Genomic DNA, 129,245 nt, shown 5'->3' with positions numbered 1-129,245 from the left:
AGGCTAGTGATTTGATTGGCTATGGGTTGCTACATTCCAAGGAAGATAATTTATTAGGCCAGGAGAAGGGGTAGTGATCTGAGGGGATCTTATCTCTGGCACCGTTTAGTCTTCCTAGTTGTTTACAGGAAAGAAAAGGCAAAAGTTGCAGCTGCCACTGTGACTGGGGCTGTATGGCCACATTCCTCTCAAGGCACAGAATAAAGTTCCAAGAGCTTTAAGTTTGCATTGTTTAATTTCCCATACTGAACAGTTGAAAATCCAGTCATTGCCCCTTAGAGCTAGTCGGTGGCAGGACTGGGACTGATGCCTGGGACCACATGGATTCCTACTGTCCCTACTGTCTTGTTTTGCATGTGGGGCTGAGATGGGTGGTGAACACTGGACAGCAGGGCAATGTCCACACCCCCTGCATGGTTGCTGGCAGCAGATCCCTCAGCTTGCTCACAGAGAGCTCACCTTGCTGTGCTGGAGTGGGAGTATTAGGTAGACAGCAAGGGATCTCCACTCCTTCCTGGGGACAAAGGCGGGTGCCCCGAGCAGTTGCCATACCTGGGGGAGGAGGGAACACCCTACCAATCTGCCAATCAAAACTTAGGGTGCCAACTGCAAAAGAATGCAGAGGATTCCCTAGCCTGCAAGCAGCACAGGTACAATAGGGTCTTGAAGGTGACCTAGATCAACCTAAGGCTAATTATCATGTCATTAGCTTAAATCCCCCAAATGGGCTTTCAGAGAGGCTCATGGGAGTTCCGCATGCATAGTAAGACTCAGGTTATATAACCCCCAACTGTCCATCAAAATGGTTCAGTGGTGATGTTTGAACCACGAGGAGGGCCCAGCCTCGACATTATAAAACAAGACCCCAGACCATAACCAAGACCCTTTTGTTAAGACAGAGGGTCCGTTTGTCGTCCGTGATGAATGTATCTTGCTCTTACTCTGGGAACCTGTATCTTTCACTTGCTTTGTAAACCCATCTTGTCCTTCTTCAGTAAACTTCGTTTCATGCTTGTCTTGCTTTCAGTGTTTGGTGTATCTGGTCATTCTTTGGCCAAGAGCACACCAAGAACCAAGAACAGACTGGACCTGACCGGAGGCTACAAGAAGGAACCTCCTGAGGTCACCTCACACGAGAATAAATCCTGACAGCCTCTCCTCAGTTACTTTCGTACCAGGGCTGGTGCACAAAGAGAAATAGTGTGTGAGACTCCCGTCCTAAAAGAGCTCATGGTCTAATCTGTTTAAAACAAATGAACAAACAAGCCCATCGGGTGTATCTGGCTGCTACCTTTACTGGGATGTCCTTAATATAAAATTTCTGAATTCCTCTTTCTGTCCCCCGCCCCCCACACACATTGTATTTCCAAGTATATGTTTTAGGGGTGAAGTGCTGCGTGTGAGATATCTTTCCCCAATCTATGTTTTACAGTTATTGTTACTCCTTTCTCCCCTAACTGGTTGTTAATGGAAAAAACAAACTAAAATAATTTAAAGAGGTTTATCATGCGCCAAATATGAGCGACCATGGCCCAAGGAAGCACAGTCTCAGAGATCCTAAGAAAGTGGTCTCAAGGCAGTGGGGTTACTGTTTGGTTATATACATTTTAGGGATACAGGAATTATAGGTAAAATCATAAATCAATACATGGAAGGTATACATTGGCTTGGCCCAAAAAGGTGGGACATCTCTAATTGGGAGCTTATAGGTTATAGATGGATTCAGGGATCCTTTAATCTGTAATTGGTTAAAGGAGTAAAGCTTTGTCTAAAAGCTTGGAGTCAGTAGAAAGGAATATTTTAAGTTAAGTTAAGGAGGGCCAGGCGCGGTGGCTCACGCCTATAATCCTAGCACTCTGGGAGGCCAAGGCGGGAGGATCGCTCGAGGTCAGGAGTTCGAGACCAGCCTGAGCAAGAGTGAGACCCCGTCTCTACTAAAAATAGAAAGAAATGATCTGGACAGCTAAAAATATATAGAAAAAAATTAGCTAGGCATGGTGGCACATGCCTGTAGTCCCAGCTACTTGGGAGGCTGAGGCAGTAGGATTGTTTGAGCCCAGGAGTTTGAGGTTGCTGTGAGCTAGGCTGATGCCATGGTACTCTAGCCCAGGCAACAGAGCGAGCCTCTGTCTCAAAAAACAAACAAACAAACAAACAAAAAAACCAGTTAAGATAAGGAAGTCTGCTAATCATAGAGCAAGCCACAATATACCAACTCAACATGGTCTGTTAAGCAAATTGATTGATGGTCTATAGGAGTGATTTAACCTTTGCCTTGCATGGCCTTAGGGCCTGTTTATAATTAATTAATTATATTTATTTTTTTGAGACAAGAGTCTCGCTCTGTTGCCCAGGCTAGAGTGCAGTGGCGTCAGCCTAGCTCACAGCAACCTCAAACTTCTCGGCACAAGTGATCTTCCTGCCTCAGCTTCCCAAGTAGCTGGGACTACAGGTGCTTGCCACCACTCCCGGCTAATTTTTTGTTTCTATTTTTAGTTGGCTGGCTAATTTTTTCTATTTTTAGTAGAGATGGGATCTCACTCTTGCTCAGGCTGGTCTCAAACTCCTGCGCTCAAGTGATCCTCCAGCCTTGGCCTCCCAGAGTGCTAGGATTACAGGCATGAGCCACTGTGGCCTTGTTTATAAATTAATATCTTACTGCCACAAAGAGTCTGTTTTGTCACTCTTATGATCTCTATTTTAACATTAATGCTGGTCAGTTGTTGTGTCCAAAATCCCAAAGGGAGGGGGTATAATGAGGTGTGTTTGACCTTCCCTACATAGCTGGGAACTCAGTTTTAAGGTTTTTGTGGGATCCCCTTAACAAAGAGGGGGTCCCTTCAGTTGGGGGCAGGTAAGTAGTGAAAGTGATGTGAGGAAACGAGAGAAAGAGAGAATTTGACTGAGGTATGGAGAGGCTTCCATAAGCAGCCAAAAATAAATACATCTGCTGATCTAAAGGAAGTTAAATTAAGAAAAATATAGGCCAGGCATGGGGGCTCATGCCTGTAATCCCAGCACTCTGGGAAGCTGAGGCCTTGGATTGCTTGAGGGCAGGAGTTCAAGACCAGCCTGAACAAGATCCAGACCCCATCTCTTCTAAATAAAAAAAAGAAAAAATGGAAAAATTAGCCGGGCGTTGTGGCACATGCCTGTAGTCCCAGCTACTTGGGAGGCCAAGGCAGGAGGGTTGCTTGAGCCCAGGAGTTTGAGGTTGCTGTGAGCTATAATGGTGCCACTGCACTCTACCTGGGGTGACAGAGCAAGACACTATCTCCAAAAAAAAAAAAAGTCAAATAAAGGACATTTCTCTGGAAAACATAAAGAGCCAGGGAAGGGACCAGAGCAGTGTGGGGTCCCTGAGAGAAGCACACACCAGGGTGCTAGACTGCCAGAGGGGAAGGTGAGCCCCCCCCCCCCCCCGCCCCAAACCACACAGGAGAGGTTATACCTTTCATCCAAGTGAGAAAGGAGGGACTTGCACGACCATGTGTGCGGGCCAGGTGGCTGGCTGAGCCCAGACTCCTGTCCTCACTTGACCAAGAAGGATGCTGGGATGCTGAGATCTGTCCTTCGGGCAATCAGCCCCAGAGCCTGTGCTCTTAATCCCCACTCCACTGCCTCTCTGAGCCGTCTCAGGAGTTCTCTGATGAGGTGATATTTTAGCAGAGGCCTGAATACAGTACAGGAGTGAGGCCATAGATCTCTTGGGGAAGAGAGAAGTAGACAGAGGAAACTTACAGTGCAAAGGCCCAGGACTAGCAGGAGACCAGTGTGGCTGCAGCCTGGGGAAAATGAGGCTGAGTACAATGAGCTCAGAGAGCCTTGAAGGGAGGCCTTTGGGAACACAGCAAAGCCATGAGTTCATCATAAAACTCCTAAGGGATGTGCCACTATGAACTGCACTCAAAGGTATTATTATAATAGTTGTAAATGCAGAAGAGTGATGAATGGTAGACTGTGGTTAATTTTCACTGATTTCATTAAACAAGTATGGCAGACAAACCCTAGGGTGGCCCCAGATCTCTGCCCCCTCTCCTTGAATGTGGGCTGGACGTATCACTTCCTTCTAGTCCAGAATATGGAAAAGATGAAGGGATTTTGTAGATGTAATTAGATCAGTTGATTTTCAGTTAATCAAAAGAGAGAATACCTTGGATGAGCTTGGTTGAATTAGATAAAAGCCCTTGCAAGAGGGATGTGGCCCTTTCTGAGGCCAGAGACTCTCTGTCTGCTGTCCTTGCAGAAGCAAGTGGCTGTGTTGTGAATGGCCTCTGGAGATGGGCACAAGGACCCGAGGATGTCCTCCAGCCGACAGTCAGCAAGGAGACGGCCTCAAGGAAATGAATTCTGCCAACTTGAATGAGCTTGGCAGCAGACTCTTCCCCACTCACACCTCCAGATGAGAATTCAGCCTGTCCAACACCTTGACGGCAGCCTTGTGAGACCCTGAGCAGAAGACCCAGCCAAGCTGTGCCCAGACTCCTATCCCATAGAAACCGTGAAATGATAAACGTGCATTGTTTTAAGCTGCTAAATTTGTGATCCTTTGTTGTGCAGTGTTTTAGTTCATTTGGGTTGCTATAACAAAATACCTTAGAATGGGTAATTTATAAATAATAGAAATTTATTCCTCACAGTTCTAGAGGCTGGAAGTCCAATGTCAAGGCACCAGCGATGCAGTGCCTGGTGAAGGCTGGCTCTGCTTCATAGGTGGCACCTCTTGCTGCATCCCCACATGGTGGAAGGAGCGAATAGCTCCTTTGAACTTTTTTTATAAGGGCAGTAATCCCATTCATGAGGGCTCCATCCTCATAACTTAATCACCTCCTAAAGTTTGGCTCCACCTCTTACTACTATTGCAATGGTGATTAAGTTTCAACATGCGGATTCTCGGGGGACACAGACCATAGCACACAGCATAGAGAGCTAATACGGCTGGAGACTGCTGATATATGGGTATGTCGCTTTTCATCTGCTTTCAAAGTGATACTGTCTGCACATTTCGATCTGTGTAAATCAAAAGAGGAAAACACAAGAGACGCAAGGAACACATCAAATGGCCCCCCAAAAGTAGAAGCTGTCAGCACTAGGGGTGAGTCGAGAGAACCAGGAGGAAAAAGACTCACACCTAAGGGCCAGGTGAAGAGCAGGCTCGGGACTGCGTTCCAGACACTACGTCACCCACCGATCCTGAAGAGAAGATGAGGGCAGAAGATTCAACGCTTCATTTCTTGGTGATGGAATTTCTAGGTGACCTTGTGATTTTTAACATGATACTGATGAGGCAAACATAAACTTTTCATAATGCTAACAGAGCAAGTCACTCTTGCCTAATGGCAGGACCATGTTAATCAATCATAATAAAAACCCAAAGATGGGTTATATAATACTAGCAAAAAAGACTTAAAAAGCATATCATTTCAGGAGGCGTCACAAGGTTGCAGAAAACTAAAGTCTATATGAAGGGTGTGGGCTTTAGAGAGTGAGCTTTATTGATGCAGCAAATGAAATTTACTTATGAAAAGCAACTTTGGTTGGATGACCAGTGGCCTAGTTTGAATTGCCTTGGGAAGAGCAATCTAGATTCAGCCCTGGCCTCACATCAACTCATCTATAGGCACTTAGCTGGTTAGAGATGTCATCTTTTTTCTTTAGGGCCTGTAACCTTGGAAAAATGGCAAAATACAGCTTTAGCCCTAGAAAGGCATTTTTTTAAATAAAGGAAATAATGAAGATGTTAGTTAAATCCATGATGTTGATATGCAGAGTAAGAAATTAGTTTTGTAATCATTACATTAGTATATACTTTGCTTGCTATCTGAGGTGTCTGCAGTATTCGTATGAATCAGCCACACAACACTAATAACTGCAGGCCAAATTGTTTAAGAGAATTAATGTCATTTAAACCCAAAAAAGGGATTTTAAAAATTTGGTTCATTAAACATATGAGTTTAATAAATTGAGTATTAAAGTACAGGAGTATGGGTGTCCTCTCTGCACCAGACACTCCTGGGATAGCCAGGAACCTAGCAACATAGAAAAGAGGACAAGGGACCCTGAATCTGAGCGAAGGGCCCGGCCTTCCAACGAGCAGGGTCATAGATTGTAATAAGTTGGGAGACAGAGATCACAGGCATCTCTGTGGAGGTGCACAGTTCTCCAAGTGAAAAAGCAAATTGCAGACCATAGTGTGTGATCCTGTGTGGGGAAAAAGTCAACCTATGTGAATTACGCATACATGTAACTAATGGAAAAAGATAAAGAGGTCTACTCTAAACCTACGGTCTCCAACCTCTGGGCTGCAGACTGGTGCCATTCTGTGGCCTGCTAGGATCTGGGTGGCACAGCAGGAGGTGAGCAGTGGGCAAGCGAGCAAACCTTCATCCTGGCGCTCCCATCAGTGCATAAGCTCCGCCTCCTGTCAGATCGGCAGTGGCATAAGATTCTCATAGGAGCTTGAACCCAACCATAAACTGTGCACGAGAGAGATCTAGGTTGCTGCTCCTTATGAGAATCTAATGCCTGATGATCTGAGGTGGAGCTGAGGCGGCGATGCTAGTGCTGGGGGGCAGCTGCAAATACAGATTATCACTAGCAGAGAGGTTTGACTGCACAATAAATGTAATGCACTTGAATCATCCCAAAACCATTCCCTGCCCCCAGTTCATGGAAAAATTGTCTTCCATGAAACTGGTCCCTGGTGCCAAAAAGATTGGGGACCTCTGCTCTAAACCATTCACCATGGAAGGAGAGGGGAGAAGGGGTAGGGGCTGTCATGTGTCACCTCATGTAAATGCTTGGTGTGCAGGTGCCCGGTGCAAGGTCCCCTGGCGGTACCTGGCACTCAGAGGCAGTAACCACGCAACATGGGTTGATGCTTGTTCAGCGCCAAGCACTGCCTCACAAGAATCCTATGAAGCAGCAGATGCAATTATCTCCCCATTTTACAGATGAGGAAACTGAGTCACAGATGGACTCCTAGTTAGTAGGCTAAGGAAAGGGGAGATTTGAACCCCGGGCAGTCAGACCGGGAGCCTGTGTGCTTAATCAGAAGGCTACGTGAGAGCCCTCCCTGACTTCTCAGCTCTCTGGCTGGGGAGGAGAACAGGTCTGAAGACACCAGTGAAACGGAGTTCTGGTGAAGTGGCGCTTAGCAGTGTGTGCCATGGGAGTGACCCGGAATTCACAGGAGGAAGGGGAAACCAGCTTGTGCGGCGGGTGCTCCTCGCAGGGGCACTCTGGAGGACACAGTGATCACAAAAGACTCGCTGAGGGGCTGATCTCACACTGGGGGCTATGGGGAGCCACCGAAGGTTTCTAAGCTGGGAGAGCTGGTGGCTCAGCTGAGCATGGTCACTCTTCCAGGGCTGGGATGTGAGGTACCCAGAGACGGGAGGCTTGTAGGTGACGGGCCAGGACCAGCGGTCACGAGATGGAAATGAAGGTTGTGCAGCCTTTAAATGAAAGTCTGCACCGTTACACCTCAATAAGGCTGTTTCCAATAATAATAATAATAAAAAAAATACAAAAGCCTATGGGTCCTAGTTCCTGTGTGCAGGAATTCAGGAGAGTTCGTTTCCACAGAAAGGCGGTTCTCAGAAACTGAAGAGGGCTACGAGCCGCACTATTATCATCATTATGGTACCAAAGACCAAAAATTACCCGACAACATCCAGTTTTCCTTATTGGAATGATGCTAACTTCGGGGAACAGCTCAGATTGGAAAACGGACCCCTAGGCAGCGTGGGTGTGGTGTGAAAGTGGAAAGGATTCCACGGTTCACCTGTCACTGTATGTCACCTGCAGCAGCCAGCATGAAGCATGTGATTTGTCCCCAGCTTGGGAAACACTCGTCCCCAGTGGACACAGGACGTGCCCTGGACAGTATGGACCTGCTGGGCTCCTTTTAGGGCCCCAGCCTGCCTGGATCGCCTGACACCAGCTTCACACACAGCCTCGGGTGCACCCTTCTCCTGGCAGAGGTGTGTGAATACACGTCCCTTTTTCTAAATCCTGCCTTGGAAATGCAAGAAGGAATCTGTCCCAGGACACTAAGGAAAATGACCCACCAAAACAAACGAATGAACGATGGTCCTCTTTGAAGGGGACTCAGTTTGTGGAGTTGAGGGGCCACTCTCGCCTGCTCATGGGTGAGGCCACCTGCTCATCTTACTGGTCCCTGCTGACACTGCCTAGGGCCTCAGGGAAAAGCCTGAAACTGGGCTGTTGTCTTTGGGGCCTCGTAGCATTTTGTCTTCACGTGGCTGGTTCTACTCCCCACCTCTCATAAGTCATGGGTTTTTTATTTTTATTTTTTATCAAGGATGCCCCAGCAGAAGTATTAAACAGGCTTCTCCCCGAACCATCCCAGCTCCGAGAGGTGATATCTGGCGGGTGGCGCCATGAGCCCCTTCCCAGTGGCGGGACTCCGGGCTCAGAACCTGAGAACCTTGGCGGTGGGCAGGATTGTGAGGCTGCATTCTGTCCCAGTGGGGCCTGGCTCTGCCCGGTTCCTCCCCGGCCTCCCCGCGCCCTCGATGGCTCCTGCCTCGTGGCCTACTCTTTGGTTGCTCCTTCATGTTGGTCGCTGCCCTGTCGGTCACTGCTCGGCTTCTGCTGGAGTGTAAAGAGGCTTTTCCCAGCCCTGTCCTTGGGCTCCCTCCCACTGCTCGTCGGCGTCTCACTGAGACCAGCCATGGCCACCACGGTGCAGGAAGAAGGTAGGAGCCCTGGATGAGGCCAGGCAGGCAGGGGAGGGGGACAGGCCAGAGGAGAGCATGGAGGGACCCAAGGGAAGGAGAAGGGACGGGGGTGGGGGCCTCCTGCAGCAGAGGCCTCGGGAGGCCCTGGCGGCTTCTTCCCTCCGTCCCTTCACCACGGCGGCCTGGCTGCTTCTTGCGGACCCCATCCCAATGCTGTCCCCCAAGCCCACTGGTTTCACAAAGCCAGGGCTCCCTGACAACCCCATCTCAAAGCCTCAGTGTCTTCTACTTCACTCTGTGGCTTGAGGGAGAACTGGGTTCTGGGCATCGCTGGTGAAATAGAACAATGGCTAAGAGAAGGCCAAGATCATTACAGGCCCTGCAAGGCTCCCATAAAAATCACCATTTGGGCGTGGGTCCCAGAAGTCCCTTACTGACCAAAGGAAGTGACCTCTCCATCTCAACTTGGGAGTGGTCACTTGTCTGTCTACCTCCAACCAAAGGAGATGCCCAGTTGTCACCAAATTCAGCACTCTGGTAACCAGTGACAAGTTCGCTTCAAGTTCCACTTGGTTTCTCTTTACCATCATAAACGAAGCAAAAGCTAAAGATTTCGAAGGGAAAGACCTTCTGTAAACCTGCGTAACTTTCACTGTCATCCGACAGAGTAGACAAGTCGCGGAGGTGCGTCACTTCCCCTGAATGATGCTCTGGAGTCACAAAAGCCACCCAGTGGGATCCCAAAGGGATATCAAAACCAGCCGTGATTTTTTAAAAACCAGAAATGGCCTTCTAGAATGATCCAGGCACATTTCTAGCCTGAAGTGAGGGGTGCACTTTATAGACTGGGCCAGAGCTCCCTTCTGGAAGTGGGAGGACCTAGGTTTGAATCACTCTCTGCTAGCGCATTGATCCTGGGCACGTGAGTTCACTTAAACATTCTGAGTACCTACTATGTCTTAGGCACCGTGGAAACAGAGATAAGACACTCTCCCGGCCTACACGGGGCTCAGGGGAGCCAGGTGTTTTCCTCATCTGTAAGTTGGCAATAGTGACATCTATCAGGGCTCTGGGATTAAACGTGATGATAGGATATGGAAGTGTGAACACCACATGGTGTCCAACACAGAACAAGAGAGAGAAATGCTGCTGGCTTCTCCCTTGAAGTTCCATTTAGAAATGGTGACTGTCATTTTGGAAGGTGGTGAGGTAAAAATGCCCCCATAGAAGAAACATCATTATAATTCTGAAAGGATGATTCAAGTCTGCAGTTTTAAGAAAGCCTGGCTCAAGTCTCATGGGGAGTACATAGAACAATCTGGATGAGAACTAGTTCTTCTTCCAGCCACAACCCACTTCCCTCAACACCCAAATTTGGCCCAAGTGTCCTTGGATGCCCTCTGCTGCCAACCAAAAAGCACCCCATTCTGTTCCTCTGAATGTGGCAGAGATAAAAGGTGTTTGATGAATTTTGCACGTGTCGCCACAAACGTGTTGATGTTCACGTCTTAGCCTAGTAGTCTAGATACATCAGTACATCAAGTAAGACTGCAACTGCTTGTCAGGGGGTTTGAGTGCAGCAGCTTGGAAACTTATTTAGCCAGAAACTTGCAATTCAGAATTTGCTCTTTGTTCTTGTGAGAATTGCTTGAACACGTGAACTACAAAGCGATGCTTTGTATGTTTCATGGTATGAGTTAAGTGTGTTCTAGCTGCAGTGAGAACCACCCCCTTCAAGAGTGAAGGGTGTAAAATAGATTTAAATATATGGTTAACAGATAGACATATAACTTGTGATATGATTTATCATGTGACTCAGCAAGACAAAGTTTTGTCCGTGTCATGGATGAACTTCTGTGCTTAATTTATAAAATATTTAGAAATATTTGCCTAGTATAATTGTAAGGCTCACCCACAGGCTTACCATAAAATGTAAAACTTAAAGTGTTTATCTGAGGTAAACGTTTAGCAAATATTCAGCAAATATTTGACAAGGGCCTTCCCTGAGCCAGGCACTTGTAATTGGTTACAGCCTTGGATTTTGAAATTATATTTTCTTCCTTTTTTTTTTTTTTTTTCCTTTTCTGGTCACAATCCGAATCATGTGAGATACTAGCTTTTTGTCTGTGCCCAAAAGCTCACGTGATATGTTATCAGCACTTCTGAAGAGCATGCAAGAAAGGGCATGACCCTTGTTTTAGTTTCCTGATACATCTGGGGAGAGTTTGTGGTGACTGTCACTGTTTGGGGGACAATGGCACCTCCTGGTCCCCACGCAGGGGCCAGCACATCCACTGTCCTACCAGATCCCCCTCTGAGTGCCCCCAGTAGAAAACATTTACACGTCAGTTAAAGCAAAATAGTATTTATTCGTTTTTATGGAAGTGACAATACTAAAAAAAATTTTTACTGTCTGTGTGATATAAAAGTGGGTAAAGGGCAGAATTTCAGCCATCTGAAAAATATGCATATTTGTATATTCCAAGTCTTCAGTAGGAATGTGTTTCTGTTAAAACCAGCAAGCCATGGTGTGCTTCTCTTGCGTGCTTGGTGTGGTGGCAGCGTGGCGTGATCTTAGGACCGAGTGGTGGATCTGGTGTAGGAAGATCCACCGCTACTGGCTGGGAGACCTTGGAAACATCACAGACAGCAGCTCTCTGTGCCTCGGTTTCCCCATCAGGCAACCGGGGGTGTTAATGCCTACCTTCCCAGACGGTCCTGAGGATGCATGGAGATGCAAAGCATGTAAAGGACTGTGCACAGTGCCTGGGAGATCCGAGTGGATCAGTACATAGTAGCTGAGATTATTAGTGGCCTCACTTTAAAGTTGGTGGGGGGTGGAGGCAGAGGTGGAAGGATCGCTTGAGGCCAGGAGTTCTTGAGACTAGCCTGGGCAGATGGTGAGACCCCCGTCTCAAAAAAATACAAGATTGGCACCACTAACCTCCAGGCAGCCCACCGTGCTGCCTGGCAATCGGATCATGATTCTCTAGGAGCCTGTTCAAGCCCCTGTTCTCCCGGGTGACTTCACATGTGCCCTTCCTCTCCTCAACCCCCACCACCTCCTCTGCCATCCTCGGCCTTAGCTGCTGACTTTGCTTCCTAGTTCGTAAAAGAAACAGCAGTGACCACAAGAGACTCTAAGGCATCCACCTGCCTACCTGCCCCACCCACTCTGGTTCCTGCAGGTGGTCCATCGCTGTGCACCAGTGAGACCCCATCTATTCTCTGCTGCAGTGTCTTGCCACCTCCATTTACAGACAGGCTGTTCCTTCTCCATCTCAAGACAACAAGCAAAAGCTGTGCCTCCTGTCTCCGCGTGCTTCACTCTCTGACCTCCCTCCAGTCTCCCCTTCTCCACGTGCCCACTCTGAAGGCTGATGTGAGATTGCTAACCACTCGGTGCCAGCCTGCCCCCTCCTCCCATCACACTCACCACTTCCTAACCCCTGTCCCACCCCATCACAACATTGGTGCCACAGCAGGATGCCCTCAGTTCTGGTCCCAGCTGCATCCAGGCAGGTGGAGCAGCTTCCAGCCACCCAGAGGGTCTCAGACCTTTCAGTAGGAGGATGATGCTTCACGGAATGCTTTCATGGATACTCCCCCCACTTTTGTTAGGTGTCCCTTTGGGATATGCACGCAGCTCGAGTCCACGTGTGCAAACTCAACCTCCTGGTCCTTTCCCTCAGGGCAGCTTCTCCTGCTCCATGCCCAGGTGCTGGCACCACTATCTGCATCACCTGAGCCTGAAACCTGAGGTCCTCAGCTTTCCAGCTCCTTATCTCCCCATCCACCAGGAGGGTGCCAAGTCTTAAGGGCTCTTACCCTCTCTCACACCTTCCTTTCCTCTCGTCTCCTCCCTGATCCGCTGCCTCCCGTCTATCCCACATGCTGCTGCCAAAGACATTTTCTACTGTGCAAATCTGATGCGCAGTACCCTGCTCACACCCTGTGCAGTTCCGCAGTAAGCTGGGACAGGTGCCATCCCAGCTCCAATGTCGGCCCCGCCTCCCCTGGCCAGCCCCACCTTTACCTCCTGGAGACTCTTCCAGGGCTCCGGTGACACCAAGTGACATGCCAAGTGACAAGTCCTGGCATATAGCCAGCTGCCGTGCACTCTTTGGGATTGCAGTTCGCTCTGCCTGGAATGCCCTGGTCCTTGGGTCCCACTCACCACCAGCCTCCAAGCCAGGCTGTGATCAAGGAACTCTCCGAGTGCCCAGGCTCACCACCACCCTGTGTGGCCCCTTAACCCCAGTACTCCACCTGGCTGCTCCTTCTGCGTCCCTGTCATCATCATCTTTGTGCCCCCAGTGCTTGCACGTGGAGCCTGGGATAGCAGATCTGTCCTCCGTGGGCTGCATGAATGAAGGGCTGGGACCGGCTTTGTGTCTGAAAGCAGCACTGGTCCAAGCCACATGGGGACATCCCAAAGCCACACCTGAACATTCACTGACTTGGAGTTCCAAACAAGGGGCGCTGCTGGGGGAAAAACAATTATTGGAAGAGAAGGTACCAGAGGCTATGGGTTTTGTGAGGTTAATCAGGAAACGTGGGCCTGTGAGGAAGGCAAATCTGTCAACTTGTGTTGGGTCTGACAGGAAAGGGCAACAAGGGCCAGCTGCCGCTGCTCTTATTAGTGTGCAAGGTGGGGAGAAGGTGTGGGGACGGGGACTAGTACGGAGATACAATGTAGACAGGAAGGGGCTTGGAAGAGCTCAACTTGTAAAGAAATGCGATGTTCTCTCATTAAAATTAAAATAAGGCGGGCCTGAGAGGAGCTGGATCAAAATGCAGGTCAGAGACGTTGCTGTTTTCTGGAAAGGTGCAGGGGCGCTGTACATGGAGGGGATCCTAAGCTTCCCAATCTTTCAGGAGTTTGATTGGCGACCCCACTGAGCACCAGGCGTGGAAACGCCACAGAGCGCAGCCCGGCCCGGACACCACCTGGGCCAGGCGCAGGCTTGGCCCAGAGCGATAAGCACCTGGCAGAGCTGCTGCGGCGGCGTCCGGGCCCCGAGGACACGCAGCAGGTGCCCACTATGTAGGGTTTTGGCCCAAACTGGGGAGTTATTTGTAATCAGTGGCCACAACCCCTGTAAATTACCTAATTCGTCAAAAGAGAAAACGGAGGGAACGCGCTGCAGCTGAGCAGGCCCCGGAGGCGCCCGGGCGCCACCTGCGGCCTGGGCCTCCAGCCTCACCCCGCCCAGGCCCCCACCCCGTGGGTGGGTTCCGGCCCTGGAGCCCGGGAGGACAGGGGTCTCCGCCCTCGGAGGTCAGGGGATCCGCTGGCCCTAAAGGGCACGACCCTAGGGGGCGCCTCGGGGCCGCCATGGGGGGGGGGGGTCTCCCCGCCCCAGGAGGCCCGAGAGCCGCGGAGGCCGAGCAGGGACAACCGCGAGGCTGCGGGAGGGCGCGGCTCCTTTAAGACGCCCCGCCAGCCCCGCCCCCTCGCCCCGCCCCCCGCCGCGAGCCGCCCACGTGACCCGGGTCTTGTGACTGGCGGGGGAGGGCGGGGGAGACCGCGGCGCGTGCCCGCCCGCCCCGCCCGGCGCCGCCTCAGAGGGGCCCGAGCCGCCCGGTGCGCCGCCTCCCGCCGCCGCGTCCCCGCCGGGCCGAGCGAGTCGAGCCGGGCCGGAGCGGCGGGCGCGGCCGGGCCGCCATGGACCACAAGCCTCTGCTGCAGGAGCGGCCGCCCGCCTACAGCCTGGAGGCCGGCCAGGGCGACTACGCGTGCGGCCCGCACGGCTACGGCGCCATCCCCACCGCGCCCCCGCCGCCGCCCTACCCCTACCTCGTCACAGGTGGGCCCGACCGCGGTCGCCCGGACCCCGTTGTCCTGCCGTCGGCTCCGAGGGGCGGGGACGCGGGACTGGGGTCGGGCGGGGAGGCCGGCCTGGGCCCGCCCGCGAGCTGCCCGCCTGGAGCCCGCCGAGCCCCGGGCCGGCCTGGGGACCCTCGCTGCCCGGGGGCCGGCTCAGGCGGGTTTTGTGCCCGGCCGGGGAGGGCCGCACCCTTGCTCTGGGTGAACTTTGTGTTACGAGGCGGTGTTGCCACATTAGCACCCAGCACAGCCGTGGCAGGAGCTTAGTGAAGACAGCGCTGTCCTGGTTGGGGAAGGGACCAGGGTGGGGTGGGGGTGGGGGTGGGGGTGGGGGTGGGCAGGAGAAGTCGTCCTCACAGTCCTATCTCACTCCCTGCTCCTCTTGTCGTGCCTTCCCGCCCACAGGGTTGCCCACCCACCACCCCAGGGTCTACAACATCCACAGTCGGGCTGTCACCCGCTACCCTGCCAACTCCATCGTCGTGGTCGGAGGCTGTCCTGTCTGCAGGTGAGTCTGCAGCTGGGGGCTGGCCCTGGGAGCCGCCAAGAGCGCACGTACCTCGGCCTTACAGGGGCAGCGCTGCTAGCGGGACTGGGACGGTCTTGACGTGGAAGAGGTGGACACGCTGCTGGTCACCCTTGGCTCTGAACACATTTTGTGGGGCAAAAGGGGTGCGTTCCCTTTCCCGGGGAGTTGACTGCATTTTGGGGCATTGCACTCTAAGTGAGTGGGATGTAGAAATGTTAACAGTCCACTCTGCCTTCCTCCCTTGTTCTGGGACCTGTAAGGAATCGGGTTTTTTTTTCTTTTTCCAATTTCCGCAAATTTACCCTGCAATTGATTCTTCAAGGTGGTGCAAGGTTTCGTTTTCCCGGAAGGGGTGTTTTGTAGAGCACCAGCAGGAGAGACCTGAGTGGGATGGCCTGTGTGTTTAAGGAGCCGAGGAAGCGACAGCTGTAAGGGCTTCTCTATCCAAAGCAAGGCCGAAACTTCTTGCCAGGAGCTGGACCAGGACGGAAGCCCCATGGTTCTTTGTTCCCGGCAGGAGGAGTGATGTTTTCATATCCTCAAACTGGAGCCTACAGAAACTTTCTGATGACTGTTCATATAGGGCCCCCAGGGTACAGCTAGATGCTGGTTTTGTGTATGTCTTGAGGATTCCAATTCAGATAAGACTTGGTTCCTGCCCTTTGCAGATGCGGGTCCCTGCCCTTGGCAGATGGGGGTGCTCTGATTGTTTAGAAAGTGAGGGTGGAGTTGGCAGGGACAGGATTTTCAGCCTGTGTCTGGGAGGAGGAAGTTGGAGCCTCTGAGATGGAATTAAGAAACCCTGGTTTGGACTGTAATTTCCGAAGTATAACTGAGGCCCAGAGTGGAGTCGTAGGGAAGTTAGTGATTTCAGAGCCATGGGGGCAACTGCCCAGGAAGGGCAAGAGGCCAGGACCCCAGAGCTGCCCCGGTGCCTGGTGAAGAGGGCTGTGGCTGGGAGAGCCCTGGAGGCTACGTGCCTTCCTGGGGACCCCATGGCAAACCCAAACGGGCCGTCTGTTCTGATGCAGCTGGGCAGCGCCCAGCGGAAACGTGGGCCTTTGAGGGGCGGGGTGGGCAGGGACGCAGCTCTCTCCAGGAGCTGCACTGTGGGGTCAGAGCAGTTGGGTTTGAAGGCATGTGGAGTGGACTTGGTGGAGCAGGGGTGTCTGCCTGCGTTTTCTGTGCTCACCGTGCCCCCATTGTGGTGCCTGGCCTTCCCGAGGAGCTATAGGGACCACTGGGCCTGTTTCCCCACGTGGGACATGGTGTCGATGAGAGGCCCTGAACTTGGGGGCTGGGAGACCACAGCTTCCAGGCCGTGGTGGCAGTTGCTGTTGGGGCAGGGGGCACTTTCTCCGGCACTCCCTTTTCTCTTGGGTTGGGAATTGTGTCACTTGGGAGGCCAGTGGCTTCAGCTAACCAGGCCTGCTCCCCAGTCATGCGGAACCTGGCACAGGGTCAGGCTGGGCTCTGCTTTTCTGGGAGAGTTTTGGGCCTGGGGTGGGCCGGGGCTGGGGCTGAGGCTTCTTTCTTTTCATGCTTGGGTCACCATCCTGTCCTCTCTGCCCCTGGGTAGTGGCGGCAGGCAGGGAGAGGCTGCACAAGTTTGGGGGGTCCTCAGTCCTTTAAGTTAGGACCAGAGAGAGCACACTGTGATCCAGGGGTGAGGGGGATGGCAGGCAGTGAGGGGCCTTCCCAGCCCTTTGGCCCTGTCCTTGTGGTGTCCCTGCCCTCTGCCCACAGTGCCCTCACGGTGCCCTGGCTGCTGGAGAGCAGCCCTGGCTCCCCGAGGCCTCTCTGTGCCTTAGCAGCAGTGTTGGGCAGGGGAGCAGGCGGCTTTGCTGCCGCCAGGGTGGGGGCCGTGGTCCCCAGGCCACTTCTCTGGGTGGGGTACAGATGTTTCTCGGGACACAATCAAGTCTGGCCATGCTCTGGTGTCTTGGGGCTGGGAGACAGGATACTGCTCACGTGACCTCACTTCCTCCCTTCCCAGATGAGCCCGCCAGGCTCTGTCCCCTTCGCTCCCTGGTGGCTTGGCAGGAATTTGCCCAAGTCACACGTCTGTTATTCTCTCTGAGCAAGGCTTGGCATAAGAGGCCTGTGTCGCTTGTCACTTTGCCATCCTGTCTGAGCCTTCCCTCAAGCAGCGTGACTCCATCTTCCCTTTTTAGCCATTTACGAGAAAGCGTTGCTTTCTGCCCCGCAGAAGAGCCCCCCTTCCTCATTTAATGCCAGCTCTGCCCAGGGCACTGCGTTGGCCAGTTGGGGCGCCTGCCCACATTCTGGGCTTCTCTGAGGCGGGTCCGCTCCTGCCGAGTGAGGCCAGTCACCCCTCCCCGGTGTGGGCCGCCCCAGGTGCAGGACGAGATGGCAGCACTGGGTGGGGGGGCGGGGGGTTCTCCTCCACATGGAGAAGGCAGCCTGGGCGGCTGAGGTCCAAGAGGGAGCGAGCAGCGAGTGCAGGGCCTGGCCTGCTGGGTTCCCCGTGAATACTCGCTGGTTGTCATCAGGTGCTTAGGTTTGGGGGTGACCAGAGAGGTAGGAAGTCCAGGCAAGAGGGGGCCTTGGAACCAGAAGAAAGTTAAAAGCAACAGGTGTTAAGGGCAGAGGCTGCCCAGAGGTACACGGTGTCAGTATGAAGAGTTGGGGGGCAGAGGCCGGCTGCCAAGGGCTGTGGGGTGCTCAGCGTGACACGGTGGAGTCTATGGAGGGCTCTCAAGAGGAGGGAGCCTGTGACAGAGTCCTGGGCTTCTGGTGATGGTGGCTGGTGGAGGGCTGCTCCCTCATGCCACCTGTGACTGGGAAGCCAGAGCTCAGCCTTGGTTGGGGACGTCGGTGGGGGAGTTGGCTCCGATGGACCCTGCCCATGTCACGGCCCCCTGGGCTCTCGCTGTCCTGAGACAGTCGTGGCCCGAGGTGCCGGCTGGGCAGGGTGCGTAGACCTGGGGCCCAGGCCGAGCCCCGGGGAGCCGCACTGGGCCTCAGCAGGCCTGTGCTGCTGCCCTGCCCCCGGCCGCAGGTAGGGGCGGCACTGGCAGGGGTGGGACACGCCAAGTCTCTGGGAGGGCCACCAGGCACCGGCCCTGGCCAGGCCTTCTGGGGAGGCCTGAGGCTACCCCAGCCCTCAGAGGTCCTAGTGAACCGTCCCTAAAGGAGGCAGCTCCCCTGCCTCCATGGGGGTCCTTTTTGGAATGGAGACCCTGGGACAGCCAAAGGCTGGTTGGGGCTGCTTTGGGGCCATCTCACCCCTGTTCTGAGCCTTGGCTTTGGGCCTGCGGCCCTCAGAGGAAGCTCTCTGTTGTCCGTTTTCCTGAGGAGGCTTGTCTTTCCAGCGAGGGGTGGTCTGGGGGTTGCTTCTGGAGCCGGATGGTGCCTGAGCCCACCCTGGGCCCAGGAGAAATGATTGATTGGGGACAAGAGGGGAGGCAGGCTGTGGGTTGCCCTGGGCCAGCCCTGTGTGGCACCGACGGCCCTGGGGGCTGCCTCTGAGGGAGGGCCAAGGCCTGCTGGGTGGGGTCCTGTCCCAGAGCAGCGGTGCCTGTGGCTGGGGCGCCCGTCTGGACTCAGATCCCAGCCACGCCACTCCCACCTGTGTGGCCCTGGACAAGGCCCTGGGCCTCAGGCCCGCGTGGCACCTCAGTGAGGACAGTTCTTTGGGGACCATTCCTTTCTGGGTACCCGGGCAGCTCAGAGCTCACTCCCTTCCCAGCCTCCTCTGTCACCGGGGGTGGGGGGGGTGGGGGGGTGGAGCCTGGTGTGGCTGGGCCTGCACTGTCCCGGGGCCCAGCCCTGGGCGTGCGTCAGTGGGGTGAGTGGCCACTTTGACTGCAAGAGCTAGAGTCAGGGTTAACGAATTAGTCAGTTCCCTAATTTCGCCAGCTACCACCCCTCCCCCCACCATGGCCTCTTGCACACGAACAAGGGAGGAACTTGCAGGTCTGAGCCCAGCGCAGGTCTGAGCCCGTGGATGGAGGAGTTGGAGGGGGGAGAAGGTGAGGCTGCGGTACAGCTGTTCCCAGGGCAGGGTCCCCCCTTCATCGGGTGCCAGGGGATGGGGCCGCTCTGCAGCTTGTGGGGTTTGCCAGATCAGGACTGGCCTGGAGGCTAGATTGTGTTCCTCGATTTAGAAGAAGTTGGGTTTTAAAAAACTAAATTATGCCAACACTCTCTTTGAGGTCTGGGGCAACACAGTGGTTAAGACATTTATATTTCTGGAGCAAGACATGAATATTCACATTCAGCAGGTTAAATTAAAACTATAAATAGCCATACATCAGTTCAGGTCACATGTTGCTGTCAGGTGAGTTTGCTACAAACTGACAGAAAGTGCTGCTTTCAGAGCCTTTTGGCATTTGGAATTGTGGGGAAGGGGGTGTGGAATCCCAGGGGTCGGGCCTGAAGCTTTCTGAATCCAGAGCTGATGGGGCAGGTCTCTCCTCTCTTCTTTGGGCTTTGTGAAGCCCGTTCAGAGTGCTCGGGGTCAGGTTGTTCTCCGGGCCCGAGGATACTCTTGGATCGCAGGCTACTGTTGCTGGCAGGTGTCTGAGCCTCATGGGGAGACTGGATGCCCCTGGCTCGTGGGCCTCACTGCAGGGAAACGTTCTTGCTTTTCCCAGCGACCTGGTGGCCTTGGCCCTCTTTTTCAGTGGAGTGCAGGTGGCCCTGGGCATCTGGGTCAGGGGAGGCTGCTGGGGAGGGCATCAGACCCAGGGCTGCGACTGGGGTCTCAGCAGGGGTGACCCGCCAGCTCTGCTCTGGCTCGAGGCAGCGTTGCTCCGGACAGAAAACACTGTACCTGTCTAGCCTAGCGCCTGGAGGCAGGGGCCAGCCCAGCTGATTGTGCCCATTGCTCTGCTTGTCTTTCTGAGTTCTCAGAGCTGCTCTGGGTCGAAGAGAATGAGACAATGGGACCTGGGAGGCTGGGCTGTCTGCAGCTCAGGGTCTCTGCCCAGGCAGTGTCGGGCCCTGGCCATGTGGCAGGGAGCACCCAGAGAGTGACCAGCCTTCCTGGGCTTTCTCCAGCTTCAACAGTGGAGAAGGGTTTGTGGTCTGGAAGGAAAATTAAGGAGGAATGGGGAGGGGTGCTGCTGCCTTGGATGCTTGACCCCAGAGGACAGCAGCACCCTGCAGATGAGACAGGTTCTGCGGGCTATAGCAGGGAAGCCCTACCCCTGCGCCATGGCACCCAGACGTCTCTGGCAGGGCCCTTCCAGGTCACCTGACCCGGCCTTCTGGGCGTCTCCTGAGCCTTTGTGCGGCAGGTGGGCTCTGCTCCCAGCTCTGCTTCTCACTAGCTGTCCCGAGGGAAGAGCCTGGGCAGGCACTCGTGTAGTCACTGTCCTTGGGCTGTGTTGGTCCCCGGAGGCCCCTGGTTTCGAGGCAGGATGGAGGGACACTGGGGGCCCCTGCCCAGGGCAGGCTTTTCCTCTGGAACGTTTCCTCAGCTGGTTCGCTTTTGCCCTCCGCTTTTTCATGGGACATTTTCTAACCAGAAATACAAACCTGGTATATTTCTTGGGATTTTCAGCTATAGGTAGAACATTGGTGCAGATGCCAGGGAGGAACAGGAAGGTGAAGCCCAAGAATGGTCTAAGGCCACCTGGCCTCCCTCCAGCTGCCCTGCAAGTTCTCGGCCCAGGGCAGCCTGTCATGGCCATCTGTGTGTGAGGACACAGCTGGTGGCTCAAGGCCTTCCTGAGGCTCCCCCACTTCCCACTTGGGCAGCGTGGTCTGGGGTGTGCTCTCAGCTGGGTCTCCTGGCAGCCTGCGCCCTGGGCAGGGCAGGCCCTGAAGCTGAGGCAGGGCATGCTGGGCTGGGCACAGCAGGGTGGAGGCGTCCTGCAGGGGTGGCTGTACAGTGGTGGCCTGATGACCTTGTGCTGGTTAGAAAGGGGACACTTTGCCGGATCACTGTTCCCTTAGAGCAGGGCTTCCCTGTGTGCCCCACAGTCCAGTCTGTTGCAGTGGGCTTGGGAACGGGGCTCAGCAAAGGACTGCAGGACTTCTCAGAGCCTCCGTGAACCAGTGTACATAGTGACTCTTCAGGAGGGGGACGAAGTTTCCCAAAATTGTTTGACCAAAGAATTCCCCTCTTGTTTCATGCAGAGCTTATCAGGGTGGGGGAGTTGGCTTGGATGGAACCTGCCCATGTCAGGGGACTAGTGTCTCAGGACAGGCTCCTTGGGCAATGCTGCTGGACTCCTGGCCATGTTAGATGGGTTTAAGGCAGCTCCGCCCTGCGTGGGTTGGAGGGAGGCAGGCGGGCATTGAGTTAGACTTTTTCTTTAAGCAATTGAAAGCCAGACTTCAGAACATCCCGGTTTATTTTTCCATGATCCCCAGAGAAGCCGGGAGGGGTGTGGGTCTCATTTCTGGGCAGGAGCGGCCTGTGGTGCTCAAGGCTGTGGGCTCAGGCTGCAGCCTTGCCCAGCGAGGTGTTGGTAGCGGCTGCCCTCACATGACAGGGACACTAGAAGCTGCCACTGTGGTGATGCGGGTTTGGGGAAGCCCTCACTGTTTGGTGTGTCACTGTCCTTCTTGCTTGGTTTTTGGTAAGCTGTGAACTTCCTCCCCACACAAGGGGGCGGAGGGAGCTGCAATTGTGTCCAGGCCGTTGTGGGCACAAAGGGTGGTCAGCAGCACTTAGGACGACAGGCGTGGGGCAGGGGTGGGCGCTGGAGGAGGCGGCAGCTTAGAAGCATCCGTGCTGGGGTGGGGGCATGGGATGGGGTCCCCTGGGGGCTCACCGAGCACCTGTGTTGATCCTGCCCCTGCCTGCCGGCTCCACTCAGCCTCCCCCCCCCCCCCCGCCCCATGCCCCCCTCCATTTTGTTTCTTGCCCCTCATTTGCCTCCACCCCAGTGCTGAGTCCTGGGGAGTTGTTTGTTCAAGCCTGTCCGGTAGGAGTGAAGCTTGAACCTTCCAGAAGTAGCCTGCTGAGCTGAGCACATGGCATCTGGCTTCCCACCTTTGGGTCTCTGAAAATGTCCCTTGAATCCGATGACTTCAGGTCACCGAACCTGTGCTCATTGGCATGGGATTGGGGGGAGGTCTTAGACTCTACGTTACATACATGGAAGGTGAACATAAACTGAACTTTCTGGAGGAAGCAGCTTTGAGATTACATTGCTCAAGTGGCCTTCCAGACAGTGTGTGGATGTGGCTGATTCTTAGTTGTTCACTAACTACCCACCCCCAACCACCAAAGAAACAACAGAAACTAAACAAAACCCCAAACCTTACTATATCACCTTTTCTGGTATTTTCCCTGAGGGGACAGAAAAATCTAAAACTCTGCAACATTGAAAACAACCCCTAAACTTGTTCTTTTGGGTCCTGTCATCAGAGATGTAAGACTTGATGGATTGGTCCTTTGGAGAGGACAATGTGTGGCAACTGGTGGCAGCTGATGGATCTTGCCTTTCAACAGAGTTTTTTTTCCCCTTTTTCTTTGTATTTTATGTGTAGTGACTAAGGGCTGGTGGCCATTCCTTCCATGAACAGGCCATGGGCTGGGCCCGAGGGTGGGAGAGGTCGGGGGTGTGCCCAGCCCTAACCCGCTGCCCCGTCTCGCCCTCGCAGGGTCGGGGTGCTGGAGGACGGCTTCACCTTCCTGGGCATCTTCCTGGCCATCATCTTGTTTCCCTTCGGGTTCATCTGCTGTTTCGCCTTGAGGAAGCGAAGATGCCCCAACTGTGGAGCGACCTTTAGTTAAAGGGAACACCACCACACCGGCTTTCCTACACCCAGATGTCTTTTTCTAATGTAAATGTCGTGTACAATAGTTTTATTTGATTAAGCTTCGGGACTGTTTTGTAAAGCGAGGCGGGACAGAGGTGGCGCGTGCCAGTGTGGGAGGCAGCGCTGCTGCTCCGAGGTTCCTGACAACTCGGTGAAGCACTGCGTTTACTGTCTGCAGTCTTCAGTTTGAGAAAGGTGAGAAATAATGTTTTCAATAAATGAGATTCATACCATTGTTTACCTGGTTCTGCATGTTCCGTGTTTGCACCCCGCCACCTAAAGACCAAGTGCCGGGGCAGCCTCCGTCATGTTGTATTTCTCAACAGGCAGTTACAGCTCAAGAAAATGTGCTCGTTTTCAAATTTTTATTATAATTAAACATAATACCTTGGCATTTACAGAGCATGTGCCGAGGACAAGGCCAGCCTTCCCTCCTGCGGGAGCAGGTGAGCAGCCCTGTGGCTCTGGTCTGAGGTGCACCCCGGGGCTGGGTGAGCCAGGGGGGCCGGCAGATGACATCTAATAACCCTAGGCCCTGTTCTACCCCTAACAAAGCCAGAAAAACCCCAGAAATGGGGCTGTAAAGGCCAGGGTGCACCCCCCCCCGCCCCGCCCCACCGCTGCGTGTGCAGGGCCTTCCACCAGCCCTGCGGGGGCCGAGTTCTTTCTGGCCGCAGCACCTGCGTGACCAGACCTGGTGGTGGGTGTTAACACGGTCCTGTGCCAGCAGCCCCTCACGGGATCACCTGGTTTGTCCTCCCGGGAGAGGCAGACTGTGACGCTGCTTGACTCAGCTGGAAGAAGCCTGAAGTGCTACCCACATACACTGGTTTACCTGCACTTGACTGGGACCAGTTTCAGGCAGATAAGATGGTACATTTACCGTGAGACCAAAAAAGCTGTGACGAGCAACTGTTCCAGCACTCCCAGCCACCAGGGTGAGTGGCCCGGGGGTGAATTTTAGCCTCGACTCCCCTGGCAGCCAGGGCAGAGGCCTGAGGCTATACCAGAGGCCCAGGTTCTGGGCGCGTAACAGCTCCTGGGTTGAAAGACCGACCCCCCTCCAGCCACCAGAGGTCACCCTGGCTTTATAAGCACCCTTTTCGAGTCAGTCCCTGATTCAAACATGGAAACTTCCTAGGGTCCCAATTTTTCCTAGTGAATTAGTGATGGATGCAGCTTTGGGCAGCCAGCCTAGTGACAGCACACATGGAGGCCTCAGACTTGCATGATTCCAGTGTGCCCGGCCAGCGTGTGGCACCACCTGGCCTGCAGCAAATCCGGTCAGTAACTCCTCACTACCAAATTCAGTAGCTCTTGGAGATTATTTCATAAATGCTTTTTTTTTTTTTTTTTTTTTTTTGAGACAGAGTCTCAGTCTGTTGCCCAGGCTAGAGTGAGTGCCGTGGCGTCAGCCTAGCTCATAGCAACCTCAAACTCCTGAGCTCAAGCGATCCTCCTGCCTCAGCCTCCCGAGTAGCTGGGACTACAGGCATGCGCCACCATGCCCGGCTAATTTTTTCTATATATATTTTTAGCTGTCCATATAATTTCTTTCTATTTTTAGTAGAGACGGGGTCTCGCTCTTGCTCAGGCTGGTCTCGAACTCCTGAGCTCAAACGATCCGCCCACCTTGGCCTCCCAGAGTGCTAGGATTACAGGCGTGAGCCACCACGCCCGGCCACATAAATGCTTAATATGGCTGTGATAAGGGCAGGCAGATGTCTCAGCACGCTACAGCTCTGTCAAAATCGGGGAAGGGGTGGGAATTTCTCCATCTTGTACAGCTCTACATTTGATTAAACGAGTTTAAAATTAAGTTAAAAAATTATATATTTTCATAATTTATATTGCTTAAAATTATGATTTGCATGCTAAGATGCAAACTTATACAATGGTTCCTTTAGATAAACATCATACTGCTACTTAAGAGCACATGCTTTATAAAGTCAAACCGGTCTCATTCGCATCCCGGTGCAGAAAGCCAGTCGTGAAAGCACCAGACTATCCCTTATTCTGGCTGTTAAGAAAAAAATTTGTAGGCTAATAAAGGGTACAGGAAGGATTGGAACTAAATTGTTTCTTGAACAGGAAGAAAATATTTTAAATGTTTGAGTTGGTCACTAAACTATTATTCATTTATCTTAAAGACAGAAAAATGTGTAAACCCAACTATGTTAAATTGAGAAAATGTATTGATTGCTCAAGTAGAATACATTTAAAACCAGGCACCCTCTGGTGAAGCTTTGGGAGTCGCAGCACACATCAAACAATATACACGTATCATTTGCAAGTGAGAACTTAACATGAGAGGAACCAGAAGAATCCTTGGCTGTCTTCTCATCGAATGATGGGTGCTGATCGGTCATTGGTCACTGTCGGTCGGAGTTTCACAGTAGCAAAGGGGTTTTCTCCACTGTGGGGCAGAAAAAAAAATCTCTGCAGAAATACTGCTCCACGACAAGAATTCGATTTTAGAAATGCTAATATTCACTGTTCTCGGTCGGTAAGGTTATACTGGGTGTAAACCCTGGCCGTGTGTTCTGAACGTGAGTTTCACTCCAGCTCATTCCCTCCATGCCACTCGTTAAAGGACAGTCCAGAGTTTTAGACATTGAGAGGACAGCCCACACCTCTTCAGTCTCGTGTTGGGGAGGGGTCGTGTGAGAGCCACTCTGGGGCAGGCTGGGGCTGTCCCTCCAGGCCCTGCACCCAGGGTGGTCTCAAGCAGGTGGCCAGTCTGCTTCCTCAGGATCAGCCACCTGGGCTGGCCCTGAAGGCCCCTCTGGGGGGTGCTCCAGGCCACTCATCCAGCAGGGAGGGCAACCCCACCCTGAAGAGCTTCACCAGGAAGTCACGTACCTGAGGAAGGGTGGCTTCGCAGTCCCATTGGCATTCTGTGTGAGAGAGAGAAAGTTTAGGGAGGGCTCGTGGAATTGGGACACTTTTAATAAGGCCTGGAGGTAAACACATCTAAAGCACAGGAGTAACTGTTTAAAGCTACGCAATATATAGCTGGGCATTGTGGCTCATGCTTGTAATCCCATGACTTGGGAGGCTGAAGTGCTGGTATCGCTTGAGGCCAGTAGTTTGAGACCAGCCTGGGCAACATTGCAAGACCCTGTCTCTAAAAAAGTTAAAAAAAAAAAAAAAAATTTAAAGCTATGTATGTGTAAAATTGCCTGGTCATCTCAATTCATTTGAGACCATCTAGGTATCTGTCTAAATTGACTTGGAAGAATGAGTAAAAATAAAGCCTTGTTGGTTTTTGGGGCCAGTGCCCGCTGCTAGAGCCAGGGATCCCATATGAAGTTAAAGTGAGGAAAAGAGAAGATGGAACCCGCCGAGTGCAAACACCATCTGCGTTCAGGAAGCACCTGAGCTCTGCAGGTGCCTGAAGGGTTTATCAAGCCCTACCTGGGCGTCCACCTCAGGGACTTGGGGTGAAGGCAGCCACAGGGCTTGGTTTTGGGGGGACCACCTCCTTCCTGCATGCTGCCTCCCAGTGCTGGTTGGGGCCGGGTGTGTACCTTCTCTCCCTCAGTCCAAACAGCTTGCAGGCTTTAAAAACCTTCCCTGGCGTTCTAAGCAATCGCAGCCCAAGCGCATGGAGCTAGGTCAGACGGCCGCCCAGGAGAGGGCAGTATAACGCTGTCTGACCAACCAGTGGCCGGACCACACTGTCCTGACATCTCCCCAGAGCATCCCAGGGCTCCCACTGGGCTCCGGGGCATGCAGACCTTTCTGGCTGCCAGCCCGAGGGCTAAGGCCGTTACTGGAGGTGGAGGCCTGTGGGACGGCCTCTGCAGCACCCTGGATGTGCAGACTGTCAAGAAAGAAGGTGGGCTGGGGGCACAGGGGCTGTGGCCTTAGGCCTGTCCGGCCCCTCCCAGACCCCCTTGGCCAGCGCAGTCTGAGGCAGCTGGGCCTGATTCACGCCGCCTCATCACCGAAGCACAAAGCGACTGCCCTGCTCAGCACGTCCTAGGAGGGCTTTAAATGGCTGCAAAAGCAATTTCTTCCTACAGGGCACGCTGAGCTTCCTCAGCAGGCCTCAGGATAAGTCATCTCTGGTATAACTCTCATATGTGAGGATCAAGGGCTAATTTATTATTTTTAAAATACACCATGATGCCTGTTGCTGTGTGCTCAAAATGCTGGCATTAAGAGCCTGCCTAGAGCACAACACCCAGAGCCAGGGCCCTGGCCTGCGGCCCAGAGGTCAGGAGGAAGTGCAGCGCGGCCAGGCTGACACGCTTCATGCCAGCAGCCTCTGCTCTGCCCTCTGCCGCCTCCTCTCACTGGAAACCACCTTCCTTCTCCACCTGGAGTCGCCCCAACCTCCCACAAGCAAAACCCCAACCGCTCGTTCAGGGTGCCTCTGGGCCCGACCGGACTTTGGAAGGAGCTCGGCCACGTCTCAGTGAGCTGCGGCACCCGCGGCTCAGCGTGCCACGCCTGAGAGAAACCACCACAGTGAATCCTTGGAAGGAGCAACACCACTTCCGTCATGAGGAACGAGGGCAAAATGACTCTTAAGACGGCGACCTGAAGCCACTCAGCATCCCCCTGCCCTTGAGCACAGCCCGGGCCCAGCCATCCCACTCCCAGTAGGAACAGGAAGGCGCATGCGCATGGGCACTGAGGCACTGTGGGGACACTCTGGGTAGCCCTGCCACCATGGCCAGACTGGAAACACCCAGATGTCCATCAACAGGACGATAGGTGGCTTCTATCCAGACAGTGGGACACGGCACAGGAGCCATCTCACACGGCTGCATGGCTGTCCCCAGGGGTCACCCCAGGTGGCCATCTCAGCACCAGAGCTCGGGGAATCGGACGGGTGGTCTCCTGGGGGCTGGGAATGTTCTGTGTTTTGATCTGCTGCTGGTTATATGGAGTCACGTGGTGAAAATTCCTTGTGCACTTTGCTGTATGTGGTATTCTTTAATAAAAAGTTTACTTAAAAAAGGTACAGGACAGCACAAGAACAGGGACACAGACCAGTGGAACAGAACCGAGAATCCAGATATAAAACCATCCTCATATAGCCATCTAATCTTTGATAAAGCAGACAAAAACATACTCTGGGGAAAAGAATCCTTATTCAATAAATGGTGCTGGGAAAACTGGATAGCCACATGTAGAAGACGGAAACAGGACCCACACCTTTCACCTCTCACAAAAATCAAATCACGGTGGATAACAGACTTAAACCTTAGGTGTGGAACTATCAGAATTCTAGAAGAAAACGTGGGAAAAACTCTTACAGACATTGGCCTAGGCAAAGAATTTATGAGGAAGACCCCAAAGGCAATCACAGCAACAACAAAAATAATTAAATGGGACCTGATTAAATTAAAAAGCTTGTGCACAGCCAAAGAAACTGTCACGAGAGTAAATAGACAACCTACAGAATGGGAAAATTTTGCATGCTACACATCCGATAAAGGACTGATAACTAGAATCTATTTAGAACTCAGGAAAATCAGCAAGAAGAAAATGAAACAACCCTATTAAAAAGTGGGCAAAGGACACGAACAGAAATTTTTCAAAAGACAGAAGAATGGCCAACCAAACATATGAAAAAATGCTCAATGTCTCTAATCATCAGGGAAATGCAAATCGAAACCACAATGAGATACCACTTAACTCCAGTGAGAATGGCCTTTATCAAACATTCCCATAACAATAAATGTGGGTGTGGATGCGGAGAGACAGGAACACTCATACACTGCTGGTGGGACTGCAGACTAGTGCAACCCCTGTGGAAAGCAGATACAAGTAGACCTACCATTTGACCCAACAATCCCATTATCGGGCATCTACCCAAAAGAACAAAAGACATTCTATAATAAAGACATCTGCACCCGAATATTTATAGCAGCACAATTCACAATTGCAAAGATGTGGAAGCAACACAAGTGCCCATCAATACATGAGTGGATTAATAAAATGTGGTATACGTATACCATGGAGTACTACTCAGCTATAAGAAATAATGGTGATATAGCACCTCTTGTATTTTCCTGGATAGAGCTGGAACCCATTCTACTAAGTGAAGTATCCCAAGAATGGAAAAACAAGCACCACATGTACTCACCATCAAATTGGTTTCACTGATCATCACCTAAGGTCACATTCAGGAATAACATTAATCGGGTGTCAGGCAGATGTGGGTGGGGGAGGGGATGGGTGTAAACATACATAATGAGTGCCATGCGCACTGTCTGGAGGATGGACACGTTTGAAGCCCTGACTTGGGGGGGCGGGTGGGCAAGGGCAATACACGTAACTTAAGCTTTTGTACCCCCACAATATGCTGAAATAAAAAAGAAAAGGTATAGGACGTGTCCAGGCAGATTTCCCCTTTAACATCTGCACATTTGTCAGTGATCGGAAACCTCGACACTCCTGCTGCATCCAAGGTCAACAGGAGCTCCTCTGCCTCCTCACTCCCACGCAAGCTGATTTCTAGGCCAGGAAAGGCTGTGACTTGGCACGTGTGGCACCTGTCACCTGGTGACCTCCAAAGATGTTAGCAAGACTCTCCCAGTCTCCCTGCCTGTTTCACAACCACAGGGCTCCTCCTTAGCTCCCTGCTGTGGCTGTGGCTGACTGCTGTCCCCAAGCCCTTCTCCCTATCCTCTGTGTTCCCTCCCGGCAGCCAGAGTGGTGCCAGTCCCAGAGTGTACCCGACAAGACAGGACACCACCAAGGCCATGAAGCCAGGCACCTGCAGGGGGCCAGGCAGGCACCCCCAAGAGTGGAACTGCCTGTCAGTGGCCCAGGCAGCGATGGTCTTGGGCCTAGAGAGCGAGACAGCCACCCTGCCCTGACTGTGGCCACGCAGGTACAAAGGTTCAGGGGGCCACACCTGTGACTCTTCCAGTCCCTCAGCCCCCAAATGCCAAATGCCTTGCATGGACCTTGGCTGGCCACTCCCCCTTCCTGACTGTCCAGATTTTTGTTCAGTGCCCACCACATAGCCATGTGCCTTGAGGGGGACTACTTGACCCCAGCTTGCAGGGTGGTCCCAGTTGGCTCAGACCACCCAGCACGGCTTGTTCCCCAGTCAGGTGTGTGTCGGGGGGGGGGGGGCGGGCACTGCAGAAGGCAGACAAGCCGCCAGAGTACCCAGTGTGGTCTTGATGCTGCCTTTCCCGCTCCCCGGCTTCTGCTGGGCACAGAACATCCCTACAGGACATTTCTAAGCCAGCTGGGGGTTAGTCACTTGCAACAACAGCAGTCCCGACCGATACCTGCCTTCGGTGTTAACCACTCGTTCCAGTCCTCATCTGCGGCTGCACTTGTCTCCCAGTCACCACCTCTGATCTAGTTCAACCCCTTTATTCTCAAAATGGGGACACTGAAACCAGAACAGGGAAAAGCCAAGTGCTCAGAGTCACCAGCTCTTTCAGGAAACGAAGGTGCCCACGTTGTGACGCTTGCCGGCCTGCACGGGGGCCCTCGCTGCTCTGAGGCTGGGCTCGGTCATGGCAAACGCACTTTGAAGTGTGGGCTGCTTTTTAACAGGCAGGCTTGTCTGGTTATTTGAAAAGTTAGGAAAGAACCAACACGTCCTTGGTTGCAACCGTAGTAGAGAAGGTGACCTGTGACAAGCCCCCAGCCTCAGTCCTAGAAAATGTCCCCTGAACCACTTGGGGAGAAGCTCTTCCTCCGGGACCTTCTGAGATGCGCCATCACAAGGGAACCCTGGGAATCTTCCAGGTGCGTGGGCTCAGGCATTCTACTCTGTGCAGGACGGCTCTCGGGGCTGGGTGTTCAGTATACCTACGCCTCAGCGTTCCAGCGTTCCAGGACAGTAGCTGTACGTAAAACTACACATAAAAATCTTTGGAAAAAAATGTGAAGACGCTTTTCCAGCTCTCAGGGATCCCAGTGTTTGGCCAGAGTTAGAACACTCTTCCCCAACATCACCAGCTGGTTTAAACATCTTGGTTGAGGAAAGATGATCCAGTCAGGTGTAAGAATTCTGAGATGCACAATTGCAGGACTGTGTCCCCAGCCCTCAAGGGTGCCAGGGCCCCCCCTGGCCTCAGCCATGGTACGAACTTCTTGACCACACTATGGATGGAGCTTTTACATGGGACATTATCTCATTTTGTGTGATCTATGCCCGACTGTCCAAATAGTAGCCACTAGCCATATATGGCTTTTAAATTGATTAAAATTAGAAATCCAGTTCCTTCATTGCACTCTCCACTTTTTAAGTGCTCGACTAGCCCCTGTGCTGAGTGGCTGCTCGAATGGACAGGGCAGTTCCAGAACATTTCCCTCTGATCCAGCGATTCTGTAGTTTCATTTACTGAAGCACCTCTCATCCTTCCCTGCTCCTGACACACAGATTATTAGGTCCCTGCTTCCTGCTGCTACTGCAAGAGGCTGACAAGGCCAGCGGGCCTATTAAAAAGGGCAATTTCACCACCCTGGAGTTACTTTCTCCGGAGCGATGCCGATTCTGCCCGCCTGCAGCGGGTGGGCCTGTTTGTTCCCACAGCTGTGCCCTGGAAGTCCTGATTTGAATCGGTGGTGATGAAATGTCTAGTTGTCCAACAGAGGAACCGTGTCACAGCAAAGGATGTATGTTGGTGACATGGTTGTGGTTTCCCCCCCTTTCGCAGCTTGCATAGGATCTTAAAATAACAGCACACAGATGACAATGGTATGTGTCTTCTCAGGAAAGAGTGTTCTGATGAGACACACATAAACTGTGAGTTGCGATTTCAGACCTGGATTTCTCAATCTGCTGTGGACCTTAGAAAGCTGCTGTCATTTCTCTGCACTTTCCCCTTTTCTCCATTTCACGAGGTCCCACAATCCATCTGTCTCCAGGGGTGACAAAGTGCAGGCCAACACTCTGGGAGCACCCCGAGGATGCGATGGGCAGGCGTGAAGGCGCTAGTCGGAGGGCACCACTGCCGTCGCAGGCTGGGGCCCACGCAGAAGCCAGGCAGCAGCAGGGGGTCTTGTCCGGCTCCCATAAATGCTTTTAATGTGATCTGAGAAAATGCTGTGCTCCCGCTGTGTGTATAGGGGGTGGGGTGGGCTGGGAGGTTAAAATATCTATCTAGTTAATTCTTTAGAACCTCCAAAGCAATTGCATGTTTTTCTAGTACTTAAATGTATAACTTAATTTCAGATAAGGATGTTTTTCTTCTTTTTAATGTTGGCATGTTAGAGATCTGAGCTCAAAATTACATAAATTATTGAAAAACAGCTGTTAAATATGTAAACATGAGTAAAGCAGACCTGCTCCCAGAGTAAAGACAGAACAGTGTTTGTCTCATGTGGCTACACCAGTCAGTCCCTAGCTCTGTCAGTTTTTACTTCTGTAGTAACTCTTGTCACCCTTCCATCCCCACTGAATGGGGACGATCACCTCCTCTCGTACTGGACAACTGCACAGCCTCAAAGCCACCTGCAGATCCCACCCAGGATGATGGAGCCAGGACACAGGGCAGCCCAGACCCTCCAGCTTGGCAGGCTTGGCCCTGGCCCGTCTCTCCCGCCGTGGACCCCAACCCCTGAGCTGCACCCAGCCCCACAGCACCCAGGCCTGTTTCTGTTGAAGCTCACCCTTCATGGCGGGGCTCGGATGCTTTCCTCCCAGCCTCCTCTGATGCTTCCCACGTCCCCCTCCCGAGACCCTCCACTGCATGCGCCTTGTTCCACAGCCCTAATACATCCTGCACTCGACTCCACTCCTAGGTTGGTCGTATTCCTATTGTGTCCTGAGGGCCTAACACAGGGCCTGGACCACAATAAGTTGGTCAGTAAATGCCGAATGGATGGATGCCCACGTGCCGGTCTCATCTTGATCCACAAAGATCCCTCCCACGTGGTGCAGCTCCCTGTGCTATTTGCTTGTGTTTATGGCCACTGTCATCTGTTGCCATAGAAATACTGACTGCCATCGGTTATGAACATGACCTCACCGGGTATCAACTCCATACCTGCCTGAAGTGCTCAACCTGCCTTCTTACCGGTTTCAGTTACCATTAAGAGTTAATCAACATTCATTATTCTAAGACTGGCAAAATCAATGACAATTGAAATCATTAGAATTCACGCAAGGAGAACATCTTCATTAGACATTTGGTGCTTTTAAATGCTCTTATATAAAACCAAAAATTAAAGGCTGCTAAAAGGAAAGACTGAAAGCCTTCTAGTTTGTGAGACAGAAACAGGGCAAGTGAGGCAGTGGAGATGGTGCGTGTGTGTTTGTGTACGTGGTGGGAGGGAACTTTGGGGTGTGCAGCTCTGCCTGGAGGCAGCCAGGGGACAGGATCGCTGGGAACCCTCCTGCGGTGGGGCCAGGCTGAAGCCCACAGGCGGGCGGGAGGCCAAGGGCAAGCTGAGGCGGGGAGGGCAGTAGGGCGTCCACATGGGCCAGCCCTGGTGGTGGATGCCCCGGCAGGTCACCCCCTGCAGGCAGCCCCAGCCCAGCCCAGGCGTCCAAGTTAGGGCCTCGGGAGAAGGTGGCGGGAGGCGGTGTGCCTAAGGCTCTGCTGCTCAAGGAAGTGAGGAGCCAGCAAGAGGGGCTGGCACTGTTCACAGTCCTCGGATCACTCCAGTCAGGTCTCAGCACTAGTCAAAACAGCCTCCTGATACTGACAGATTGTCATGATTCAGCCAACAAAGAGGTATAAAAATAAAGCTAGGCCACATTTAAACTACCAAATGCTAAATAAGGAATAATATGTCATTATTGATTATATTGATAGTTAAAACCAAGATATTTCAATTTACCCAGTTCCATGCAGTAGGAACTACTGCATCAAGGCTTCCTTCACCAGGCTTTATCCACATGGGAAACACACTGAAAACAAAACATGTTTTCATTTTCTAAAACTGGTGACTATCTTGTATTGGCCAAAGTGTCAGTGTTTTCATTTATAATTCCAGGGCTAACTATGAGGTTTGGGCAAGATTCTTTTACCTTAAAAGGCACTATACAATCTTCATGGAGCAGTGGGGCTAGGCAATCACCAACAGCTGCTAATATCACAAAAAGAAAGACAATCCGGCCTCCAGATGTGCCTCCAGATGGAAGCAGCCACCTCCACTGATGAAACGCTCTAGCGAAACCAGCCACACAACGACACAGACTCTGATCAAGGCTTGAGCCCTAACTACGCCTTTACCAGGAACACAGGAGTGACAGGGCAGTATGCAGTAACGGACACCGTGTGGACGCAGTCAGCAAACCCAGACTGGGGACACCCTCCAGGACAAACAGCTGGTTCTTCTACAAATAAATTACAAGGAAAAAGAGACAGAAGGGGAGACCTGTCGATAGACTCACAAGACTTATCAAAGCAATTACAATGCATGGAGCTGATTTGGATCCAGATTCAAATAATTATACTATAAACAATTTTTAAATGAGACAATTGGAAATTGGAACAGTGACTATTTGATGATGTTCAGGAATTATCAATTTTTAAATATGATATTTAAAATACCAACATCACAATACCAATATCATATATTTGAAAATTGATAAGATCTTTTAGATACTTACAGTTGAAAGAGATCTGGCATTAGCCTTAAATTGAGCTGAGAGTGGGTGGGGTGGAGATGAAGTGAGATTGGTAAATGAACTAACTGTTGAAGTTGCAGGTCATTATTCTTTCTACTTTTACATATTTTGAATTTTTCTATAAGGAAAAGTTGAAAATCAAGCACAAATAGGAAAAGCACTGTAGAGTCAGAGGTCACACCTGAACAACGTACCCTGCATGCCCATATCCTGTTTTTTGACATGCAGTTGTAAAAGATTTTCCTTGGAAAAAGGAACTCTTATGCTTTTAGATCACTTCCAAATATGACTTTCCAAATGGTTTGAGTATTGTTTTAAAATGTATTGGGGCCGGGCGCGGTGGCTCACGCCTGTAATCCCAGCACTCTGGGAGGCCGAGGTGGGCGGATCATTTGAGCTCAGGAGTTCGAGACCAGCCTGAGCAAGAGCGAGACCCCATCTCTACTAAAAATAGAAAGAAATTATATGGACAGCTAAAAATATATAGAAAAAAATTAGCCGGGCATGGTGGTGCATGCCTGTAGTCCCAGCTACTCGGGAGGCTGAGACAGGAGGATCGCTTGAGCCCAGGAGTTTGAGGTTGCTGTGAGCTAGGCTGACGCCACGGCACTCACTCTAGCCTGGGCAACAGAGTGAGACTCTGTCTCAAAAAAAAAAAAAAAAAAAAAAAAAAAATGTATTGGGCCTTTCATAACATAGCATTTGAGATCTTTGACCTTCCAAGTAGGTTTTTCCTCTTTGACATCTCCTGCCCTGCTGATGGAGTCGGAAAGCTCTATTTTCAATAGTCATGTGTCCTTTTGGGAGAAAATTTTTGGAGTCAGATATCTGGAGTAATCTAGAACCATAAAAGTGCAAACAGTATATCGTGCAGTGGGCTTGCTTATCTAAGAGGGAAGCCAAAGACATTTTGAGTGAGATTTCAAAGGCTTGCACTTCCCGGACCCAGACATGCCTGGTAGCCTGCAATAAGGGTATGTTCCCAAACTCCTTAAGTCTCACACTAAAGCACAGGACAGACTATTAGAAGACTATCCATTTCACGCAACTGAGAGACTCCACCTGTGTGGCACTCGCAGCCGAACGAAGACCACCGGTGAGCTTGGGTTCTGCAGGAGGCAGAGTGGTGGAGCCATAACCCACTGAGAGCCGGGGAGATGGCTTACGTATGTGCCACAGAAAGGACCACACCATTAACTGGAAATAATTAAAAAACCCGCAAAGTGACACGGACTTAACTCCCACTGGCGCCCTGGGTGATGCTTCCACAAGGAAGGTGGTGGCCGAGCAGGCTTAGGTTCCACCTGGCCCTGCTGCCTGGCCGTCCTGCAATCTCAGGCACCTCCTCAGCTGCACATCCTCTGAGTCCATTCCGCTGTCTGAACCACCCCTCCTGGCCTTCCTGTTCTCTCCCCGCCAGCAATTATGCAGCCTCCCGGGCCCTTCACCCATTCAGGTCACGGGCAGGACTATTCGCATTTGAAACACCTATTTCACAGCCTTTCTTTTTCTCAGCTTGCTCACCACAAGCTGCCCACCCCAGCCGCTGCCGGTCTTCCTTTACCACCGAGAAGACAGAAGTCAGCACAGACGCACCCAGCCTGCCCACCCGCTGCACTTCGGCTGGCTGTGGCCTTCTCACTGACTGCAGTGGACACACGTCCCCGCTCCCGGCCAGGCCGGCTCCTGCACCCGTGCTCTGGCCCTGCCTTCCTTCTCGGTCATCTCATTTTTCTCCATCATTTCCTCCTGCTCTGTTGTATCATCTACACTAAAAAAAGATCAGGAGGGTAAGAAGCCCCTGTGGACTTGATGTTACTTGGTAATTTATCATGTAGGGCTGTTTCTCAAGCACGCTGAGCACGTGTCCCCCTTAGGGCTCCCCCACAGCCTGCGTGGCTGGCACCTTGTCATTCAGGTCTCAGCTTAAATGTCACCTCCTTGGAGGAGCCCACTGCTGTGGACACTGCTCCTCACGAGTCGCTCTGGCTGCAGGACTTACCCTTGGTCACAGGCGTGTAAAGTCCTGGCTCCCCCATCCCAAATGAGGACAGCTCCGAGGGCCACCCTGGCAGCAAACCCCTGCCAGCACTGCCCCCTTCCTCTCCCTTGCAGGTCTCGTCCCCCGTCCCCCGTCCCCCGGTGTGCTAATCTCAGCAAACTCAACCCCTGACCTTGTCTGCTTTGTCACCCACCCCATTATCACTTCACCTTGTTTTAATCCTCTGCATGCTTTTGCCATGGCTACTTTTGTTTGTATTTACTGTCTGCCTCCTATCATGAGGACGGACATTCCAGAGAGGCCAGAACTCCCCTTGTTCGTCTCTGTATCTCTAGAGGCCACACCAGGGCCTAGCGCTCAGCAGATGCTCCACACACAGCCGTTGAAGGAAGGGATAGAGCAAGTGACTCCCTGAGCCCAGGCCCCCCCTGACTTACGGTGTTGTTTAGGATTAAAGGAAATGTACATACAGAGTTGACACAGTGCCTGGTACGCGTTTACATTTTTCAAAGAAAGATAAAGTTACCACCTTTAACCTTAGGCATCCCTTCAGAAAACACTATGGAAATGGAAGAAAATGCAGAAAAAGGTGATTAAATGACAAAAGGACTACAGCCATGATCAAACGCAAGGGGAGATTAAAAATCTAATAAGGCTGGGTGCAGTGGCTCACACCTATAATCCCAGTGCCTTTTTGGGAAGATCACTTGAGTGCAAGACCAGCCTGGGCAACATAGCAAGACCCTATTTCTACAAAAGAATTAAAAATTAGCCGGGTGTGGTGGCACATGCTTGTAAGTCCCAGCTACTTGGGAGGCTGAGGCAGGAGGATTGCTTGAGCCCAGGAGTTCGAGGCTGCAGTGAGCTATGATCATGCCACTGTACTCCAGCCTAGGCAACACAGCAAGACCCTTAATCTTAATAATCTTAATAATAAATATCTTAATAATAAAAAACCCCCAAAAAACCCCCAAAACAATAAAATCCAGCAAACTATGGGTTTACTGTATGTAAACTGTCATTGACAAGATAAAGTAAAAACAAGAGACAGACTGAAGTCAAGGAGGTTAAAGGTTGTGTGTGACAAAGAAGGGAATTTAGAGGAACAAAGGAGAAAATGCCCCCTTACCCCACCCTGGACACCACCCTCCTACTGGGGCAGAGCAAGACGGTTAAGGCCTAACAGTAGCCCAGGCCTCTCTAGTTGGGGGGAGACGGTGAGTCCAGTACATAGGACATTCTGTGGCTTTACTCACAGGAGACGTGGTTTCTGGCTTGGACACTGGTGCTTTGAAGGTAGAAATATTTCTGGCCACATCTTTTTTGTCTGCAGCTGCTCCCATGGACAAGCATTCCAAGTAATCGGGTGGGGGGATGACGACATTGCTCTTCTCAGTTAAGTCCACAGTGCTGATGCTTCTCACCGGCGCCGGGCTCAAAACCAAAAGTGAGAGAATACAAGTTAGATGAGGTCCCGCCACCTGAATCCCAAACATCCTGAACGTTCCATGGCCAAGGACCACAGTAATGGTAGATCACTAATCAGAAAGGGGGAGGCAGGAGGGGATTACAACACACACACTGTACATACGTCTATAACACTGCAACGTTACCACTGGTTTATACGTGTGTACTCAAAAGAAATTCTTTAATGGTACTTAGTTTTTATTTCTTGGAACAATGGCATTTTCGCTATTCTGCTAGGGATGAAGATACGTAGAAGGTGTTAGGATCTTGAGCACGTATAGAGGACCTGGGAGGCGTTCTGTGGACAGCTGATGGGTTAGGGGCTTTCTAGGAGACCACTGAGGACCAGGCAGTTTGGGGTTCAATGTGGACGTGTCATTTCTGAGGACCCATGGCATAGCCAACAAGAGCCACCTGCTACACATACAAACATTTACATCAAAGCCTGGAAGAGATCTTCCTGGGTTCTGGTCTTGGCTCTGCCACTTCTCACTGTGTGTCCTTGAGCAAGTTATTCAACCTTTCTGTGCCTCAGTTTCACTTTTTAAAGTGGGGTCCTACCTCATAGGGCTGTTGTGAGAATTAAATGAGCTAATCAACATAAAGCACTTTAGACAGTCTCAGCGATAACTGTTATTATTCAAATCTGGACTAGGATATGGGTTGGGGGTTATTGGTGCAGAGGTGCTAAGGGAAGCCCAGCACAGACAAAGACAAAGGATGATCCCTGAGGAACGGTGATGTTTGACCGACGGGCAGCAGAGGGGCTGCAGGGGGCACTGAAGAGGGAGGCTAGCGAGGCAGAAGGAAGACAGCACTGCTCAAGAAGCCACGGCAAGAAAACATTCCCAGAAAAGGTGCACAGCAGCGTTAAGGGCTGCCAAGTAAGATAAGGGTGGAAAATGTGCGCCTTGGATTTGGCAACCAGTAGGTGGTGGGGGGCAGCGAGAGGGTTCTGAGAGCTGGAGGGGTAGGGAGGAGGGGGTCTGGGTCAGTCTCCTCACAGCAGATGGTATGTAAAGCTCACGGACAACAGAGACCACCGTGGGGCCGTAAACTCTATTTCTGACTAGTCCACAAGATCCGAGGTTTGACAGTGGGGCTTGCTGCACGTCTAGGTTATAATTCTGCTATGCCTGGAAACACAGGTTAAAGGTTTTCTGTTGCTGGGAGACCTGAGCCACTTTCATGCAGTACCTTGGCGTGGGCATAGTCACTGTTTCCTTTGCATCTTCTTCCAGCAACTTTGTATATGATGACGGGAACCATCCCCTCCTATAGGTGAAGAGTGAGACAAAAAAAAAAAAAAAAAAGACCTTTTTGTGGTATCTGCAGTAGATGAGTGAACAGTAAACACTAAAGAATGTCCTGATGGTAGCTCAGGGGCAGACGGGTCCATTTTCACTATACAGGGCCACATGTGGACTGAATGAAATTAAGGCTTCTTATAAATGAGTATGTACTTTGCATACACACACAAAACAATGTGTATTTTATATATTATATTAATTTGACTTGGATTCCCTTTTTTCATATTGGTTTTATATGTAATATACTTGAAAAATCTACACAGAAAACTGACTCAGTTACATTAAGGCTTGTGTACATACTCATGGTTGACACAATGAGGCTGGCATTTAAACTCTCTATTATATGTGTTAAATCTTAACAAATTATATCTGATATACAGATTCTCCTTGAGAAATCAAAAGCCAATTTTTTAAAAAAAAACAAAAGAATATTTAAAACCACTTTCAGAAAGGTGACTTCATATGGCTTAATAATCTTATTCATGCACTAAATTTACCTGTATATGCACAGACATACAGAAAATAACCTGGGATTACATTAGAACTAAAGTATAAACTTTACGTACACCTTGGAGGTGTCGTGCTCTCCGTAAAGCCAGCCGTCCTTCTCCTCGGGGATGAGGAGTGTGATGACGTCTCCTTGTGCAAAGCTGAGTAAGGTCTTGTTGGTGCCAGCAGTATGTGGGAAAATGGTCTTTACTTTCTGCTTTTTCATCATGTTCAGTCCAGTTGCAACGGAAACTGATCGCTGTAAACTGGCATCTTCTGAAGTATCTGTCAGAGTGAGCGTAGCAGGAACAGCTTTTCAAAGAATGATAACTGATCCACACGTTCAAACGAGCAGACCGCAGAAAACCATCTGTTCCCGTCTTGCCCACACACGCCTTCCACGGAAATTCTAATTGTGTCACAGTTCCTTGCCTCTGTCATTGCCCGGATAGGACAGGGACTATGAGAAAACAGAGGCAGCCTGTGGCCTGAGGGCTCTCGCAGTGCAGAGGAGGGTCCCTGCGGCTGAGGGCTCCTTTCCAGACTGAGAGGACAAGCCGGCACGTGCTGGCTCTAACTGTGCTGATTTGAACTGGGACGGCTCTCCCTAGAGAGGCACACTGCTCCAACACCAAAGGCAGGCTGAGGCAGCAGCTCTAACCCAACTGCCAACATCCACAAAGAAAAGGAGAAAACTGCAAACGCAGATGTTCTTGCCAACCTGGCTGCTTCTCACTCCCAGCGCGGTAAGGACGCAGTAAGGATGACCTCTGTTTATGGGGCCCTCACTAAATGTCAGACAACACTCTCAACCCTTTACAGCCACTGGCTCGCCCAGGCTCCTTCGAAGGAAGGCACCGCCACCATCCACACTGACACATCACACAGCCAGCAAGAGATGAGAGCCAGGGGCCTGGCGGGCAAACCAGCCCCACAGCCATTTCTCATGGAGAAGCATGAGGCTGCCGGTTCATGTCTCAATTCAAACACAGGCTGATTTTTCCCACTCCAGGAAAAAACAAAAAGTGGAATGGAGATTTCTTTTTTTTTTTTTTTTTTGAGACAGAGTCTCGCTCTATTGCCCGGGCTAGAGTGCCGTGGCATCAGCCTAGCTCACAGCAACCTCAAACTCCTGGGCTTAAGCAATCCTACTGCCTCAGCCTCCCGAGTAGCTCGGACTACAGGCATGCGCCACCATGCCCGGCTAACTGAGATTTCTTTTTTTTTTTTTTTTTTTTTTTTTTTGAGACAGAGTCTCACTTTGTTGCCCGGGCTAGAGTGAGTGCCATGGCGTCAGCCTAGCTCACAGCAACCTCAAACTCCTGGGCTCAAGCGATCCTACTGCCTCAGCCTCCCGAGTAGCTGGGACTACAGGCACGCGCCACCATGCCCGGCTAATTTTTTCTATATATATTTTAGTTGTCCATATAATTTCTTTCTATTTTTAGTAGAGACGGGGTCTCGCTCTTGCTCAGGCTGGTCTCGAACTCCTGACCTTGAGCGATCCACCCGCCTCGGCCTCCCAGAGTGCTAGGATTACAGGCGTGAGCCACCACGCCCGGCCGAGATTTCTTTTTTTAAATATTTTTTCCTCACTAAAATTTTGCCAGGCTAATAATACGTCTAGCATATTTAATTTAAAACAATTTCTTCTTTATTCCTGCAAATTCTTCATAGTTACAATATAAACCTTGCTGTCTCCTTAACATGCCACTCTCTAGTTACCTCGGTAGTACGAATCCACCAGCCATTTTTGTTTAGCTTTTACCAACAAGAACCAGAGTTATTTGAATGACTGGGGTGTGTATAGCATTATATATTTTAACTTTGTATTTTATATAACTCACAGTACTTCCTTCAAAGGCCAATGACTACAGACTATCATCTTCCTCTGCTAAGCTAGGCCCGTCATGAGGGAAATCTCTCCTCTTTGGCCCAACAGCTCCAAGCGCTATCATCTGCAGGCTCTCTCTAGCACACAACTCAATTCCCACAACGCTCACACCAAAGGGGCCTAGCAGGCACCCCACACTGGCAGGTCAGGGGCCACAGCACAGGTCTCGAGGGTCCTGGGTGCCAAAGACAGCGTGTAGGAAGAGGGGGGCCTAACCAATGAAGCAGCCTGGAACACCTGCAAACAATAACTGGTCCTGATCTGCTGAGATATAATCAACAAAGTTAAGAAATTTAAGTAGTTAGTACTTAAGCCTCCACAAAGCAGGAGGTGCTGTGTTAGAGACGATGAACAATGCTGATTAGAATTCAGACCAAGCCTATTGGTAAGAATAATAACCATAATTTTGTCACTTGAACTTTTATAGTGTATTAAAAAAAATTTATTACGTTTGTCACCAAATATGGAACACACTGCAAGGCTATGAACATTTTGTCCCATTTAGTTTTAAATATAATAACTCAACGGTATATTTGGTCTGTATAAACATCGATCAGTATAGAATTAGTATATATCACAGAAATGTGTCACTTATCGAAATGTCTTAGGGTCTAGATCTATGTTTTGAGCTTATGCTTCTCCAAGCTAGGGCTGAATGCACCTACTGTACCTGTTTGTTTGCCTTTATCTCACAATACATTTATCCAAAATATTTCACAAATTATTTTTAAAAATTTAAAAAGGTTAACTTCAAAGAAATCAAACTAAGTTTCTTACCTGTTGAATTATTTATCCTTTCTGAATTCTGTGCGACCGTTGCTGGGTTATTAAACATATCAATCAAAGGGCTGGTATATGCTCTGCCTGAAGGGGCTGGGGGCATCTTTGGTGAATATTTCCCAACCTGTGAAAAATTTGTTATTAGTCTAATACAACACCGAACTGGAATTATGCAGATTCCCAGAGCTGGGTTTTTTTTTTTTTTTTAATCACATGCTTTAAATTCCATCTTCTTCCCCAAATTCTCTTAGTTGTAGGGCAATGCCCTGTTTTGAATTATTTCAAGAGTACCACACACTCTTTTTCTTCTCATTTATGCCTTCACTGTCTTAAAAAAAACAAAAAAGTTATTCTCCATTTCTCTGGCAACCAGTAATCTGCTTTTTGTCTCTATTGGTTTTAGGATCCCTCTTAAGTGCTAATTGGCTATAGAATTCTACATTCAATAATTTTTCTGCAGAATTTTGAATGCACTGCTTCATTAACTTCTAACATCTTGTTTTGCTAACAAGAAATCTGCCATCAATCACTTGTCTTTGTAAATAATCTATCTTTTCCCTTTCTGGAAGTTCTTAGAATTTTCTCTTTATCCCCGGTATTCTGAAATTTGACTGTCATCTCTCCGGGTGTTGTTCTTTTCCATTCATGTAGGGTCACTCTGGCTGCTGTGTAGGAGACCAGGCAGGCGGCTACTGCACTAGTCTCTGCGAGGATGATTAGGACGGCAGAGAGGGAGAAAGGCCGGACTTGGGATATGCTTTGAAGGCAGAAACGACAGGATGTGCCCAATGGATGCTGCGGCGTGAGACAGAGGGAGGAGCTGACGTTTCGTGTCTACTGGAAGGATGGAGTTGCCACTTACTGGGGAGGGAAGCCTGGGAAAAGCAGGCTTAGGGTGAAAAAATCAGGGATTTGGTTTTGGACAAGTTGAACTGGAGATTCCCATCAGACAGCAGGTGGTGATGCTGAGTGGGCAGCTGGATCTGTCTCCCGTGCTTTGATGGGTCCACCACTCATTTACCCTCTTTCTGTTTTGTTTTGATTTTTAAAAATCCTTTTTCTATTTGTACACTATGTTTTAGGAAGGTTCTTTGGCTTGCTCTTCTAAGCAGTTCCACTCTGCCAATGAGCTCATCTATTGGTGTTTTTCTTGAGGGAAGGGAAAGGGAAGAAAAAATCCAATTATAAAAAACTCTTGTTTTAGAAAAACTTCAAATGTGTACAAAAGTAGAAGAGAATAGCATAATAAATTTTCCCGTACTCAACACCCAGCTTTGACAATTATCAATTTATGATCAATCTTGTTTCGTGCATACCCTCATCCATCTTTCTGAACTATATGTCTAAATTTATTGAAACAAGTCCTAGACTTATAATTTTAACTATAGATAATCCACTTTTTGATTTGCAAGCTCTCCATCTGATTCTTTGCGGGTGTGATATCCTTTCATCTCTCTCTGGAGGTTTCTCCTCTGCCTACTGACTCTCTTGCTGCTGATACTGCTCATGACGGTTTTTTTTTTTTTTGGAGCCTCTTCACGACGTTGGTTTTCCTCACCTGCTCGGTGATCCCAGGCCTGCCACCTTCATACTGTATAACAGTCCTTCTTCTTACTGTATATTATGGCCTGTGTTTTGCGTGTTCTCATTACTTTTATCGTCATTTTAAGGCAACGTGGGGAGGCACCTGCAGGGGGTGCCCTACCTCTTCATTCCAAACACAGTTGTGCCTCGTAAACAAAAGTCTGCTGCTTGTGGCTTAACACAGGCGGGACAAGGGGAAGGGGGCCCCCCAGCAAGCTACACAAAAAGATGGCCAGGCTCTGTCCTAGTTCTTTTTTTTTTTTTGGAAACAGAGTCTCGCTCTGTTGCCCGGGCTAGGGTGCCGTGGCGTCAGCCTAGCTCACAGCAACCTCAAATTCCTGGGCTGAAGCAATCCTTCTGCCTCAGCCTCCCGAGTAGCTGGGACTACAGGCATGTGTCACCATGCCCACCCAGCCAATTTTTTCTTGTCCAGTTAGTTTCTATCTATTTTTAGTAGAGACGGGGTCTTGCTCTTGCTCAGGCTGGTCTTGTACTCCTGACCTCGAGCGATCCTCCCACCTCGGCCTCCCAGAGTGCTGGGATTACAGGCGTGAGCCACCGCGCCCGGCCTGTCCCACTTCTTGTATCCATGGACTCTGCGCTCCCTGCTTCCAGGATCAACTCCACCCTCCGCAGCAGCCTGGCCCTGCACAAGCCTGGGGCTGAGGTTTCCTTCTGTTTTGATTCTGCAAACACTGATCCTGCCTCTCTCTTTTAGGGACTCCTTCAGTGTTTCTGGTCCATTGATGGCACCTTCTCTTCCTTTCCTGTGGGTAGCTGGCTCGGTTTTAGGGTCTTTATTGTCAATTCAGGGGTTTTTAGATGGTCAGAAAGGGCTCCCACATGTTCAAACTACCTGCTGGATCCAAATCTCTGTGTGTGTGTGTGTGTGTGTGTGTGAGAGAGAGAGAGAGAGAGACAGAGAAGTAAGAAAGCTCAGGTGGAAAGAATAGCAAACTGCGATGTGTGAATTCACTACTGTGAATACTTTGGTGACTATTTTTTCCTGAAGTGTCTTACATTGTGAAGAATGGCATCAGAGTATTTCTAATCTATTCTCTGAGACAACTATACTCCTTCATTGGGAATAAACTCACAAAGTTGGAATCATTACAATTAAAAACAGTAATAAAATTTCCAAAACAAAGATAACAGTGCTAAACATATTGATAGTATTAAATATTTACACAGCTAATTTCAAATGTAAGGGGATAAAGGTGAGAAAAAGTGGGACCTAGAAATAAGAAATAATAAGGGAGGACTTGTGATTTTCACCAGCAAAGGTGGCCTAGGTCCTTCAAGTAAACTTGGCCCAAATCAAGTTCATAAACACACAACTGAAATCACAGAGATAACTGGTTCCTACCATGTTGCTTCTCTCGATCATGGGTGATGGCTGAGGTGTTCCAGATACTGGCGTAGAGATTGGAGTCTTTATTTCTTCTATCATATTCATGATTTTCTCTGGTACTTTGGTGGCATCACCACAGGTTTCCTGCCACCTGGGCAGTTTGGAATTAAGTAATTCTGCAGACTATAAATCCAAAAGAAACAACACTAAAGACAAAGGTGCACTGTTTGAAGAGCTGACAAAATTACATCAAATAGTATCACTGATAACATTACTGGCTGGCCACCGGAAGTGGGGGAGCTCCGAGTTAAATTCAGTGAGTGGTTTAAGCATCTATGAGTATCTGCTGTGACTCACTTGCTGAGAAGGACACAGGCTCCCTCAGTGTGAATACAGAACCTAAGACTAATACGGGGACTGTAAATGATTAAGAACAAGTCCAAAAATGAAAAGGGAAAGGTTGAGCAATCTGTATGAATCCCCACTATTTTCCAGGCAGCCCCAGAAGTGCCAATCATGGCTCCCTTCCTCCCACCCTTCTGAAAGCAGCACCCCTGGCACAGGCGACAGGCCCCACAGCCCAATTCACATGTTAGAGAAGTGAATCAGATTCTGTCTTGAGAAGTCTGTATGGGACAGAGGTAGAAGTGTGGTGGGCAGCGCTGAGGGATGCCCCGCCACAGGCCGACAGAGGCTTTACGGAGCAGAGACACAGACTGGCAACGATGAGACCCCACAGGCCTGGAGGCCAGGCTGAGGCGGCCCTCCTGTTCCCACGGGCCTGGCTCTGCTCTAGCAGCGGACCCCCAAAGGCTCTCCAAAGCCTATCAGTGAACCCCCTTTCCAGGGCAGCAATCTGGTTGGAAAAGGGAAGTTGGGGGCCTGTCTTGCAGCCATTTGCATGGCAATCAGACTGTTTTTACTCAGGCTCTGTGTTTATCAGGGGTGGATCAGTGCTGAGGTAAATCCTAGAGGAGGGCATAGCCCCTCCCCATTCCACCCTGTCCCATCTGTCACCCTGACACACTGGGGCAGTGCCACATGGTGGACCAATTGCTTGGGCCTGCTTCACCCAAGAGCCACTGAAAGGACTGGGACGCTTTAGCTGGGATGAGAGAAGTCACAAAAGCTCTTTTCAGATAGTTGAAGAAACTTCGAGTATAGAAAGATTTGTGTCACCCTATGAAGCCTAACTGGGACCCAAAGTTAAGTCTAAGAAAGACTTTGCCAACAACTAGAGCTCTCTGAAAATAGGCCAGGTTGCTTCATGGCATCGTGGGGTGTTGCCATGGGAAAAGAGCTTCAAGGTCGCTCTGTCCTTCCCCAGCCTACGCCCCTGCTGCAGCAGGACACCCTCACCATGGGACAGAAGTTTCACAAGCTAACTTGACATTGCTGAAACCAGTACAGACGCACTGTCAACAGGAGTGATCATCTACTACAGCAATTCTTTCCTTTGCTATAACAATTTTAGATTTTAGGTATTTAGGTTAGGTAGGAGAATATCCTTAAAGTTGTAAAAACTTGATAGAATGAATAACATGCATACATACAAGGCCAAGGTTTTTTTCCCCATGAAAAAAAGAAGTTGATTTGTATTTAAGCTCTTGCAAAGCTTCTCATATTATGGAGCACTCTACATTATTTTATTATGAACAACAAATAATTTGACCTTAACCAGTGCTAGCTTTGGATGGTGACACAAGCCTAAAAGAATTCATAATTTTAAAAAAAGGGCAAAGGAAATTTGTGTAATGATTCCTGTGTGTGTGTGTGTGTGTGTGTGTGTGTGAGTGTGTGGTGCCTAACCTCACAGCCTCACATGTTGGAAGGAGGGGATAAGGGCATTCAGTTGAGGAAGTCTTGGGCGAACACCTTGAAGGAGGGAACACGTGAAAAAACCCCACTGTTCTAATGGATGGGAAGGGGGCCCATGGCCTGGGGCAGAACTGCCAGTGACCCCCGTTCATGGATCCTAGAGGGAAGCATCTCAAACCCCTGGGGGCAGGCGATGGCCCTGGGGCCAGCTGGGGCTCTCGTCACTCTGGCAAAGACACTGATGCTGAGGATGCAGGAGAAAGAGCCTGAGAGAAGCCGACTTGCAGGGGACGACAGGAAAGGTGCCACTTCTCAATAATTAGCATTATTTCATTAGGGATTTAAAATAGAGATGTATTACTAAATTAGTTAATTAAATACTATAAGCCGACAGACATCTGACCATTTCATCTGCATTTCTATACATTTATATATTCAAGTTGCCCAAAAACCGTTTCTTTGGAGACTTTCTCATTGGCGAAATAGGCCCGTTGCTTTCTATTGGGCTAAACGGAAGGTGAAGCACCTCAAGGGCATTTCAACAGGAAATAAAGTTATTAATACAATCGACGTAATCTGCCCTCACACCCACCTGTAGGTGATAATAATGGATGTGATTTGCAAAGCCACAGTGTTTGTCAACCAGGAAGCAGAAGCGCCTTTTCTCTTCTAGTAGAGCTTCTTTGCAGCCATCTGCAATGAATTTCTGGATTTCACTCTGGCGAGAAGTAACAGTCTCTATGTACTAAAAAAATAAATAAATAAATAGAATAAATAAATAAATATTATACAAGTATGACACAGAGCATCAGACAGCTGCACAGCATGAGATTTCTCTTCTGTCATCTTTACACTTGGTTTATTTTGATAATGGAGTAAATACTAAATGCAGACACACAAAGACAAAAGAAGTTGTAACCTGGACCGAGTAGATTTCATTCTCATTAAGATCCCTGAACCAAGCGTGGAGAGATGGTGCCAAAGGCTTTACATTCCCACTGGGCGGGATCTGCACAAAATATTACTTTGTACTGCAGGGATGTGACTCTGTCCTACTGGAAAGCACCATGGGCTTTGGAACCAGAAAGTCCCAGGTTCAAACCCCAGTTCCAAATGCCACTATGACTTAACCTAAGCCTCATTCTCCCCATCTGTACAATGGGGATAGTAGTGCCAGTCATGAGAGTACCTTCTTCCCGAATCAGGAAAAAAGGTCAATGTTTTTAGGAGGCCACTAATTATTCTGAACTCTGGAAAACTCTGCAGCCTTTAGCTCTAAGTCAAAAGCTTATTTTTAAAAATTGGTACATAATATTTGCACATTATTTATGGGGTACGTGTGATATTTTGCTACATGCATGGAATGTGTAATGATCAAGTCGGGGTACTTAGGATATCCAGCACCTCGGGTATCCGCATTTCTTTGTGTTGGGAACATTTTAAGAACTCTTTTCTAGCTATTTTGAAATAAACAGTTAACAACAGTCACCCTGACTCTGCTATCGAATGTTAGAACTTATTCCTTTCAGTTGTACCCACCGGTTTGTACCCACGGACCAACCTCTCCTCACCCCCTACCCCTGCCCAGCCTCTGGTAACCACCATCCTACTCTCCACCTCCGTGAGCTCAACTTCAAAATGCTTATTTTTAACTTCAGCAGTAGCACAACATCGAGTAGATACAGTACAGGCTGACTGAGGTAAGCAGGCCTCCTCTTAAACTGTATACATTACCAACAATGAAAGAAAAAATATAGCTGAAAAGTTCACCTCGATTTCTTTGTGTTCATATTTTAGTGCATTTCGTCCTCCTTGGCTTTTCCTTCGGATCTTCTTCAGCTCAGCTTGAGATTTCTCCAAAGAATCTAATTTATTCTTGTGTTCTGCTTGGTATCTTTTTAGAGTTGCCTGTAAGTTAAATGTTGTGCTTATTTTCTGGGGCACCATACAAACTATCACACAGTTACTTTTGCTCACACCTGCACTGTGTGTGGCTTACTGGGGCCCTGACACCCTCAAGCCACACCTCACACCATCCTCTGCTGGCCAGGACCTCACACACCCTCAGTTCCCACCATCCTCACAATGGCCAGGACCTCACACCCTTGGCTCACACCATTCTCCCGCTGTTCAAGACCTCTTCACACCCTTGGCTCACACCATCTTCATGCTAGCCAGGGGCCTTCACACCTTCAGCTCATGCAGCCTCCCTGCATTCAACTTTAATGTCTTGGCTTTGTCTGTTCTAAAGTTCCCTGTTTACATGAGGTGTCATGACCAGAAGGGCAGCTCTCTGAAGCCAACAATGTCTTCTCTTTCTTTTATTCTTTCTTTCCTCAAAGGTTTTTGGATACTGGGTGGTCCGTAAGTGCTTTGGTGAATAAACAATATTAAATCACATGTTCCTGACTGTTTTATGATTTACAATCTCAAGAAACAGGATGAATTAAGTGCAATCGCTTACAGCTGTTTTAGGTGCTATGTATAGCAGCGTTGAAGAGCACAGGATCTGGAGCCTAAAAGACTGCACTGGAATTCTAATCCATGTTTTCCCTATAATCTTGTAAAGTGAAGATAATATGGGTATCTATGTTTTGGAGTTTCTACAGGGATAAAAATCAGATAACATGTGTAAAGCACCTGGCATTAAATACATCTCAGCAGTTGTAGGTGGGCCTGTGAGCTCCTGCCAGGAGTGCACAGAGTGTGTGCACACATGGGCAGCAGGCCTAAGGGGCCACAGGATAATTTCAGAGTAACCCATACCGCTTACTACCATAAGAAGGTCTTGGTGAGAAGAAAGTATGTTCTCTATAGCAGCAAGGGAAGATGGCAAGAGCCCTGTGTACTGGGGCCCTAGGGCCAGCCTGAAGGAGACCTGTAGAAAACTGCTACAATGGACAAAACCAGGTGGCAGGCAAGAGACACAATGCAGAAGTCTCTGTAGAAGGGACCTGGGAGCCCCAGATGGTGTTCGCCCACGCACCACTCACATCCTGAAGTGCTGGTTTGTGAAGCAACAGCTGCAGTAGCACAGACACGGATGTCCTATCACATTTGGGTGTTCTGGAAGCAGTGTGATTTCTTGCAATATTTTTTTCTATGCTTTTTAATAAAGATCCCAAGTGTCAGCAAAAACTAGCCCACTCAGCCCAAAGGGACTCTGTGGGTTTTATGCGTCCAAGTATGGATCGACACCAAGCCAAAGCTCCACTCCTATTTGCTGCTGCTGAATAAACAGCGGGAAAAAGTGCTCCCTGGGCTGAGCAATCAGGCGCCCCAGCACTGGGGGTTGAGAAAAACCACGTACTTACATTCATATACTTCACATCAAGTTCTGTCTTCTTCTCCAGCTCATGTATAATCTCTTTATGAAATTTTTTGAACTGTTGGCAAAAGAAAATAAAACATTCACTCCAAATTTAAGACTTTAAGCAAAATAAATTAAGAAAAATATAAATTTTGTAAATATAAAACCAGATCACGTACATTTTCATCAAGACTCTCATTGAGTTTCTTGTGGGTACTTGAAATCTCTATGAGAACATGGCCTGTGAACAAAACCAGATATGTTAGGGGGGAAAAGCCATCGCATAGTTTTGTATCAGGGAAAGGGAAACAGTGCAGGGAAACACATGCTGTCCTTGAGGTCTTTAAGTATCATGCCCAAGACACATCAGGAACACAACTGGGTCCCCATGGTGGGTTCCAGAGGGACACACAACTGAGAGCAACTTTACTCTACAACATTGTTAATCAAAAGAATGCCAACTTTGTCTTCAAATGCACATTGTTCTTTCTATATTTACTTGTTCCCTAAGCCAAATTCTATGTATCTGATTTAATTTTGAAATTCTCTCATAAAAGATTACCTTGGTCATCATAGTAGCTAACTATAGGAGCAAATGATTTATTTTTATCTAATTTCCAGAGTAATCTGATTATCTGTCAGGCACAAGACATGAAGGCTGTTTTTTTTTTTTTTTTTTCACATATTAGTTCTTGTATAGTTTTGGAAAATATAACCACCAGGGGAAACTGCAGCAGTGACAGTGTTCTGCTTCGTGTCTCCTGGGGTTACACCAATCTCTGAAACAAGTATAGTCACAAGACAGAAGAGAATGTTCTAGGGTAGAGGAGCCTTACTCCGGAAAGCAACTATAGGACCACTGTGCAATAGGCACATCTCCCTTGCAGTTAGTGGCAGTGTGCTGTCTCTGCCAACTTATCTGCAGGAACCAAATAAGTATCTTAGGGTCTAATACCTAAGAAATAAGAAAACATGTAGGATCATTTGGACCTCCCCCCGCAAACCATATCAAACAACAACAAAATGTGCTGGTGGGTCATCCTACAGTTCACTGGACAGATAAAAAGGAATTCTTATGGGGAACTGAAAGGCTGTAAGGAGGAAGAATTAAAATTAGGACTGTGGTATAACATGGGCAAAGAGAAAAAGAAAACAGACTAGACATGGCCTTGGCTATGACTTCTATACAAATGACTCTATCATGCCCTGTTCTAGAAACACTTTAAGACATCTGACTCTGAAACTGACAGTGTGGAATTCCCCTCATCTTGACGCAGAAATTTAAGCCCCTCCTGAACACGTCCACCTGGATGCCCCATTAGGCACCTCATGTTCACTGACTACCCTGTATTCTCTGATCCCAGCTCCTGGCTGCCAGCCAGCCAGCCAGTCACCAGAGGTCGACCCCTCGCCTACATGACATACTCAACGACAAAGACTCATTCCCTTGTGTGTCATTCCCAAGGGTGCCATCACTTGGGCCACCTTGAGGGTGGAACCCCTTACTTATCCTGCTGCCTCTGGCAACAACTCTGCCAGCCTTTCCTGAGCTCTGTGATCCCTTCCCTGTCCAGGAGGGAAGGCATGGAGGATGACAACGTGAAGCCACAAAGACATGTTTACCCAATAATCTGTTCCATTGCCCAACATTCACATCCTGCCTCCATGTTCACAAACGGGCCTCTTAGGAGGTTATTTCTCTACTCCCAACCCTAATACCTGGTTCAAGCCCTTGTTCTCTCTTTTGACCCCAGCTTGTTCTGGGTCGTCTTCCTCACGTATGCCAGGGATCTTTCCAAAATGCAAGTGTAATATGTCACAAATACCTACTACCCCGCACGGTGTCCCAAAGAAACCAGCTCCTGAGCAAAACATCCAAAGCCCTCCACGAACTGTGCTGCCTAAACCATGGCAGGTGGTGGGGACAGAGGATCTCCTAGAAGTATAACCTTGCAGGGTTATACGTTGTGAGGTGACAGGTATATAGCCCGGTCCCTGAACACCATGTGATTCTGAGATGCTCCAGTGGAATAACTTCCTGGACAAACACAAGAGAGGGAGGACAGACCCATCCTCAGTACTCAGGGTTCCACCCACCAAGTCGGCAAGCTTCCCACTCCACATCCTTAATGATGTTGACTTCATTCTCCTAAAACTCAACGTGAAGAAACAAACAAACCAGAATTTTTCACAAAAGAAGCCTTCACATGACCAAGAATATAAGTGCATTAATATGTAATTTTATATCCATTTAGTCATTTCAGATAAAATAATCAGAGTTACTTTTGCATCTGTTTTAAACCCATAAACAATTCCTTGTTGGAGATGAAAAATAAACAAACACAAAACCAAATTCAATTATTACAAAAAAATCAAGTGCTTTCTTCTTGGCAAAGCAGATCTACTTAAAAAAATAAATGTCTAAAAATAATTTTGCTTAAATCATTCAGTGATTTGGGCTAGAAGAAAGGCATTCACATTTTTTCTCATACTGTTTTCTTTCATGAACTTTATTTCTACAACCTTACATAATGTGGATCCCTGAGAAGGATGCTGCCAAAACCAGTGTGTACTAGGGCGGACACTCTTGTGGATGCCAACGCCATTGAACTTGGTGCTCTGGCCTTGCCGGCCCCAGCCCCCCAACACCCCTCGGCACGCACCATGCTCCTGCCCGTGGTTTCCCTGCAGCGTGGTGGGGAGGCTCAGTGAAACAGCCCATTCACTCTGCGGGAGGAAGGGAACACCTGACCTTGTTATTCTTGTCCCTCACTGTTCATGGAATTCAAATGCCGGCCTCACAGCAGCAGCCACTGAGTCCTCAGTCATAAAAAGGATTAAGAGACATTTTGGCTGAGATTATGCAAGCTGCCAAAAGTGTATCTTGAAACAGAGGATGAAAACAGCCTTTATGTTCAATCTGCAGAAGTTTAATCTTAAATAGAGCAAGTGTGACTTTATGTTTAAAATGTTATGCCACAGGCGTTTGTTTACTTAGTCCTATAACCTCCTTTTTCATAAGTTATATTTGAGATGGGGAAAAAACCCTGAAAGCATTCAAGAGTGGAGTCGAGAAAGTACAGCCCAGATTCAAAAGGAGCAGAACTAAGTACATGCCCCAACAGGAATCCACATCACTGTGTGTGCACTAAGTCGATCGCTTCCTCATTTCCCCCTCTTAGGTTTTGAGTCACTGTTTTGGGAAGAAACTCATAGTAATTACATTAATGTAACTCAGTCTGAATAAACTGTACACTTAAGTGGCAATATTGAAATAATCTCAATTAAATATATACATATTTCAAAATCATGAACTCAACATAAGTAAAAGACAATGCCTACCATCAACTTTTCCCCAAAATTCATACAGATAATGGCTAAGTATTATAGCTTTTTTTAGAGTTTGTCTAGCAGGTTTTGGAACCCTTCTCCAAATGGCTAATAGTGGCATCCATCTAATTTTAGGCACCATGAACAAATACGTCCAACATTTTGCACAATACAGTATCAAGATACACATTTAGCCACAGGCAGTATGGAGTTAAAACAAAATGTTAACAAAATTTAAGGACTATTACTGGTATAAACACACAGAAAATTTTCCTTTGAAATGTCGTCACTGGACTATTAATACATTTTCAACTAGGTAATTCTTCGTCAATTCACAGTATAAATTTTAGAGGAACCAGATGGAGAGCACTGTTGGACTTGAACAGCACAGAATACGGAGGCATGAAGATTCTTTCCATTTATATCTAGTCATGGATGATCAGAACACATGAACACAGAGCAATGACTGAGTCACACATGACTTCCTACATGTTATGACAAGTGGGATCAGACAATAAAATGACAGCGTGGAAGCCAACCCACTACTGGCCTAAAGGTACACTGCACAGATTAAAGTAAAACCAAAAATGCCACTGGACAAAAAGGATAGAATTCTAACAATTTTCCAACTACTGGATGTGATGAGGAGAAAACAAAGGAAGTAAAAGCAAATGACACACACAGGATATGTTAAATAAACAACTATATACTCTGAAGATCAGAGTCGCCCACACTGCACTAGTGTAGAGGCAGATTAGTAACCATGAACTTGACCAGACTTGAAAGGCCTTGTCAGCATCTCAGAATAGACCTCGATGGCAGCCCCCCTGCAGTCCCTGGGTGCAGTCAGAGGTGAGGTGCTCCTCTGGTCACTACCAACAGTGCACAGCAAGCACTGTGCACGGCACGGTGAGCATTTCATCGAACATTTCTCCAAAAGTCTAGCTTCTAACTTAACAAACTACAGTACTACATTCTAATTAATGTAATTAGACAGTAATCATTCTACAATTATGCTAAAAAACGAGCAAATAAATAAATTACGAGGGGGCATGTCACAAGAGTCAGCTTGAAGGAGCCAGTACTAGCCAAATATGGGACGATTTGTGCACCAAAATGTTAAGGGCAGTGGTAGATTGTAAATCATTGAAAAGTCTAGGAATCTGAGTCTATAGAAAATTGCTTTAAAAAAAAAAAAGAGAGAGAAAGAAGTGGGGTACACGGAGGGCTCTTGCTAGAAGTACCAGAGAGGTAACTCTTGCTTAGTACCAATTAGTAAATGAGGAGGTAGTGTCAGAGATGAAAAATCATCACAGTGAAGCCTGGTTTGGGACAAGACCATTAAGAGATGCTAAACTGGGGCACAAATGTTGATGAGGAACAAGATAGTTGCATAGTCTGAAAGTGTTTCTCTATAGATTGCTTATTATTGTAGAAGCACAGAAAAAATATTAACTATATAGTGTAGAAATCAGACAACACCTTCACTGAACAACCAAAATTAATGTCACAAATGAGAGAAAGTGAACACAGTTACACAAATTTGATACTTAGTGGACACAAAATGACTTGGATAGCATTTCAGCCAAGGATGTATAACCTGAATCCAATCACGAAGATCTGGCATTTGAAAGTTAAGATTTTTGTGTCCCTGACTACTCACCCCCCTCAGCATTTCTGATACAGTCAGGACCCCCACACCAAGTCTTTATTGCAGTATTAAATTTATTTACTTATTTATTTTTATAGAAGAATAAAATGGTTTCATCCTCCTCTCTGGTGGTTAACCCAGTGCTGGTTGATGGAGGTAAGGGAGAGATGTGGAGGTGTGTTGATGGGAGAGATAATATTGATCCTCTACTTATTTAACAGTTATATCTCTGGCAACCTCAATCTTAGAAAATAATAGCTATGGTCAAAGACCTGCAAGTGAAAAGTCCTCTAAGCCAAACAAAGTTGCAACCACAAACCCAAACATTTTTTTGTTCTTGGACAGTAGAGTCCCTTTTAGACACAGAACAAATAAAACTTAATTTTATATATAAGTCTAGAATTGGTTATCCAAAGGACATTGGTTTTTCATACTGACGGGTCAGAAGCTACTGCTGATCTCAGTCACAGAATGCAAGATGTTCAGGAAGAGGAACTTGGGAACAAAATGGAAGGGCTGGTACTGAGAAAGAGAAAAGATTAGAAGCATCTTCAGAAAGTGAGCGGGGTGCTCTGGACCATCATCCTCAGCACAGAACTCAAGGGATATGAAGACTGGGCAAAGGTCAAAGCATCTACAAGAAGATGCAACGGCGCCAGACAGGCTTCTTAGTACCTGTGTACACCTTAACCTGTTTCTGCACAGTCTCACAGAGCCTTGGTATTCTCGTCTGTGTGGAGAACTTACACCACAGGCTAGGGTGCGGGGACTGTTTCCAGTGCTCAGGAGAGAAATACTGGCTGCTAAGGTATGTGAGTCCAGACACAAGTAACACATTCACCCAGTAAGGCGTGGTACACATCAACAGAATGGGCTCACACATTCCTCAACAAGCCATTTCCTGGATTAGTACCTGTTTTCTGGAAATAAAGTGCACACACTAGGTTGCCCAGCTTGTGATTAGTCACCATGTTGTTTTCTCTTTTTGTACTTTATACATATATATCTGTATAGTTGGCTCAGTACTCCTCTCATTTCCTTTCTTCTCCCATTCCCAGGGTCCCCAAAGGAAAAACTGTCAATCTGCTATTACCTAAGAGAACACACTTCCAGAGTACACTCCACTTTCTTCAACCTCATTGCCTTTTACAATATCAAACAGACCTCAGTTTTAAGTATTGACATTTCTCCTACAGTTTAAACTATATCTATCAGGATCTATCCACTATAGAATATACACATCTGGCCACTGTTAGTTAAAAACCAAGCGGGTGTGGTGGCATATGCCTGTCCTCCCAGCTACTCAGATGGCTGAGAAAGGAGGATCGCTTGAGCCCAGGACTTTGAGGCCAACCTGGGCCACACAGAGAAATCCCATCTCTTAAAAAAAAAAAAAAAAAACCAAACAAAAACCAATTGCAAGGGCACTTGCAGTTTCTGTTCCAACATGTACAGTGCTTAGGGGTCATCACTCCCTTACACAAGAAAGCTAAACAAACTGAGATGAGCTGAAATGAGAAACAACAGCTGTTCCAAGATTCATCAGAGAATCCAGTTAATAGGGTCAAGATCTGCCCTGAAAACTAGACAGACAGGCTGACACAAAGAATCATATTTACTGGGAACAAAAGCCAATGCTGGAGCCATTACTGGCAGAAACTCTCAAACGGTAATGAACCAAATATTGCAGGCTCAGGGTGGAGGAGTTTAAGAGTTAAAAACTCCAGGTGGCTTAGTCTTGGGGGGGTCCCCACACTTTCATGAGTTTCACCTCTTGGAGTCCCACCAGGTTCTCACTGTGAAGATGGGAGAAATCCCCTGGGGATTGGGGGAGCGGTTTGGGTGGAGGTGACCATTTGAAAAATGCCCAGAGCTTTGTTCTGTTCTAGTACTGATCCCTGTAAGGAAGGCTGGCCCTCAGGGAAACTGCTTCAATAAAAGCCTTATCTGACCTGGAAAAGGGCAATTAGCCTTCTCCAGCCCCCTCTAATCTTGTCTCAAATAAACGGAGGGGGAAAAAAGACTCAAAAACTCTTCCGCAGATCATAACTCAGGTACGCTTGCCTACCAGAAAACCCCACAAGACAAAAAACAGATTTACAAGTAAGATAACAAAGATACCTCCCTTCCCAATACTCTACCAACAAGTCAACCATCAACAAGGCTCCAGGGTAATAACTGGATTACAGCCCAGAGCTAGAAGACACAGGTTGCATTTATTAGAGTTTTCTTGGGAAACCCAAAGACAACAAGGGAGACAAAAACAAGGATACCAAAGGAAAACTGATGCCTCTGACTCAGTTACAGCTATATGCAACGTCAATGCATCCCACCTCCAATCTAGACAAACATAATCCTCACACTATTCACCTTAGTTCCTATCACCCAATACATCACGTTGAGTTTCTAACAACAAAAATCACAGGCATGCTAAGAAAAACACAATCTGTACAGACAAAGCAACAGAACCAGCCTCAGATAGCGTAGAGATTTTGGAATTATCAGACTGAGATTTTAAAGCAACCATGATTAATATGCTAAGGGCTCTCAAGGGAAAAGTGGACAACATGCAAGGAAAGATGGGTAATGTAAGCAGAGAGATGGAAACTCTTAAGAAAGAATCAAAAGGAAATGCTAGAAATCAAAAACACTGTTACAGAAAAGAAGAATGCTTCTGATGGGCCCACCAGGAGACAGGACCCAACTGAGGAAAGAATCAACAAGTCTGAAGATATGTCAGTATAAACTTCCCAAACTGAAGTACAAAGAGAAAAAAAGAATAATAAAAAAAAAGGAACACAATATCCCAGAACTGTGGGGCAGTTACAAGTGTAATTACCCATAACGGGATTACCAGTGGGGAGAGAGGAGAGAGAAAGGAATTGAAAAAATATTTAAAGTAATAATGTCTAAGAATTTTCCAAAATTAATGACAGACACTAAACCACAGATCCAGAAAGCTCAGAGAACACAAGACAGGATAAATACTAAAAATTCTATACCTCAGTATATTGAAGAACAGGAATTGATAGTAGGAAAATGTATGCTCTCTTTGATTCTAACTGATGCTATTTGCTTCTGTGACTATGCTTGCTTTTAGTTGTTTGATAAATATAGTTAATCAGAATGAAAAACAGGTATAAGAGCAAGGGTAACTCCATGATAGGCTAGGCTTCCTAGATGTGAGAAGCTAACAGCCTAGTTCTGCTTCTGTATATATGGCTTGCTGGCTTGGTGCTTAGCTTAAGTGGAGCCATGGCAGGCTTCACTAAAGTTAAGAAAAACAAGGCCCTGGGGAGGTAACCGCAAGTTACTTCCTGATAGAGGGCTGGAGAGTCCAGGGGCCCTCCAACCAACTAAGCAGATAAGAAGGGCAAGACATGATCAGCGCATGAACGGCTTGTGCAGGGCGTGTGTTCCCAGTATCGCTTGTAACCAAAAACTAGAAGGTATGCAACAACAGCCCCTCCCCCAAGACCCTCCTCTTCCCCTAAATGACGTTAACTACAACTGGCGCCAGTGCGAAAAGCCCGAAGCTTAGAGTCAACCAATCAGGAGCCAACGCGATCAGCCACTTCTAAAAGAACAAATAAACTAAAGGGGGATGGAGTGCAGACTAGTGTGTCCTGTGCAGACTAGTGTGTCGTGTGCAGACTAGTGTGCCATGTGCAGACTAGTGTGTCGTGTGCAGACTAACGTGTCGTGTGCAGACCAGTGTGTCGTGTGCAGACTAACATGTCGTGTGAAAACTAGCATACAGAAAAGTATAAAAGCTTAACCTTTACCCCAGGGCGGGGTCCTGGTTCGTGCAGAGGCCACTGCGTTGGCGCTCTGGGACTTAGACCCTAGCTTTAGCTAGCCAATAAACTCCTTTGCCTTTTGCAGCCTCAGTGACTCTGCCTCTCTGTTCCTGGGGCCGAGGGGAACCGGTTCTAACAATATCACATTCAAACTCTGGAATACCAAAGACAAAAAGAAAATCTTGAAAGAAGCCAGAGGAAAAAAATACCTTGCTAACAGAGGAACAATGATAAGAATTACATCAGACTTCACAAACCATGCAAGCAAGAAGAAGGTGTAATAAAATATTTAAGTGTTGAAAGAAAAAACTCATCCACCTAGAGTTCTTTATCAAGCCAAATTATCCTCCCAAAGTGAAAGAGAAATAAAGATGTTCTCAGACAAACAAAAACTGAAGGAATTTGTTACCAGTAGGTCAGACTTGCAAAAAATGTTAGAAGCAGTTTTTCTGAGACAAAAAGCACAGGTCAGAACCTTCGATCTATTTTACATAAAGAAAGGAAGAGCATTCGAGAAGAAATAAAGGTAAATAAAACCTTTTATTTTTATTATTCTTAACTGATATGATAGACAACTGTTTGTTCAAAATAGTAATAGCAACAATATATTGTGTGCTTACAGCTTATGGATAAGTGAAATTAATGACACCAATGCCATATAGAGATGAGAGGGAGGAATTGGTAATTCTGTTACAAGGTACTTGCAGTAGTACAGTGTTACTTGAAAGTGGACTCAGACACAGCAAAAGCAGTGCTTAAATGGTAATTATAGTATTGAATGCGTATCTTAGAAAAGAAGATCTAAACTCAATAATCTAAGCTTCCTCCTTAGGAAATTAGAGAAAGAAGAGCAATATAAACCAAAAGCAAGCACAAAAGAATAAAATTTAGAGCAGAAATCACTGAATGACATCAAGAAAACAATAGAGAAAAAAACCAACGAAACCAAAAGCTAGTTCTTTGAAAAGCTCCATAAAAATTGGTAAGCCTCTAGCCAGGCTAACCAAGAAAAAAGGAAAACACAGATTACTAACATCAGAAATGAAAGAGGGACCATCACTACTGAGCCCAGACATTGAAAAGATAAAAAAAAAATTAAGAACAACTCTATGCCTACAAATTTGATAACTTAGATGAAACGGACCATTTCCTTGAAAGACATAATCTATCAAAACTCATACAAGGAGAGTGTAATCTGAAAAGGACCATATCTATTAATGAAATTGAATCAACAACTCATAACCTTCCAAAATAGAAAGCAGTAGGCCTAGATAGTTTCACTGGCAAATTCTAGCAAACATTTAAGGGAAGACATGGTATCAATTCTCTACAATCTCTTCGGGAAGAGAGACGCAGAGGGAACACCTAACTCATTCATGAAGCATTACCCTAATAACGAAGCTAGAGAAAAACATTACAAGAAAGGAAAACTACAGACCAATATCTCTCACAGAGATGCAAAAATCCTCAACAAACTATTAGTAAACAGAATCCAACAATGTGTAAAAAGAATTAAATACCATGACCAAGTGGGTTTTATGCCATGTATGCAAGGCTGGTTCAACATTAAAAAACCAATTAATTCATTACATCAACAGGCTAAAAAAGAAAAAAAATCTTATGATCATATTAATAGATGCAGATAAAGCATTTGACAAAATCCAACACCCATTCATGATAAAAATTCTTAGGGAACGAGGAATAGAGGGAACTTCCTCAACCTGATAAGGAATATCTACAAAACCCCTACAGCTAACATCATACTTACTGGTGAGAAACTAGGAGGAAACTTGCTTTCCCCCTTAGAATGGGAATGAGGCAAGGATATTCCGTCTCAGGACTCCTATTCAACATCACACTGGAAGTCCTTACTAATACAATGAACAAGTGAAGAAAAAAAAAAGGTACACAGACTGGGAAGGAAGAAATAAAAATTGTTGTTTAGGTTGTCTATGTAGAAAATCCCAAAGAATTAATAAAAACACTCCTAGAACTAATAAATGATTAGAGTAAGATTGTAAATACACAAAAGTCGGCTGGGCACGGAGGCTCACGCCTGTAATCCTAGCACTCTGGGAGGCTGAGGTGGAAAGACTGCTTGAGCTCAGGAGTTTGAGACCAGCCTGAGCAAGAGCAAGACTCTGTCTCTACTAAAAGTAGAAAAAATTAGCTGTGAAACTAAAAATAGAAAAAAATAGCTGTGCATGGTGGGGCGTGCCTTATAGTCCCAGCTACCCGGGAGGCTGAGGCAGGAGGATCACTTGAGCCCAGGAGTTTGAGGTTGCTTTGAGCTAGGCTGACGCCACAGCACTCTAACCCAGGCAAGAGAGTGAGACTCTGTCTCAAAAACAAAAAACAAAACAAAACAAAAAAAAGTCAATTGCTTTCCTATATAATAGCAATGAGCAATTGGAATTTGAAATAAAAACCACAACACTATTTATATTAAAAGAAAAATGATGTACATAGGAATAAATCTAACAAAATCTATATGAGGAAAATGCCCATCATATTCTCCTGCCCTTGGATTGGTGCCCCTGGTTCTTGAGCCTTTGAACTTGGACTGAAACACACCATCAGCTTTCCGAGCTCTCTCGCTTACAGGTGGCCTCCATAATCATGTGAGCCAATTCCCAGAACATATCTCCTCTTATATATCCTATTGGTTCTATTTCTCTGGAGAACCCTGACTACTACAATAGTCAACAGATCTTTGATAAGGGAGTAAAGTCAATTCAATGGAGAAAGGACAGTTCTTTTAACAAATGGTGAACATTCTGACATCCACTAGCAAAAAATAAAATAAATCTAGACACTGACCTTACATCTTTCACAAAAATCAACTCAAAATGGAACACATACCTAAAATGCAAAAATATAAATCTTCTAGAAGATAACAGAGAAAATCTGTGTGATCTTGGATTTGGCAATGACTTTTAAACACAGTATCAAAAGCATGATTCATGAAAAAAAAATTGGTAAGTTGGACTTTGTTAAAATTAAAAACTTCTGCTCTGCAAAAGACACTATTGAGAGAATTAAAATGCTACGTGCGTATCTGATAAAGGACTTGTATCCAAAATATGCAAAGAACTCTTAAAACTTCACAATAAGGAAACAAACAACCCAATTAAAATATTGGCAAAAGATCTGATCAGTCAGTCACCTCATCAAAAAAGATATACAAATAGCAAGTAAGTATGTGAAAAGATGCTCAACATCAGATGTCATTAGGGAATTGCAAACTAAAACAAGATACCATTTTACAACTGTCAGAATGGCTAGCATCAAAAAAACTGACAACACCAAATGCCGGTGAGGATGTGGAACAACAGGAACGCTCATTTATTGCTGGTAGGAATGCAAAATGGTACACTTTGGAAGACAGTCTGGCAGTTTCTTACAAAGGTTAACACAGTCTTATCATACAGTCTAGCAATTCCGCTTCTAGGTATTCACCCAAATGACTTGAAATCTTAGGTGCATAAAAAAAAGCCCTGTAGGTGAATGTTTATAGTAGCTTCATTCATACTGCCAAAACCTGAAAGCAACCAAGACGCCCTTCAAAAAGGGAATGGGTAAACAAACTGTGGTACATCCATACAATGCAATATTTGCAAAAATAATTTTTAAAAAAGAGCTTTTAAGCCACAAAAAGACATGGAGGAAACTTAAATGTATGTTGCTTAATGGAAGAAGCCCATGTGCAAAGGCTATATTCAACATTCTTGAAAAGGCAAAACTATAGAGACAGTAAGAATACCAGTGGCTGCCAGTGGTTTTGGGGAGGTGGTAGTGGTAGATACACATAATTATACATTTGTCAAAACTTGTAGAACACCACAAAGTGAACCAGAGTGTAAACTATGGACTTGAGTTAACAATAATGTATCAATATTGGTTCACCATTTGTAACAAATGCACCATGCTCAGGTAAGATGTTAAAAATAGGAGAAACTGAGTGGGCGAGAGAGGAGTACATGGGAACTCTGTGTAAGATCTGCTCATTTTTCTGTAAACCTTAAAACTGCTCTAAAATACAGGCTATTAATTAAAAAACAAAACAGCAACAGCGGCTGTCTGGAAGTAGCAGTGATTAGGAACCAGTGCCCTGCTCTGAGGAAAACACAGGCAGTGTCTGAGGGTTCTGAAGTTATAAGTGGACCGGACTTGATCCTGATTCTGTTACCTGTGTGCCCCCAGGGCCTGCCTGGCACAAGTCTTACATAAAATACACTGAATGAATGAAAGGGTAACTGTCGTTAAAAAGAATGGAAAGAAGTACAGTGATGGCAGGAAAAGAGAACTCTAGAAAAAGCTTGACCCAATCAAAAGCTGGCATTTGCAATATTTGATTTTATTGCAACACACATATTTATTATAGAAATTCCTACAGGAAAAATGACTTTTGTTGAACTTGAATCCCAACCCTTACAGAAACAATAGCTTTTAGATAGAGAGGCTCCTGTCGTCCCAGCACAGACCCTGGCTGCACTGGGAGTGTGAGCACCTGCCTCCATCAGCATGACCCAGAGCCCCAACACAGCTGGGTCTCCATCCTCAGAGTTACCATGAACAAATCCCTGCCAACTTTTGTTTCCTGTCACCAAGGTTTAGTAACACTGAGGTTTAGTCTCTGAGGACCCCAAGCTGCAAACCAAGACATTAAAAAAAAGCAGGGGTGTGGAGGGACATTTTTGCTTACAAAATATTCACTTTACCAACCAAGAAGCTGTGATACCAGACTCTCTGGGTTCAGTGCTGGACACCTGGAGACCCAGGTAACAGGGAGTAAGTGTCCTAACAAGCGTGATGTGCCGAGACAAGGCACACACTAGACACTCAGTGTTTAAATGCCTTCCAATTTCCTGGCTTCTTGTGAAAAGTGGAAAAGAAAGGGAGAGATGATGGAGAAAGGAGAAGTTGGAATAGATTCTTCATTTTCAAAGTTTGGCACTGAAAGAAAAGTGAGATAATAAGATAGCTAGAGGATGGGTGAGGTGGCTCACGCTTATAATCTCAAGCACTTTGGGAAGCCAAGGCGAAAGGATCACTTGAGGCCGAGTTTGAGACAAGCCTGGGCAATATAACAAGACCATGTTTCTATAAAAAATTTAAAAATTATCTGGGTGTGGTGGCATGCACCTGTAATCCTAGCTACTCAGGCAGCTGAGGCAGAAGGATCCCCTGAGCCTAGGAGTTCAAGGTTACAGTGAGCTGTGGTCACACCACTGTACTCCAGCATGGGTGACAGACTGAGAGTCTGTCTCAAAAAATAAACAAAAAAAGATTGTTTTTTTGTAAAGAGATTCTCTCTCTAGAGAGAGCAACATTAAATATTTTTTTTCCTTTTTAAGAAAAGGGGGTAACTGAAAGTTTGAAGGAAAAATAAATGGAAACCAATAAACCCCACATGACTGAATTAATCCTAAATTTACACATAAGAAAATCTTTAAAAAGTAAAATGTTACTATCATCCTTGGAATGGGATTTTAAATCTCATTGAAACTATCATTAGAAAACATTCTGGATATTTTAAAATCACATCTTTTCAGTGAGGTATAGAGCAAACACAAGCTGACAATATCAGGGATCTAGTCTTTCAATACCTAAGGTAGTGCCTTAGTAGAGATGTCTTCTCTGAAAATCACAACCAAGTATTTGTTATGTGAAAGGGTAGAGAGATTCAGGGCTTAGATGGCAGTTCTGTCATTAGGATTAATAATTAATTCAGGAAGCAAATTAAATGTTTATTTCCCACTTGACTTTTTGATTAGCAATTAAACTAATATAGCCTACGTGCTCTACACAAGTACTGTCAAGTTAAACAAAGCACAGGGCTTGTAATAGAGAAAAAGTATTCCCCAAGTTGAATTTTAATGTGCTATTCTTATTTTAGCTAAAAAAAAGACAACGCTAATTTATTCAAGTGTATCAATTATATATCACACAGAAATAATTTATCAATTTTGTCTCCATATACAGATTACAAGTAATTGTTTTCTTTATATCTGAATGTAAAACACAACATTAAAAGATTAAGAGTTTTCTACAAGTTATTATATCAAGTGAGGTAAATTAACATTAATTATTCATCTTCCTTCTTCATCGATTAGTTGATTAAGGCTAAAATACAACCATTTTGATGCTAACAAAAATGAAAACAGGTGTATTATCAATAATGAATAAAGCTGAAAACTACTTATTCCCTATGGTATAACTAATTAACTATACGCATTTTCATTCAAGGCTTAAAAAATGTTAGATCTGAAGTTTTAAACATTTAAAAAAATATACTGAAACAGGATTTCAAAACACAAAGATGAGGTTTTCAACTGGCATAAAACACAAATAGAGAAAGTACTAAAAGATAGTTTTGGTTGATTGAGTAAAACCACCTAAAAAATTTTAAGTGAATAATTTTTTCCTAAAGAACTAAGGTTTTCTTGCTGTTTTATTTTAAAGCAACCACTTCTAGTTGAAAAAGCTTAAAAACACAAAATAAAACAGGACTGCTGCTCCCAAGTTTCAGAGGATCAGCCATTTATTCCTTTTATCTAAACCCTCCTCCCCGCGCCCCCCCCCCCCCATGCTGACTGGTTCTATTGTGCTGTGAATTTAAGGGAGATTCCACAAAATCTAGAATCCATTTTACTACATCCAATACTTACTCCACAGTGACAACTGAAACAGAGAGTAAGAACAGATTAAAAACACAAACAAGAACTGATAAATTCACCTTTTTGGCATTCCAATGTTGTGCCCACCTTCTTCCACCTTAGAGGGAATGAAGACAAACACCAGCACGCAACTGAGCATGCTCCGAGAGAAAAGTCTGAGGTGCTGAGACTTCCCTTTGTGCCAAGCACTGTGCTAACTGCCTCACAGAGATGGTCTCACTTAGTCTTCACATCCCAATAATACAGGAGGAAACTGAGGCTTTGAAAGGTTACATGGTTTTCCCAAGGTTACACATGTACTAAAGGTGGTGGAGCCGGGATTCGAACCCATGTCTGATCCTGAGCCTGCACTCCAACTACTCTGCATCCTCATTCAAATATGCAAAGAAAATTACATAGAAGAGAAATTAGATTTACTCTACCAGGTACCTAAGGATGGAGCGTTGCCCAGGATGTGTGAAACAAATGTCTACTCAACACCAGCCAGCACATTTTAATTAACCCATGTTAGCGTTGGTTAAGAATGGAACAAGCTTCCTCTGGAGGGCTGGGCATCACAGAGATGCACGTGCTGGGTCAGGGCTGGCCTAGTCCATTTCAGCTCAGAGTGCATGGCTGGCTGCACAGGAGGTAAAATCAAGCAGTGGGACTGACTCGCCAAGACACCCCATGGAAACCAGACCCCCTACCCCCCGATGTCACAGCCCAAACACACACAAAGGCCCTGACACTGACTGAGTCAACCGGAATGGTTGATGGCTACCTGCTAAATGCACTCGAACTTTTGAAACAAACCAAAACATGCTTTCAAGAAGCCAGGGAAACCCACATGCCTGCTGTACAACTCATACTGGACAGGGGCACTTGGAAGAGGGTGGGCTGCCTGGCCTGCTCCTGCCACCATGGGGTGGGGAGAACCGGGTGAGGAGGGACTCACTGGGGTTCCATTTCAGCCCCGAACTTGGCAGCTCCGAGCCTCCCTGTGTTCAGAAGTGAGCTGGATAGGAAATAACTCCCTCCCAGGACCTGGTGAGAATCCAATGAGAAAACACAAGCGAAGCATCTGACTGCTATGACCCTTAGTAATGGTCAGTTTCTGGATGAGTGGAGCCACGGGGCGCTAAGTATTAAGTGTCAATGTTGGGCAAGGCTGCTCTTGTTCACAGGGATATAGAACTACACAGTCACACAATGAACTCCTGACTCATATTTTCAGATGGTGTAATAGGCTTCCTGAACTTTCTCCTTACTTACCATCCAAGGTACCAAGTCCTTATGCCTTTGATCCCAGTTCACGCCACCACCCTTCCTCACCTCGACTCACACAGCCTCCCAGCCAGTCTCCTTGCTCCCACCCTTCCACAGTCTATTCATGCAGAAACCAGGAAGCTCCTTTTAAGACATACGTCAGATCCACATCACTCCAGAGTTTGAAACCTTCAGAGGCCCTACATGACCTGGCCCCACCCTCATGCCTTCTTGGTCTCTTCCTCTCCTCATCCTTAACCACACCTCAACTGCACTGGCTTCCACTGGCTTCCGTGGGTGACAGGTGACACAAGCCCACCACAACCTCAGGGCCTTTGCACTTGCTGGCCTCCTCTAGAATGGTCTCCCCAGATGTCTGCCCCATGGGCTCCTTCCCCAGCGCATGTCCCTGACCACCCACTCACACCAGCTCCATCCCAGCCCTCTTCTCCGTCCTCAGTGGCTCTCACTTGTCTGTTTACCAACACTGAAACGTTAGTTCCCTGGCAGCAGTGACTTTTGTTTTATTGATTTACCCCTAGTGACTGGAATGATGCATGCCAGATAGTAGCTGCTCATTTCAATGAGCACACTGTGATTTAAACAGGAAAGAAAAACTACTGTAATTCCCCAATTACTGGATATTTGGTTTTATGTACTTTTCAGAATACCATTGAATGGCCCATGTAATTAATTAAAAGATAATTTTCTCCAAGAGCCAAGAAGAAACAAACCCTGTACCCCATCCTAGTACTATGGTACTTGTCTTCCTCCCTGCACAGGGCTCCACAGAGGAAAATTTCAAGTGAAATGGAGACAGCCATCAAAACTGATTGTTTATTAAACAATCAACATGCTGATTATTTATCAATCAATAATTTATCAATTCAAAGAAAAATGTATGGCATGTTCCATTTAAAAAAGCAGTGCATAAAGTTTATAGCCACATGTTTAAATTATGTAAAAATAGACATTTAAAAATAATAAAGGTAGAAACTGAGGTTGAGGTTTATTAGGTTCATTTTTCAATAAAGGTATAAATTTTTTAAACACATAAAGTATATTTTAACTTTCATTATAAGATGAAAGCATAATTCTAAACTTCCCAGAGGACTCAGAAGCTATTTTAAAATAGTAACATAAAATGGGAAATTGGGCAGGATTGAGTAGGGAACAAAAGTGGAATAAGATTAAAATATTTAATCGTGTATATGGAAGAGAAAAAAAGAGACCTTACTATGTCACAAATTTCTACTGTTACAAAAATGGAAGGCGCTGACTGACAGCTGTGCCTTTGGGTTATAAATGCCTGAGTCATATGTATCAGCTTCAGTGCACTCAGTTACAGGAATAGACTTATCCTGGACTCTAAAAGTCCAGCTTAGTTGTACAGAGCTTGTTATTTAATTTGCCTCTTTAGTCACCTAGTAATTTTTATTGTATCTTTGAACCCACGCTTCTAAAACATTAGTCAGCTTTTAATAACTCAAAATCTTTTAGCCCTAATAATACCAATTCTTATTTCAATTTGAATGAGACATACAAACACGGAGTCTGTAGCCTGGCACACAAAATAACAAGGCTCCGTTAAAAAAAATATATATATATATATTATCTTCTGTAATCTTCTTCATGAGCCCTAAATCCCAGGTAAACAGGTAAAAAATACCCCGTTCCCCTCCATCTGTTCCCCCCACCAGAAAATACTGTCCTTTCCACCTGCAGTGCTGACCATCCGGATATCACACATCCCGACACTGTTTCCTCCCCACCTCCGTGTAGATGGGTCATCTCTTCCCATGGTATCCTGTAGCCTTTGCACCCTTTTACTCTTGCATTCAGTCCTGTATTAAAACTGTATGTATATATTTTCATAATCTCCCTTACTATATTGTACATGGGGACCAAGTCTTACTAGTGCTATAAATGATGGCCACGGTTTCAAGAAAGCCTAGAGAAATCTGACTCACAGGGTTAGAGCCCAATACCCTTATCTGACACACTCATTTAGTCAGTCAATACACATTTCTATTGTTCTTCCTTAACTAGTATATATTCACTTCTTATATCCTTGCTTCACTAAAAGTTTATCATCGAGGCGGCACGGATGGCACATTTGTGGTAACTGCTGCCCCCTCCCCCTCCAGTACCTCCCTACAGCAGACACCTTCCCCCAGCCTCAGAATTATTCTTGAAACATCGTTGCAGCACAGCTGTTCACAGCTCCTTTCCAGGTTTTACAGAGGGACTTGTCCCAAGGCCATTTTTTATACTGAACTAAATTCTGGCTTCCTGTATCCTTCTTCCCCTGGACTGAAGGAACAATACACAGGAGGTATAAATCCTTCCCTCACATGCCCAGGCTTCTAGTTTGTAAGGAATATTTTCATGATTTGTTCCCTGCATAGACATTCAACTTTTATGGGGTCCTCCTCAAGAAAAATAGAAAATTGCAAATTCAAAGTTAAGTACCCTCCAAGGTTTTAAAAGGGGACTGGAGTGCAGAGGTCCTAAAGTTGAGCACTGTGAGTTCTATGGTAAATCCACTACTGTGTACAATCAATGAATTTGAACTTTAACCCCAACTTTACTCCTGACTAATTATATGAACTTAGACAAGTTACTTAACCTAAGTTTCTATTTTCTTCTCCATAAAATGGGAATAATACTTCTTACCTCAGAGGACTGTTGTGAGAACTAAGTGAAATTCCTGAATTTTGTTTCCATTAGTGCTAACAGAATTTTTTTTTTTTTGAGACAAAGTCTCACTCTGTCAGCTGGGTTAGAGTTCAGCAGCACAATCATCGCTCACTGCAACCTCTAACTCTTGGGGCTCAAACGATCCTCCTGGCTCAGCTTCCCAAGTTGCTGGGACTATAGATGTGCACCACCACACCGCACTAATTTTTAAAAAATTTTAATTTTTTGTAGAGATGGGGTCTCTCTATGTTGCCCAGGCTGGTCTCAAACTCCTGGCCTCAAGTGATCCTCCTGTTTCGGCCTCCCAAAGTGCTAGGATTATTGGCGTGAGCTACCACATCTGGCCCTAACAAAATTTTTACTGTGTTATGTGTACTGACTGAGTCAGGGCCAGCTAAAGCTCTTTATGGGGTTATGGCGAGGTTATGAGGTGGCACATGTGGGAAGTGCTGTAAAGCACACAGCACACTGTCTATAAGACCTCTGACCAACCTGGATCCTAATTCAGGTTTTCATATTTCTTCTCGTGGGAAAAGTTGAAGAGAATAAGGTAACAATTAGATAGATGTTCATGGTATTGCTGTTGGGCTGCCTGAATTTTCCAAAGGGCTGGAAAACATTTGTAAAGTAACTACAAACCCTACAGGTTTCAAAGTAGGGTGTAGACAGGTAGCCTTTTGAATTATTATACTGTTTTTAGTATGAATTCATTAGGATACCCTATGTTGGGAAATTTTCTTAAGTGCCATACTTAATTTTTTTTTTTTTTTTTTTTTGGTGGTAGAATACACTTAAGTTTACCAATAGTAACATTTAATACATTCACAATGTTGTGCAACCATCACCACTATCCAGTTCAAAAACATCCTCACCACCTGAAAAGAAACCCTGTATCCATTAATCTACCACTCCCCATCCCCCTGTCCTCCTCTAAATATCAAAATCTGCTTTCTGTGTCCATGGATTTGCTGACTCTGGATACTTCATATAAATGGAATCATACAATAAACGGCCTCTATCTGGCTTCTTTCACTTAGCACAGTTTCAAGGTTCATGCATGTTGCAGCACGTACTTCATTTTTTCATAGCTAAATAATATTCCGTTATATGGACAGACCACATTTTGTTTTTCCACTTACCAGCTGCTGGACACTGGGTTGTTTCTACCTTCTGGCTGTTATGAATAGTGCTGTTCTGAACATACGTGTTCAGGACTGTGTTAGGGCACACGTTTCATTTCCCTTGGGTAGGTGTGTAAGGAGTGGAATTGCTGGGTCACAAGGTAACTCTACACTTGAATTTTAAGGAACTGGCAGACCTGCTTTCCAACGTGGGTGCTCTGTTTCACATTCCCACCAGCAAAGTATGAGTGTTCCAACTTCTTTACATCTTTGCCAACACTTGTTATTGTCTGTCTTTTTAATTATGGCCACTCTGTTGGGCGTGACAAGATTATCTTGTGGTTTTGATTTGCATTTCCCTAATGGCTAATGATGTTGAGAAGCTTTTCTTGTGCTTACTGGCATCCTTACTTTTAATAATTTTGTTAAGTCATCTGGAACAGGAAAGAGCACCTGAGGAAGTGCATTTACTCCCAAATGGGTGCAGACAGAAAAACTTATAGAATCCCATCTGCACTAACAAGGAATTCCCTAATCCCCCTGCCAGAACTGCCCAGCCTCCACCACGGCACCAGGGTGCACTTGTTGGGAATGTCTGGTGTGGTCAGTCCAGGCCTCACTCACTTCACGATTCTAACTGTATCTGTTTTTGGTATGTCCCTTTCAATTTCTCTCAGTTCTCTCTCAACATGTCACAGGGACCGTGCCCTTTGCCGTTTCCTGTGCATCTGACCAGAGCTGCTCTTTCTTGGCATGTTCAAACACCCTCCCCTCTATTTGTGTGTGATAATTTAGTGTTTTTGTTCCTGATCCTGTTTCAGGTCTGGCACAATGCTGTGAACAGAACAGAAAGTCTACACCTGTTTGTGAGAGAAGAATGAGGATGGCAGTGGTGGCTGAGGCAGAGCCCCCAGGTCCTTGGCACCACCCCCTTCACTGTGACAGGCCAGTTTCCCTGCCCTGTTGGTGTGGCCCTCTGGCCAGCTGTTCTGTGGCTGAGAATGTGAAAGCACCTACATGCTCCCCACCTTGAGTTGCTAGGACACACAATACTCTTCAAGGAGAAAAAGACCAATTTGAATAATTGTGAAAACTGGATTTACACAAGTCCCAGCTACATGGGAGACTGAGGCAGGAGGATCATTTGAGCCCAGGAGTTTGAGGTTGCAGTGAGCTACAATGATATATGGACTTATATGGTATAAGCTCTTACAGACTTTACAAATTGTACATTTATAAATTATAATCCTCTTTCTCTACAATTACTACAGCTAAGATCTTTCCTGTTCCAAAAGGGACAAAGACGTGTGGAGTGAGCCATAGTCACCCAGAAATTGATATAAGAAAAGTCACTTGCAAGGTCTAAAGGAATTTATCATGTGCACAATTTCAGGAAACACAATTTTTTCCCAAATCACAAGCTGAAATTACACAAGAAAAAAGTTGCAGTAAATGGTCATGTTATAAATGCTCCTAGGTAAGTAAAAACTATGGAACTTTGATTACAGCTGAAGAAAACAACAAAATACAGACTCATACTCACATGTTGTGTCAGTTTGGAAGTATATAATGGCTCATTATTTAACACAAGCTTTTATTTTGCTAACTTGTCATGGGCAGGAAAATCTGGTTGCCATAAAGCAAAGCACACTGAAAAAGCATGTCTTTTTGACACCTAGAAAATTAAATTGGCAGGCTAGGCTGTAAGGCTGGCAGGCTGTGTGGGCTCAAATTAGTCAGCTGGGTGATCTTGGCAGGTTACTCTTTTGAACCTCAGTTTCCTCCTGTGTAAGACGTAGATGATAACAGCACTCACCTCACAGTGCTGTCGTGGTGATTACAGGAGTTAATATCTGTCAATGTGCTTACTACAATAGTGCCTAGTGTATAGCAGGTACTGTGTTATGTAAATAAAATCTCCTATTGCTTCTTTCCAATTTTTGTGGGAAGAATTTTAACCTCTTTAAAGTGAGCCTAACCTGTAACTGAAAGATCAAGTGATTTTGGTCAGTAATAACTGCTTTGGCTCAGCTCTGCTTTCTCACCAACTCTGGTATGAATTCTCTCTTTTTTTTTTTTTTTGAGACAGAATCTCACTCTGTTGCCCAGGCTAGAGTGCCATGGCGTCAGCCTAGCTCACAGCAACCTCAAACTCCTGGGCTCAAATGATCCTCCTGCCTCAGCCTCCCTAGTAGCTGGGAGGGACTACAGGCATGTGCCACCATGCCCGGCTAGTTTTTTCTATATATTTTTAGTTGTCCAGCTAATTTCTTTCTTTCTTTCTTTTTTTTTTTTTTTTTTTAGTAGGTCTCAGGCTGGTCTCGAACTCCTGAGCTCAAACAATCCTCCCTCCTCGGCCTCCCAGAGTGCCAGGATTACAGGCATGAGCCACCACGCCCAGCCTGAATTCTCTTATTTTATCTAGATCTTAGGAACATATTTGTAATATTTTTATGAATTAGTAACATTTAAAAAAAATTTTTTTTAAATTGCAGAATTTTTTTTCTTCTGTTCTTATTTTTAAAACCCAAAACTGTCAGGTTACATTTTCAGTATCAACAAGACAAATCTATAATAAATACATTTATAAAAAAAATTTACATGATCTAGAAACAAAACCTATAACAAAAGAAAACCTATGATTTTCTAAGGTTCTCTGATGGTGAGGAGATAAAAATCTTCTGTTTTGTGCCAAATTTAGGAAACTGGCCCAAACAATTTAATAAATGATTAAAAATACTGTAATAGTTGACCAAACTGGAACAAAATAACATAGCCTAGATTTATGTAACGGTGAGCTATAAGGAGCTCAAAGTAAATTTATAAACTCCCCAAAGAAAGTCTGTTACTTCTTGAGAAATAAATGAGAAAAACCTTTATTTTTCTCCACTTTAAACATGAAAAAACTGATTCACAGGTTCTTTTAAATATTTTGCCAAAACATTTTCCCCTGGCCATTCCTGTTTTCCCTTTGAACCTTTTCAATATTTTCTAAGTTCTAAAAATAAACATTGCTTGATTTAGGAACAAAACTGGAAGTTTATTCAAATTTCAGCCTCCTAATTGAGTACTGCTGGGTAGTATGCTGCCTTGAACTGAACTGCGTACATGCAATAAAGATTTATGCATGTAACTACCGGTACACATGATGACAACCTGTAGAGTGACACAAATTTGACCCTATTACTTATTACTTAATGATTAAACAGTAGAATTAAAACATTTTACCTGCCAAATCCTCACTACAGAGCTCTGGATTTGGTTTTGGTTTGTTTGCTCTTCCCAACAAGACTAAGTGGTTAAGGTCTTGAGCTCCTTACACAACTGCGGTTGTTAGGATCATGTTGTTAGTTTAGGCAGTAAGGAAGTGCTTTTTCTTTGGAGAAAAGGAGATCAGATCCCTCACAGTCTCACTCACGGTTAAGCAAATGCATGACACTAAAGACCTTCCATGGCCTGTAAAAAGCCAAATTATAAACTTTAATCCTCGTGGGCCAAACTTCTTGGTTGCAACCACTCAGCTCTGGCACTGTAGCCTGAAAGCAGCACAGACGTAAACAAATGAGCATGGCTGTGTTCCAATAAAACTTTCTTTACAACAGGCACTGATCAGCCCCCTGAGGAGTTTGCTCACATCTACAATTAAGGTGCAACTGTTAAAAGGTGATACTTTAGCAAAATGAATTTGAAAGAGGCTTCAAAATATATGCAATTACTTGAAGATAACTTCAAGTGACTGAGAGCAGCTAGCATAAAAATGACTAGAATTTGGCATTTCTCTTAAATCATTAATATTTTTTCTATCTGTTTTAAATATAGTTGAAAAAAAGCAATGACATTTTCCAAATACTCTCTATTATAGGAGAATGGATTCTATTCATAAAGGACCTTTTATTTTTAAGAGAAAACTCCAGGAATGAGTTCTTTGATGGGGGTGAAATGTAGGTGTGGTCGATTTATAGATAATATAAATCTGCCATTATTTCTTAAGTGTTATATAATTAGAATAACTTGCAAATTTTACACATCTATATTAAAGTGTTTCCTCCTTGTAAGAAGTAAACTATATTTATTTATCAGAGAATCAGAGAGGCTCCACCATCGCACCATTGCCTGGCATTTCTCCTTTTCATTTCTTGGTGACTTAACAATGGCAAAAGTTTTACACCTTCCATGATGGAAGAGAGCAAAAAACCCAACATGGAAGAGAACAAGAAGAGGACTTAATAAAACCCTTAACAGAAAGAATCCTTCATGAGTGACAATCAAGAGACCCAATAACAGCATCTGGCAGGATAAGACTCTCAAGAACTTCAAACAATGGAATTACTATAAAAATGACAAAAGGAATCAAAACATAAAACAAAACTTTATTAAAAGTAAATAGCAGGCCGGGCGCGGTGGCTCACACCTGTAATCCTAGCACTCTGGGAGGCTGAGGCGGGAGGATAGCTCCAGGTCAGGAGTTCGAGACCAGCCTGAGCAAGAGCGAGAACCTGTCTCTACTCAAAATAGAAAGAAATGATTTGGATAGCTAAAAAAAAAAAAAAAAAAAAAAAAAAATATATATATATATATATAAAATTAGCCAGGCATGGTGGAGCATGCCTGTAGTCCCAGCTACTCCAGGGAGGCTGAGGCAGAAGGATTGCTTAAGCCCAAGAGTTTGAGGTTGCTGTGAGCTAGGCTGACGCTATGGCACTCTAGCCCGGGCAACAGAGCTGAGACTCTGTCTCAAAAAAAAAAAAAAAAAAAGTAAATAGCAAACTCAAGAAGACAAATAACTCAATTAAAAATGGGCAAAAGATCTGAATAGACATTTCCACAAAAATGATATGCAAATGGCCAATAAGAATATGAAAAGATTTTCAACATCATCAGTCACTAGGGAAATATGAATGAAAGCCAAAATAAGATACCACTTCACTCTGTATGATGCATCTAATCATTTATAGGATAGCTATAATAATAATAAAAAAAAACCCAAACACTAACAAGTGTTGGCAAGGACGTGGAGAAATCGGAATCTTCATACAATGCTGGTAGGAACATAAAATGGTACAGTCACATTGAAGAACGGTCTGGCAGCTCCTCAAAAGGTTAAATTTAGAGTTACCATATGAGCCAGCAATTTCACCCCTAAGTATACAGCTGACCCTTGAACAACATGGGTTTGGCCTGCGTGGGTCCACTTAAACATGGATTTTCTTCAGCTTCTGCCACCCAAGGCAGCAAGACCAATCCCTCCTCTTCTTCAGCTTACTGTGAAGATGACAAGGATGAAGACCTGTCTGATGACCCACTTGGCGCTTAATGAATAGTAAGTATTAATATATTTTCCCTTCCTTATGATTTTCTTTTTTTTTTTTTTGTTTTGAGACAGAGTCTCACTCTGTTGCCCAGGCTAGAGTGAGTGCCGTGGCGTCAGCCTAGCTCACAGCAACCTCAAACTCCTGGGCTCAGGCGATCCTCCTGTCTCAGCCTCCCGAGTAGCTGGGACTACAGGCATGCACCACCATGCCCGGCTAATTTTTTCTATATATATATATATATATATTTTTTAGCTGTCCATATAATTTCTTTCTATTTTTAGTAGAGATGGGGTCTCGCTCTTGCTCAGGCTGGTCTTGAACTCCTGAGCTCAAACGATCCACCCACCTCGGCCTCCCAGAGTGCTAGGATTACAGGCGTGAGCCACCACGCCCGGCCCTTCCTTATGATTTTCTTAATAACATTTCCTTTTCTCTTTATTGTCAGAACATGGTATATAATACATATAACATACAAAACATGTGTTAACCAACTGTTTATGTTATTGGTAAGGCTTCTGATCAACAGTAGGCTATTAGTAGTTAAGTTTTGGGGGAGTCAAAAGTCACACATGGGTTTGGCTGCAGAGGGGCTGGTGCTCCTAACCTCCATGTTGTTCAAGGTTAAAAGTATATTCAAGAGAAGAAGAAACATACGCACACACAAAATTTGTGTGTCTATGTTCACAGCAGCATTATTTTTAATAGCCAAAAGGTGGAAACAACCCAAATGTCCATCAACTGAGAAATGGATAAACAAAATGTGATGTATCTATACAATGGAATATTACTCATCCAGAAAAAGAAATGAACTACTGACACACACACCATGAACGAACCTTGAAGCCATTATACTAAGTGGAAAAAAAAAAAAAAAAACAGTCACAAAAGGTCATATATTGTATGATTCCATTTATATAAAATGTCCAGCATGACCAAATCTATAAAGACAGAAAGTATATCAATTGTTGCATATGGCTGGGGTTGGGGATTAACAGGAAATGACTGCTAATGGGTATAGAGTTTCTTTTTGGAGTGATAAAATATTCTGAAGTTGATTATGGTAACTATTGCACAATTTTGTAAATATACTAAAACCCACTAAACTGTATACTTTAAATGGACAAATTGTATTTTAAGCTGTTATAAATATAATAAAAAATTAATGTGCAGATTTAAAGGAAGAACTAAATAGAACTTACAGTAATGAAAGATAGTCACTGAAATTAAAAACTCAATGGAATCAGCAATTAGAAAATAAAAATTTAAAAATATCATTTATAACAGGACAAAACATAAATATCTAAGAATGAGTCTGGCCGGGCGCGGTGGCTCACGCCTGTAATCCTAGCACTCTGGGAGGCCGAGGCGGGTGGATCGCTCAAGGTCAGGAGTTCGAGACCAGCCTGAGCAAGAGCGAGACCCCGTCTCTACTAAAAATAGAAAGAAATTATACGGACAACTAAAAATCTATACAAAAAAAATTAGCCGGGCATGGTGGCGCATGCCTGTAGTCCCAGCTACTCGGGAGGCTGAGGCAGTAGAATCGCTTAAGCCCAGGAGTCTGAGGTTGCTGTGAGCTAAGCTGACGCCACGGCACTCACTCTAGCCTGGGCAACAAAGTAAGACTCTGTCTCAAAAAAAAAAAAAAAAAAAAAGAATGAGTCTATAAAAACGTGCAAGACTTCTACAATGAAAAACACAAAGTAGTGCTGACAGAAATTAAAAGCATCTCAAATAAATGAAAGTAGATACCATCTTCACAGATTAGAAGATCCAATACTGTTAAGATGTCAATTCTCTCTAAATCCATCTATAAATTCAATGTATTCCTAGTCAAAATTAAGAGGTTTTCTTTAAGTGAAAATTGACAAATTGATTCTAAAATATACGTAAGTGCAAAGGTCCCAGAATAGCCAACGTAATACCCAATAAGAACAAAGCTAGAGGACATATACTACTAGAGATCAAGATTATATAGTTATGATAATTAAAACAGCGTGGTATTAGTTCAAAGATAGAGAATAGAGCACCCACAGACGGCAGAGTGTGTACTTGTGTGGCCTCCTTGTCTTCCAGTGATAACACAGGTGACACGTTACAAAAATGAATAACTAAAAGAGGAACTGGCCAACAAAGCAGAAAAATGCAACAAAGAAATGAAAAGTGATAACACTGAGTCAAACATATATGTAGTTATGGAAGAAACAGCTGACTGAGACTGTTGACACTGCTGCCTTTTGAAAGACAGATGTATAGCTACAGGAACCAAGCGAAGACAAAACTCATCAACATAATTGAGCAAAGTGACTGTGATGAAAAGGATGAACATGTGTTAGAGAAAGTGATGCCAGCAAAAAGATACTTGACATTAAAGCAACTCTTGATATTTCACAACACTGAAATCACAAAGGCTAAAATGTTGGAAGCTGACCCAAACTTAGCAAGGAGTACAATTCGCTAAAGCTTAGAAAAGATGCTCACTCTGTATTGTAAGTCACACAATAAGGCAGCAAGGGAGCATTGCTGAAATCACTCTTTGTAAGACTTTTCCAAATAAAAACACTTTAATTCTCAGTGTTTCTAATGCTTTAAATTACCGTGTTCTAATTAAATATTAGTTTTACTACTTTTCCATTTCCCAAAACATTTATAAGTCACAATGAGAGAATTTTTAATGTTTTTGACAAGATTTTTTCTCTTTTTGGGTCTCTCCCTGTCACCCAGGCTAGAGTGCAGTGGCATCATCACAGCTCACTGCAACCTCAAACTCCTGGGCTCAAGTGATCCTCCTGCCTCAGCCTCCTGAGTAGCTGGGACTATAGGCATACACCAACACGCCCAGCCAATTTTTCTATTTTTTGTAGAGATAGGGTCTTGCTCTTGCTCAGGCTGGTCTTGAACTCCTGGCCTCGAGCAATCCTCCTGCCTTGGCCTCCCAGAGTGCTAAGACTATAGACATGAGCCACTGCCTTTTGATGTTTTTGATAAACATTTTTAAAGGTTACAGAGCAATCATAATTTTCTCCCATTGAGTAAGAACATGGTTCTTTGCATGGTTTCAACTTGCACATTTTTGTGGTTCCATTACCATGCAAAGCAGGAATGCCTATATTTAAAATTAATGCATTAAATGTACCATTTAAGAAATTAGAGAAAAATGTCAATGAAGAAAACTGGTATTGTTTTTTAAGTTCTCAAATATTTGTGAGTGTGTGAAGTGGCAATAGAAAGGTATCTTTCTAGTCACTGATATTTCAGAAGCCACAAGGTATATCATTGCACTTCATCATCAGCCTGAAAGGTGAGGCCATCATCCACTTTAGGTATGACTAATCCACTTATGAAGGTAAGTGTTGCCCAAGGTCACACAATAAGTTGACAACAGCAATGTAACAACAGTAACCTTTACCAAGCATCTCTTAGGTGCCAGGCAGGACACTATCTGGCAGAGTCTCAGAGGAAAGTAAAATCTGGCCTGACCTCATCGTCCTGGATCACAGGATCTCTCCTGAGCTCCAACTGGGTGGAGTGAGTCCTGAAGCCCAGTAGCACTGACGTCCCTTCCAATTCTTGGAGGGTGACTGCCTCCATAACCCTTGCTCACTGTTGCTTGGCTGCAAAACACATTGCTAGGGACATGTGACCCAATGTGGTCACCCATGGAGGTTATCTCTTACCGGGATGCAGAAAGAGGTGATGGCCAAGTTTACCCTTACGGCCTATAGCCACCCTGAGGGAACACTGCACCCTGCGACCACCCAGGAAGAAGTCATCCAGGAGGCTTCTGAGAATGAAATGAGATGACAGATGAAGTACCTGGCACACAGTGGACACTTAATGAGACTCGAGTTTCTGTATGGAAGCACAGAAGCTAAGCAATACTTCCAAGGAAACTCCCATATGTTACTTCTCTGTAAGTCTATCATCCTTAACTGATAACGCCTAGATGTTTATGGTCAGAACCCTAGTGAAGCCTCCATTTCCAAGGGTCTGGTGACTGCTAATCCCTACACCTGCCAGCCCACTCTGCCGCTAATGATAACTTCTCATCCCCTTCTTGAAAAGATCCCCATTGTGGAGGTCCCATGTTCTTCTTCAGTGACCCCTTCTCAGCTGGCTCTTTCCTGTTCCCTTGCCTCAGTGAAGAGCAGCACAGTGCAGAGGTGAAGAGCTCAGATTCCAAAGTCAGACCACTGACTAGTTGTGTGACCTAGGGCAAGTCACTTCACCGTGCTGGCCTCATTGTAACAGAGAGAGTACAGGCACCTGCAGCCAACTCCCAGGACTGCATGAGAACTCAGTGAGAACACACACACAGTGCTGGGCCCTGGGCCGGCATACAGCCCTTATGTTTGCTGTTACTGCTACTGTGTAAACATGGACATCTTAAACTGCTTATGGGGAAAAAGCAGTTTAGGCAATTGTAGGCACACTGTGTAAGAACATACTTATTGCAAGAAAAGACTGGAAAGAAATACAGCACTGATCAAGTGCTCATATGAGGGTGATGGTTTTCATTTTCTCTGTTTCCCCAATTTTCAACACGAGGCTGTGGGGATCACGGGTGAGGGCAGTGGCCAAGCAGACCATGCAGGGAGGAAGAAGGGGGAGGAAAGAGAGGAGTGAAGCAGAGGCAGGAGAAATGCACCATTTAATGGTTATAAGATATCCAAAGACTTAAAAATTAAAAAACAAAAACATAAGGGCAGGGGGAAAAACCAACTACCCTAATGCCCTACTCTTCCTCAGTGTTTAAATTTCCACTTCCCAAATAGGAACAGACTGGGAAGGATGATTGTGGTCTTCTGGAGAACTAAGTGAAAAAGGAACCAGGAAAAACAACAGTTACACACACACTCTGGCCCATGTGGGAGAAAAACATTATTCCAATCAGAGACATACACAAAACTCAGAAGCACCATGTACATCCAAGGCACGGCTAAAGCGAGAAAATTTCTTACCATGAGGAACTGAGCATGAGGATGAGAAGAGAGAGAGAAGGAACCCGGGTCTTTAGTAATGATTGACTAACCGGGAACGTGCTTCTCCTGGCCTTACATGTAATAGTAAACATGCTTACTGCTTAAATCACTATTAGTTGGGTATTCTGTTATTTTGGGGCTAAAGCATCCTAAATTATTCACACAGCAATGTGTGAGCTGATGTTAGAAGATGTTTAAATGGAAATATCTACAGCTAGAATTCAGAAATGATGCTGCTGTAGCTCTGTCTTACTAATAGAGGCCAATCCAAAAATGATTCATGATCTTCACATATGTAATACCTCTTCAAGTTTTCTCTTATGAAATTTATAAGTTTCATAATGAAGTTACGAATACCAATATCAAAAGGCAGTAACTAGACAATAAGATCTTAGAAAATGAGAAAAACAATACAATCTACTTTAGGTCTTTCTTTTTGTCTATGAATTGTCCACTACTCTTCCATATAGGAAATTTAAACAAATATAGGGTGGTATTTTAGTCGAAACTTTATCAACAACAAAATAAAAACTACATGAGTCAAAGAAGTTAACTAACTTTAGGCTTCGAAAAGCAACTCTTCCTGAGACAGTATTTTATCATGAAATTGCTGTAAAGGAGTAGAAAATCAGTAACTACATGATAGTGAATACGAGTGAAAGGACAACTTGAAACAAAAGTTATAAAATAAAACTTGAAGCAAAAGTTATTTCCTGTTCCCTCTAAATAAAATACATACCCAAATGAAAGAAACTTTACCATCGCAACATATTTTCCTCACTGAAACTGAAGTTCTAAGTCTGTGTTTATAACAACATTGTTGCTGTGGAAATAGTTGATTCAACACCACGAACTCACAGCTGAATAAAGTAAGGTGTGGAACAGAAGTCTTATTTAAATAGTGGCAGGACCTATAAAACATTAAAAAGGCAAGCTGCATGCTGGTGAATCAGAGCACCATATGTTTTAATGTGAGGGTCACACATGTTTTTTTTTTTTTTTCTGATGCATGACACAAATAGGATGTTTCTTTTTAATTTAGTCCTATTTTTGGAAGCCTATAATCATCTCAACTACTCCCCCAAATATCCTAAGGTTTGCTATCTGCTTCTGTCCACACACGGCAGCCTATATTTTATTAAATGGATTGACCAGAGTTACTACAGTTCAGTCTTTGCCAGAACACGCAGAAGTTATGGCACCCACCAGGGCACAAGTCAGAATTTTTAAAAACTTCTCCATGTAATCCAGTCTCTTAATTATGGCACATTGACTTATTCATCATAGGGCGTAACTTCTGGTGTATAGTCTACTTTGTGTCTGCAGCTTTATAAACTCGAGCACAAAGTCATCAAAGAACGTGAGTGAGAACCCAGATCCACCCTGAGTTAGTTAAGAGTTTCCAACAACCCTGAAAACCCTAGAGACAACGCAGTGTGAAATCGTGTGAACTGTCTGCACCTTCCTTCCGAGATGCTGGCTCCTCCTCTGCTCCCCTTCCCACTTTTTAACTGGAGACGGCTTTAAACACACACATACTTTACTGTTCTTTTCCTCGGGTTTTCTGAACCTTTCAAATTATGATAAACGTTTTTAAGCCAGAAATTTATCCTTTGTACAATAAAACATATTTAGCAAGTTTTTAAAATGAGGGTGACGCGTGGGACTATTTAAAAAGCGACCTTTCCCCCTTAGGAGTGAAGTGGCTCTGGAAACAGAAATCCAGATCCCCTGCCCAGGGTGTGGCTGCCCTCTGCGCCTGCACAGGAGATCGATTCATACCAGCAAAACCGGAAAAATCACAACTGAAGGCAACCGTGGAAGCTGCGAGAGCCAAGAGCAGGACGTAAAGGAGTCGGGTTTTCTACTAGGTGAGTCACAGGAAACACTCCTGCCACAGTCTGGAGGCCCAGCTCCCCCATCGAGAGGGAATGTAGGTCAAACTCCTCTCCTAGGGACTCGACGCAGAAGCTGAAGTTCCTAGGAGAGCAGAGGCTGGCACAGAAACTACCCAGCTGCAGTCCCTCCCCTTGGTCCTCGGGCACCAGCCTGGCCTGCCTCAGTTTCCACAGACCATGGTCTAGCTACTTTTCTATTCTCGATTGGGGAATCTCATGCATTCTTATCAGGGTTCATGGGGATGAAGTTTGGTTTATGTATTAGGAACCATCAGCTCACCCAGCTCAGTCGACACGGGGGACCCAGTAGCAATCTCACCAATCTTCGCCACTCCATCGTAGTAGGCTTTTCCTGCCAGGATCATAGCTAGACATGGAAGGTGAAACACAAAATCATCACTTAGACAAGAAAGGAGGAAGCAGGGGCTTGGGGGGAGGACCCATTCATGGGAGAGTCTCATGGGATCGTCACCTCGGGCCAGCCCCAGGGAACTTTCAGCATTTGGTGCAAGATGTCCAGAGAAGGTCCTGCCTATTCTTGAAGCCAGTTTCAGAGTGGATGTGTTCCTGACGCTGAGGGCTGGGAACACATCCTCTCCAGCAAAAAATCTTTTCCAAACTGGTTATTCTACAGCACTACAAGTCTGCAACACGTTAGTTAGGAGGACTTGTGTGAGGTGACACCTAGGTACTTTTTCTATTGAAAAAGACATTCTGAATCACAACCAACCAACATATTATATTTGTGGCCAGGGGGAAAAATCCATGAAATATATTATCATTCCGAAAACAACAGAATTGTCTGAAAAATAACTGAATGCTTTACTTTTCTTTTTTTTTTTTTTTTTCCTTTTTGGCAAAGACAGGAAAATTTTTATTGCTATATAAGCTGGGTTCTAATTATCTTAAAAATATTTCTCCCTTCAAACTGATTCTGAAGACTAAATTATAACTACATGCCCTCCTTTGGCAAATCACTTATTCTTTCTGAAACAAAGGTTGCTCGTCCATGAAATACCCTGAAATGTGAGCAGTGGATGAAAAATAGTAGCTCCTAGTGCCAATTGCTTCTTTCTCTTTGCAAGCAGGGTCTGAGGGGCTTGAAGGTGTACTATAAGCAAACTTTTCAAAAGACCTAGTTAGTATGGTTTTGGAGAAAATCATTCATTTTACTCAACGCTTAGTTTCATACATAGAAATCAGTTTCTCCTGGAACTTTGGAGACCAGAGGATTTTGGAGCTTAAGGAGCCCTCAGGAATCCCTTTGTCCAGTTGCTTCCTTTCACCGACAGAAAAACCAGAGGCCACAATGGCTTATACAGTGCTGTGGCCCAATGTATAATCGGTGCTGTTCTAATAAGGTGGATTTTAAAAGGCAAGCATAAAAAAGGTGTGTGTATGTGGGGGGCACAGAATTAATTCATGTACAGGTCCAAATAAAGGTATTGGAAGTGAAAAGAGTAGTATTTTTCTAGAAAATTAATCTATTGTAGCATTTATTATAGAATTAAAAAATTACAGAAGTTATGGCTTTTACTATATACGTAGTATGTATACAAGTTTAGGGAATGTAATGCTATACTATACTATTATTTTATAAGGTTAGGAGTAACCTTAAAGTGTAATTATAAAAAGAACAATAGCAATTAGCAATTTATATGGACTTTTCAAGCCATTACTTAATCTGGCGACAATGTTAAGACGCGGGTTGGTAATGTTATCGGCTGCGTTCACTGAGGGATTGGAGATATTCTGGGGGCGTGCCCAAGGTCAATGGTGAGTCAGTGGCAGCGTACACAGCTCCAGCTAGGGCACTTCACTTCCTTAGTTCTAAATTATGGTGCTTTTTGACTCTTTGGTCTCAGAACTGAAGAAAAAGGGACACCACCTAAAAACAAGGTGTGTAGCCAATAAACTGTCAAGTTAATATATGTAATATCTTAGTATTAAGAGTTTAAATTGTAAAGTTCTGATAAGCTGAAAAGCAAATTAGTGGGAGAATGGCATGCAGGATTACACAATATTTAAACAAAATTTTTGGTTTGTATCCACATACTAAAGTGAAATTTTTCATTAACTGTTGCTGACTTCCGTTTAAAACCATGTAACCTTCTCAGTCTTGTAAAATCTTTTGCTATAATGATAAAAAGCTGAATTAACTTAAAAATTATACAGTTTAGCCAAAATGACAAAATATTTTCATAATTTTACCCACCTTTGTGAAAACATTAAGGTATTTTTCTACTGCTTATTAAGAAATGAAGCATTTTAGTTCTATTTCAGTGGTTGGCCAACTACTTAATCTAGATTAATCTACATACTTCTACCTGATAAGTTTTCCTTAAAATATGGTTTCATTGGGTTACTGTTACGCTGAAAAGCCTTCAGTGGCCTCCTACTGCCCATAGTTATAAGCCCTGGAGCTCATGGTAGGTTTTTACAGTAATGGCCTTCTGTGAATCACTCCTCCCAGAATTCCCAGCCTATGGGGTCCCCTACTACACTGATGGGTGGCTTGGCCATGTGACTTACTTTGGCCAATGGGCTAACAGCAAGTATGACTCCCACAGGGGTTTATTCTCTTGGGACACCACTGATATGGTGTGAGGACCCAGTCTGGCCTCCTTGAAGGGGAAAGACCCCATAGGGACAGAGTGCACCCAGCCCCCAGCCCAGGTCCCAGCTGATCGAAGCTTTAGGAGTGAGCCCCAGGGGTCCAGAGAACTAACTGCTTTTACAGGAGAAATAATAAGCTACACTGTCTTAAGCCACCAAGTTTGCTGTGCAGCAAGAGATGGCTGACACTGCATTCCAGTGCACGTGCTATCCGACCCCACCCATCCTGTTCCCCACCAGCATCTTACCTGGGCCAGTGCGGACCCCAGGTTTTGGCTTAGTTGCTGTTTTTTCTGCCTGAGGCAGTGACTGCATGCAGCAGCCCAGCATCTGTCAGGTAGCCAGCTCCTGCAGGCCTCCTGCCTGTTCTAGTCCACACTGACCCCCGCTGCTCAAATTCCTGTGACATTGGTCTATACTTCCTTCTCAGCCATTCACATATTGCCCTGTGTTCTAACTGTTGACTGAACATCTGGCAGCCTCAACTATCCTCCAAATTCTTACCAAGGACTTTACAAATTTATCTGAATTTCTCAATGGCTTCAGCAAAGTACAACCAGATGGCCTGCAGAAATTCTGGGAATACTTTATAAAGTACAGAATACTCCCCTGGAGGTGTTAAAGTGATAAGAGCCCTTTGGGGAGAAGCCTTGTTAGCAGGAGGCTGAGCTGTGGGCAGTCACTGACTCACCTTGTAAAACTCTGCCTCAGAGAGACAGCTCATGCTAGAAAGAAAAGAAAAACACTGCAGGTCACAGTGATTTACTTCACAAGGACGTCTAAAGCAATGACTTTGTGGCCTTGACGAAGCAATCATTGGGGCAGTCAGCAGCACAAGGCTCTGGCTCTCCGGATGAGGGTGACACAGATGTCACTGATACTGCTGAAGGGGAGAGAGGGAAATCCCACACCACTGTGCTTCCTGACACTGAAAGTGCAGAAAGCATCAGGCAAGAAAGCACAGAGATGCAGAAGAAAGTAAATGAGCAGTTTATTGTTCCACTGACTATAGCAACAGTGCTCCTAATTACCCCAAGTCCACAGTCTGGCCAGCACCCCCTTTCTTGGGGTGTGCTCATGCTGAGCTTGAGGACACAGGTTTGTCTCCAAATATCAACAGGGAGGAACCAAAGGTGGGGTGTGGCGAGAGAAAGACAGAGAGATAAGTAAATGACACGAAACTTGATCCAAAGCCACCTTCAAATCTAAAACTGTGGGAAACTAACTTTTCTACTTAGTTGGTGGTCTTAGTGAGCCAAGGTAGAGGGTGAAACTGGGGTCTGAATATTTTGGGGGTGACACTTGCTGTACAGGGAGAATTGTCCTGACCATGTTAGAATTTGGTGACTGTTAGCATTTTAAGTTTTTGAGGTGATCACTAATGCATTTTAACAACATTCACTCGTTAATAGGGAAACATATGTATAGAGGTATATCAGCTTCCTCCACAGAAACTTCTTCAAACTAGCAACAAAAACCTGACGCAATACTCAATACCAACACTCAAATTCATTTTAAATGAAGCACTTATTTTGAAATGAGAATCTAAGTCCAACCTTTAATTTAGATGTTTTCCCATTCATGCTAAAAATATTATTTCTCATGTTACTATCAACCCCCCCAAAAAAGATTTAAAAAAAGTGATACATCTAAAGACAAGAAATTCTTCTATATAAATAAAAGGAGACTAATTTCTGTGCTACAGGATGTTAACATATAAGTATTTTAAGTACACATTTTATACATATTTGTTACTGGTTTACTAAGAATTTGGTTAAAAAAATAGAAAAAATGTTAAGGCAATGATATAAAATAATGAGCTGTGTCAAAGAAAAGATGGTTTGTTAGTTAAAATACATTACATATAGTAGCCTATCATTCAATTGACTCATTGCACATACACTAATATCGTGTACTATCACTGCAAAGTTCTGTGGATTAATTGTAAGTAACTTCTACCATTTAAAGATTTAAAAAAAATTCAATATTAAGCATTTAAAAATAATTAAAATATTTACTGAATGGCTTTTGTGTGTACTGTATCAACTTAGAAATGCAGGAAGACTTACCATTAACAGCTTTTTCATAATTTTTTCCTAGGTTTATTAAATTTCGTAGCCCAGGATTGAACTGTTCCATAACATTCTGACAAACAAATAAACAAAACACACAAATTAATAAAATAAGCAGTAGACCAAGTAATCTTTAGATTTTTGTCCCTGTGTGACCTAAGATACCTACATACGCTGAACAGTATAGTCCACAAAGTAATGAATGCTGATTTAAAAATCAGGAAGAACACATTTCCTTACCTGATGGAACAGGAGTGCTCGCTTGTGGCAAGGTGTATGTAACCCTGCCAGTTCTCCAGTTGCCCAAGGGACTGCCTAGAACCTACTATAAATGGAACAAGCAAGCAGCAGACATTCAGGTCTCACTACACCCCACGGGGACTGTGGGCCCAGAGGCTAACCACACTCTCTTGGGTTAAGTAGATCGTTAATGGTTGTCATGCTACTGTTGAGAAACAGGTGTGCAGGACCAGCTATCTGAACTTAATTATAAGGGCAATGTTTTGGCTGTCAATAGAATAGAAATTTTCAAGAGATTTTGTTTTTACCCTGCCTAATTACTGGGCGGGGGGGGGCGGGGTGGAGATAGGGTGGTGGTTGATGGCCTAGGACACAGGCCCGGCTGGAACCTTCTTTCTAGGTGGCCACTGGCACTTGTTTCTAGTGATTGGTTTACTCACTAAAGGCCCGTGGAGTAGCTACTGTGTGCCAGGGCGCGTGCACACAGCTAGGATGAGAAGACATGGCTCCTTCATGGGTTTCATGATGCAGTATCCATGGTTTTCATTTTAAAATGTGTCATTCCTCTATCAGCATATTATATATGTAGAGATAGATGCTATGACAAGTAGAAGATGTGCAATTAATTAGAATGTTGGTCTAAATTTAAAATACCCTGTATATGAAGTATAGACAACAAATCACTCCTATGATGCTCTGACTTCGTGGCTCAGAAAACATGGTGATCGTATGCATTTGTTCCACTGATGAACAATGAGCTTCATGATATTAATCATTCCAAATAGACCAAGTCCCATTTCCCCCCTCCCCAAATATGTACTGTTTATAGAAGACTAGATGATAAAAAGAATGAAAATCTACCCAACATCCAAAGGGGCAGATACTGTACACATGTACCCTCAGAATAAAAAGGTTCTCCTTTATGAATTACGAGACAGAACATGACAACTTTTGTTCAAACAGTGATGAAGGCTTTGATAAAGGCTTATGGTGAAAAACAACCCATGCCTCAACCTTTCCACGCCCCTGGTCTTGCTCCCAAGAGCACTTTCAACTAAGCTATTATTCTTGTATTTATTGCCATGGTTTTGAATATTCTTGATTTCCCAGTTTTGGACAGTAGCTTCAGGCTTCCTACTACCATAGGTAAGAACTGAGCTCTCCACTCCACCCACTTTCCCTTTCCAATTCTTCCTACACAATTAAATGGCATTTTCCTGATAAATCACCAATCAGTGTTTGCTATGACTTTATAAATATTTGTCACTACAATGCAAGCAACGTACTAAGGATTACATTTCCTTTCTTGGTAAAGCCTTTTTGTTTTTCCTGGGATTAATAATTGTCTCATCCACCCTTGCTTAGTTTTCTGTGTATCTACCTTAAATTTTTCCACATGCTTCATCAGACCTAGCAGAGGCCTATCAATATTATTTTTCAAGTGAATAAAATTGTCAGCTTATCTTCCACTCCATTTTTTCCTCCAGAATGTCCTTCAAGGACTCTCCGTCCTCTTGCTCAATCTGGCCTGACTGTTCCCAGTCTGCCACACTGTTGCCCTAGTGTGGCCTTTCTGGTGGCCCGTGTCAGAGCTCTCATTAGCTGGATCCACATCTTCCTCTCTCTCTCTTTCTTTCAGATGGAGTCTCACTCTGTTGCCCTGAAAAGAGTACTGTGGAGTCAGCTTAGCTCACTGCAAACTCCAACTCCTGGGCTCAAGCGATCCTCCTGCCTCAGCCTCCTGAGTAGCTGGGACTACAGGTGCGCACCACCACGCCTGGCTAATTTTTTCTATTTTTAGTAGGGATGGGGGTCTCGCTCTTACTCAAGCTGGTCTCAAACTTCTGACCTCAAGCAATCCTCCTGCCTTGGCCTCCCAGAGTGCTAGGATTATAGGCGGGAGCCACTGTGCCCGGCCCTCTTTCTTCCTTTCTTCTTTTGCTGGAGAGCACTCTCCAAAAATGCTCTATGAAATGATGCACGAGAGGTAAATCAGAGTCCCCTTGTGTCTGAAATTACCTTTACTTTGACATTTGTTATTTTGTTATATTGACAATTGATATTTTGCTGAGTAGAGCATAATAGATCAAAACTATTTTCCTTAGAATTTTTAAGATATTGCTCCACTGTCATTGGCATTTAGTTGAGTTGTTGAGAAGTCAGCTATCAGTTCCTCTGTATGTGCTTTTTTCTTTTTAGCTTATTTCTGGAAGCCTCTTTATCCCTGTGTTCCAAAGTTGCATAATGGCCTGTTCCAGTATGGGTATTTTTTCATTTATTTTACTGGACACTCAGTGGGGCCCTAAATGTGAAAAATTATGTCTTTCAGGTCTGAAAAACATTCCTGTTTTATCTCTGTGCATTCTCTCTGGAACTCTGATGAGCATTTTACATACCCTGGATTTATTCTCTAATCCTCTTATCTTTTTTATTTTCTACTTTCTTTTTATTCTGCATCGCTGATAGAGATCTTCAACCTTATGCTCCAATTCTACTATTTAAAACAAATTTGATATAATTAAAAAATTTTTTATTTGTATAAATTTATGGGGTACAACAGTAATTTTGTCACATTGCTATACTGCATAGTGGTGAAATTAAGGCCTTTAGTGTATCTATCACTGTAGTAGTAAACATTGCACCCATATTTTTTTTTTTTTTTTTTAGAGACAGGGTCTTGTTTTGTCACTGAGGCAGTGGTCCGGTGGTGCAATCACAGCTTACTGCAGCCTTGAACTCCTGAGTTCAAGTGATCCTCCTGCCTCAGCCTCGTGAGTAGCTGGACTACAGGCATACACCACCACATCTGGCTAATTTTCTAAACTTTTGATAGAGATGGGCTCTCGCTATGTTGCCCAGGCTGGTCTTGGACTTGTGGCCTCAAATGATCCCCCTGCCTCAGCCTCCCAAAGCTTTGGGATTACAGGCGTGAGCCACCAAGCCCGGCTCCCATTATATTTTTAATTTCTATGAGTGCTTTCAAGTTTCTTGATTGCTTCTTTTTATTATAAAAGCATCTTCCTACTCTTGTTTTATGGATGCAATATCTCCTATCTGAATAAAATAATTGTAGTTTTTTGGTGTTTCATTCCAGTTCCCACATTATCTCTGGATTACTTCTCATTGTTTGATATCCCTCTGTCTTTCATGTTGGAGGCTCTCCTCAAATGTCTGGTGACTGTTGATGGTTAGTTCATATCTAGAACCCTGTGTGCTGGCTGGAGGCTGTGGGTATGTACACAGAGTAGCTGCTGACTAGGAGGCTTTATTCAGAGTGGCTACAGGACAGCATGACAGTAACCAGAGGACCCTGGGTTTCTCCAGAGAAGTTTCTAATTTTCTACCATTGGGTGGAGGGGACAGCCGACCAACAAGTGGGCAGCTTCCTCCTTCAAGAAGGGGGCTGGGAATCTATACCTTAGAGGTAATTTTCACTAAATTCTTCTGTTATCAGCTCTGAGTTTTACCTCCTCCATGCCTGGCCACTGTTTCCTGTTCTAGGGCTCCTTGGATTCAACATACCCTCAGGCTGAATCTCTGGTCTGCCAAGCAGAGGGAATTACTGGTAGTGGTGGCTGGGGCAGGAAAGGGAACCTAGGAGTCCAACCGCCTGGCACACTAGTCTCCTATTCCAGCCCTGTGTGCCTCCCCCAACCCCACCTTCTGTGGACCTGGGTTCTCAGCTTTTGGGGGTGAGATGGCTCAGCTCTCATCAGTTCTCCTTTTTGTAGGTTCTGTTAAGTCAGTGGCCACTCCTCTGCCCATTATCTGTTATCCAGAATTTCTTTTCTAGGCCTTTTGTCAACTGATGTTTCCCTTTCAGGTCTCTTTGCACTATAGATTTATAGTTTTTGTTTTTAAGTACTTTGCCATCATTTTAATGTGTTCTCAAAAGGAACAAAAAAACCACACGAGATAAATCTGCCATGTCCAACTGGAAGTCTGCTCACCGTGTGTGACTGCAGGCAGTCAGCAGCTTTGAGCCTATTCACAACCAGTAGACAAGAAGCTCCAAAGCCAGCCGACTCCCCCATCATCCTCTCTGCAAGATGGCAAAGCCTCAGTGCTTGACTACTGGGTACCTACAGCCACAGCTGCTACTTCTGTCATCTCTTCTCAATTCTTTTGTCTTGGGGTTTTATTTTTTTAAGCTTTTTATTTTGAAATAGTTTAAGACTCATAAGAAGTTATAAAAATAATACAGGGAGTTCCCATGTATGCCTCGTCCAATGATACCTTCTATAACCATGCAACCTCCTTGCAGCCACACCCTCCCCACCAGTCCTAACCTCTGAGCTCAATCTATAATTCTGCCATTGTGAGAATGTTATATAAATGGAATCACACAGTATATGACTTTTTGAGAGTGGCTTTTTCACTCAACACAATGCCCTTAAAAGATTTATCCAAGTTACTGGGTTTATCAATGATTTATTCCATGGTATGGATGTATCACAGTTTGTTTATCCATTTACTTATTAAAGAACATTTGGGTTGTTTCCAGTTTTTGACTATTCTAAATAAAGCTGATACGAACAATCACGTTCAGGTTGCTGTGTGAACATAAGTTTTTCCATCTTTAGGATAAATACCTAGGAGTTCACCTGCAGTGTCACATGGTAGGTATATGTTTAACTTTATAAGAAACTGCCAGACTTTTTTCCAGAGTACCATTTTACATTCCCATCAGCAATCTAGGAGATTTAAATAATTTTTAAAATCTAATAATCTCATTAGAAAATGGCTGCTTTCTAATAAAGATAGAACTATCTGAAAGATATCTTTTTATAAATTCTAATATTCTTATGAGGTTGAGTGTAGACAGTAAAAACATAGAATAGAACTAATACAGAGGTAACCCTGTTCCAAAACGTACAAGCAGTCACAGAAAGAAGTCCAGATCTGTTCTTTAACATATTCCTTATCCAAATAAGGGGAAAGTACAATTTGATTTCCTGATATATCCTTGAAATATACAATATAATTCTAACATTTAAAAATACCAACGATAAGGAACTAATGAGAACTTCCAAAGTTAACACCAAATACAAATCACCATCCAAATGATTCTACTGGGGGGAAAAACAGTTTAACTAAAACTTGAGACTATAATCAGCTTCAGAGAAAACAATACAAGAGTTTTTAAGCTTGAAAAGTTAAATATATATACTTCAATTCTTTATTACTGCATTTAGGTTCCATTACAGAAAATTTTCCCCTAAAAATTTTGGCTTCTTTAAACCGTGGAAAATACATTTCTATATTGGCTGTTGGCCATTAATCTAGTTATTTTAGCTGAAGTACATGTTATTTTTAAACCCAGGAACAAAAAAGCAATGCTGTCTGTATTCTGAAATCTGTGAAATCTGATAGTAGTAGAGGATGCACTCGTGAATTGAATGGGTCCCATGTTTTCTGGGAGGACAGTATTTGAGTCAAAGTTCAGTGCAGTGGTACGGCTTGTGAAGATTAATTGTTAAACAGCCTACAATTTTGAGAGTCACCAGCAGTAATGCACTAATCTGTTTTAAATTAAGTTTGGCACTAAGAATTAAGGCTTAAGATACCAAGTGTATATCTTAACAAAGTGAATAGGAAAGATATAAATGGGCCAAGAAGCACTATCTTGTTTAAAAAAAAAAAAAAAACAATAAAAAACTTAGCATATATTGACTACTTACTGCCTGGCAAGGAGGATAATTTGCCAAACCGGTTTCTACCAGAATGAGTTTCATTTCCATCCAGAGAAGAAAACGAATAGCTATGGTTACAAAATAAATTTTAGGCTGATGGATTGGCAATATCACTGTTCTACCTGTGCTGAGTCATGTATGAAGAGGGAATGGTTCTACTGCAAAAGCTTAGCAGTATTGGAAAATTAGTGGTTAGCTATTCTAAATAAAATGTAGGGGAGCAGGCCCCCTGGAACCTACCGGTACTTTTCATCAGATTTCTAGCTGTTCTGTTCATCTCATGCATTTCTCCTGCCTCTGTAGAGTTACAGATCATATTATGAATTATAAATAATTATGAAAAATGAATTATGAAATCTTACGGTTTTAACTTCCTTAGCATTTGAACTTTCTCATTGTTGAAAAATTACCAATATGGAACTGTGTATAAATTAACTGTTTATAATTAATCTATAATAAAGGATAACTTAATTCAATTATGAGTAGCCAAATAAACTGAGCTGACTTTAAATTTATAAGAATTAGTTTCTCGGCCGGGCGTGGTGGCTCACGCCTGTAATCCTAGCACTCTGGGAGGCTGAGGCGGGTGGATCGCTCGAGGTCAGGAGTTCGAGACCAGCCTGAGCAAGAGCGAGACCCCGTCTCTACTAAAAATAGAAAGAAATTATATGGACAACTAAAATATATATATACAAAAAATTAGCCGGGCATGGTGGCGCATGCCTGTAGTCCCAGCTACTCGGGAGGCTGAGGCAGTAGGATCGCTTAAGCCCAGGAGTTTGAGGTTGCTGTGAGCTAGACTGACGCCACGGCACTCACTCTAGCCCGGGCAACAGAGCGAGACTCTGTCTCAAAAAAAAAAAAAAAAAAAGAATTAGTTTCTCTTTAAGTTTGCTTATCCAGTTCTCTATATGACCAAGGACAAATTGTTGATATTTCAGTGCTTTGTTTTTCTCAGTAATTATACCAAATAAGCTTTAAAAGTGATGTAAGAATCTCTGGGTAAACATGGAGTTCTATAACTTGATTCAGATAATATATGTATCCTTTAAATTTTATATATTATTTTACTCTGCACAATCTCATACAAATTAACCCAGCAATGCTACAAATGTTCAAACTAATCAAGGCACATCCTAATGCCATATGGCAAGAATATCTGTAACAAGGGTTAACTGAGGATACTTCTAGATAGATTTTATTTGTAGAAAATCTTGCTTCCTTCTTCCTTGAATGTTGGAAGCTGCTGTTCCTGGACTAATATCACCAATACTTGATTACCTACTCTCCCTTTAGGGAAAGTATTAGTAAGCAAATTTGGCAAAGGGACAGCTGCCTGTGGGCTAACAGATGGTCACAAGAGTCATGCTGTTCACACCCACCATGAATGTGGAGCACAAGCCAAGGAAAATTAGACAACTGAGATGTTCTTGTGCAAAGTATTAAGCTAGATCAGAAATACTCATTCAAATACGTGTATATAAACACATAAAAATGCTTCCTGTCAATCAAATATGAATAATGGTTTGGCTCCCTATGAGTCTGTATTAATGCATCATATTAGCTATCAACTTGCATTATCTATAATTTGTAACATGTCATCACAGTAGCACTAGGCCAGTGAGGTGTGGGGAATGTGGCATGAAAAAAAACTCTGGCCTTGAATCCTTGGACAAATCACATCACTGCCTCTCTGAGCCTCTGTGATCTCGTCCTCTCTGAAATGGGAATAATGATCATTTCGAACTCACAAGGGGTATGAGGGTTCAATGAGACAACCTAACATCATGGAGTACTTATTATGTGCTCTTCAAAGCATTTGACACTCAACACACACTGAACCAATTGTAATACTTAATGTTGTAACAGAAAAGCTCTAAAATATTAGGTAACTCTTCAAGGAGATGAGCATTCCTGTTTACACAGACACCTCTAGGAACCCCTGCTACCACTCTATGATATGAAAATAAATGGCATCAGCTTTCCTAGGAGATCGTGACTAAAAAACCTCTAAAGAAGAGTATAGTACAAAGGAAATTGAGATGTTATTGTCTGCTTTATTCAGTTAGGAACATTTATTTTACTAATTTTTTCCCATTTGAGATACATTTTAACATTTATGGAGTGTTACTATGTTTCTTGCTCTAAGATTTAGGTGGATAGTCTCATTTGATCCTAATGTCTTGGTTTCTATTATCCCTATTTTACAGATAAGACACTGAAGCTTTGAGATGTTAACTTCCAAAACCTTGCTGAAGGTCTCACAGGCAGCAAGGAGTCCTCAGGCCTTGGCAGTTTCTCTATTAACCTTTGCACTCCCCCCACTCCCAGCCTCAACCAGGCCTCAATAGTTCCTTCAAAGGTATGGTGAAATAAAGAGAGATGAAAATGCTTTTATGATGTCACAGCACTATTTTAGTGTAAGAAATGATGGGATTCTCTGCAGCATTTTTTCTCTTTAGAGGCTTTCTTGTAATCTTACTCCTGATTTTTGGTGAATGTAATTAATCTTCCAATAGCATTACAATACAGACCAGTTCTACCAGGGCAAACAAATATTTCTGACTCGCCTCCCCGCTTCTTTCCCTTAAGAAAACAAAAAGGAGAAAGAAAAAGAAGAATCCACAGCAATCTGTAGTCCCCACAAGAATTACTAACAGCTAACACTGTCATAATGGTTCCTTTTGCCAAAAAGGCACTAAAACACTACAGATAAAACCACAGCATGTCTTAACCACCCCATCTAAATCTCACATATCCCTTTTTTTCTCTTGAGGAGGAGCCAAGGTTTAAGACTGCTGTTAACTTTCTAACCCGTGTTTTATACTTTTACACACACATAAATTTAGTAATGATTGACATAGAATTTTGCTTTGTGACTGGAAATTACATCTTACTCTCTTTTTCTTCAGTGTTATGCTTCTGAGACCTGCCCACCCTGATACAAACCGGCTGAGTTTCTTCCTATTCATAATAACTTCTACGTGGTATCCCATTGTGATGGTTAGTTTTAGGTGTCCACGTGGCTAGTTACAGTTCCCAGTTAGTCAATTAAACACTAGGTGTTGCTATGAAGGTATTCCGGTAGATATAGTCAACATCTACAATCAGTTGACCTTAAGTAAAAGGGATTATTCTCAAAAAGCTGGGTGAGAGGGTGCCATCTAATCAGTTGAAAGGCCTTAATTAAGAATAAACTGAACTTTCCCTGAGGAAGAAGATATTCCACTTAAGGGCTACAGTGCAAGTCCCTGCATTCATGCAAGCCAATTTCTTGAAATACATATACATATATACAGATGCATACATATGTATATTATCAGCATATATGTATAGGTGTATGTATATACATTTATACCCATCACATAAATAGATTGCATTTTTACCCATCCATTCCCAACTGAATGGCACTTTGATGGCTTACAAGCTTCTGCTATTACCAACTACATGCAAAGGAACTGTATATACAGGTAAGAATTTACCCAGAAATAGAATTGCTGCGACATAAGGCAGGTGACAGATTTTTCAATTTTATTAGACATTGCCAAATTTGAAGAAAGTGGCTGTGGCAATTTACACTCCCATAACTACTGCATGAAAGTACTGTTTTACCACATCTTCACTAACACTTGGTATTGTCTTACTTTTTGCCTGTATGATAGGAGAAAAACAGTACCTTTTTGAAAGTACCATAAACTGTTTCCCTTGTCAGCATTAAAAAAGTATGACTGAAAATATCTAAGCAGGGGGAAAGAAAAAATGAAAGGTAGTTTCCTGGTAGGTTGTAACCTAATGGTTTTATCCTCTGTTCTCATGTCGATCAGTGACTTTTGTCCTTTTAACAACAGGGTAGGAAGGCGCATGGAGAGCCTGCACACTGCTACAGGCTGAGCTGTAGACTCCACTGGATTTGGGCTGTGGTCACCCTCCCCTGCCGCCAGGCACTGTGTTCCAGGCACACTGGCCTGCAGGCTGCTCTCTGAACAGTCCAAACCCATTCCCACCAGCAACTGTGCACTTGCTCCTCCTCCTGCCAGAAGGCTCTAGTTCTGGATACATTTCCCACAAATCTCTCCTTCCTCCACGTGAATGAATGGTGGCAATTCCAGTCCTCCTCTCCCTGCCTCTCTCTTCCGGGGGTTTCTCTTTCTACAATGTGCTTATCACTGACTCACATGATATTACCTATCTGTTTACCCTCTGTCTCCTTAGTAGAAACAACAAGTGATTAAGGTTAAGGACCTAAATTTAACCTCACCACACCTCTAGCACCAAGAGCCTGGACCATCCAATGCCTCACAGCGAACTTAGTAGCAGCAGCTTTTGAAATCTGTATCACATAAGAGATGTCTGTTTTCATGGATGAACCAGCTACATGCAGTACCCTCAGCTCCACCAGCTCATGTGAACACGCCGCTATAGACACAATGACCCAGTGGGCCAATTAGCCACAAAAATCGAGTATTAGGTAATGACGACACTGCTTGTAATTTCATTAGTTCTAAGCGAGGGTCACAAAAGCTACAAGGCTCTGCCCTCTACCTACTGAGTCATACCAGGCTTACAAAATCTGAAAATGCCAGGGTTTTCCTTGTGAATTTTGCTTCCCAATCCTGTTTTTCCAAATTGTCATTTAAATTACCTTTTAAATACTAGGCATTAATGTGGCCCCTTAAAAAAAAATCTTGTTGGTTCATCAGCTGGTGAATGGATAAACAAAATGTGGTGTAGCCATGCAATGTACTATTATTCAGCCATAAAAAGAAATAAAGTACTGATACACTCTACAACCTGGATGAACCCCATTAGGCTAAGTAAAGAAGCCAATCACAAAAGACCATATATTTTATGACTTCATTGATGTGAAATATCCAGAAAGACAAATCTATAGAGACAGAAAATATATTAGTGGTTGCCTGGAGCTGGAAGTGAGAATTAGGAATGACAGCAAGTAGGCATGAAGGATCTTTCTGAGGTGACAGAAATGTTATAAAACTGGATTGTGGTGATGTGTGTACAACTCTACAAATTTACTAAAAAATCATTGAATTGCACACTTAAAATGGGTGAATTTTATAGCATATGAATTATCTCAATAATGCTAGTTAGGGGGGAAAAAATGAACAACAATGACAACAAAAACTCTTCCTGCATTCCTGGCTGCTAAGGATTCAGGGACTCTAAATCCTCAGTGCTATGGAACAGCCACAAAGTTGTGTGTGCTGCTTGTTCTTTTGGTCGTTTCTAACTAGGCTGCTCACAGAAGAGCCAGATGTGATGAGACACAGGTCATCTCCTGTCCTTACAAACACTGGTCCAGGACCAGCTGGGAAAGTGCTAACCGGTCTGCAAGCATCTCTGCCCACGCAGCTATCTGCAGCAATTTCCCTTCCTAGGGTGAAAATCAATTTGACCCATTAGTAGTAAATGATAACCCAGCTATTTTGAGACAGATCTCCTGCTGGAATAGCAGTCGTCTCTCCAGCTACGACTGTGGAAGTAGTTTGGCAAATGTTTTTCCAGGCAAAAATCTTTACTGTGTCTTTTTTTTTTTTTTTTTTTTTTTTTTTTGAGACAGAGTCTTGCTCTGTTGCCTGGGCTAGAGTGCCATGGCGTCAGCCTAGCTCACAGCAACCTCAAACTCCTGGGCTCAAGTGATCCTTCTGCCTCAGCCTCCCGAGTAGCTGGGACTACAGGCATGCACCACCATGCACGGCTAATTTTTTCTCTCTATATATTTTTTAGCTGTCCAAATCATTTCTTTCTATTTTTAGTAGAGATGGGGTCTTGCTCTTGCTCAGGCTGGTCTCGAAATCCTGACCTCGAGCGATCTTCCCGCCTTGGCCTCCCAGAGTGCTAGGATTACAGGCGTGAGCCACCACACCCGGCCTACTGTGTCCTTCTAAAAGGGGAGTTTCCTAGGAAATTTTCAGCCCACAGAGAAAACTCTCCATGAAACTTTCATTATGACAAAAGATTGTTTTGCCTTCATTCTTCCTTCCCCTTGTTCACCCACAATCCAGGTTTTGGTTTATACAGAATTATTTCTGCAAAAATGGTCCTTCAGGGTGCAAAGGCCATGCTAGAAAAGAAGCTCTGAGGCCTGAAGGCTTTTATTCTATGGCTCCTTCCCAGCAACTCAGCCTGAGTAGGAGAAGCCACAGGGCCAGTGGTCAGCAAAGCACAGAACAGCCCTTGGGCTCAGCCTCTTAAAGAATATTCTGAGAGTTCTGGGAGTACCTATTAAATCCCAAGCTCCCTAAGAACCAACCAAGCGATCAGAACCATTGTGACCATCTAGAAAGATATGTACTGCTACCTCTTAAGATACATTACTGGACACAATCACATTCCCGTGACCTTCTATTTCATTGTTTAAAGAGAGATTTCTGTGACAGCCTCTGTGTTCCCGATTTCCTACTCATTTAGGCAGCAAGAATTGTTCTGAATGTAAAGCAGAATTAAGCCAAAAAAAAAAAAAAAAGCCCCCAACACGTTGGTGTGAATAGAAGGACTTTCTACAACTATGCACACCTTTTGGACAAAATTATCAAGCCTGTTAAGAGAATTCCCAGAACTAGCCCACCCAGTAACTTAGTGTTAAAAACCTAGGTTTTTCCATTGTTACTTGAAAAAAAAAAAAAATGTGGAAGGGGAACCACGTACAGGTAAAGTTCATGGTCATCTGAGAAAGCAGCTCGAAGACAAAAAAGTAACGATCTGAACCCAGTTCAAGACTAGAAAATTTCATTCCATCTTAAATACTGGACAAAAGTTTTACCTTTGTCTATGAATGGAATTGTTCAAAATCACTTTTCCTTGAAGTTTAAGTGCAGATGATTACACTGGGCTTAAGATCCAGCAGATGCTATAACTCTCCATAGTTATATATATTTCTTGGCAATGCCAGAAAAGCCTTCGGGTTGAAAGCAGGCATTCCTAGCCCTGGCAATTAGCAAGCTATCAGACACTGGGACAAGGTCTAGCCTACGCTGGCCTCCATCAGACAGGGTATTTGGGGCCCCTAACCCAGAATTCAAGCAACTTTTAGATGCTGACCTTCAAAGGGAATAATACCTAAATACCTATAAGTTTGAAGTAGAGACTACTTCTTTAAATTGCAACTATAATATCCATTTTTGCTTGGTTCATTAGAGGCATGTGTTCTTATTTGAAAGAACAGAAACATAATCCTTCCAATTCTAAGTTACAGTACCAGGATGACTATCATGCAACATAACTTTAGAGTAACATTTTAAAAGTAACACGTGGGGTAATTTTAAAAGTAACATTGCAACCAGAATCTGAAAATGTCCTCCTTTTCTGGTATTTTCTTGTTTGTGTATATGTGTGTGTGAGAGAACCATGACAAGTACTAGATAACACGTGAACATGTGTATTGAAGTTTCATCCCACTAACTCTTTCTCACATTTGGACCTTGAAAACAACATAAAAAACTACACATTTGTGCAACCTCTATTATATATATGCCTACATTGAGCCCGTCCTTAGGCTGAGCGCAGGAAACACAAAGATGAACAAGGAAAGAGTTCCAGCCCTTGGAAATGCTTGGTCTAACAGGGAGACAGGTGTGAAAAAATGCCAACACAATCCCAGTGACACGGCGAAAATAAGAAATGCAAACATCTTTAATATTACTTGAATATCATTTAAAAATATTTACCTATCACAGATAAAGGGAATATATTAAGGAAACAGTTGATTAGTTAATGGGTTTTAAATAGCTGTTGAAACATACACACTTTGAAGGACACAGAAAACACTAGACTGTCTGGTTAAGTGTTCTTGCCTGCCTCTTTATTGTTTTCAAAAGGTGTGTCCTGGAATAAAAAGCGAGCAATGAATTTACAGGAAAGAACGTCTCATGCGCTGGGTCTCATTTGTTCAGAAAGCTCCAAAGCACTTAACAGGTAACAGGAATTTTACCTGTTCAAAGAGCAAAGTACACTGACTTCGTATAACAAACGACTTTTTTTTTTTTTTAAGTTCACTAATTCTTTCCAAATGCCACTCTTGTAGTAGTATCTGGAATAATTCTAGTGAACTCCCTTCAACCAGACCCTGTGAGATAGGTCATTCATATTGTATTAAAATCATAGTCCTTGCCATCTGAGAAATATTGTTCAAAAACTCCAAATAATTTAAAAACAGCTCAAGTTCTTATATTTCTCAGATACTAGTAAGGGGAGTCAAAATTTTTAAAACATTTTTTTTTTTTTGTCTCTCATCTACTTCTCTTATATAACTAACGTTCCAAAGACTTCTTACAAATTGCTTTAAAAACTCCTCTTAAACGTAACCTGCATATATATCAATCTTTTCCTCCTTTCTTCCCATACTGAGAAAAAACAAGGTCCAAAGAACTGAAGTGGCAAAGGCAGGGAAAGGAGCAAGGAAACGTCACTTATGACAGGGGCGGGCCCAGGCAGAGGGAGAGCCTGCAGTGCTAGGACTTTGGCGCTGCTGTCCTGGCATAAAAGCTATAACCTCCAGAAAGGCACAGGCCCTCTTTGTCTTTTCTCCAGTGCGGTTCCTGGTGGTGACCACAGTGCTTGGCACAGCTGTGCTGCTCAAGAAAATAGGTGCAGAAATGAATGAATGTCAGTGGTAAGCTTGGCACATACGTAACAGGTGCTCAAAACACATTTTCTATCTCAGTCCCACCGGCTAAGAAGGAGGTGATGACTTTAGTGACAACTGTGTGAGCAGCACAGATATTCTGTATTTATTCCACAAATATTTTTGAGTTCTTACTACGCACCAGCACAATGAGGGGTTAAAAAAAAAAACCCTCAAGGAGTGTACAGCTCATTGAGGGAGAGGAAAATGTGTGCCGATAATTTCGGCACCATTTTTTTTATTAAATATTTATTCGGCTCCACCTATGAGTTAGTCACTCTTCTAGATACCAGGATAGCAGTATAAACAAAACAGATGAAATCAAGGCTCCTGCGGTGGTTACAGCCTAGTAAACACATGCCGCTATGACTATCATCTAATGCTAATCGAACACCTACGATGTGCCAGACACCGTTCTAAGAGCTTTCGTGTATTGTCAGGTTTAATCTTCATAGCAACTTTATGAGGTAGCTACTATTATCCTTATTTACAGATGAGAAAACGAAAGCACAACATCAAATGGAGACTAGAACATTACCAAGTACATACAAAAACGTGGGATAACACAAAGGATGGCTAGGTTAGCGGAAGATGTCTCAAAGTGTAGGGCAGCTGGACTGAGTCTGTGATAAGAACAATGTTTTGCATGTTTACAGCATGCTTACACGTTTAGAAACAGACTGTATTGTCAGATATAGTTGACATCCTGAATCTCAGGCTGCTCCAAGTATAAAAGGAAGCCCATGCTATGATAAAACATACCATTTGGTCAATTAATCATCAAAGTTTTATTTTAAAAAACCCATTATCACACTGAAGTATCGTTGTGATTTTCCTGATTTGTCATTGGAGGTTTTCTGGCCAGATATGGATTGGTCTATTAACTAGTCTCCAGTATCTGTATCTTAGAGACACATGGAGGTGACAGGCTGTCTGTTCCCTGTACTCTCTCCCCTCCCCTATACGCAAGGGCTTCCCTCCTCCTAACTCTGGGGCCACTCTGCTCTTATGGTGGCTGGTGGTCGGATTTGTCATTTGAGACCTGTTCCACCCCCCTATGCCAATCTTCTGCATGTTTATTCTAGGCCATATGTTTTAATCATCTGAACTTTGCCCCCCTACTTTTGACAGGTTGTTATTACTGCTTTTGTACCTTTCAAGGACACGGCTGCACCTTGAAGGGGATCAGCTGCTTGCAAATCAGGAATGACTTTTAAAAGAGCTTTAAGTACTGGAATTTGAGGGTTATTAATTTTGTTCAGTTAATTTTCCATTGCATTTGTAGTCTCAGGTTGGTAAATGTTAAAAATGTACTACCGTATCTAAAAATCAAGATAAAAACGGTAAGATTTAAAATTAGGTAAAAAGGTTAATTTGCAAAACAAATGGCAAATGTTAGCTTGGTTTTTAAAACATTTTACCCATTAAAATGGAACATATATATTTCTGCTTTCTTTAGGTTAAACATTATAAAAGTAACCCATTTACATAAAAAATGTAAGCACTCCAGAAGGTAGAGTGTAAGTGTAAGGTAGAGAGTAAGTCCAAGTTCTCTTCTTCCTGCTCTAGAGTTAACTAGAGCCCCCCTTTGATATTGTTAGTGAAGGAATTGCCATTATTTAGGAACTTTTTAACCTCCAAAGTACGATAAAAATAAAAACACTTTAAGCAACAAACCGAGGGCTATCTGCTGTTCACCTATCTGCTGTTCTCTCTAAAGCATACATATAGCTCTAGGAGGCTGTGAATGATCAATTAAATCTCTGAGCAGGGCTCACCTATTTTGCTTCCTAGTTTAAGAATATATTCTGGTAATATTTTTCTTTTATTTTTAAAAGAGAGAGAACCTAGCCACATTTTATCTCACTTACATGTGCCTCACCTTTATCCACAAAGACTTCAGGCAGCTGTTACACCAGGACACAGTCATTACAATCATGATAAACCACAGAGACTCAAGGTCAGAAAAACATAAGTAGAAGTATAAAATCAAGGCTGAGGAAAATAAGAACAGAAGTGCACAGATGTGAAAAGTCACAGAGCTGTAATTACTCAGCATATATCCATAAGTTCTAAGTTTGGGGGGGGAAGTATGCCCAATCATAGTAGACAAGAATTCTCAGGTATTCTCATAGCCAATGTCCATATTCTGTATGTTATAGGTATACATGCTATACCACTGCAAAACACACATACACACACCTTCTGTGGGTTATAAAAAAGGAAATGGTTTTAAAAGATCTACCTAATTGAATTGGGCACAATTGTGTGCACCTGTGGTCCCAGCTACTCAGAAGGCCGAGGTGGGATGACTGCCTGAGCCTGGGAGTTCAAAGTCAGCTTGGGCAACAAACATAATGTGGCCCAAGCTCACACATAAATAAATAAATATCTACTTCATTGGTGGGAGTTCAGGGAAAGGAGCACTCTCCATAATGCAGATTACAGCATAATTGGGTGCACGTTTTCTGGAGGGCATTTTGCAATGTGGAACAAATATGCTTTAAAAGGTACCTGCCCTTTGGCCCAAAGCTCCCTTATGGGAATTTGGCTTAAGGAAAACATCACAGGTCTGTGCAAAGCTTTACCTGCAACGATGTCCACTGCAGTGCTGTAACAGCAGAGTACTGGCAATGATCTATGCTCAACAACAGGGCTGGATCAATAAATTATGATGAAGAATGGAGTTCTGTGGAGTCATCAAAACGATAAATCACCGAGTCCTGACTGACATGGGAGTGTGTACCGAAAAACATCAGAAAGAGTAACAGTAAGAGGTAGTGTTACCTCTGAGCTGTGGGATTCTGGGTTACTGCAGTGCAAATTGTCATAAAAACTTTGGAAATACTCTAGTATCAGAGAAAAATAGTTTCAAAAAGCTGCCAAGATTAAATACACATACCCACAGGCATATGAATGATTGTGGGAGATAATGAAAAGTATAATTTTGGAGACTTGTTCTCAAGCATGTACAATTACAATCTAACTGGGGAGAAGACTCAAAAATAACATTTCCTTTAGCAAGTACTAGTCTTGGAATCTCTTGAGTAAACTTTAACCTGCTCAAATTCTCTTTAAAAACTAGCCTATTGTGCTTTTATGTAACTTTTCAAGAATAAGTTACATAAAAAGAAAAGGTACTTTCATTAATATTCAATTAACAAGCAAATTCAATTAACTATAACTCTGCACCCCACCCCAACCAATCCAGTTCATCTGAATAAGCTCATCTATGCCCTCAACATCTCTTACATAATAAAACCCTTTGATGTGTTCAGCTATGATAGCTTTAGAGCTAAAAACTTATGTTTTATTGTAGTAAATACAACTGTGTGGCCTTTCTCAGACCCATGTTCCCTGGGTCCTGTCTTCTGACATTAAGTACCCCCCCGAGGCTTCTACTCAGGCTGCAGACCATCCTGCAGAGAAACAGCAGATCACCAGCAGGCCTGAAACAAACAGTTTTGTTTGTTTTGTTTTTAATTTAAAAATTTTATCTGCACATGCCCATGAGAATGGCAAAAACTGAAAGGATAGAAAGTATCAACTGCTGGCAAGGATGTAGAGCAACTACAACTCTTTCATGCTAGTAGTGGAAATGGAAACTGGTACAACCACTTTGGAAAATTGCTCGGTGGTTTCTACTAAAACTACATAGGTTGAATGCCTAACACCTAGCAAATCTGCTCTTGTGCATGTACCCAAGAGAAATGAGGGTCTATGCCCATCAGACTTGTACCAGAATGTTCTTCAAGCACTATTCATAATATCCTGGAATAGTTTAAAAATAATCCAAATGCTTGCCAAGAATAAACTGTGATATATATATATATATATATTCACACAGCAGAATATCACAGAGACAAGAAAGAACTAACTACAATTACTCCCCAAAACACAGATGTATCTGACAAACACACTGAGTAAAAGCAGACAGACAAAGTAGGCCAAGCTAACGAATGCCATCAGATATCAGGAGAGTGGCTACCATCAGAGAGGGTCCCGTGCCTGGGGACTTCAGGGGGTGCTCATGGTCTGCTTGTTGAGCTGGTGCTAGCTACATAGGTGTGTTCAGTTTGTGACAATTTAATGAGCTATGTACACTTAAGCACACCATTCTCTATACTGCAGTTCAATAAAATGTTTTGAAAATAAATTAAAATATATTTACATGTGTTAACAGATAAAAATTAATGTTTGTGCAGCTTTTATAATAATTTTTTTTTTTTTTTTGGAGACAGGCTCTCACTCTGTTGCCCAGGCTGGAGTGTAGTGATGTGATCATAGCTCACTGTAGTCTCGAACTCCTGGGCTCAAGCAATTCTCCTGCCTCAGGCTCCCCAATAGCTGGGATTATAGGTGTGCACCACCATGCCTGGCTAATTTTCAAAAAATTTTTTTGTAGAGACAGGGGTCTTGCTATATCACCCAGGCTGGTCGGTCTTGAACTCCTGTCCTCAAGTGTTCCTCTGGCCTCGGCCCCCCAAAAGTGCTGGGATTACAGGTGCGAGCCACCATGCCCAGCCAGCCTTTATAATAATTTATAATAGTTTTTACTTTTAAACTGCAGAATAAATAGCTGTGTGGAATGCTAAAGAAAACAAAAATCCAATTTGTTGTAATTTCATGCTCATTAGGTTTCACTTGCAGGTCTGTACAAGGCAAGAATTAATGCCCAATACCAAAATAATATCACGAATGTAAACCCAAAAGCTACATGAAACTTGTGAATGGTGTCATCTGACCAACTGGTCCCATCCTCCAGGCTTTGTAATAAAGGCTGCTACTTAACAGTGTTATCATAGTTCTAAAACTTCTTTCCAGTCAAGAAAAAATGTTTATGACCAAAAAAATCTATCATTTGACTTTATAGTTCTATTTTATCAGGCAAAAAGCTAATGTATTGGACTGTTCACTTTAATATTCGATACCTGGCACCCTTTCTGCTGCTACCTGGCACCTGACTCTTATTGTCCCCTTTTTTAGTCATCCTGGAGCCAAGAGCAAGTTGTGTAGGCTTCTGCAAATCCCATTTCATCTTCAGCACATCTGAAGAGAGTAACATCAAGGGAAAAGATTAATATCAAATAGATAGCTAGAGCAATAAACATACCTTAGAGAGGGTTCTTAAAAAGGCATTTTGAAGTGTCACATGCTAGCTCTGCATATTGTTCACACTGGAAACCAATCAGGCAGGGACTTTCACTTACACATCCCCCATTAACCTCAAGAAAATAAAAAACCATTAAACAAACCCCGATATATATGCCAAGGTTGCTTACTCTACCCAATTAAAGAACTAAAGCATCTCACTTTCTTACTAAAAGGTTTGAAACATGCCAGTGATGATGAATTAGCAGAACGACAGAAAATTTCGGTGACATCTTAGATCATGAAAATTATGAAAATATATTTGGTCTGTGCATTTGTTGGTCATTAGAAACTATACGACTGGCCGGGCGCGGTGGCTCACGCCTGTAATCCTAGCTCTCTGGGAGGCCAAGGTGGGCGGATCGTTTGAGCTCAGGAGTTCGAGACCAGCCTGAGCAAGAGCGAGACCCCATCTCTACTAAAAAAAATAGAAAGAAATTATATGGACAGCTAAAAATATATACAGAAAAAATTAGCCGGGCATGGTGGTGCATGCCTGTAGTCCCAGCTACTCGGGAGGCTGAGACAGGAGGATCGCTTGAGCCCAGGAGTTTGAGGTTGCTGTGAGCTAGGCTGACGCCACGGCACTCACTCTAGCCTGGGCAACAGAGTGAGACTCTGTCTCAAAAAAAAAAAAAAAAAAAAAAAAAGAAACTATACGACTATACAGAGACTGGCGTGGTAAATGGGATGTGGAACCTGGTCACTCAGACTTTAGGCCTTATTTCTTCAATCTAAAAATGGTTAAAAAGCAAACAAAATCTGTATCCACCTCGAGGGCTGATAGGTACTTAACAAAATGGTCTATGAAAAGTCTCAAGGTAGGGGTGAGAGCCTAGAACAGGACAGGTGCTTCATAAATTAATTGTCTATTCATTCAACAAATATGCATGCCTACTATGTGCCAGAAGCTGTTCTAACTGCTTAGGGTACAGCGAAACAAAGCTTGTTGCCTTGGTTTGAGCTCACATTCTAGTTGGGTGGGAAGAGAGAGAGAGAAAGAAAAATAAATATATTACATAATATATCCTAAGGTAGTACGTGTTATGATGGGGAAGGTAAAGTAACCTAAGGTGGGGTTGGAAGATGGAGTTGTCCACAATTTTAAAGAGTTGTTTGAGGCCAGGCGTGGTGGCTCATGCCTGTAATCCTAGCACTTTGGGAGGCCGAGGCGGGAGGATCGCTAGAGGTCAGGAGTTCGAGACCAGCCTGAACAAGAGTAAGACCTCCGTCTCTACTAAAAATAGAAAGAAATTAGCCAGACAACTAAAAATCTATATAGAAAGAATTAGCCGGGCCTGGTGGCGCACACCTGTAGCCCCAGCTACTTGGGAGAGGCTGAGGCAGAAGGATTGCTTGAGCCCAGGAGTTTGAGGTTGCTGTGAGCTGGGCTGATGCCACAGCACTCTAGCCTGGGCAATAGAGCGAGACTCTGTCTCCAATAAAGAGTTGTTTGAGCAGGCCTCCTTGAGGTGACCTTCAAAGACTTGTCATTTCCCTGCTGCACTCATTGCTTAGCAAGATTCATGCAGACAGGACATCCTTGGATGACATCACACCCATACCTCTTCAACCCCTAAGTCTTTAACAGTTCTAGGAAGGTGGTGGCTACTCTTAATTAATGGTTTTTTGAACTTTACTTCTTCCCCTACCACTAAAGCATATACTCACCAGAAAACCATTCAAAATCACAATTAAGCTTTTGAAGGCAAATTATAGGCATACCGTACACCAAAGTGTGGCAAGGGGAGGGATCTTTGGCTGAACTCTAATTAGCAACCATAACATTACTTGGCATTTTGGGGCTTATTATCAGGCCATTTGTTCATGAAGTGGTAAAACACACATCCTCCTGGGAGTTAGCAAGAATGTCCAGTAATCTCGTCTAAGTATATATTTTAGATAACTCAGCAAATGTGTAAATAGTATATATTTAAGGATATTTGATACTGCATACAAAGGATCATGCTACTTTATAATTCCCTCTTTTCTCTAAAGAATTTTTTCCTTTATTTCAAAGTCAGAGAAATTTGAGTATTTAAAAAAAAAAACTAAAACCTAGCAAGTCATAAAATCTCATTTGCAGGTGGCTTTTGTAAACACACCTGGTCAGGATGTGTTTCTATTAGTAAAATATTGTAGACTGCTAGGTAACATAAAGGATATACCTTTTTAAAATAACTCGATTCACCAACACTACCAGATTTTTGCTGTATTAATCTTAAACTGTTTGCAGCTTTGACCATTGCGGGAGGGGGTGACAGAGGGAAGAATGCAGCAGGGAGGTGGTGAAAGGCTTTTCAGGCTTCCACCCAGACCTGCGAATATAAAATTTCACTGTGCATTTCCACCATAGTCAAAACATGGGCAAGCAGCTTTCACTTCATCTTATAGATTATATAAAGTTGTCGTCTGGTGCTGTAAATTCTTTTTTTTTTTTTTTTTTTTTTGAGACACAGTCTCGTTCTGTTGCCTAGGCTAGAGTGCCAGAGCATCAGCCTAGCACACAACAACCTCAAATTCCTGGGCTCAGGCAATCCTCCTACCTCAGCCTCCCAAGTAGCTGGGACTACAGGTGCAAGCCACCACACCCCGCTAATTTTTTCTATTTTTAGTTGCCTGGCTAATTTGTCTCTATTTTCAGTAGAGATGGGGGCTCGCTCTTGCTCAGGCTGGTCTCAAACTCCTGACCGCAAGCTATTCTCCCACCTGGGCCTCCCAGAGTGCTAGGATTACAGGTGTGAGCCATCACACCTGGCCAGGTGCTGTAAATTCTTTTTTTTTTTTTTTTTTTTTTTTTTGAGACAGAGTCTCACTCTGTTGCCCGGGCTAGAGTGAGTGCCGTGGCTTCAGCCTAGCTCACAGCAACCTCAAACTCCTGGGCTCAAGCGATCCTCCTGCCTCAGCCTCCCGAGTAGCTGGGACTACAGGCATGCGCCACCATGCCCGGCTAATTTTTTGTATATATATATTTTAGTTGTCCATATAATTTCTTTCTATTTTTAGTAGAGACGGGGTCTCACTCTTGCTCAGGCTGGTCTCGAACTCCTGACCTCGAGCGATCCACCCGCCTCGGCCTCCCAGAGTGCTAGGATTACAGGCGTGAGCCACCGCGCCCGGCCCAGGTGCTGTAAATTCTTATTCCACCACCTTGACGTAAAAAAGTGACCCTAAAACATTAACAAGGAAATTGTCATTAAAATTAATCAACACACATTTAGTGAGCTTTTAGTATGGTTTCAGACACCTGGGAATGGAAAACGAGGTTCAGGACTCTCATCTTCAGTGTATTGCAACCTTTTAAAAACTGAAAATGATTTACACTGCTTTATGTATAACCAAAATGAAATCCACACTTTTTTTCCTCCTGTTCCAGTTCCTTGGGTAATATGACATGCCCAAGTGGTTGGCATTTGTGGCACTGTAATTCACTCGAGTCAGCCCCTGCAACGAGTCAACACTAAACTATAAGTCAGGAAGAAGTGGGAGAAAGAGCAAAGAGAAGGCTTTACTCTGAGCATCTGACTACTTGACTCAAGTTGTTACCCCATCTGAGATTGGGAAGACATATATGCCCATGTTCTTGGAAGCAGGGTGGATGGAACTTCTGTGTTCCTGTTTTTGTATCCCAACAGATATTTAGACTCCGCTTGAAATTGGCAATGATCTGCATTCCTCAATTACAGTTTTTTCTTTACTGACAGTCATCAGAATAGCTACGAAGAGTCTGGTAGGAAGAATGTTGTATTTACATACTTTGTTAGTACCCCACAGCCCCTGCCCCACCATCTTCAGGATTATTTAAATAGTAACAATCTCAATACAAATGTAAGACTTTAACATTCAAATTTCTGAAATCTCTAAAAATTGCCCTCTATTAAGGGAACATGTGAATAAGGAATAGTTTCCGGTCACAGTTGCTGAGTCTGAAAATGCTGTGTCAACTGTGTCCACTGTATCATCCTACAAAGTATAATTCATAGATTACAGTATATACTTTGTGTATTAGAATGAAGGGAATTGATAATCTTTTGGACTTCCAGGGATTATGAAAACATTTCCATGCTCTTTTGTTATTCTCTACCAACAAAAGTCAATAAACTCCTCTGATTTTGGGAACTAAGATCTTGCAAACCCAGAAGCTAAATGTTAGGGTTAAAAAAACCATAAAACCGACCAAACGGTGGGCCTTAAACATGGCTACGAATGAATTTAGAGAACTTTAAAAGTTTTCAAGGGGTTCAATGACCCTAAGCTGAATTCAAACAAAAGTTGTTTTGTATTCTATTAATAGCAGATGATTAAACACATATCTTATTTCAACTGGAATTCATTTATAAGTACTTAAACTTACTAAACTGGCCACTAATCCTAAATCTATGTCTGTTTCTGGAAAAATCCTCTTCTAATACATGCAAAGTTAGCAGACTGGCCATCAACGCATTCCTTAAGGTTAGGTCCATTTTATTAAAATCTCGGGTGCTCTTTCACTCCAGTAACCTCACAAAATAACCGATGTATACGAGCCAAGTTCAACTTAAAGCGGTGCGAGCAAAGGTCTGGGGCGGGGTGGGGGGGGTTCGGTTAAAGCCTTCCCGGGAGCAGACCGGCCGCCACCCCAGGACTCCCGGGGCTGAGCGCGCCCCCACCGCGGCTCGGGGAAGCGCTCGGCCGGCCCGGCCCTCCCTAATTACAGGGGAGTTTCCCCCCTACATTCCTGGGCGCTTTATTTGCTCGGAGGAAACTCGAGCTTGCCACTGGTCTCCGAGGGCTTAAGGGGCAGCCAGGCGAGCGCGACCATCGATTCCCAGAAGTTGGGAGGAGGACGCGGGCCGCACTGACGGCGGGACCCGGCTCCTCCGCCCCCCGCGCCCAGGCCGGGGAAGGTGCGGCCGGTCGGGCGAGAAGGGGGAAGGGGAGGACCTTCCCGCGGCGCAGACCGCGAGCCGCCGCGGGGCTCCCCTAGCTGGCCCCGCGCGCCCCGGCTTACCTTGTAGGTGGTCTCCGTGAGCCGGCTCACCTCCTCCTGCCCCCGCGACATGGCTGCGGCCGCCGGGCGGGCGAGCGCGGCAGGGCGCGGCGGGGCCTCGTGGCCGCCCGACTCCGGACGGCGGGAGCGCCGGGGCTTGGCTGAGGAGCCCTGGAAGGTCGGCCGCCGTCGGCCCGGGAGTGTCCGCGCGCGCCTCCGCCGCCAAAACGTCAAAACTTGCGGTGCTGCTGCCGCGGTCTGAGGGACGCCGAGGAGAAGCGGCCCGACGCGGCGGGTCGAGCGGGGCGGGCCGGGCGGCCCCACCTGAGGCGGGCGGGCTGGTGGGCGGGGCGGCCCCACCTGAGGCGGCCTGGTGGGCGGGGCCAGACCGGGGCGGGGCCAAGTGGGCGGGGCGGCTCCTGAGGAGCGGCCGGGGTTGGTAGGGCGGGGCGGATGGGCGGGGCGGCACGGGACGAGTCGCAGTGGGCGGGGTCACCCACCTGAGGCGGACAGGGCGGGGCGGACACTGAGCGCCCTCTCGCGGCCCTCCCAGAGCTCCCCGAGAGGCTGAGACCCGCGGCGTTTATGCCTCTGTGGTCCTAGAGCCCTCGTGTTTCCCGCACGCTGCTGATCCCAGAGGCCCTGAGGCCCATGCCCTCCGTGGTCGCTCCCGCTAAGTCCTGCCTTTTGGGGCCGCGAGAAGAGGGACCCACATTCCCCACTTGTATTGATTTTCCTGATTGACCCCTCCCCACTCGCCCCCTCCCTGACCCCAAAGGTCTGAGGGACCCCAGCGCATGGGCTCTCACAGGTGGAGGAAGGGGGCTGCCACTTGCAGTTTTGGAAGCTCTTGACATATCAAAAAATTAATAAATTCCAAGATGTGGTTCCGGAAATGGCAGCACATTTTTAAACTTTACATTAAGAACAACCTTTAACTCAATGCAATATAACCGTGCTGTTCACAAGCTCGTTCTAGGATTTAGAAAACCCTGGTGAGCTGAGGTTTTGCGGAAGTGTCTCTTCCTTTCATCACTGAGAGTCTGTGCAGGTGTGTGGCCCCTGGGGCTCCCTGTTTTGTCTCCACCCCACCCACAGCCCTACCCAGGGGTGAGGCAGCTGCCTTCTCTGGGCCTCTCTCAGATTGTGACCCACACCCTGAGGGTCCAGAACAGCTTTCTCCCATGGGGAACCCCTGCTTAGCATCTGAGACCTCCACCCAACAAGGGTGGGAGGTCTTAAACTCTGATCTTTAAAAACTTCCATCTGGGTGCAGTTGCATCTTTTATGGCCTGATAGGATATGACGCTTATGAACTGCTCCTGTGATAAAGTTCACTAGGAAATGCACACAAAGAAGGCACTGTGTGGCCCAGATGGGAATACCAAGAGTATGAGATGCCTCTGGACTTAGAACAGAAGCAACCACTTGAACTCTGGGGCAGTCTTATCGGGTTTTGCAAGCCATAAAACATATCGTGCTTGGGGACCAAGCATGGTTGTTGGGAGAAATAAGACATTGGCCACAGGTTTCAGACAATGGAAGCAGCGTCCTCGTTCCTTAATAGACTTACAGTATTTGACTCAAAAGGTTTGGCAACTGGGTTTAAGTTGCCCTATGTGAGAAGCATTCATGACTTTATTATGACCACTCTATTAGGCTCTTCAAATATGTCTGTTGGTTTTTATTTCAACTTGAAAATCTCTGCCTTAACTTTGCAGATTTCCTTTTGTCTTAGAACTTCTCTCTTTGCTTTCTGATGAATGAGGTCATTTCACCCTCTGCTGCCAGGCAGTCATCCGAGGAGCTGGAAAGAGAGCAGAGGCTTAACCTTTAACACTTCACAGCTTGGTGTGTGGTTTAGAGCCAGAAAAGACAGAGATTAACAAACCACAATAAAACCAGCAAGTATCTCAGACAGCCCAAATGAATTGCTGAGGTTGGATTTCATCATGGGACCAGGCTCATACTTGTATGCAAATCTTCAAACATTCGGTCATATTTAACCCTACTTTATGGGAATAACGTCCTGGTTATGACCATTCTGCTCCTCTAGAAGTCTTTGAGAATGGTTAGCTCTTGATGGGTCTGCACCAACATTAATATTGCAGTCCCCAGCTCAGTGCTTGACACATAGATGCCTGGAAGGTCTTTACTGAACAAAAGAACAAATGAGTATCGATTATCTGCTCTGTGCCAGGCACTCTGCTGGGGGCTGTGGGTGTGCAGAATTAATTGGGCTTGAACCATTCCTTTAATACCACGCAGAAGGTAGAATTTAAGGGCGATCACAATGAAAGCTATAAAAGGGGTACAGTCAGTCGTGCCATAGGTAAAAAGGTGGGCATGAACCCAAAATGCCATTTGTATTAGACTCCGCAAGTATGTTTGTTGGTTGCATGTAAACTTGGAAATCCAGAGACTTAGTTGTTCTGAGACTTCCTGATGCTCAGAGTGAAGCAAAGTGAATCAATAGAAAGGAATGACTCAGGAGGAGGTGAGAGCAGCCCTTTTTTGCTCAACAGCTCTTTGCTTGCTGAGAAAGCCCTGCAGCAGCTCTCCAACAGCACAGAACGCAAAGGCTGAAGAAGAGCTGATCTGGCCTTTCTGTAAATCAGTGCAACACCTCCCCAGGGGCAGGCAACCAAGGTCTCTTCTTTTAGCTTCTGCTTCAGTTTAAATAGGAATGGTCCTGACTTACAATGATTCAACTCCCGATGTTTCAACTTTACGATGGTATGCATTTAGTAGCAATTGTACTTTGGATTTTAAATTTTGATCTTTCCCTGGGCTGGCCACGTGCAGTATGATACTCTCTTGCAATGCAGGGCAGCATTAGCCAGCTGCAGCTCCTGGTCAGCCATGCAAGGGTTAAACAACGAAACTATACAGTGTACCGTGTTGCCAGATGATTTTGCCCAAGTGTAGGCTAAGGTAAATGTTCTGAGCACATTTATGGTAGGCTAGGCTAAGCTAGGATGTTTGGCAGGTTAGGTATATTATGTGCATTTTTTTTTCCAAATTTTTTTATTTCATCTTATTGTTATGGGGGATACAGAATTGCAGGTTACATACATTGCCCATGTACCGCCTTTCCCCCCAAGTCAGAGCTCCAGGCGTGTCCGTTCCCCAGGTAGTGCGCGTTGCACCCATCAGGTAGGTATATGTCCCTCCCCCCCCACCCCTCCCTTCCCGAGTCAGCACCTTCAAGTGTTACCATTCCCCAAATGGTGTGCAACGCACTCATTGTGTAGGCATACCCCCATCCCCTCCCCCACCCCCACCTCAGTCTGATATCCGATTGGTGTCCTTCCTAGATGTGTATTTAGGTGATGTTCAGGGAAACCAATTTTCTGGTGATTATGTGCATTTTTGACTTAATGATATTTTCATCTTAGGATGGGTTTATTGGGACATAACCCCATCATAAATCACAGAGCATCTGTAGTCAAAAATCCTGTTTATATTAACAAAGTTTGTAAGCTGTAATTGCAGGTGACAATGTCAATGAGATTTTGAAAGCCACGATCAAAACAAGCTCTTCTTTGGGGGGTTATCTCTTCTTCTGAACTTACTGTGTAGCCTGCGGATGGGTTCTCTGGCCCAGTGGGTGCTCTAGGGGTATCCAAGAGAAGTGCACTGTGTTTTGTGACAAAAGAGGTCTGTGCTGATAGCAGTAGTTTAGGGCAAATTCCCATAGAAAATACCAGGGGACATAGATTAAGTTTTCTTATTCTGAAAAAGCAAATGTGAATTGAAAACTCATTTACCTTTCTGTAACTTTTCTTCTAATCCAGATGGCATTAACTTCTGCAAAGCTTATTTCTGCTGTAGAGTTTTCCACTAGCTGTTGCCTCTGCCTGGAATGTTCTCATCTCTGCCCCCACAGCTCTTTGCTGTCATTTGGATTTCAGTCTATGAGCAGCCTCAGAGAGGCCTTCCCTGACCACTCAGACTGAAGTAGTATTTCAGGCCCTTTCTATCACAGCATTCTATTTTAATTCTTTTTTTTTTTTTCCCCTGGAGACAGAGTCTCACTCTTTTGCCTTGGCTAGAATGCCGTGGCGTCAGCCTAGCTCACAGCAACCTCAAACTCCTGGACTCAAGTGATCCTTCTGCCTTAGCCTCCCAAGTAGCTGGGACTACAGGCATGTGCCACCATGCCCGGCTAATTTTTTTCTATATATTTTTACAGGTCCAGCTAATTTCTTTCTATTTTTTGTAGAGACAGAGTCTTGCTCTTGCTCAGGCTGGTCTCGAACTCCTGAACTCAAACAATCCACCCGCCTCAGCCTCCCAAGTGCTAGGATTACAGGCGTGAGCCACTGCACCCGGCCCTATATTTTAATTCTTAAAGTGCTTAGCACTAGTTATGGTAGGCTGAATCATGGCTCCCCAAAGATATCTAAGTTGTAATCCTCAGAATCTGCGAATGTTACCTTATATGGCAAAAGGAGCTCTGCAAATGTGATCTATTAATATTAATAGTTAAGATTTCAAGAAGGGGAGGTTATCCCAGATTATCTGGGTAGGCCTGATATAATGCCAAATGTCCTTATAAGAAGGATACAGGAGGAGCCAGAGGTGATGTGCTAACAGAAGCAGAGACTGGAGTGATGCATTTTGAACAAGGAGGAAGAGGCCACAAGCCAAGGAATACAGGCAGCCTCTGGAAACTGAAAAAGGCAAGGAAATGGATTCTCCCCCCAGAGCCTCCAGAAGGAGCCAGCCCTGCTGATGCCTTGATTTCAGCCCTGTAAGACTCATCTTGGATGTCTGACCCAGAACTGGAAGAGAATAAATGTGTGCTGCTTTGAGCCACTAAGTTCGTGATAATTTGTTACAGCCATGATGAGAAACTGATACATTAGCTAATCTTTTTTCTTGTTCATTTCTTTGCTGTTTCTCTCTCCCACTCCCATCCCACTATTAGACTACAAACATTATGAGAGCAAGGATGATTTCTGTCTTGTTCATTGCCTAGCATATAGTAGGTGCTCAAGAACTGTTAAGAGAATGAATTTATGAGGTAGTTAAGATCTCTTCATTTCATAACGAATAACTCTATCAGGGATTTGTTTTCTCCAGTGTTTGAAAAAGCAATAGCATAGACCACTGCAAAACAGATTGTGAGTCTGAAGTCCTTGAAGGGAATGTATAGATTATCAAAATATCAAAAGATAACAAAGCATTAGCATAAACAGGTTTTGGGAAAAAGCTGTGAACTTTCCAGAACAGTGCATTGCAGAGTAAATACCTAGTTAGTATTACATGAGTATACTGAAAATGTTAGTCCTCAAAAAAAAAAAGGAAAATACTTATCAAATTTACAAAAATACTAAATGATGGATTTAAACTATGCACATATGGATGTGATAGCTTATTAATTCTGGACTATAAAGCCTTCTAGGAATAAGAGTTAAATGAAACATGTGTTAATATACTACAAATGTTGTATAGCCATGAAACATTCAACCGATTCCACAAGATACATGAAAACTAATCTTGTTACTTCAATGGTATTTGAACCACTTCTGCTTTTCAACTATTTTCTGTTTTGGAAAGCTCAAATCTTAATCCATCTTTTCTGTTGCTCTTGAATTATTTACAAGTACTCTGAAATGTGATTTTGTTTATTTGTAGAATTGACATTTCATCTAGCAACACTTTAATAGTTGTTGTGTCTTGTGTCGATGAACATTCAAGTTTGTGATGGTGAAATCAGAGCTAGAGATGTTGAAAGAGCTCTCACTACTGAAGGATAGTTTAGCTAGGAATAGAAATCCTACCTCTCTTTCACATTTTTCACATCTGAATCTTTCTGTGCTGCATTCTGGATAATTTCTTCAGAATCATCCTCCAAATCATGAATTCCTTTTTATTGTCAAATAATATTCCATTGTATGGATATACGAATTTTGTTTATCTATCCATCCATTGATGGACATTTGAGTTGTTTCTACTTTTTGGCTGTTAGAAATAATACTGCTGTGAACACTTGTGTATAAGTTAGTGTGTGGATATATATTTTCATTTTTCTTGGGTATATACCTAGGGGTATATTTGCGAGGTCATATGGTCATTCTATCTTTAACATTTTTAGGAACTACCAAACAGTTTTTCTTCATTTTCTATTTCTTGGAAGAGTTTATGAAGAATCAGTATTTCTTTCTTTTAAACGTTTGATAGAATTCACCGGTGAAAGCATCTGGGCCTAAGATTTGCTTTGTGCGAAGTTTTATAATTGCTAATTCAATCTTTTCACTTGCAGGTTTTTCGATTTCTTTTTCACAGTGCTATTTCCCTATGGCTTTTATTCCTTTTATCTCTTTAATCATTTAAAATATTGTTTTATAGTCTCTACCAGCTAGTGCTATGTGTTCTTTTGTTTTATTTTGTTTGGTTTGGTTGTTTTTATTCTCATTCAGCCATGGTTGTGTCTGTGTCATGGTGGATCATTTCCTTATTTGTTTTGGTAATTTTTAAATTATGAGATCATCTTCAGTGGAGATCCATTTTGTCCATAAGAATCCCATGTACCCTGGGTTGTAAAATATTCCTCTAGAAAAGTTTTGCATTTGTTCCTGCCAGGTGCTCCCAGAAGTTCACCACGGGATGGTGTTAAAATTCACTTTGCGCTTGCCCCACGTCACAGGCTTAGTGGGTTAATTTCTCTTAGGATATTGTTTTTTCCCTACTCAAAACCCCAGCTAGGTCAAGCTCCTCTGTCCTCCCCCTAGGCCAATAAGTATTTTCTAGTGCTCCTCTTCTATGCAGTCTTCTGAGGGTCCCACCTTGTGAAGGAGTCTTAGTGTCATTGTCCATCTTGCACAGGCCACCAGTCCTTATTTTATGTAGGTGAAACATGTAACATTTGAGACACTTGAACACTGGGCCCATTTCTAGCTCCGGTTCTCCCACCCCACCCCACCCCCAGGAACTCCCATATCATCTGTTCATGTGCTTGGCTTCCTTCCCTTTGTATTTTTGATTTCTGGGATGTCTCCTTTTGTTCTTGCAGACTAAATTATGTATTAAAATGTTTTGTTATATTTTATCCATAATTTTAAATATTTGTCACTGGAGGAATTCCGGGTTGTATGGTCTGCCAGAAACCTGAAAGGGCCTTTGTAGTTTCCATCTGAGACTGTATGGAGCAATAAGGACTGGACCAGGTGGCCAAGAATCATGTTACAGTGTGTCTCTATCAGTGTGTAGTACCAGATAAGGTATTTTTCACTTCTTGGTCTTGGTTTTTTCACCTCTGAAATAGAGTAGTTGTCTTCAAGGTACTTTGAGTTCTAAAATTCTCTGTTTTTTTCTTTTTTTTTTAACTTCTGTCCACAGGTCTGATTCTAAAATCTCTTTTTTTCTCTAGGTGCAGGTTGTTAGAAGAGGCTATTTGCCCACGGCCAAGATAACCCGAACATTCTTTACTTTTCCAAGGGCAGAAAGGGAGAGACATTGGTCTGTTGTCCTGAAAACTCCTGAGAGATTTGGCCTCGTGTGCAAATGGCCTAGCCAGATTTGTGGAAGTTGATCTGCCTGGCCTGTCTTTATTTGCCTTGTCTTGATTTTTTTTTCCATGGGAAAACATCAGCAGAGAGAATTCTAAACTTGCCTTTCCTAAGCAAATTTGTTTTCTGTATCGACCAAACTCTAAATATCGACCACTTCTGCAAATTTCTTCTTGGTAGGACTTACATCCTTGCACGATGTGCCTGGTATTTTTCCTTGATCAACAAATGCAGTATGTTCTGGAACAATTTTACCTTCAGTTGGGGATTTTTCTGAGAGGCAAGACTTGGGAAAAGATGCTCTGGAGTACTGTTACAGGAGTCTATCACGCCAGATAAATAATTCTCACTTCTTTCCATACTTCACCACAGTGAGGCCAGAAGGAAAACACCTGGATTGCCAAGCAGTTCCTCAAAGTGAACAGCAGGGGATGCCAAGGGGATGGAATATAATGGAATATTCTTTTCCACGAGGACTATTTCTCTTTTAACACTTTCTCTTTCAGGGAGAGCAACGTTTGGTGACACAGGATGCCTCTGATGAACCTTTTTTGTCCGCACCCCACCTTATTACACACCTGTGGTGGCTGTCTTCGTGTGCCTGGTGCCACGTAACCACACTAGTCCCTTTAACATTGGGCCCTGGCATTGATAGCAAATCTGTTTCCAGAACAGCTCGGCCCTTCTGTAACCTTTCACTCTCTCCGTCATCGTGCTCAGCTCAGACCTTGAATTTCCACGGATCTATGAGTGCAATAAATGTGGAGAGAATGCAACTGTTTTGCTAAAAGGGGATGTGTTAGCCCCCACGGATCTTGAAATTCAGCATAAAACAAAAAAATTTCCATTAGGTAAATGCATACAATTATAAATAATTTAGTAAAACCTTGAGTTAGTAATTTATATGTTTCCTTAAAAATGTCCCCCACATATCGACATTGACCGGGAAGTGCAAGAATGCTTAAGAATCAATGGAAACTTTGCTGAGTATGAAAGGTAGACTTCCCCAATTAAGCCCATTGTAATGTCCCATAAGTATCTGATCACTATAAAAGTTTTAGAATGAATTTGGCCATAATGTTAGGAAGTAACATTATCGGCCTAGAAATAGGAATCACAAATTCATGGTGGAAGGCGCTTTACTATTTTAGTACTAATCGCTAAGACGTACTCACCACCTGAAAGGACACATTTTACGCATCAGTTGTTTATTTAGCGATCTTTAAAATCTATAGTTGCTATGGCTTTGGCAAGGCAATGAGCAGGCATATAAGGGCAGATACTCAACCCTTTTTGTCTACTATAGAGACTGGGGAGCTAAAACTGTGATTTTTCTGGTCTCCTTGCAGTTAGAAGGAGCAAAATAGACATATTCTGGCTAGAGACAAAGTAAAGATCTGCTAAGAGAGTGAAAAAGTGAAATATTTGGAGTTCAGGTAGCCTTTTCTTTGGACTCCTAATAACTTCCTTTTTTTTTTTTTTTTTCCAGACATAGGGTCTTGCTCTGTTGCACAGGCTGGTCCCAATGACTTCCTAGAAAGCAGATGTGATGTCTATGCAAGAAGCAGCTGCCGTCTTGCAAGCCCAGAGAAACTAGCAAGCCTGAATGTCACCAAGCTGAGACTGGCGGAGTGGTGAGGCAGAGCCTGGAATTCCCACAGCATCCGTGAACGCTGACTTTTCTGTTCTTTGCTGCTAACGCATTCCTTTGTGACGTATATTGTTCTTAAAACTTGGGATGATTTGATATTGTGTTGAATTCAACATATGCAAACATAATGAATCACCAAATGAAAAAATCCAAATGGTGAGAAAGGACTTCTTGAAACTTTTCATACATTGACATTTTTTTCATTTTGGGGACGACCATATTTTGGAGATAAAACAAAAGACCGTGGACTGACAAATTCAAGTATGATTACAGAGACCAAAGTGAGGAATGTTGTTAAAATTAGGACTGTCCTGAAAAATCCCCGATTGTCTGTGAGTTTGTAGCCTTAGGCCACTTTCCAAAAGCACTTTCATTTCTGTTTGATCAAAGAGCATTATTTTACACCCACTTCTCCAAGAAATAAATTTCAGAATCATTTTTCAAAGTTAGCAAACTATGAACCTTGTGAAGAGAAATCATCCACGTTGTTCCTGCAAGACTTCCCCCAAAACAACAGCAACAATGACAATATCTTCAGAAGTCTTTGAATATTATTCACGCATTATCGTTAGCTAAAATGATGACATATCTCTGGACTTGTAGTTGAGTTAATAATTCTTGGATCATTTCTCTTGTAGCAGCAGCTTTCTTCTGAACACAAACAGAGATGAGATTCTGGCTGTTTACTCATGGCACAAAATGTCATTTAGAGTGTAGGTTTTGCAACATTTGGATATTTGACACTAAACAGGCAAGGTATTTGGGTGTCTGTGTTTCCCCCTGCTCTGACTGAGTGAGCTGTTTGCTTATCTGGTAGACTGCTGAGTCTAGATTCAATGAATTTTCCTCCTTGCAGGCACAGGAGCTGGGACCAAGGAGCAGCATTTTTGCCTTGAATTGTTTCCAGGTCATTGTGAGTCTGACATTGGCTGCCATGAGAAAACATCTTCCGGGAGCCCTACATTGCTGGGCCTGTCCTGATTGTGACTTGGCGACAGGATTCCTGCTGCCATTGGCATGGGATAGGGCATGAGGATGTGGTGGGAAAGTGTAGGTCTGGCGAATTCAGTTCCTGTCTTCAGGGAGAACATCCCCTGTGACTTGGAGCAAGTCGCACGTGTCCCCAGGCCTTTGTGTCTTATTTAACAGGAGTGGGGGTGGGTAGTACTCCAGATGAACCCTGGGGGGTGGTGAGAAGCCATGCTTTTCCTGGGGGCTTTTCTCCAGAGATGTGGCTGCCGCCCCAGGCCACCAGATGTGTCTCCAGGATGCTTGGGAAAGAGAAGCAGAAGCCTAAGCTAGGCGGGCAGTTGCCCCTGCTCCTGGGGGGCTGGCCAGGAGGCCCTTGGGTGGCCAGGGCTGCCTGAGTGGTGGCTTAGGGAAGGTCACTGGTCCTGCAGCCACTGCCCCTCCCTCCCCTTGCAGGCTGCCTTTGATCCTGCTGTCAACAGAGATTGCAGTGCACGTGGGGATTTGCTGGCCTGCTCTGTCACCCTCCCCCCAAGGCCTGCTGGTCAAGTCACATGGAATTCCCACACCCCTCACAGGTTGTGCAACTACTGCACAGATGCATTTCAAGTTTAATTAATGTTTTTTGTGGAATGAACCTTCTCAATTTATTTTTGCTGGCCCATCTGTCTACCTGGAGCAGTCACATGGTGGAGAAGGGCACAGATGGGCCAGGCAGCCAGGGAAGGCTGAAAGGAACTGCCCCAGGGCCACCAGTGCTCCCGGGCCACACCCTTTGAGAAGGGCTGCTCTGGAGGAAGCCCCAGGACATGCCGCTGGAATTTGGGCCCACACTTAGAGCTCTCAGGAACCCGATAGGTTCTTTACAACCTGGCTTTGCCCAGCTCTCCCATGGAACTCCCCTCCCAGCTCTGTCTTTTGAAATCATTGCTCCTGGCCTGATTTGCAGGCTCTGCTACCAGACAGTAAGCAAACCCTCCTGCCGTTTGCTTGCTGTGTGTCCTTGGCAAGACACTTCTCTGCGTTGAGCCTTTTCTCCCTGTCATTTGCAAAATGGGAACGAGATACTGTGAGTTTTACCCATGTGGCATTGACGGAGGCTGCTGCTAGGTGCTGAGTGAGGGTGGGGGTCTGAGGCACCCCTTCCTTGGCAGCCGCCATGTCTGCAGCCACGTCCCCTCTGCAGGGTTTCACCCCAAGCTTAGCTCTCCAGCGACCGGGTCACTCCTGGAGCCACGTTCTTGTCTGTCCGGGTGGATCAAGGAATGACTCACCTTGACAGCAACTCACCCTTGAGTCACATCCACCAGGAAGCCCAGGATGATGTGACATCATCAGCAAACACAGCCAGTCATAGATACGGGGGCAGCTCTGTTTGCCTTGGAGATAAACGCCACCACCCTGGCGGGGCTGTGCGGGCAGGGTGAAGGACGCCAGGCCCATGGGTGTTAACTTCGTACAGTGACGTGTCTGTGAAGGCTCCAGGGGACCCTGGAGTGGGAAACTGCCCAGAGACCGTCCTGTGACTCTGCCACAGTCACTGCGAGGGGGAAGGTATGTCCTTGGCTCTCGCAGGGAAAGGACGCCCAGACAGGCTAGTTTGCTACTCTGCATCCTCGTCTCCCAGGTCTCCGTCTTTCAAAGTCCAACCAGAGAATCCCCTGATACTCTGCTTCCTGCTCATTTATGTCTCGGTTCAAGGAGGGTAGACCCTGAGGGCAGGGCCGGCTGCTCAGCCCGGGGCTGCTCCCGCCCTAGCTGAGCACTTGCTTCCGTCACGTAGAGAACTTAAACCAATCTTCTCCCCTGCATAAGCCTGAGAGTCCCGCTGAGACTGGATTTTGCCATGTTCTTCAGGGTCATGGAATCCTTGGTTATACAACAAGGGAGGGTATGGGATTTCCTTTCGGGGTGATGAAAAGGTTTGGAACTAGTCAGAACACACGACACTGGGAATATACTAGATTCCACTGAATTGTACATTTTAAAATGGTTCATTTTATATTATGTGAATTTCACCTCCATTTCAAAAACAAACAAAGAAGAAAGAACAAGGCAGGGCTGCATACCAGGAAGGATCCCTTTCTGTGGGCAGCATGGTAGGAGCTTGTCAGCTATATGCAGTGACCGAGCTGGGGGGCCCGAGCCTTGTAGACATGGGCTGTCATGGGACGGGCCAGGCCAGCATGCAGGATGCAGGGACAGAGCCACTCAAGTGCCAGCTCCCTGTGATCTGAGCCAAGGAGCAACCCAGGGGCTGTCCCTGTGCTGCTGCTACTGTGTCACTGGCGTGCAGTGGGGCTGGCGGTACTCACGTGCCCAGGAGGGGGGGCCTTTGGTGCTGCCAGACCCCAGGCTCTGGCCCAGCCCAGCCACCCTTCCCGGTGCAGCAGGTGCCCCCTCATCCCTCCCGGGCCAGGCCGGTGAGGCACAGGACCAGTGACCTGCTGTGTGAGCCCTACTGAAGCCTCAGGCAGATGGAAAGACCAGGCTTGCAGATCTATCTTGGTCTAAAAATGTGATATTTTGTTCATCGTGAATTTTTTTGGCATTAATTTTGATTTTTTAAAAATACTGCAGTAAGATCTCTGAATTACTGAGGTGCTTCCTTAAACTATGCGCTGAGTCAACTGCTCCCTGGCCGAACTTGTCCAGTCCTGTTTGTCCTGAGCACGTTCCAGTTGCGGTGAGTGCACCCGAGAATTGTGGATGGACAGATGATTCCCTCAGGAAGCAGCCCTGGAGTCCTACAGGAAGGCTACAGGGCCTGCTTTGCTCTACAGTTCACGAGACTTGGAGTCCTTTAAACCTGCCTGTGCTCCAGCTGCAGCTTGGGACCCAGGAGGACTGGGTATGTGCTGAGCTGCGCTGACTGTCCGCTGTGTCCACTAGATGGCGCGCTGGCTGCACAGGGGAGTGGGACACACCTCCCCGGGGGATCCCGACTTGCCAGCGTGGAGAGCACCTGTAGCACCTGTTCAGTGGATCCCCACCACAAGCCCATTGCATAGATGAGGAGACTGAGGTACGGAGAGGTGAAGTGACTTACCTGTTAGCTTTGAGTACCTGATTAATATTGGTTGTGGGTTCCAGCATGATGCCTTTCCTCCTGGATCAGTTGTTCTTGATCTGTTTTACAGCTGCCTTTGAGAGCCTGGCAAAGGCTATAGGACCCCTCCTTGGAAAAATTTGGAAACCAATTTGATGAGCTCAAGAACACCAAAGGAATAGATTAAGAGCCTCTGTCCTGTGTGTTTGCAGTGTCCACATGTAATTTGGGGTTTGTTTTTTTTTTTGTTTTTTTTTTTTTGTTGAGACAGAGTCTCACTTTGTTGCCCAGGCTAGAGTGAGTGCCGTGGCGTCAGCTTAGCTCACAGCAACCTCAGACTCCTCGGCTTAAGCGATCCTACTGCCTCAGCCTCCCGAGTAGCTGGGACTACAGGCATGCGCCACTATGCCCGGCTAATTTTTTCTATATAGATTTTTAGTTGTCCATATAATGTCTTTCTATTTTTAGTAGAGACGGGGTCTCGCTCAGGCTGGTCTCGAACTCCTGACCTTGAGCAATCCACCCGCCTCGGCCTCCCAGAGTGCTAGGATTACAGGCGTGAGCCACCGCGCCCGGCCAGTAATTTGGGGTTTATATTTAACTCCTAACTTTCTGTTCCAGATGTGAATTTAACCATGTAATTTATCCATTCACTCGAAAAATATTTATGAAGCATATACTATGTGATAGGCACTGTCATAGGTGCTGGAGATACTTGCCCAGAAGGTGAGGAGGTCACCTTCTAGAGGGGGATGGCAAGTGATAAAAATGGACAAATTGCAGTGATCATTAGAGCTGTCCCTAAATATTCCCAGTTCTCCCCCTTCTGGGTACATGGTAGGACTTCACTTCCTGGTCCTCTTGTGGTTGGCTGAAACTATGGCCAGTGAATCGTGAGAAGCGGAGATGTGTTACTTCAGGTCAGAACATTTGATTGCTGGTGTGTGGCCCTCCAGAACTTTCCCTCTGTTCCCTGATATGGAAACTGAAAACATTTCAGATGGAGCCTGTTTAATCAGCCTAAGTCCCTGAGATATATAGCATGAGTGAGAAATAGTTTTTTTTTTTAAGTCATTGAGATGTTGGGGGTGTTTGTTACTGCAGTATAACCTGGCCTATTCTGACTGATACAACAATAAGTAAGTAAATCATATAATTATATATTAATAGATTGCTATAAGGAGATTAGAGCAATGGAGAAAATAGAAAGTTGAACAGAGATAAGTGGCTCTAGAAGGGCAGGGGAGGGGGGGATGGAGGAGAGGGAAGATGGAAATTTAAACAGGTGATCAAGGTAGGCTTTGTTGAGAAAGTGATATTTGAAAAGGAAGCAAGCCATGCAGGTATCTGGGGCAAAGTTTCCCAGGCAGGGGAACAGCCAGGGCAAAGGTTGGTGGTGTGTCTGATTGGTCAAAGAACAAGAAAGGGGGTGATGTGACCAGCAAAGTGAAGGGAGCCTTGTGGCCACAGAAGGACTTTACCACGTTCTCTGAGTGAACTGGGGTGCCACGGTAGGGATTTGAGCCCAAACATGACATGATATAATTTCCATTTTCAAAGGATCATTCTGGCATCTGGATCGAGACCAGAGAGTGGGTGGAGACAGGAGCAGGATGGAAGGGGAAAGCCTGCCAGAGGCCACTGCATATTCCAGGTGGCATCTCTCTGTGGTTCACACTGGTGGTGGCAGCAGGGGTGGGGAAAAGTGGCCAGATGGGTGGATCCTGGATATATTTTGAAGGTGGAAGCAAGAGTTTTCTCGACAGATCGGATGAAGGATGGGAGAGAGTCAAGGCTTTTGGCCTCATGCAGGATGGAATTGCCATCCACAGAAGTGGGGGTGGGGGCGGGTTGCAGGTGGAGCAGGTTTTAGGGAGAAGATCGGGAGTTGGTTTCGGTCGTGTTGAGTTAGACCCCATGTGGAGACGTGTGGGTGGCTGTTGAATATGTGAGTCTGGGGTTGGGAGAATATAAATTTGGGAGTCATTGAGGGAAAGATGGTGTCAACAGTTTAATGTCTTAAAACACTGTTCTCTGTAGGCCAGAACAGAAAGTTAAACTCGTATGTGGAAGCTAAAAAATGTTGATCTCATAGAAGTAAAAAGTAGAACAGAGGATACTAGAGTCTGGGAAGGGGTAGGGGAAGAGAGGGAAAGGGAGAGATTTGTTAAAGGATACAGAATCACAGCTAGGTAGGAGGAATAAGTTCTAATGTTCTATGCCACTGTAGAGTGCCTATATTTCAAATAGCTAGAAGGAGAATATTGAACGTTCCCAACACAAAGAAAGGATACATGTTTGAGATGATAGATATGTTAATTACCCTTATCTGATCACCATACCTTATATGTATCAAAACATCACTATGTACCCCATGAATATGCACAATTATTATTTGTCAATTAAGAAAAATGTTAAAAAGACTGAGATTTAAAAAGACGAAATATAATTTAAAAAACCCCACTATTCTCTTTATAAAGAGAAACTTTTAAGTGCAGCATTATACGCAGGGCAGTTTCTAAGAATGATCTGGTCACCTGTTGGTACCTTTGATGGTGTCAGGGAAACTCTTCTGTTCCCTGTGCATTAGGAGTGTCAAGGACATTGTCCATTACGTCATGCAATGATGCCTCTGTCCTGAGAAAGAAATTTTGTTTTTTCGCTAAGTCCTAGGAAAAATTCTGCTTCCTCTTTCCTGAAAATGAAAATTGTGAAAAGATTGTGTGTTTCTTTTCTCTTCCACTGCCAGAGAACTCAGGGCCAAATTTAAAACTCAACTATAATATATTAACTGCTCGGGTCTGTAGAGTTGGTGTATTTGATTTTACTTTCCCTCACTTTGACTTCCTACTCTTAACTTCCAGTTTTATAGTTTTGTAATTATTATTTTATCGTATGTGTTCTCACTATAAGTCGTCTCAAATTGATCTGAAATGAAGTGGAGCCTACAATAAATAAACATAATTGAATAAGGTTGCTTTTTAATAACAACACAACTCATTTATAAGTAAAAAGATACCGAAAATTTGTCTCTAAAGTAATTTTCTATGTGCAGACTCTTACATTCAGGCTGGCTTTCATTATAAAATTGAAAATGTGTTCCTTAAGGAAAAAGAATTCCAGTCGCAAAATGTTATAAACATTACACTTTAAAATTGCAGCATCTACGTAAACACACATATTTCAAAGGAAATCAGGATGCTATCGTAAGATATTGAGAATAATACGCAAAGTAAGTCACAACATACAAACGCAAAATAACTAGAATTGTTTTTATGTCTTGGTGAAATGACTTCAAGTTTGCAGGGAAAAGAATATGAGTTCTCCTAACAGGACACACTGCTCTTTGAGTCTCCATGGCTCACTTTTCCTGGAACCCACGAAAGTAGGGATCCCCAGAACTCAGGCTCGATCACGGACTTTCACTTTGCCACATCCCTATAAGCCCCTGTTTTATAAATCCGTCAATATTGGTCTTTCAAATCAGTTTCTTTTTTAAACTTAAGTTTATTTGTAGAGAAAACAGTTTAAATAATATATGATATGTGTGAATTCATGGGTTTGCTATTTTCCTAGC

At 44.8% G+C, this 129,245-nt stretch overlaps 2 protein-coding genes and 1 pseudogene across 3 annotated transcripts; 2 read left to right on the top strand and 1 right to left on the bottom strand.

The window, feature by feature from the left end:
- Positions 1-14,272: 14,272 nt before the first annotated feature.
- On the top strand, positions 14,273-24,142 carry BRI3 (brain protein I3). Of its 2 annotated transcripts, none has more exons than XM_069485803.1 (3): positions 14,273-14,515; positions 14,941-15,043; positions 22,649-23,058. In XM_069485803.1, exons 1-3 carry the CDS (start codon positions 14,374-14,376, stop codon positions 22,779-22,781), a joined length of 378 nt encoding a protein of 125 aa, XP_069341904.1. In that variant the 5' UTR covers positions 14,273-14,373; the 3' UTR covers positions 22,782-23,058. The 2 variants fall into 2 exon arrangements, with proteins under 2 accessions (XP_069341904.1, XP_069341905.1); XM_069485804.1 differs by lacking the exon at positions 22,649-23,058 and adding an exon at positions 23,875-24,142 and having other exon boundaries at positions 14,297-14,515.
- A 355-nt stretch (positions 24,143-24,497) lies between these two features.
- Positions 24,498-112,794, bottom strand: BAIAP2L1 (BAR/IMD domain containing adaptor protein 2 like 1). The gene is made up of 14 exons (XM_069485779.1): positions 112,504-112,794; positions 87,786-87,861; positions 83,381-83,467; positions 50,558-50,619; positions 50,383-50,454; positions 48,839-48,976; positions 47,661-47,813; positions 45,266-45,433; positions 42,313-42,439; positions 39,719-39,926; positions 39,040-39,117; positions 37,632-37,809; positions 25,670-25,704; positions 24,498-25,223 (listed from the first exon to the last, which is right to left on the bottom strand). Exons 1-14 carry the CDS (start codon positions 112,552-112,554, stop codon positions 25,148-25,150), a joined length of 1,509 nt encoding a protein of 502 aa, XP_069341880.1. The 5' UTR covers positions 112,555-112,794; the 3' UTR covers positions 24,498-25,147.
- On the top strand, positions 53,758-53,806 carry LOC138394934 (U7 small nuclear RNA; annotated as a pseudogene).
- Positions 112,795-129,245: the final 16,451 nt, after the last annotated feature.

Source organism: Eulemur rufifrons, chromosome 14 (genome assembly GCF_041146395.1).
Source record: "Eulemur rufifrons isolate Redbay chromosome 14, OSU_ERuf_1, whole genome shotgun sequence".
Classification (NCBI taxonomy): Eukaryota; Metazoa; Chordata; class Mammalia; order Primates; family Lemuridae; genus Eulemur; species Eulemur rufifrons.
This window is presented reverse-complemented; position numbering and strand designations above follow the sequence as displayed.

Bases quoted from the DNA above. Each gene is read 5' to 3' on its own strand.
- BAIAP2L1 (XM_069485779.1), bottom strand. From the start codon at position 112,554: ATGTCGCGGGGGCAGGAGGAGGTGAGCCGGCTCACGGAGACCACCTAC. The intron at 39,118-39,718 runs GTACGTAAAGTT...CTTCACCTATAG, and splicing joins GAGCACGACACCTCCAAGGT to GAGGGGATGGTTCCCGTCAT. The intron at 25,224-25,669 runs GTACGTGACTTC...TCTGCCCCACAG, and splicing joins GCGAAGCCACCCTTCCTCAG to TGGAGAAAACCCCTTTGCTA.
- BRI3 (XM_069485803.1), top strand. From the start codon at position 14,374: ATGGACCACAAGCCTCTGCTGCAGGAGCGGCCGCCCGCCTACAGCCTG. The intron at 14,516-14,940 runs GTGGGCCCGACC...TCCCGCCCACAG, and splicing joins CTACCCCTACCTCGTCACAG to GGTTGCCCACCCACCACCCC. The intron at 15,044-22,648 runs GTGAGTCTGCAG...TCGCCCTCGCAG, and splicing joins GGAGGCTGTCCTGTCTGCAG to GGTCGGGGTGCTGGAGGACG.